Source organism: Gymnodraco acuticeps, unplaced genomic scaffold, assembly GCF_902827175.1.
Source record: "Gymnodraco acuticeps unplaced genomic scaffold, fGymAcu1.1, whole genome shotgun sequence".
NCBI lineage: Eukaryota > Metazoa > Chordata > Actinopteri > Perciformes > Bathydraconidae > Gymnodraco > Gymnodraco acuticeps.
In genome coordinates, this window is record NW_022990292.1 from 98,475 (window position 1) to 242,653 (window position 144,179).

The following is a 144,179-nucleotide window of genomic DNA, read 5'->3' on the forward strand; positions in this document are numbered from 1 at the left end:
ACATTAATAAGAAGTATTGTAGATCACATATCAACGCTTTCAAATAATGTGAAAAGTCGATATAACCTACTTTCTGAGCTTTCAAACCAAGTGGTTGCAGATTTGAACTACATTACCCACTTCATATGGCTTTAGTCAATCCTTGTATGTATAACGGAACATATCTCTTAATTAGATATTTAAACATCACAACAGACCACGTACTCCTTGCAGCAGGTCGAAGGCTATGAGTGCATCATCTATATCACATGACCTCTGAAATATGTTCTTTTTTCCAGTGGGAAACAAAAACGACGACCCCAACTCGAAGGTGGTGGAGACGACCGACGCGCAGAAGTTTGCAGAGCAGATGGGAATCAACCTGTTTGAGACGAGTGCAAAAGAGAACATCAACGTCGAAGAGGTGTGTGTGTGTGTGTGTGTGTGTGTGTGTGTGTGTGTGTGTGTGTGTGTGTGTGTGTGTGTGTGTGTGTGTGTGTGTGTGTGTGTGTGTGTGTGTGTGTGTGTTGTGTGTGTGTGTGTGTGTGTGTGTGTGTGTTGTGTGTGTGTGTGTGTGTGTGTGTGTGTGTGTGTGTGTGTGTGTGTGTGTGTGTGTGTGTGTGTGTGTGTGTGTGTGTGTGTGTGTGTGTGTGTGTGTGTGTGTGTGTGTGTGTGTGTGTGTGTGTGTGTGTGTGATGCAGAGCAGCTGAAGGCAGGAAGTCTGAAATACCTGCTGATCTATTGTGCAGAGACTCATTGTAAACACTAGTGATGTCATGACGACCCATACTTTAGTGCTGAGTCAATAACAGCGCATTCGAATCCACAAAGGACGCAGTCAACTCCTTCTACGCACCCTTATTTATCTCAGAAATTCTAATAACTAATTCTAAAGTTAGTGATATGCTAAGGGAGGGGACATCTATAAGGGGTTGACCAATCACAACAGAGCTGGCCAGCTAACCGATCAGAGCAGACTGGGCTCTGGTTTCAGACAGAGGGTGAAAAGAGGAGCTGCAGCACAGGCAGTATGAGAACAATAAAGAGCTTTTTGAACATTAAAGCATGAAGACATGTAGAGACACTACATACTGATATACACCTGAACATCAGCAGGAGAGGACTCTTTAAAGTAGAGACACTACATACTGATATACACCTGAACATCAGCAGGAGAGGACTCTTTAAAGTAGAGAGACTACATACTGATATACACCTGAACATCAGCAGGAGAGGACTCTTTAAAGTAGAGTCACTACATACTGATATACACCTGAACATCAGCAGGAGAGGACTCTTTAAAGTAGAGAGACTACATACTGATATACACCTGAACATCAGCAGGAGAGGACTCTTTAAAGTAGAGACACTACATACTGATATACACCTGAACATCAGCAGGAGAGGACTCTTTAAAGTAGAGACACTACATACTGATATACACCTGAACATCAGCAGGAGAGGACACTTTAAAGTAGAGACACTACACACTGATATACACCTGAACATCAGCAGGAGAGGACTCTTTAAAGTAGAGACACTACATACTGATATACACCTGAACATCAGCAGGAGAGGACTCTTTAAAGTAGAGACACTACATACTGATATACACCTGAACATCAGCAGGAGAGGACTCTTTAAAGTAGAGACACTACATACTGATATACACCTGAACATCAGCAGGAGAGGACTCTTTAAAGTAGAGACACTACATACTGATATACACCTGAACATCAGCAGGAGAGGACTCTTTAAAGTAGAGACACTACATACTGATATACACCTGAACAACAGCAGGAGAGGACTCTTTAAAGTAGAGACACTACATACTGATATACACCTGAACATCAGCAGGAGAGGACTCTTTAAAGTAGAGACACTACATACTGATATACACCTGAACATCAGCAGGAGAGGACTCTTTAAAGTAGAGACACTACACACTGATATACACCTGAACATCAGCAGGAGAGGACTCTTTAAAGTAGAGACACTACATACTGATATACACCTGAACATCAGCAGGAGAGGACTCTTTAAAGTAGAGACACTACATACTGATATACACCTGAACATCAGCAGGAGAGGACTCTTTAAAGTAGAGACACTACATACTGATATACACCTGAACATCAGCAGGAGAGGACTCTTTAAAGTAGAGACACTACATACTGATATACACCTGCACATCAGCAGGAGAGGACTCTTTAAAGTAGAGACACTACATACTGATATACACCTGAACATCAGCAGGAGAGGACTCTTTAAAGTAGAGACACTACATACTGATATACACCTGAACATCAGCAGGAGAGGACTCTTTAAAGTAGAGACACTACATACTGATATACACCTGAACATCAGCAGGAGAGGACTCTTTAAAGTAGAGACACTACATACTGATATACACCTGAACATCAGCAGGAGAGGACTCTTTAAAGTAGAGACACTACATACTGATATACACCTGAACATCAGCAGGAGAGGACTCTTTAAAGTAGAGACACTACATACTGATATACACCTGAACAACAGCAGGAGAGGACTCTTTAAAGTAGAGACACTACATACTGATATACACCTGAACATCAGCAGGAGAGGACTCTTTAAAGTAGAGACACTACATACTGATATACACCTGAACATCAGCAGGAGAGGACTCTTTAAAGTAGAGACACTACACACTGATATACACCTGAACATCAGCAGGAGAGGACTCTTTAAAGTAGAGACACTACATACTGATATACACCTGAACATCAGCAGGAGAGGACTCTTTAAAGTAGAGACACTACATACTGATATACACCTGAACATCAGCAGGAGAGGACTCTTTAAAGTAGAGACACTACATACTGATATACACCTGAACATCAGCAGGAGAGGACTCTTTAAAGTAGAGACACTACATACTGATATACACCTGCACATCAGCAGGAGAGGACTCTTTAAAGTAGAGACACTACATACTGATATACACCTGAACATCAGCAGGAGAGGACTCTTTAAAGTAGAGACACTACATACTGATATACACCTGAACATCAGCAGGAGAGGACTCTTTAAAGTAGAGACACTACATACTGATATACACCTGAACATCAGCAGGAGAGGACTCTTTAAAGTAGAGACACTACATACTGATATACACCTGAACATCAGCAGGAGAGGACTCTTTAAAGTAGAGACACTACATACTGATATACACCTGAACACAGCAGGAGAGGACTCTTTAAAGTAGAGACACTACATACTGATATACACCTGAACATCAGCAGGAGAGGACTCTTTAAAGTAGAGACACTACATACTGATATACACCTGAACATCAGCAGGAGAGGACTCTTTAAAGTAGAGACACTACATACTGATATACACCTGAACATCAGCAGGAGAGGACTCTTTAAAGTAGAGACACTACATACTGATATACACCTGAACATCAGCAGGAGAGGACTCTTTAAAGTAGAGACACTACACACTGATATACACCTGAACATCAGCAGGAGAGGACTCTTTAAGTAGAGACACTACACACTGATATACACCTGAACATCAGCAGGAGAGGACTCTTTAAAGTAGAGACACTACATACTGATATACACCTGAACATCAGCAGGAGAGGACTCTTTAAAGTAGAGACACTACATACTGATATACACCTGAACATCAGCAGGAGAGGACTCTTTAAAGTAGAGACACTACATACTGATATACACCTGAACATCAGCAGGAGAGGACTCTTTAAAGTAGAGACACTACATACTGATATACACCTGCACATCAGCAGGAGAGGACTCTTTAAAGTAGAGACACTACATACTGATATACACCTGAACATCAGCAGGAGAGGACTCTTTAAAGTAGAGACACTACATACTGATATACACCTGAACATCAGCAGGAGAGGACTCTTTAAAGTAGAGACACTACATACTGATATACACCTGAACATCAGCAGGAGAGGACTCTTTAAAGTAGAGACACTACATACTGATATACACCTGAACATCAGCAGGAGAGGACTCTTTAAAGTAGAGACACTACATACTGATATACACCTGGACATCAGCAGGAGAGGACTCTTTAAAGTAGAGACACTACATACTGATATACACCTGAACATCAGCAGGAGAGGACTCTTTAAAGTAGAAACACTACATACTGATATACACCTGAACATCAGCAGGAGAGGACTCTTTAAAGTAGAGACACTACATACTGATATACACCTGAACATCAGCAGGAGAGGACTCTTTAAAGTAGAGACACTACATACTGATATACACCTGAACATCAGCAGGAGAGGACTCTTTAAAGTAGAGACACTACACACTGATATACACCTGAACATCAGCAGGAGAGGACTCTTTAAAGTAGAGACACTACACACTGATATACACCTGAACATCAGCAGGAGAGGACTCTTTAAAGTAGAGACACTACACACTGATATACACCTGAACATCAGCAGGAGAGGACTCTTTAAAGTAGAGACACTACATACTGATATACACCTGAACATCAGCAGGAGAGGACTCTTTAAAGTAGAGACACTACATACTGATATACACCTGAACATCAGCAGGAGAGGACTCTTTAAAGTAGAGACACTACATACTGATATACACCTGCACATCAGCAGGAGAGGACTCTTTAAAGTAGAGGACACTACATACTGATATACACCTGAACATCAGCAGGAGAGGACTCTTTAAAGTAGAGACACTACATACTGATATACACCTGAACATCAGCAGGAGAGGACTCTTTAAAGTAGAGACACTACATACTGATATACACCTGAACATCAGCAGGAGAGGACTCTTTAAAGTAGAGAGACACTACATACTGATATACACCTGAACATCAGCAGGAGAGGACTCTTTAAAGTAGAGACACTACATACTGATATACACCTGAACATCAGCAGGAGAGGACTCTTTAAAGTAGAGACACTACATACTGATATACACCTGGACATCAGCAGGAGAGGACTCTTTAAAGTAGAGACACTACATACTGATATACACCTGAACATCAGCAGGAGAGGACTCTTTAAAGTAGAGACACTACATACTGATATACACCTGAACATCAGCAGGAGAGGACTCTTTAAAGTAGAGACACTACATACTGATATACACCTGAACATCAGCAGGAGAGGACTCTTTAAAGTAGAGACACTACATACTGATATACACCTGAACATCAGCAGGAGAGGACTCTTTAAAGTAGAGACACTACATACTGATATACACCTGGACATCAGCAGGAGAGGACTCTTTAAAGTAGAGACACTACATACTGATATACACCTGAACATCAGCAGGAGAGGACTCTTTAAAGTAGAAACACTACATACTGATATACACCTGAACATCAGCAGGAGAGGACTCTTTAAAGTAGAGACACTACATACTGATATACACCTGAACATCAGCAGGAGAGGACTCTTTAAAGTAGAGACACTACATACTGATATACACCTGAACATCAGCAGGAGAGGACTCTTTAAAGTAGAGACAATACATACTGATATACACCTGAACATCAGCAGGAGAGGACTCTTTAAAGTAGAGACACTACATACTGATATACACCTGAACATCAGCAGGAGAGGACTCTTTAAAGTAGAGACACTACATACTGATATACACCTGAACATCAGCAGGAGAGGACTCTTTAAAGTAGAGACACTACATACTGAGATACACCTGGACATCAGCAGGAGAGGACTCTTTAAAGTAGAGACACTACATACTGATATACACCTGAACATCAGCAGGAGAGGAGTTTAGTAGTTTTATTACAGTACAGATATTTGATATGAAACAGATTCATTCAGTCTGTGTGTGATGTTCTTCCTGCTCTTCTCACCTTGTGTGTTTCCTCCTCCATCAGATGTTCAACTGCATCACGGAGCTCGTGCTCAGAGCTAAGAAGGAAGTTCTCGCCAAACAGCAGCAGCAGCAACAGAACGACGTGGTCAAACTCACCCGGAACAGTAAACGAAAGAAAAAGTGCTGCTAGCAAACTCAGCAGCAAGCGCCACCAACGAGAAGAGGCCGTCTTCTCTCCACACGCATAAACACAAGAGACTCGGAGCATCTAAATTAAAAAAGAAAAAAAGATTTACTAAATATACGGTGAAAGATAAATAAATGGAATAAAGAAAAAAAAAAAGAAAAGAAGTCCCCTTTGGACAAATTAATCATGAGAGAGAAAAAATAAATGTACAGATTTTATTAGACGTCAAATCAAGTTTTATTTGGATTTCAGCAGACCTCCTTTTGTTTAAGGATCGCCATCACACACACACACACACACACACACACACACACACACACACACACACACACACACACACACACACACACTCAGCTCCTTCTCTGCACACGGGACATTCAGAGTGGAGAAGGAGGTCACCTTTCTCTGGATTTACTTGTAGTTTTATTTGTTATTTTTCAGGGGGGTTTATTTCTCTCCACATTTCACACACAGCTCACGCCGACACATCGTGGATCTTTTTGTTTCTGAGGGAAAACCTTTTTTTTTTTCGACTAATCCGACGGACAGAACTGGTCTTGTTTTGTTTTGTGTCCATATTTTGCCAAGCTTCCCCTCTAATTGTGATGAGCCTACCATTTTGTTTAGTTTTTTAAGGGCAGTTGAACCTCCTCCTGGACGACTGAAAGCACCGTTCACTGCAGTCTGACATCGCTTTTAAACCTTTTTTTTATTTTAAGGAAACAAACAATACTGCCAATATTGTAGAAAATAAAATATCAGGAGCTCAGTGGCGCCTCTCGTTTTTGGACTGTTGCCATGAGGCGGGGGTCTGAATTGCTCCCCCCACCTCACTCATCTCCCTTCTGTATTTCTGCATCATTTCTCACATATCGGCCCCTCTCTCTCCTGCATTCGCTCCATCAAAGTGCATCTCGCTGTGTTTTAACTCTGAAGGGGTCAGAGGTCACTGTCTCTCCTCTCAGCTTGCAGAATATTCCCAACGATTCTCTCCGTCACAAAGCCCCCCCCTCAGCTTCCTGTTCAACCGAAGTGTTACCGGACAGTGTTTTTATCACGACAACCAGGATGAGTGAGACTGTTTAAGGAAAATGTAACCACCTCCAAAAAACATCTGAATTTCAAATATTGAACCGGTTACCTTGAATTTTTGAATTAAAGGGTTATTTTCTTTCTAAAAATAATTCAAGGTAACACTGGGAAAGAAATGTATACACAAATGATTATGATTTGTGGGTGAAGTTTTCCTCTTTTAATATAAAACAAATTCTGGGGAAGTCCTACGGAAGGGGATTAGGGACACATATTATTATTTTTTTATGTTTTAGATCTGACCAAAAGGGAAACATTTTTTTGGAGTTCTGGGATAAAAGTTTGAATTCTGACAAAAATCAAAATTGTGAGAAAAAGTTTGAATTTTGAAAATAAAGTTTGAATTTTGAAAAAAGTCGGAGTTCTGAGAAAAACTCGGAATTCTGATCAGAAAGTTGCAATTTTGACTAAAACTTAAATTGTATGAAAAAGTTGAAATTCTGAAAAAAATCGAAATTTCTAGAAAAAAGTTGGAATTCTAAGGAAAAAAAGTTGGAATTTTGACAAAAACTTAAACAGTGGGAAAATCGAAATTGTGAAAAAAAAGTTAGAAATGCGAGAACAATTTTGAATGTCTGGGATTAAAGTAAGAATTTAAGGAAAAATGTATTATATATTTTTTCAGAAAACCTAAAAGTCCTCAGAATAAAAGAAAATTCCCTTTGTGTCAGATCTCCAGAAAGTGGCCCTGTTCCTCGTCTGTAAAGCACAGCTCCGGCCTCCTCTCTTTCCACATCACCATCTCTGACATATATTTCCTTTAAATTGGGAGAGTTAAAGAAACGCAGAGTGCGCCGGCTGAGCTCCTCGAGAGGTGGAGGATATCAAATCTCACTCGTTATGATTTCTACTCGATAAGTGTATGTATATATAAATATATTTGTGTGTTTATATTCCCTATAGAACATACACACAGGATGAAACACCGTCAGCTGTGGTTTGCTGCACACTGGAGAAAAAGAGATGTACTATTCATTTTTCCCAACATGAATTTAATCAGTAATAAAAACGTTTTAAAGGAATAAATATTTGACACATAATGGCTGATGTCGTGCGTCAGTGATTTGAGGCTCGCTCTTAACTTCATTTTAAACCTGTGTCTTTTCATTTTATTTGTGCTTTTCTGTGAATAAAAGTGTATGAGAGGAAGTGTGAAGCGTCTCGTTGCTGTCCGTCTTTAATCGTCTGTTCGTGTCTTTACTGTCATCCATTACTATCATCACTTGTTTACAGTTTTACACACATCACTTTTTACTTTTTCAGGGAAGAGCGGGGATTTTACAACATCAGGACTTCACGTTATCATTAAAAAAACAAAGCTAATGCTGAAATACTTATTTAAAACTTAAGTCTGACTGACTTTTATCAGGTAGTTTATTCAAAGTGTTGCACATTTCGACAAGAAAAAGTCAGACGTCGCCTAAGGTGAAGGTGACTCATGTTTTACACAAATTACAGATTCTGAGTATAAGAATTCAGAGGTGGAAGAAATATTCAGATAAATGCACACAAGACTAATCACACAAACAAGACACAGGTGAGGAGGGAGGAGAAAACACAGGGGCACAAGGTGAACACAATCGGGTAATCAGGCAGGAGGGAACACAGAGACAGGAAGCAACAGGCAAGACGGGGGGTGAACACTTTTCAAAATAAAACAGGAAACCAAAGACAGATCAAGACAAAACACAACACGGACAGATCGTGACATTACCCCCACTCAAGGGACGGATCCCAGACGTCCCTAAAAAAAAACAACGTCCAACAGGGTGGGTGGAGGGGGACCGGAGGAGGGACTCGGACAGACATCCCGGGGCAAAGCAGAAGCCGAGAAAGGGGACTCGGGCGGACGGCCCGGGGGAACAGCAACAGAGCAGCGAAGTCCGTGGCGGGGAAACTCAGGGGGCCGAAGGCCTCGTCGGGGTAAATTAGGGGGCCGGACTCCAGGGCGAAGGCAGCGGCTGGGGAACTCAGGGGGCCGGGCTCGAGGGCGAAGACCGCGGCTGGGGAACTCAGGGGGCCGGCTCGAGGGCTCCACATTTGTGGAATCAGCTTCCAGTTTGTGTTCGGGCGGCAGACACCCTATCCGTTTTTAAGAGTGCGATTAAGGCAAGGCAAGTTTATTTATATAGCACTTTTCAACACAAGGCTATTAAAAGTGCTTTACAAAAAATGAAAGACATTAAGAAAATGGCATTTAAAATCAGTCATTAAAAAGAAAAGCTAATAAAATAAAGAAAAGCTAATAAAAATAAAGATTAAAGATCCTTTTTGATAAAGCTTATAGTTAGGGCTGATTAGATTCAGCCCCTAGTTTTGCTGATATAGGCTTAGTTTGTCGGGGGACATCTTACTTCTTCCTTCTCTCTGTCTATACCTGTGTACTCTCATGTTCCGATTAAACCAGCTTCCCCAAATGTCTTTCTTTTTGGTGTCTATATACGCCGGGATCCGGAGTCATGGATGATCCTGCGGTCCTGTGTCCTGCATCGCGAGCCCTGGATCTTGAGTCGTGGCTGTGGGCCTGGATCATAGGTCCTGGATGGATATCCTCGTGGATTCATCTTCTTATTATACACACTTGCATTTCCAAACATTTGGACTACCTATGTTGCAAATGTATTATCTTTTCAATTTACACACGGCATCTATTGCACGTCTGTCCGTCCTGGGAGAGGGATCCCTGCTCTGTTGCTCTCCCTGAGGTTTCTCCCATGTTCCCTTTAAACTGTGGGTTTTCTCCGGAAGTGTTTCCTTGTACGATGTGAGGGTCTAAGGACAGAGGGTGTCGTATTGTCATACTGATGTTCTGTACAAACTGTGAAGACCACTGAGACAAATGTAACATTTGTGATATTGGGCTATATAAATAAACATTGATTGATTGATTGATTGAGGGCGAAGGCCGCGGCTGGGGAACTCGGGGGGCCGGGCTCGAGGGCGAAGGCCGCGGCTGGGGAACTCGGGGGGCCGGGCACAAGGACGGGCAAGAAGGTGGCGACGGGACAGCTCCAGAGGACGGGCAGGAAGGCAGTACCGGGACAGCTCCGGAGGACGGGCAGGGAGACGGCGTAGGCTGTGATGAGGCCCCTCCGGGGTCAGCTGGATCGCCGGAGCAGGAGCACAGGGATCTGGAGCACTGGGAGCTGGAAATGGCGGAACCCCCGGTGGTACAGGAACCGGTGTTGGCCGGACAGGAAACGGAGCAGACAGAACCCTGGACAGAACATGGGCTGGTGTCAGTGGGACCTCTGACTGAACAGGATTCGGAGCTGGCTGGACCTCCGACGGAACAGGTGTTGGCGGGATCCCCGGCGGGACAGGTGTCAGCGGGACCCCCAACAGGTCAGGGCACGGAGTTGGCAGGACTCCCAGCAGAACCCCCAACGAAACAGGACATCGGGTTGGCAGGACCCCCGGCTGAACAGTAGTCGGCGGGACCCCCAACAGGACAGGACACAGAGTTGGTAGGACCCCCAGCGGAACCCCCAACGGACCAGGACATAGGGTTGGCAGGACCACCGACGAAACAGGTGTCGGCTGGACCCCCAACGGAACAGGACATCGGGTTGGCAGGACCCCCGGCAGAACAGTAGTTGACGGGACCCCCAACAGGACAGGACACGGAGTTGGCAGGACCCCCGGCAGAACAGTAGATGGCGGGACCCCCAACGGGACAGGACATAGAGTTGGCAGGACCCCCGGCGAGACAGGTGTCGGCGGGACCCCCAACAGGACAGGACACGGAGTTGGCAGGACCCTGAGTGGAACAGGTGATGGCGGGACCTCCAACAGGACGGTACTGAAGCCGGAATCACGGCTGCTGGGACCGGTACTGGAACCATGGCTGCTGGGGCCGGTACTGGAGCCGGAACCACAGCTGCTGGGGCCGGTACTGGAACCATGGCTGCTGGGGCCGGTACTGGGGCCGGAACCATGGCTGCAGGGGCCGGTACTGGAGCCGGAACCACGGCTGCAGGGGCCGGTACTGGAGCCAGAACCATGGCTGCTGGGGCCTGTACTGGAGCCCAAAGAATGGCTTCTGGGGCTCGGGCTGCTAACCTGGACTTGCGACTCCTCCTCTTAGGAGCCTTTTGGAGGCTCTGTGGACCTCCAAAAGCCAGACGAGTACCCGAGAACGGATCCTGGACAGGAGCAGGAAATGGGGAAGAAGCAGGGGCTGACTCCAGACAGAACACACCGAGACGTATGGTGTCAGGTTGGGAATTGGGAGGCAGGGGGCTAGCAGGCCGGGAATCACAGGAAGTCCATAATCCAGCCAGGTAAGAACTTCACTAAACATGGCTTCTCTGTTGCCATCTGGTGCGCCTCTGCCAGAGCAGCCTCTTTCTGCTCAACACTGGACCCTCCCCTCCACCTACCATAGCAGAAAGCCAATGAATAGGTAAATCTATGTAACTCCACCTCAAATGGATCATCTGCTGGGTCCATCTTTGGTTAGATCCTTCTGTCAGGGTTGAGTGAAGCAGGCAGGACCCAAATGCAGATTTAAACAGAAAATACCTTTATTTCAAGGCTAATGTAACAAACATAACTCTTCCCTGTGAACACAGTCAAAGACTAACAAGGATCTAACAATGACAGACAGAAAAACCAGAACTTAAATGCACACAAGACTAATCACACAAACAAGACACACAGGTGAGGTGGGAGGAGAAATCACAGGGGCACAAGGTGAACAAAATCGGTAATCAGGCAGGAGGGAACACAGAGACAGGAAGCAACAGGCAAGACGGGGGGTGAACACTTTTCAAAATAAAACAGGAAACCAAAGACAGATCAAGACAATACACAACACAGACAGATCGTGACATTACCCCCACTCAAGGGACGGATCCCAGACGTCCCTAAAAAAAAACAAAGTCCAAAACATCCAACAGGGTGGGTGGAGGGGGACCGGAGGAGGGACTCGGACGGACATCCCGGGCAAAGCAGAAGCCGAGAAAGGGGGCCCAGGGGCAAGGTAGAGGCCAAGAAGGGGGACTCGTGCGGACGGCCCGGGGGAACAGCAACAGAGCAGGGAAGTCCGCGGCGGGGAAACTCAGGGGGCCGAAGACAGGGGTGAAGGCCTCGTCGGGGTAAATTAGGGGGCCGGACTCGAGGGTGAAGGCAGCGGCTGGGAAATTCAGGGGGCCGGGCTCGAGGGCGAAGGCATCGGCTGGGGAAAGTCAGGGGGCCGGGCTCGAAGGCGGGCAAGAAGGTGGCGACGGGACAGCTCCAGAGGACGGGCAGGAAGGCAGTACCGGGACAGCTCCGGAGGACGGGCAGGGAGACGGCGTAGGCCGCGATGGGGCCCCTCCGGGGTCAGCTGGATCGCCGGAGCAGGAGCACAGGGATCGGGAGCACTGGGAGCTGGAGATGGCGGACCCCCGGTGGTACAGGAACCGGTGTCGGCCGGACAGGAAACGGAGCAGACGGAACCCTGGACAGAACATGGGCTGGTGTCAGTGGGACCTCTGACTGAACAGGATTCGGAGCTGGCTGGCCTCGTCGGGGTAAAGATAAAACACAACACGGACAGATCGTGACAACTCTGGTACAGTAAAAGTCCTGCATTCAAAATGCTACTCAACAGTGGCGGCCAGCCCATAGGGGCGCCGCCCCCCCCTCTTCCCACATGTTTGATTGTCATTAGAAAATATATATATAGATATTTTTAAAAAAATAATATTTTTATTTTTATTTTTAATGAACAAGGTAAATATGATATAGTTGGTATTGTAAGCATTGGGTTGAGAGGTCATGTGTTGTGAGCATGCACAGTCTGTCCTGGAGTGGTGAAGGAGAGTTTGGTGTGACTCGACAATAATAAACGGAGGCGCTATCTGGGACGCTCCAAAAAGTACTAAGTTCCTGAGTTTTTGCTACACAGAAGTATCTTTGAAGCCTTAACACCTCGGACGTTACAGTATCAGTAAAATGTATAATCTACAATAAAATCTCGTTTAAAATTGTTTTACGATGTCTAAAGTTACTGCTAAGTCACATGTTTCCTGCCTGGCCGCAGCGTGTATCATTACCCTCTCTCGTCTGGGCGCTAAGAAAGGGGCCCTCAGCCAGAGCAGCAGCAGCCAACACATTGCTGACTGTTGCTATCTGTAAACTATGCCGCCGAAACATGATTTCAGCCAATCAGTGTCGTCAGATCTGATGGTTACAGGGCGGCAATTTCAGCGCCCGATGCAGTCTGTGAGTTGTTTGGACTCGTATTCTACAGTCAGTAGGCTACTTGATGAGGATGGCTGCGTCTGCAGGTGGAGACTCCGGTGCTAGTGGATCGCCGGAGCTGTAGATTAACATGTACATGCTTATTGTAGTTGTAAGGGCAATGCCTATAGCAACCATGGAGCATATGTGTGGGCTGGACCTGTATTTTACAGGAAAGGAGTGAGCAGAGGGTCGAGTTGTCGATTCTTGTTCAGTTTTCTGTGACTCCTCACCCTCTCAGACTTTGAGTTACGCGAGCTGCTAAAGAGACGCCCTACCTTGGAAACCAAACAACGGTGTATTAAAGTCAGAGTGGAGACAGTCGTGAGTAAATCTGATTTAGTCAGAAATCCGGAGAAATGCGGGAGAAATATGACCCCGGGAGGAAACCGGGAGAGGGCAATGAAATCGGGAGTCTCCCGTGAAAATTGGGAGGGTTGGCAAGTATGACACACACACACACACATAATGTTCGTATTCAGTCTCCTGATTTTAAATGGGAATTAAATCATTTGAGTGTTCCCAAAGCACCAGTGTTCTGCAGTTTGTGTGGGCCTACTGTACTGTTGCACAGTTTATACTGTAGAAACGATGTCCAGGACAAGGTATTTGGAAGTTTTGGAAGATTCATAGCTAACCACACTGAAGATTATGGATTATCTCATATTTTTAAACCTCAATTTGTCCTCCCCCCACCTCTCTAACATCACCAGAAGTCATAATTTAAGGGGTCATTTCTCAAAATGTTCCACTAAAAATATTTCCCCACCAGCCGCCACTGCTACTCAAGTACAAGTAGAAAAGTATTATCATCAAAATATAGTTAAAGTAGCAAAATAAAAGTATTTACTGAACACTGCGTGGAGGAAAGGCTGACTTCGAGTTAATAAACTAGTTAAAGTGGGATTCCAAAAGCATTTTAGCGTGCACTTGGAGAGAGAAGTGGCGTTAGATGTCAAGAAATACACAGACAGCGTCAGAGAGTGCTTCCCACAATGCACCTGTTCAGACCCGCCAAAGATCGTATATTGGAAAGATGGATTTTGGAAAAACAGCTGAGCTTGTTTCACCAACAAAACAAAAAATGTACCAGCTGGAACTGTGGCTGCATAATATAAGTGGTATGAATATATTATATCTACAGAAGTACACTTTACGATATGTTAGTTATTTACAGAACATATTAAATGTGTCCTAAAAACGTTGCACATCATTTAGTTGGAATGCTGTTAACAGTTCTTCTACGCACGAAATTCTTTATTATTATTCCGCCCGTTATTTTGCCGGTCTTCTTCTCCCGCATTGAACATCGCAGAAACTCCGTTCAAACATCAAAATGTTCAGCTCGGTCAGGAATCGATGGCTATTACTTTTTTCATTCATAACTTTAATAATTCTAGAGATACATCCCATCATTTATCACATTTTTAACTATTGAAGTCAATGGAGAAAATCTTCACACTTCAACAAATCTTCATGCGACTTCAACTGCTAACTGTTCATTCATACTTTCACTCAGAAACCTCATTCCAAATTTAAAATGTTACACATCTTTCTGACATTATTCGTGTAACACAACTTTTAAATCTGATTCTTACTTTAAGAGATATTAAACATTGTTCAGACCTTGGTAAAGAGGCTTTCTTCAGATTTTAACATTAACTAGAGTGTGTGATGTCACAGAGTGGAGGAAATATTGAAATTTGCCTTCATATTTTTTTTTTTAAAACTGCCATAATTCCCAAACCCTACATTCCTGAGACATACTTTTTCATGACAAACGTAGGAAAACATCTCGTAGCTTGAAAAATGACAAATAATTGAGCAAAAAATAATTTAACAAAATGCCTCTTGAGGGCATGAAGTGACAACAACTTTCAACATGCCTCCATTAAAGCCCATTGTAATTTCAGGCTGATATTTCCTCACAGCAGCCGCACACCTTTAGTTAAACTGCCAAAAAGGCCACATTATTAACCCAAAAAGCACACTTCAGATACTCAAAGTCCTTGAGATGCTTCACGCTTTGAAATGTCACCGATATCTGTAACGGTTCTTCAACAAAACGTTCACATGTAAGAGGTTTATCTCTCATTCAGAACTGAACAATGGAAACCTGTGATCTCTGGACGCCTCCTAAACTCAAATATAAACACCTGTGTCATGGAACACGATGATGTCATCACTCCAACTGACATGACAAGATAAAGGTTAATGGTCCTGCCCTCAACAGCTCTACGTCAATTATGGGGCGTCATCATATGCCGTTTCCATGGAAGATCAATAGGGCGATCAAGAGAAGAGAGAGAGGGCGATCAAGAGGAGAGAGAGAGGGCGATCAAGAGAAGAGAAAGAGGGTGATAGAAGAGTGAGAGGGTGATCAAGAGAAGAGAGAGGGCGATCAAGAGGAGAGAGGGCGATCAAGAGAATTGAGGTCGATCAAGAGAAGAGAGAGAGGGTGATAGAAGAGTGAGAGGGCGATCAAGAGAAGAGAGAGAGGGTGATAAAAGAGTGAGAGGGTGATCAAGAGAAGAGAGAGGGCGATCAAGAGAAGAGAGAGGGCAATCAAGAGAAGAGAGAGGGCGATCAAGAGAAGATAGAGAGGGCGAGCAAGAGAAGAGAGAGAAGAGAGAGAGGGCGATCAAGAGAAGAGAGAGGAGAGAGAGAGGAGAGAGAGGGCGATCAAGAGAAGAGAAAGAGGGTGATCAAGAGAAGAGAGAGAGGGCGATCAAGAGAAGAGAGGGCGATCAAAAGAAGAGACGGTGATAGAAGAGTGAGAAGGTGATCAAGAGAAGAGAGAGAGGGCGATCAAGAGAAGAGAGAGAGGGCGATCAAGAGAAGAAAGAGAGGGTGATAGAAGATTGAGAGGGTGATCAAGAGAAGAGAGAGAGGGGGCGATCAAGAGGAGAGAGAGAGCGATCAAGAGAAGAGAGAGAGGGCGAGCAAGAGAAGAGAGAGAAGAGAGAGAGGGCGATCAAGAGAAGAGAGAGAAGAGAGAGAGAGGAGAGAGAGAGGGCGATCAAGAGAAGAGAAAGAGGGTGATCAAGAGAAGAGAGAGAGGGCGATCAAGAGAAGAGAGGGCGATCAAGAGAAGAGACTGTGATAGAAGAGTGAGAAGGTGATCAAGAGAAGAGAGAGAGGGCGATCAAGAGAAGAGAGAGAGGGCGATCAAGAGAAGAAAGAGAGGGTGATAGAAGAGTGAGAGGGTGGTCAAGAGAAGAGAGAGAGGGCGAGCAAGAGAAGAGAGATAGAAGAGAGAGAGGGCGATCAAGAGAAGAGAGAGAGGGTGATTGAAGATTGAGAGGGTGATCAAGAGAAGAGAGAGGGGGCGATCAAGAGGAGAGAGAGAGGGCGATCAAGAGAAGAGAGAGAGAGAGGGCGATCAAGAGAAGAGAGAGAGGGTGATAGAAGAGTGAGAAGGTGATCAAGAGAAGAGAGAGAGGGTGATAGAAGAGTGAGAGGGTGATCAAGAGAAGAGAGAGAGGGCTGTCAAGAGAAAAGAGAGAGGGCGAGCAAGAGAAGAGAGAGAGGGCGATCAAGAGAAGAGAGAGAGTAATGTAACCTTCTAATGTAATGTATAACTCCTATTAAAATGTTCAAAAAGTGCTCAAACTTCACATGTGTCACTATGGGACAGTTTTGAGATTTCTTCAAATGCCGTTGCCATGGCAACACAATGCTCGCCATGAAACACGGTTTTCTCATAACTTCAGTGAAAATACTCCAAACAGCCCAAAACTTCACAGGTTTGGTAACGATGAACACATCTCAGCGTATTATGGAGTGTCATCAAATGCCGTTGCCATGGCGACAGATCGTTCGCCATCAAGTTAGTTCAAAAGTTTGCAGTTCAAATATTCTGCTGCTTTTCCAAGCCTTTTTACTTTATTTTCTTCTCTCATCACATATTCAAGCCCCCAGTGTTCATGTATAATTTCAATCTAAATTCTTCACTTTCTTCTTAAACATTACATTTCAGCATAGCAGTTTAGCATCAGCTATTTCAGCATAAAGCATTCCCACTAGCAATTTCTTCAGGAATTGCATTCTCTAGTTGTAATATGATGATGGTTTGTGTAACTGATTAGCATATTTTGCACTTGTATTGCAACCAAAGGTCAAGAAGCGAAACTGATAATTGATTCATGGACAAAGTGTTTCTTTTGTTATATTTAATAAAGTAAAAAAGAAAGTCAATATACAAATGAAATCAATCTAAAATGTAGGAACAGAGCTACTTCATCCTCAGAGGATAAATAAGTTCAGCTTACAGTCTCACAATACAAATGATAATTTTACCTGACACACCACACACAATTAATTTAACCATGTTCAATTAGGAGAATAATAAATATGCGTACCATAAATGAATAATCTATAGAACCTCCAGAACAAAAAGTCATGGCCTCTATGTAAACGGATCCCATCATACACAGAGTCAGTATGTAATGATTGTTAGAGATGGATCAGTTATTCCCTGATTGGCAGATTCCACCCACACTGACGGAGGTTCACCATATTTCAAACTTCTTGTCTATCTCAAGGAATGTCCTGTACACAATTTTGTTCTCGAACAGTCTAGAAAAATCGAAAAGCAGAGAGCACAGACATCAGTCAGAACAATACGTTGAATAGCAGTTTTATAATGATGAACGATTCCTCTGTCAGCCTATGAGTACAAATGATACAGTAATTATGGTTTTCTCACCGCACAGTGTGAATGGAGGGGTTGATGGAGACCAGTTGGAGTAAGAGGTCAGTCGAAGCATCAGTGATGTTGTTGTGGCTCAGACTGTAACACAAACACAAACAGAGGAACTTTTATTCATGTAATACATGGGCTGGGCAGTATAGGTACAGTCCAAACAAACATTATGTTCACTTGTATGTCTCCATTAGTTATGTCACTTTTCTGACACTGCCGTATGACTGCCTGAGTTCTGATTACAGCGTATCTTCAGACTGATTTTGTTCAACAGGTTTCAGTAAACAAAGCCCTGAATCGAATGATCAGACACAGAGAGATTCACACCCCAAACTAATGATTACACTAAAACCTATTTTCCACATGAACACCTTTGCCACTCACTCGAGGACTTGTACTTTGTGCAGCTGCGCGCTGAGTGTGAGCAGCAGCTGGTCAGTGAGCTGACAGTGACTGAGGTCCAGCTCTGTCAGCTCTTCAGAGGAGTCCAGAATCAGGGCCAAGGCTGCACAGGCCCTCTGATCCAGTGAGCTGTGGCTGAGGTCCAGCTCTCCCTCCAGGGCTTTGCAGAGGGACACTGCCCGTCCCACTGTGTCCCACTCACTGTTCACAGGAACCAGGGACACCAGCTGCAGGAGGACAGCTTTACTGGCTCTGAACAGGAGACACAGAGCAAAGAGCAAACTGATGTGATGCAGAAAGATGTATAAAAACAGCTTCTTCTCTGGTTTAAGTGTTAGTGGTCTTCGTACCTGAGTTGAACTTTGTGTAAGACAGGAAACAGCAGGTCTAATCCGCTGTCCTGAAACTCACATTCCTGCAGGATGAGCTGTGTGTCCCGTCTGCTGCGTCTCAGGATGGTGGAGACGGCCCTGCAGTCTTCAGCCGTTAGACGGAGAGTGTCACTCTGATCTTCCTCTGGCAGCTCCACACAGGAGGAGCAGGACAGATCCAGCCTGTGCTGCACAGTCCTGAGCAGAGACTCTGCGGCCCCCTGCTGGGCACCAGAGGCAGTGCAGCCGTGAACCAACCTCAGCAGCAGGTTCCTGTCAACACTAGGAGCACATTTATTAACAATTAAACTAACAACTTATCCATAAAGCTTCATTGACTGAGAAAATGTTTTTTTAATTATAATTATGTTTCTCATCAACTTGGGTCTTATTGAAGTCTTGTTCTTAATTTCTCTCAGTAATTAAGAACATAGAGCATATCACAGAATAACACCAGATCAAAATGGTTGGAAACAAATGTCCAGTTAAGAAGAGAACATGTTTTTATTGCTGTTGGTTTGGCTTTTCAGAAATGTGCCTCTTTAACATCGAAAGATAAGTGGCTGAAGGTGTTGTGCTGTTCCACCCTGCTGTTTCCATTCACTAACATTGGTGTTTGACAGATGGTAAAGTACAGCTGGGCCGAGATAAATACACGTTTAGAACTTTCATTTGTCAGACCTGAGTTGAGAAACTTTGTCCAGGTTCAAGAGGATGGACTCTATTTTCCATGGTGGTATGGAGGTCCACAGGAGGTTCAGTTTGACTCCATCACTGTGTGCGAGGGTGTAGAGCAGAGCGACACAGTCCATTGGTGACATCTCTCTGCAGGTCAGGTTGATCACATGACCCAAGGACCTCAGTAAACTGGGTATAATGAAACTGGCTCGAGCTTTGTAAATCTCCCTGATAGCAGTCAACACAAAGCTGGGAGAGGGCCTGAAAGAGTTTTAATGAACACACTTCAGTAAAATAAGTACCAACAAAATATATGTAAATGATAAAACAGGATAAACGACTCCATTGATGACCTTTTAAACACAATCCTGTCCAGGTAGGGAAGCAGACGTGTGATGTTCTCCTGTAAGAAAAGGTTCTTCCTCATGTTCACAGTGAGGGTCTGAGCTGATGGATGCTGCAGTAGAAGGTGGAGAAGCTCCCAGTTCAGAGAGAAGGAGGTCAGGTCTCCTCCAAACTTACTCAAGAAGGACCAGGTCAAGTCCTGGTCCTGGAGTTCATGGAGCAGGGAGAGTAGCTGCTGGACATTCTTCTCACTCAGTCTGCAGGATACAGTGTATGAAGATATGTGAACATTAATATCATCTGCATGAATTATTGTGAGTGTTTGAGGCTCCAGAGAGACTTTTACTTGATGTTGAGAGGGCCATCGTGGAGCAGCAGTGGTGTGAGACCCAGAGCAGGAACACAGACCTCAGTCAGGTCCAACTGTCTCACTGCCCAGTATCTCAGCAGGGAAGCCAAGCTACTGACAACCTTCAACAACACTCTGTGTGATGGTTGGGCGGTCTGAGGGCAGAGAGAAAGCTCTTCAACAGTCACCTGACAGCCCACTCCCCATCTCCTCACCCAGCCACCCAGCAGCAAGGCCATGTCGTTAGAAAGCCTGGAAACAAAGAAAGAGAATTGTACCATCATTTACCTTTATCCCCCGGCTGAACATTCAAACTGGACACGATGGCATGATAACATAAAAGATTAACTGTTTAAATGCGCACTTGAGACTGTGTAGTTGCGTTGTTCGTCTGAAGAGAGCAAAGGCTTCCTTATCAGACATCTTTCTGGGTTTGAGGATGAGATCCACATTAGCGCCACACAGCTGGAGAACTCTCCCCACAGACAGGCAGGTTTCCCTGAGTAACTCTCCTGATAGCAGCAGGGTGATCCCTGGCATTCTTAGGAGAGCGGCCGACTGCTCAGTCTCCTCTCTGGATCTGACAGAGATGAACGCACACACTCTCTGGAAGAACTCTGGACCACAGCTGAAACACAACAACATGGATGAACAGTGAGAAGGCAAAGCTCAAGTACAATAAATGCTGCTCTGCCAACCATCTTATCTGCAAGGTCTTTAATCAAGAATGACATTCAAAGAAAATAAAATAGGATGAATTAGTTTAAGTGCACGTCTGTCAGTCAACATGATAAAGCATTGCTCTGTCTGTTGTGCTAAATACTAAACTGAACAATCAGATTTATCTACAGAATATCCATTTATACATTTCAGTTAATCAACTGCTTCCAATGTACTGTTGATTTGTTACTGAATCTTTTTAACAAACCTTTCTGAGGAATACATTTAATATTATAAATATAGAGAATGACTGACCTGAGCTGTGAGATATGAGGCAGACACTGCAGCAAAGTCCTCACTTCACTCTCTCCATCTGAGCAGCCTCTCAGCTCCACTTGTTTCTTCTCTGGTTGGAGTCTCAGCACTTCCAGCAGGATGGAGCTCTTTCTCTCTGAGAGGTATATGATCCAGACTGCAGGAGCTGACTGGAGAACTGACTGTAATGATGGAAGGACACTCAGACCTGATTTAGTCTCATAGTCCTTCAGGTGGGAGTACAGATCCAGCAGGAAATCACACTGAAATTCTTCATCATCTTCATCATCTTCATCATCTATGCGAGTAAGAGGGAATGATGGATATGTGCACACTGATGATAACAGCTGCAGTGTCTTCTCTCCTGTCTGCTGCTCTCTCTCTGCTGCTGCACAGAACAGAGTCCCAAAGAACTTGACTCCACCTGAGAAGTACAAACCAGAAACTGGAACGAGAATTGAACAGTTTGTTATCAGATGATGTCAACAGCAGAGAAAGACTCTGATAGGGAGTGTTTCTGATAAATGTCTACAAATACCTGCCACTGAGCAGAAGACAGTAGAGGTAGAAGACTGAGGTTTTAAATAATGACTGAACTGGGAAATGTAATTCATCCACATCATGTTCAGAAGTGAAGGACTATTGTCTCTTTCTGAAACACTGCCCACAATCAGATGTCATTCATTTTTGTATTTCTTAAGAAATCCACATTATATCATAAAATATACATGATCTGTCCGACTGACCTGAGCTGTGAGATATGAGGCAGACACTGCAGCAAAGTCCTCACTTCACTCTCTTCCTCTGAGCAGTCTATCAGCTTCACTTGTTTCTTCTCTGGTTGGAGTCTCAGCACTTCCAGCAGGATGGAGCTCTTTCTCTTTGAGAGGTCTATGATCCAGACTGCAGGAGCTGACTGGAGAACTGACTGTAATGATGGAAGGACACTCAGACCTGATTTAGTCTCATAGTCCTTCAGGTGGGAGGCCAGATCCAGCAGGAAATCACACTGAAATTCTTCATCATCTTCATCATCTATGTGAGTAAGAGGGAATGATGGATATGTGCACACTGATGATAACAGCTGCAGTGTCTTCTCTCCTGTCTGCTGCTCTCTCTCTGCTGCTGCACAGAACAGAGTCCCAAAGAACTTGACTCCACGTGAGAAATCAAAACAGAAACTGGAACGAGAATTGAACAGTTTGTTATCAGATGATGTCAACAGCAGAGAAAGACTCTGATTGGGAGTGTTTCTGCTAAATGTCTACAAATACCTGCCATTGAGCAGAACACAGTAAACTCAATCAACCTCATATTGAAGTAACTTTGCCGTTAACAGGATCATATTTGGATTTTGGAAAGCTTTCAGTAAATGAACCTTTTCACAACATGTGTCATCACTTAGCTCTTCTGCTGACTCACAACACAGACACTAATCCTGTTCCTCAAATCACTTCTTATTTGCTTCCCAGTGATTCTGTTCACCTGAGGGGATTTTACTTTGTGAATGAGTTTTGTATGTAAAGTGATGTTCCCAATATAATAATGTAAAAAGTGGAACAACAACATCTAGAGTCACTATCACGTAGAAGAGAACATCACATCACTAAACTGTTCACTTTGCTCCTGAGAGAATACACATGTGAATTAGAGTTTAGTAACACCTCCTCTGTCTCTGATGACTGTTAGGCACCAAGCCTGTTTTTCAGGTCTCAGGCTCGAAAATGACATTCCCAGAACAAATGACCATATCTTCCCTTCTAAAAGGGTTAAATTAATAATCTTTTTTCTCAAAGTAATGATAAAACTGTGAGTTGGATGTAGAAGTGTCAGAATCAATATAGATGTTTTTTATTTTTAAAGAAAATTCAGATTAAACATAGTAAAAAAACTGTAAATTATAGTGTCCGTCCAAAAAATATTTTTTACTTATAGTGAAAATCACCCTTGGATGATGGGATAGTAGACTAAAAGCTTTAGGAATCCAAAGTACAACATATAATAAGTACCCTGTATCAAGATTGATGCAAAACAAGTGATATTTGACCTTTTTAGAGAGATTTAGCAACAAAAAAAACACTTCTGGGGTCATTTGGGTGGATTTTACCTATCTCTGGCCCCCCTTGGTCGATTTGGATGATTGACACCTCTTTTTAACCGCTAGAGCCAATAGAATCGAGGGGAAGTTCCACATACACACACACAGGTTACCAAATAAGGAGTGAGAGAGACGCGTAGAAAAACCGGAAGCTGCGCGAACCTCTGGTGGCTAGTTAGCTGAGTTTCTTCCCGTTACATGGATATGAAACATTCATAGTTTCACATCCGATCACTTCTTCATTTCATTCTCTCTACCCCTTTCCAAACATAACAAACTAATCTCTTCTCATCCTGCACTTGTCTGCCGTAACCTTCGTTCCATCTCCCCCACTACCTTTGCCTCGTCGGTGCTCTCAGCCCTCCCTTCCTCTGATTCGTTCCATCTCCTGCCTCCAAACTCTGCTGCAGAAACTCTCCTCTCTACTCTCTCATCCACTCTGGACTCGCTCTGTCCTCTCACATCTCGGCAGGCTCGTCAGTCCCCTCCTGCTCCCTGGCTAAATGATGCACTGCGTGCTAATAGAACCGTCCTTAGGGCAGCAGAGCGGAAATGGTGGAAATCCAAACACCGTGACGACCTCCTAACCTATCAGGCTCTCCTCTCCTCTTTCTCTGCTTCGATCTCTCAGGCAAAAAGCACTTTCTTTCACGATAAGATCCAATCTTCCTATTCCAATCCTAAAAAACTATTTTCCATCTTCTCCACCCTCTTGGACCCTCCAAAAGCTCCTCCCCCCTCCTCACTTCTGTCAAGCGACTTTGTTACCCACTTTGAAAAAAAGGTTGATGATATTCGCTCTTCTTTTTCTGACTCACCTTTACTCACCGCTGGGTCACCAGACCCTTCTTCCACCAACACACTAACCTCCTTTTCCCCTCTCTCTCTCCAAGTGAGGTTCTTACCCTCATTACCTCTGCCCGCCCTACCACCTGTCCTCTGGACCCTATCCCTTCAAACCTCCTTCAGACTATCGCTCCTGATATTCTACCGTTTCTCACCCATTTCATCAACACTTCTCTAACTTCTGGTCACTTTCCAAACAGTCTCAAGGAGGCAAGAGTAAACCCTCTCCTAAAGAAACCCACTCTCAACCCGTCTGATGTTATAAACTACAGGCCTGTCTCTCTCCTCCCGTTCCTGTCTAAATCACTTGAACGCGCTGTCTTTAAACAACTCTCCTGTTATCTCAATCAGAACAACCTTCTGGATCCGCACCAGTCTGGTTTCAAGGCAGGTCACTCCACAGAAACTGCTCTCATTGCTGTCACGGAGGAACTGCACACTGCCAAAACTGCATCCCTCTCCTCTGTCATCATCCTGTTGGACCTGTCTGCTGCATTCGACACGGTGAATCATCAGATCCTCCTTCGCACGCTCCAAAAACTTGGAGTTTCAGGCTCTGCACTTTCCCTCCTCACCTCATACCTGAAAGACCGTACCTACAGGGTGACTTGGAGAGGGTCTGAGTCCGACCCTTGTCAATTAACTACAGGGGGTCCCTCAGGGCTCTGTTCTTGGTCCCCTCCTCTTCTCCCTGTACACAAACTCGCTCGGATCAGTCATTAGCCCGCATGGTTTTTCTTACCACTGCTACGCTGACGACACCCAATTAATTCTGTCCTTTCCCCGCTCAGAGACCCAGGTCGTCGCACGCATCTCTGCTTGTCTAGCTGACATCTCTCAGTGGATGTCTGCTCATCACCTCAAGCTCAACCTTGACAAGACTGAGCTGCTTTTCCTTCCGGGAAAAGATTGTCCCACTCTTGACCTAACAATCAACATCGGCACCTCAGTTGTTTCCCCGACTCAGACTGCAAGGAATCTGGGTGTGACCCTAGATAACAACCTGTCCTTCACTGCAAACATCGCTGCCACAACCCGTTGCTGCAGATACACGCTTTACAACATCAGGAAGATACGTCCCCAGCTGACTCAGAAAGCGACTCAGGTTCTGGTCCAGGCTCTCGTCATCTCACGCCTAGACTACTGCAACTCCCTCCTGGCTGGTCTACCTGCATGTGCCATCCGACCTCTGCAGCTCATCCAGAATGCAGCGGCTCGTCTGGTCTTCAACCTTCCTAAATGTTCCCACACCACTCCGCTCCTCCGCTCCCTTCACTGGCTTCCGGTAACTGCTAGAATCCACTTCAAGACACTGGTACTTGCTTACCATGCTGCGAATGGATCTGGCCCTTCCTACATCCAGGACATGGATAAACCGTACACCCCAGCACGTGCACTACGCTCTGCATCAGCCAAACGGCTCGTTGCGCCCTCGCTGCGAGGGGGACCCAAGTTCCCATCGGCGAAAACACGTGGGTTTGCTGTCCTGGCTCCAAGATGGTGGAATGAGCTCCCCATTGACATCAGGACAGCAGATAGCTTGCACATTTTCCGGCGCAAACTGAAAACTCATCTCTTTCGACTCCACTTCGAGCGTTAGAACTATTAACGAAGCACTTTTATACTAATAAAGGACTGGCTTACCTAAAGCCAGTTGAGTAGCACTTGAAATGTTTGGCTCTATGAAACCTGATGTACTTATATGATTCTGTTTTCTTCAAGGTTGTGTCTTCCTGGTCGAATGTACTTATTGTAAGTCGCTTTGGATAAAAGCGTCAGCTAAATGCAATGTAATGTAATTAAATCTTAAGAAGCCCTCAGACACTGTTGCTTGCAGATGTTGTGGTTTCGGTCCCTTCGGCGGGTCCGTGGGGCTTAAGAGGTTTTAAGTTAGGATTGTTCTTGTGTCTGAAATCTTTGTTTGAAGCTCACTATAAAGTCTTTAGAAGTTTCATTAGAGTCAGTCAAGTTTAATCTAGTATCCATTAAAGAGGTAGATAAATGTGGTATTACTTGTTGTACCTTTATACTTTTAACTGCTCTTTGATTAAATTATAACAGAGATGATTTAAAAATCTGATAGCAGTTTTATCAGCAAGTTTATTTATGTTTGTATGTGTTTTTATTTCTGAATGAGGCATGAGCGTGACGGTGCTGCTGTCTCAGAGCTTAGGTTCTCTCATTATGATTCACACAGTGGCGGTTTTACGGGGTGGCAGCTGCCACCTCAGAAAAATGCCTTGCCACCCCAGCTGCCACCCCAGTTGGCAGCTTTGTTTTGAAAGAAAAGTTGTGGCTCATCGGACATTTATGAGAGAAAATCTCTAATGGCCGAGTGCAAGTGAATGCAGCACAAGACGGGAGCCTTGTAACCCCTCCCCCCCTGGCGCGGTTTTGACCCCACGGTTTGATGATTGATAGGTGTGTGGGCTGTCTTTCATTTTGACACACAGAACAATGGGGGCTATCCACCCTTATCCACAATGTAAAGTCATTCACAGCCTCTTCCCTCTTCTCTCTGTGAGGAGCAGCAGGTTCAGCTTTCAGAACAAAGTAACACAAAACTAAATTGGCATTCATTTTTTTAAATATGTGGTGTAGTAATAGATTTATTTATTTTCTTCTCAAGAGAGTACCAGAATGTGTATTTTATGTTAGTATTTCAAAAGATCTCCTGGGGAGAATCCCCCCAGACCCCCTGCAGGGGTTGGGTTTTCAGCATGTGAACTCTTTCACCTGTGGGGAAGTTGCAGGATTGGCTCCAGGTCGCCCTTTTTATTTACTACAAGACAAATGTGCCTTTTTATTTCATACAGTTCCATATTGATTGAGACAGGGAAATAATCTAAACCTCACGAGTGGCGTTTCACTGTCAAGGGGAGCGTGCGTAATTACATTGCAAATACTGACTTGAGCCCCACCACTGTATGGGTTAGCCCTACCATAGATTACCCAACACAAATACTCTGGAGCCACTGTTTGCGGTCTACAATGACAGAAGAGCCTGTCAAGTTTGGCTGTACTCAGCATTGAATCAAAATGCACCATAGCTTTAAATCTTAATAAGTCTGTGAGGCGTTTTGCTGAACAACATGGTAATCGCCACATTCAGCTGTTATAGGCAACTTGATGCTCTGCTCACGGATGACTCGATGAGCTTAAACAACAGTTAAGATGATGACCTTGTATGTGTGTATAATATTTTTCTTCTTTGTGGGGGTCTGCCCCCAAAAACTGTTTCAAGTCCTGAGAAAGTCAAATCTGACGGTGTGTAAAACTTCACTGCCCAGCCAAAAGAAAGTAACCACTTTGATTGAACTAGGCCAGTAGGTAAGGACTCTCCACTGGATCATAACTGCAGCGATGTTTTAGCTGAACACACGTTGTTTAACCCTAACTGAGGCAGTTAGTCGCTTCTTTAATGTCTGTTCTTTCTGAAGTAAAGCCCAGGTTGTAACTGTTTGCAGTAAAGTCGTGGGGCGCTGAACTGTTCCTTTGAATCTTTTGAGTTTTGATACATGATATAATTACTTGTCTTTCAAATTTGAAGGAGGGTGAGCAAGCATCTTGAGGAACATTCATCATTAACTCCTCCAAAAAATATAGTTTATTCAACAATGAATGAATATATGAATCATAACAGTGATTGACAGCTGATAGGAATAATATGATTGTTAATATTATCATATTCATTCAGACAAACATCCATGAGACAGTTAATTAATGGACTTATTGCAGCAGTCTGCATAGATTTGGTTCCCCTGCTGGTCTAAGAGTGAAACAAACTCATTCAGTTATTGTTCAGTTAAAATTCATTAAATGATGTCTGCCACCTTATATATTTATATTTAAGGCTTTACTGATGTGCCACAATAATGTCACCCATATATGTTATTGAGTTAAAATATTAATATTGTGGCTTTCCAAGTTAACATTGATTGATATGACTGAGATTAAATCAGCATATACTTCTGCCAGGGGATGCCACCCCTCAAATTCTCCTGCCACCCCATGAATATTTGTCTAGATCCGCCCCTGGATTCACATCATCTCATTATTCTCAGTCATTCTTTAAATAATGACTGAACTGGGAAATGTAATTCATCCACATCATGTTCAGAAGTGAAGGACTATTGTCTCTTTCTGAAACACTGCCCACAATCAGATGTTATTCATTTTTGTATTTCTTAAGAAATCCACATTATATCATAAAATATACATGATCTGTCCGACTGACCTGATCTGTGAGATATGAGGCAGACACTGCAGCAAAGTCCTCACTTCACTCTCTTCCTCTGAGCAGCCTCTCAGCTCCACTTGTTTCTTCTCTGGTTGGAGTCTCAGCACTTCCAGCAGGATGGAGCTCTTTCTCTTTGAGAGGTCTATGATCCAGACTTCAGGAGCTGACTGGAGAACTGACTGTAATGATGGAAGGACACTCAGACCTGATTTAGTCTCACAGTCCTTCAGGTGGGAGTACAGATCCAGCAGGAAATCACACTGAGGGTCTCTCTTAAAATAATAAGAAACAATGTCGGTTAAAGCTGTTGTTTGATATGTGCACACTGATAACAGCAGCTGCAGTAGCTTCTCTCCTGTCTGCTGCTCTCTCTCTGCTGCTGCACAGAACAGAGTCCCAAAGAACCGGAGTTCACCTGAAGGTTCTGATAACTGAGGCACAAAACTGAAAACATAAGGAAACAAGAGATTGTGATGTTAGGTTTCTATCGAATACAAACTTTTCTGCATCAGCTGTGGTTTAAATTATGTTAAATTGAATCTGCATGCACCAAGATTCAAAATAAATGAAGCAGCTTATTTTGAAAAAGATTACAATTTACCTGAGCTGTGAGATATGAGGCAGACACTGCAGCAAAGTCCTCACTTCACTCTCTTCCTCTGAGCAGCCTCTCAGCTCCACTTGTTTCTTCTCTGGTTGGAGTCTCAGCACTTCCAGCAGGATGGAGCTCTTTCTCTCTGAGAGGTCTATGATCCAGACTGCAGGAGCTGACTGGAAAAATGGCTTCAGTTTTTCAATGACAACTGAACTCTCTTGAGTTTTGACATGTTGATAAAAATCCAGAAGGATGTTATGCACATCAGTGTTAAAAGAAAACAGAGAGATGAGGTCGTTCACTTCATTGTGAACGCTTTCTCCTTGAATGTGATTGGCTGCTCTCAGACATAAATCCAGAAACAGCTGCTTTTCTTGTCTCTTCAGTGTCTCATAGCATCGCTCCTGGTCCTGTAATCCTGGACCTCTGTAGGTCCTCCTGAAGCTGCATGATGACAAACACATATGTCATTGCATGTACTTTAGAACTAAACTTTACATGTAAAACAAAGTTACAGCTGTTAATACTGTCCTAATGAGAGTACATTTCTGGATGTCAACATAAGAGATCAAAGTTCAGATTCAACTGAAACAAAGAGCCCTGCCTGTTTCTAAAAAAATACTGATGATTCAAACGATGTTTATTGTCTATTTATAGTTTTTATGAATGCTGACTAATAAGTGTTAAAAAGAAATGGTGAAAAAAACATCAGCATTTAAATTGCTGCATTGAATAATATATAAGACATATATTAAACCTGACCTCATTTCTGCTGTGATGAGGCCGAGTATAACCTTCATGCTGATCCACAAATGAATGAGGCATGCTTGAGCTCACAGCTGCAATGCCGATTTGAAAATATCAGGTCTCTCTCTGCTCCGTATCAGCTGATCGCTGCACATCAGCATCTCTTTCTCTCTCGGTACACTCACTGCTGCTCGTTAAACGCCCGTCATCTTTATCGTAATGAAACCTATTAAAATGTTTAGATCGCATGTTGTTTGACCACCATTTCCGCTATTTTACTAAAGGTTCATAAAACCATTTTTTCTGTTAACTTGGCATGTGAATTGTTTTTACCCTCAAAGAACCGAAATCCAGAACCGAAATCTGAACCGGAATCTCTAGAATCCAAACGATTCCCAACTCTAAGTATTACACAGTTTTAATAATTCCACTGTGAAGGTGAATCGTCACTTTATTATGCATTTAGTTTTGTCAAAAACGAAGTTGCAGTTTTATAAATGATAATGTTTAAATAAATTCCAGTGAAGTTTGGAAGCTAAAGATGTGTACGTGGTTCGTAGGGGGGGTGCATCCCACCACACAGAAACATAAGCTTCATACCTGAGTGAGCTGACGTATGGCAGAGCCTCTAGCAGAGTCTCACACAGACTGTGGCAGTCAGGCTTCTCCCTCTCCCAGTGGAGGCAGATTTTAACCTTCTTACTTATCTTCTGCAGGACTGTCACTGCTCTTTCAAACAGCTTTCTGCCCCCCTCCACTGGAAGGTGCAACTGATTTCCATCAAGGCCAAGCAAGGTGATGTAGTCCATCTCCCCTTCGCTGAGAAGGAAGATCTCCCACAGCTGCAGTGGCAGAGAATCACACCTGCAATATGAAGAATAATCATCGTTTCCTCATTACTTCTGTTTATATATTAAAGGTTACAACCATGAACAATTAAATTCGACCTAATTAGATGTGTTGTAACGTTAGCAGTAATAATAACTGCTCATCCATACCATTGGACATTTGGAAGGCATCCTAATAGTGGTCTCATTCCTTGTTGTGACATCGTGACGTCCTCAAGGTTCAGCCATATTTTCCTCTCCTTAGACTGAGTGATCACATAGGCCACAGCACAGCAGGGGTAAGGATCGAGACTCTCTTCACTGAGATCAAGATGGAAGTCCAGTTGTTCCAGAAGGTCGATGCATGCTTCAGGACACTGGGACTCATACAAGCACTGGCATAGGAACAGTATGCGCCCACTGTCCTCAGTATCAGGATCATCGTTTCCACACAGGCTAGGAAGGAATGTGGATATCACTTTCTTGAAGAACCAGTTTGATGTATTCTTGAGCTCCTCAGCAGGAATCAGATACTCCATCAAACTAGGGCTCTTCTCAGTCAACAATCTACACATGTAAGGGATCAGATGTTTCATGTGTTTCTTCTCCTCAGTGAGGCACTGCTGAAAAACATTACTGATTAAATCTGGATTCTTCAAGAGCCAGAGTGCTGCAAAAAACTCCTGCATTGTGTAATGGAGAAATGCATAGGTGGTTATTCTCTCAGTAGGGGCGACTTTGATAACAAGTTGTTTGAGCAAGGAGAGGACACAGCTGTCTCTAAAGGGACGTAGTGTCAAGTTCACCGTTTTTCCTTCAGTTGCACGAAAAGCAACCTCAGCCAAAGACAGTATCTCCTGACTCTTGCTTTCGATGAAGGCATCTAGATGAATGTATTTTGTGTTGCTGTTTCTTTCAAGGCAAAAACGGAAAATGTTGATGTAGATATCAGTTATGCAGCAAGGCTTTTGAAAGTCCTCTGATGTCTCAAATGTAAAGCATGCAGCCACCATCAGTGCGTACATCGGTACATGGCAAAGCGTAAACAACTCCAAGTTGCTCAACACCCTCTCCTTTCGTTCACGTAGCATCCTAGATATGAATGTTTTTATGGTCTGCTCACTAAAGCCTTTCACTTCCACTCTGAGAAAGTCTTCGGACAGAAGGTGGTCTTCATCAGCTGGTCTGCAAGTCACAACGACCTTGGAGTCCTTTAGCAAATCTTTCTTTACAAGTTTCTGCACTACTGGTAAAGACAGATCTGTGATTCCATCAAAAATGAGTGTAACATTGTCAGAGTTATTCTTTATGTCCTGTAAGACCTCGTCGTTGCCTTCATCTGGCTCACTGAACTCATTGAAAAGAAGGTCCTCCAGGCTCTTGATGTTGGATATTTTTCTCATGTCAAAGTAAAACATGTAGTTTAGCTCCTTGTCATCTTTTTCTGTCCAGAGTTTTAACATTTCATGAGTGAGTGCTGTCTTTCCAATCCCAGACTTACCAACCAAGAGTATGTTTTTATCTGTTTTAAGCAGGTCACTGGGAGAACTGTCTGCTTTGTCCTTAGGGATGTAGGTCCCTAGCTTTTTACAACGGCTCATCCTGCTTTTCTTGTTCTTACATTTCTTTATTTTAGAGGGAGAAACACTTCCTTGTGTGTCCAATACAAGTGACATGTACGACAGATCAGGCTTGCTGTTTTCTTCAAACAGATCTTTGTTTGCCGTCCAAAACTCTTTTGATATTTTTTGTGCTTTTGACTTCAACTTTGCCTGGTAACGGTGGCACGGTGTTGGGGCTAAAATAAAAACAACAGTGAGTAAGTAAATATTGTAAATTACATGATGTAGCCTCATACTAAACAGTGGATGAATATCTCCAGAGGACACAGCCCATCGAACATCAGCATGAAGACGTGACACACTTTCTGTAATAGTTATATTAAACATACCTTGTAGGTAGTTGTTTCCCACTTGTGTGTCTTCCTTGAAAGGGAAGCAGCTGATCCAGTGGTGCAGGTCAAACATCTGTTTCTCAGGGAGAAGAGATGTCCTCCCATGGGTCCTCTTCCTCGTTATGTCAATAATTTTGAGGAATTCATAGCTGGCTGCTTCCCCCTTTTTGGTTACAGAGTCTAGAAGATTTCTGTTTTTATCATAGTCATTCCCTTCTGCTTGTATTCTGCTGACCTCTTCATCGCGTAACACTCCTTGCTGTTTCAAGTTCTCTAGAATCACTGACAGATTCTTTAATGTTTTCACAAGGTGGGTTCTGGCCCCCCTGACGTACTCTAAAGCTGACTGTGTTGTAGAAGCCATGTTTCAGTACTTCGGTGTCTTCTGCTTCAACTTCAATGATCTAGAGAACAAAAGAATGGTTTAATGAAATGTAATATGAACTCTTATGCATCCAAAAAAAGTACAGATATATTTAGATCTAAAAGGAATACAAATAAATTCAGGGCAGATAAGAACAGCAGGGGGGAGGATTTGGCGTCATTAGGCACTTTCCCACCAAGTACTTAGTTCCCAGTACTTATATCATCAGAACTCTTTAGTTCAGATCGCGTTCACACCGGAATAAGTCCCTGAGGGAGGATTAGGCAAATTGAGCCGCTGACGTCACTTCTTCTTCTTCTGCTTTGGGTTTACTGGCAGGCCGCAAACAACTTCACGGCGTATACTGCCGCCCGAAGTCCCCGGCCGCCCGAAGTCCCCGGCCGCCCGAAGTCCCCGAAGTGCCGGCCGCCCGAAGTGCCCGGCCACCCGAAGTGCCCGGCCGCCCAAAGTGCCCGGCCGCCCAAAGTGCCCGGCCGCCCAAAGTGCCCGGCCGCCCAAAGTGCCCGGCCGCCCAAAGTGCCCGGAGTTGGGGACTGGCTTCAGTAGAAGCTGCTGGGACTCCCAGCAGCTTCTACTGAAGCCAATCATAAATGGGAACCTTTCTCTCCCAGGAAAGTCCCTGCTCTCTAGCAGGGACTAAAAAGGGGATGAAAAGGTTCTCATGAACTAAGTTCTAGTTCCGGATTTTTTTGGTGTGAACGCAACATTTCAAGAACTATCGGAACTATACTGGGAAAAGTACTCCGATCGTGAAAGCGCCCAATGATACAGTTTTTTCTCATTGGCTCACTTCTTTAAACAGTCTTGACCTTCTCTTAACTCTATGTGCAATGGTTACAACTTTTTCATCACACATCTTTTGCACGTATGAACATTAAGTTAACTCAGACAAAACATTGAATTCATGCCAACAAGTTGTTATTGTGTCAGTAAATGTGCGAATACAAACAAAATGGATAGCTGTTTTGTCCCAGTGTGAACACGAACAGTACTAGTCAAAACAGTAAGATGCTTTTTCATTACCAGTCAACACTTGAAATGTTCTAACATACAAGTCTCTGAACATATAAATCATCCATACATGTCACAAACAATACAACATTAAACGACACCACATTGTAAATAGAAACATGCAAGCTGTATATCAGAGACACTGAGGCCTTTAGGTCCACACTGATGAATACTTTGTTGTCATATATTTCATTAGCCTACGTTTTTTAGCTTTTACGGTTCTTTTTTGTATTAATATTGTAATTTGGTGTAAATGCTTGCTAACGAAAAAGCTATGTTTCTAAGTGTAGCCGGCGCTACTGTTTTCTGAGGATTAGCTGTCAGATCATTTCTTCACGTGGCTGGGCCGCCACTGGCACTTTAAGACACCCCCCCCCCCTTCTTTAGTCAGCTGGCCCTTCCATATAAGGAAAACGCGCAGCTGTATGTAGTTCAGCATCTCCCGCTACACTTAAATGCCCACTCACTCCTCACCCAAATCAGCTGTGACTATTACGAGTGTTCTTGTTCCAGTTATCGTTGTCTAGCTGATAGGCGTGTATTCCCCCTATACGAGGTATGTGAAGCTGCTGTTAGGATTTGTAACATTCAGTGTAGGCCTACCACTGAATTGTTAACATGTGGCCTGTAAATGCCAGGCTTCTTGACAGCCCCAGCAGAGACTGTGCAGAGAATCACCGTTGCAGAGGTGTCCAGTGAGGTGATCATTGAGTGAATGCGTTTGCATCAGAGGTAGGAGATTAATTGTATGTACACTGAAGGACATTCATATAAGTCTTTATACAATTTCTAATCTCCTTTCTCCATTTATTTTAGGATTAGTTTGCTACCGTTTTGCCTACCTTCTATGTTTTGCTTATTGACTAGTTTGTTGTATTGTGTACAAACTAGTGATTTAATCTTTAAAGCGACAGCACCCTCATTGTAACGACCCACTCTGTCCCACAAGGTCTAATACTGTCTCTGTGCTTATACTTCTTCAGTGACGATCCTGGCCATACTGTGGAGTGGAGCATGTGGTTTGCTGGGCACTTTTTGCATGCAGATATGGTTGATTTGTAGTGAGTGTTTGATTGAATACAGCTACACATGGTGATATTGTGGTTTTGGGGAAACCCTCAGCAGTTGGCCAGAAGAATCACTTTTTAACTATCATTATGTGTGTCGACTGAGAAAGCTGAATAAGTTTTAATCTGCATTTTGTACTACTGAACTTTTACTTGATTATTTATATAATAAACATTTGAACTTGAGGCCGCGTCCCTGCCCATCCTTTTATTCTTATCTGCGTGACTTGTCCTAAGGGCTCGTATTGGGGAACCCAGGTTAGCGTTAAGTATCCTAACCCCCTTTTATTATCGCAGCCCCCCCCCCCTCCCCGGTGGGGCAGGTCACATAAGCTAAATTGTGCAAGCATCAAGAGGGTTTTAACCGTTAAGGAAAACCAGCTGTCTGTTACAAGTACAAACTACTATGCTTACTTTAACGTTTATTATCAGTAAAGCTCAAATACAACGTACACATTTACAAATAAGAGTTCATAAGTAGTATAATTTCCTCTTTAAATAAATAGGTAACTGTTAGCTTGGCAGTTTGTAAATCCAGGAGTGACGTCATTAGAACCGTTAACTTTATGCTATATTGCTTAAAGCTAGTTAGCTAATTTATTACATCAAAACAACACATTCTGAAAATACTTACGTTACATATTATATTTTTGTTGTTCATTAGCCTACATTTATTAGCTTACGGTTCTTTTTTATGTTAACATTTAAATTGGGTGTAGACGCTTGCTAACGAAAAAGCTATGTTACTTAACTAAATTGTGAAATCGTCAAGAGGGTTTTAACCGTTAAGGAAAACCGTTAGCCGTTAGCCGATCAAGGGGTGAAACCCGCCGCTGCTGCGTCTGTAAAGCCGGTGTGTCCTTGGGCAAGACACTTCACCTGAACTTGCTCCTGTGGGTATTGTCCACAGTATCTGACCATTGCATGTATGATATATGTGTAATGTGTGTATATGTAAAGCGCTTTGAGTCATTGAAAAAGCGCTATAATAAATGTAAGGAATTATTATTATTATTAGCTGTCTGTTACAAGTACAAACTATTATGTTTACTTTAACGCAGGGGTACTCAAATACAAATCTTAAAGGTCCAAAATAAATGTTTCAATAAGACAAAGGTCCGTTTATTACGGTCATTCAAACTTTTAAACAATTGCAACAAGATTCTTAACACGAGGTTGCAAAAACAAAAATAATCTGTATGCAGCAGTTTTCATTGTTATTGTGTCTGTGCTTGACCCCTCAGAGTCGCAGAGCTGCACAGTTATGAATAAAGGCAGCTGCACCCTCTTTCATTCAGCGTTCCCATTATTGCTTTATAAATGTATTCCCCCTTGTGTGTCCACTGAGGTTCGTCAGGCCCAACACATCTTCAACAAACTCTCCCTTTGCCTCATCATGAAAACTCACAAACACCAGCAACTGAGCATTGTCAGTGGACTCACCCACAGCTAAGGAAATGCACTGACTTCAAACAGTTTTTTGGGGGCAGACCCCCTCAAAGAAAACAATATATTTACACACGTAAGGTCATCATCTTAATAGTTGTGTATGCTCATCTGTGAGCAGAGCATCACGTTGACATGTCTATTACAGCTGAATGCGGCGATTACCATCTTGTTCAGCAAAACGCCTCACAAACGTATTAAGATCAACAGCTTTAGTGCGTTTTGATTCAATGCTGAGTACAGCCACACTGACAGTCTCTTCTCTGTCAGTGTAGACCGCAAATACCTCATTCCTTCAGCGCTTGAGTCTGAATGCTTCTCGTTTTGCGCCGTCCAGTTCAAAATGAAATCGCCGCCAATCGTATGTCCACGCTCGCGCCAGGACCGGGGGAGGGGTTACATGACGTGCATCTTGTGCTGCATTCACTTGCACTCGGACATTAGAGACTTTCTCTCATAAATGTCCGATGAGCCACAACTTTTCTTTCAAAACAAAGCTGCCAACTGGGGTGACAGCTGGGGTGGCAAGGCCTATTTTTAGAGTGTCAGTTGCCACCCCGGTAGGTGAAACTAGGCTACTAGCTACAGTACAGATGGAACTAGATGAGCTGTTAACTCTCGCTCTGAATTTTTTTTTTAAATTCTCGCTCTGACTCAGACAGGTTGAACGAGACACACACATTTTTCCCACCCGCATTCCGCGAAGACCCGCCCTACTGTGCCTCTGATTCGCAGATTGTTTGGGGGGAAAAAACGCTGACTGGATGCTGAATGTGATTGGACCAAAGCGTTGACACACACAGGTGGAACACAGTGGAACAGTCAGACTTGCAGAGCGCTGTTTGCAGTGGACATAGCGGAGAATTTTGACTCGTTGCGAATGCGTTGTGGCGATGTCTCACATATAATACAGAGAGATAATACATATGAAAAGTATAATTTGCTCGGAGTCCGGAGACAGTGGTGGTTCGGTCCGGATCCGGACCGGAGTCCGTAGTTTGAGGATGCCTGCTTTAACGTGTATTACTCTTAAACGTCACAAGGTAGCCAACACATTTACAACTATGAGTTTATTAGTAATATAATTTCCTCCTTAAATAAATAGGAAACTGTTAGCTTGGCAGTTTGTAAATCCATCAAACAATCCACTAACTCTGTTAAATCCTCAATCACATACTCCGCTAGCTCTCTCCTAGCATTCCCAGTCTCTCTCTAGGGACCTCCCTCCTCCATACCCAACCAACCAACCAGACAACACTCTCCCACCCAAACCCACAGCTACAGGTCACAAGAACCGTCCATCAAAACAGTGGCACGTTCACTGACACTCTTGTAAGATTCAAACAAACTCTGAACAACAAACACATCAACATTATAACCAGTCCGTTACAATATATTATATGTTTCTGATCAACTTTGAGCATAGTTGGGAAAATAATAATAACTGTAAAGGCAACCGAACAACACATATTTGCCAGTGAGGGATATGGTGTGAAGCTTTTCCAGACGCGTGGTGTTGACAGCAAATCAGGTCTTCTCTTTGAGTGCATTTAAGATGTTTATTTGGATTGCAGGATGATGACAGCAAAACAAGAGCCGGGTGTTTAACTGATAACTAAACAACTAACTGTGATAAAGACATAAACCGAAATTAACTCCAAACAAACAGAAAACACGCACGGTTGAAAAACTTCCCTCTGGTGATTCCCAATCCCTAATGCTGTGCACTTGTGTCCTCCCCAAATAGTAGGCTGTACCCTGACATTGGCTGAGTCCCCGCCTATGCCCAGGTCAATTCAGTAGTATCACAGCACCTTCATATACAAATATTAAAATACATCAAATTGGCTGCAACAATAACTAAAACACACTTAAATCTTAAAACGTGTGGATTTGAAGAGCTACCAACTGAAGTAATACAAGTTGAAAACGATCATCCACAGGTTTTGTCTTTAAATTAATGATTCCTTGTGCGATGATATCGGGAACACAAGAGTAGGCCTGTATGCTCTGTTCTATGAACAGTGGCGGCCGCGGCGCCAGAGTATTTGTGTTGGGTAATCTATGGTAGGGCTAACCCAATGGTGGGGCTCAAGTCAGTATTTGCAATGTAATTACATTCACGCTATATCGCCCCCCTTGACAGTGAAACGCCACTCGTGAGGTTTAGATTATTTCTCTGTCTCAATCAATATGGAACTGTATGAAATAAAAAGGCACATTTGTCTTGTAGTAAATAAAAAGGGCGACTTGGAGCCAATCCTGCAACTTCCCCACAGGTGAAAGAGTTGACATGCTGAAAACCCAACCCCTGCAGGGGGTCTGGGGGGATTCTCCCGCAGGAGATCTTTTGAAATACTAACATAAAATACACATTCTGGTACTCTCTTGAGAAGAGAAATAAATACATCTATTACTACACAACATATTTTAAAAAAATGAATGCCATTTTAGTTGTTACTTTGTTCTGAAAGCTGAACCTGCTGCTCCTCACAGAGAGAAGAGGGAAGAGGCTGTGAATGACTTTACATTGTGGATAAGGGTGGATAGCCCCCATTGTTCTGTGTGTCAAAATGAAAGACAGCCCACACACCTATCAATCATCAAACCGTGGGGTCTTATTTCATTACGTCTTCTATCAACACGTAATGTTGTATCGATGTATATAGAGATGTACTACAGCAAAGTATTCTTTTTATTAACACGTAATGTTGTATCGATGTATATAGAGATGTACTACAGCAAAAGTATTCTCCGTCGGGACTTCCTGCAACAACACCACGCCGTTATCTTGATTCTGATTGGCCAGAAGACATTATCAAAGATGTTCTATTGCGAAGACGATCACTACTTGACAAAAGTTTTCAAACCCGTTTCTAGTCTTCAGTATTTCCAGACAAGTGGCTGAAATCAATCTGACTAACTGCTGTCGGTGCAATTTACTCCGCGAGTTGGCAGACTTTATTTAGCTTACTTTAACATCATTTTTCATGGTGGGGCTAAGCCATTTCTTGGTATGGCTGTAGCCAGTGGCGACTGGTCATTAGGGGCAGGTGTGGCACAGCTCCACCTAGTGTCAGCAGAAAGTATTAAAAGTAATGATTACAAAAAAATGCAAAAAATAAATTAAAAAATATATAAAATATATTTTAAGATCATGTTTAATCATCTGATTCGTCTCATTGCTGTTTTAGTCTGTGTTCTTCTAATTAGTGTCTACAGTGTGTGCCTATTGAGCTGTTTAGAGCCATGTGGGACAAAACCCGATCCTGCCCCTCCCTCTCCCTGTTTAAGTCAATGGTGACTGTAAAAACTACACTGCGCATGCTCAGAGTATTGTCCTATTTAATGTGTGTGGCAAAAAAATAATGACCATAGGGGGATAGTGCTGCCATCCCCACCATACGTCATCTCACATAATTCAGAGCTGATTGGCTGTAAGTATGTGTGCCGCGAAAAGTGTGGTGTGTGAAGAGGAGACGAGAGACGCGTCCTAAAACCAGGAAGTAAGCTGCGCATGGCTTCCCTCCACAAAAAAGCAATGAGATTTCTCCATAGGATTTTAGAAAATAGCTCCAAATAAGATCTGTGGGAAACGTAGCTGTTAGATAAATGCACGTTTTGTTGAGCCGGATAATATCCACATGTCTACCCTACTTTTATAATTTTCGAATCATAAATCTATTGATTAGATCAGATTTATGATAGACTTTTGAAACTACAAGAACATAAGGAGGACTTTTACAAAAAAGTAATAGAGATTTTTGTCCAGAAGGATAGGCAAATGGACTTCATCTTCAAGTCAAGGTAAGACTGCAATTTGATTGAAAATGGGATCTTACTAAGAGAGAACAATTCAATATTTAAATGATACAATTACATTTTTTGGGTATCTTTTGTTGAACTGTCTGTTTAAAATTAATTGAAGCATCAGACAAAAAAAGCTTTTGAAAATAATATTATATTTTGATTTAGGTCAAAATATAATATTTGTAAACCTGAAGAGTCAGTGCCAGTGCCTCACCAGCCATGAACCTCACTGCACGTCACTGCAGAAGCTTATAGACATCTAAGTTTTTTGTGCCCCACCACTTTTGTACATATAAAAACGCCACTGGCTGTAGCCTACCCCAGCCATACCCTGGCGCAGCCACTGTCTATGAATGATAGATAAACACTGTTTGTTCTGTTTTTCTTTATTAAACTTACCTGTGTGGCACAGTGAGAGCTTCAGTGATTTCTCTCTGAGGAAAGATGTCGAAGTTTTTCATGATTCCAACGGTATACAGCCTCGTGCTCAAATGTCTGAAATCTTTCCTGGTTTGCATTACTTTCACTTTTGATGTAACGCACATCCTGTATGCACATTAACTCTGAATGCTCGTAGCGTCCTCTAATATCCACAAGATGCCACTATTTGACCTGAAAACAATCAAGTTGTTGAGCTGATATTTTAAAAGTAGAAGTACTCAGATCTTGTACTTGAGTAAAAATAGAAGTACTCAAATCTTGTACTTGAGTAAAAGTAGAAGTACTCAGGTCTTGTACTTGAGTAAAAGTAGAAGTAGGCCTACTCAGATCTTGTACTTGAGTAAAAGTAGAAGTACTCAGGTCTTGTACTTGAGTAAAAGTAGAAGTACCAGAGTGTAGGAATACTCTGTTACAGTAAAAGTCCTGCATTCAAAATGTTCCTCAAGTAAAAGTAGAAAAGTATTCTCATCAAAATATATTTAAAGTAGCGACAGTAAAAGTAGTCATTGTGCAGATTGGAACCATGTAAACACTTGAGTAAAGTACAAGTACCTCTAAATTGTATATGTAGATAGTGTTCCCATATTTCAGCAGAAAGCAGCTTTTCTTCCACAGAAGACAAACATCTGTAATCAAGGCCGAGTCAGGCGAGAAGATTGTAAAGTATTTATTTGTACAAAAGAATCCCCAGAATGCTCAGAAAATTGCAAGAGAAATAGCTAGAAGAGTTGAAGCATTGAGAAACAGAAACAGTGCTGTTAGTCTGTGAATGGAAGCTCTCACACAACGAGCCCAACAGACGCACGAAGTAAACAACATTTCAGGATGTTTACACAAACAAACAGCCATTTAAAAATGCTTTCAATAAAAAAAAAGATCAGTAAAGTCTGCAGCGTCTGCAATAATAGAAACAGAAATAAATACGCACAGATGTTAAAAATGAGTTTTTCTAATAAATGAGACACATGAGAGTCTGGTGGCGGCAGAGAGGCTGCTGTTAAATCCAAGTTTTACATCAAGTAGCCGAAACAAAGGAAATAAAACATGGGAATGAATGGGAGGAGAATGCTTTAGAAGTAGTGGAATCACTTTCTAATAAGACACCCTTTATACAGTTTCTAAATTATAAATATGAATGGATGTTTCTTCAGGGTTTTGCTGCATGAACGGCTGCAGAGATATTTCTTTCTGTTTAGGATTGGTCTTCTATGGTTTTAGATCAATTGGCTTTTACAGAAATGTCTTTTTACCAAAATCCAGACCTGGTTACTCAAAATAATCCAGTCTTCTGTCTATATTTCTTTTAAAACCCCTTAATTATCTTAATTGATATTTTTTTTTCCAACTGCAAAAAACTGTCTCTCTCTCCTTTTCAAACTTATATTGCACATTGTTATTGTAATGGTTTTTATATAATTTATTGTCATTTTTTATGATATTTCTTGACTTTAATTCCTTTATTTGTCCTTTTTAATATGATCATTGTATGCAAACACCACGGTAAATTCCTTGTTTGCAATACATGTTATAAATCTGATAAACATTTACAGATGTTAACATGTGTTAGCTCATGAATCCCTCATTAAACAAATGATAATCATGTTTAGCTTCAGACTTACGTTTAAACGTTTATTACTTATTATTTAGCGCTTCCTTTATGCCCTTTCTGATGGAGTCAGATAAGAAAACTCTCCCTTTATTCCCTTTTTTTATTATTATTTAATTGGCAGACGTTAGTGGTAATGATGTTCTCATGTTCTCATGTAGTTAAGAAAGAAGAACAATTTAGAAACTGTTTTTAAAGGGTGACTTTTTAGCAAATGGTTCAAATAACTGTGAAGAAAATGTGCGTTTTTGTGTCTCACTCGGATTTAAAATTGAGATTTTTTTTGGTTTCTTCTCGGTATTTAAATGCAGAATTTGGATCCGCAGCTCGACTCACACCAAACAGACCAGAAGACGTAAGAGTGATAATAAAAAAACAGCCTAGAAATAACAACAAACGGGTATATTTCTCTCTAAAAAAAGATTTTCATTCAAAAGGTAAGCGATTTTTATTATAAATATAACAATTTCGTCCAAACCTATTCAACTTTTTATTATAAAAAAATCATTCTTTGGGTTCCCAACAACCAGCTGAGACGAGGAGAAGACATCTGCATAGGTTTGCACAGCTGCTTTCAACACACACACACACACACACACACACACACACACACACACACACACACACACACACACACACACACACACACACACACACACACACACACACACACACACACACACACACACACACACACACGTCGCCTAACACGGAAGCCCGGCAGCTTGAACTCAAAGTGCAGTGAAGAGTTGAGCGATGAGAATGGAGGTAGACCTTTTTCTGTCAGTCGAACCAAAACAGACGTGGAGCTGCAGAGGAAGTCCAGCTTTACATCAGGGACGTGCACAGAAGATTATTTTATTCTAAGGTGGTACCCAGGAAGCTGTACCTGTAAAATATAGTGATTTAACTGACCACAAATCCAGAATCAGAAGAAGGTTTTTTACAGAGGGGGGAAGTAGTGGAGTACAAATGCTTCGTTACTGTACTCAAGTGCATTCTTCTGGTATCAGTACTTTACTCCACTACTTACTTTTCTGACGACTTTTTACTTTCTACTTCTTACATGTTGAACCCAAATACCTGTACTTTCTACTTCTCACATGTTGAACCCAAATACCTGTACTTTCTACTTCTTACATGTTGAACCCAAATACCTGTACTTTCTACTTCTTACATGTTGAACTCAAATACCTGTACTTTCTACTTCTTACATGTTGAACCCAAATACCTGTACTTTCTACTTCTTACATGTTGAACCCAAATACCTGTACTTTCTACTTCTTACATGGTGAACTCAAATACCTGTACTTTCTACTTCTTACATGTTGAACCCAAATACCTGTACTTTCTACTTCTTACATGTTGAACCTCAAATACCTGTACTTTCTACTTCTACATGTTGAACTCAAATACCTGTACTTTCTACTTCTACATGTTGAACCCAAATACCTGTACTTTCTACTTCTTACATGTTGAACACAAATACCTGTACTTTCTACTTCTTACATGTTGAACTCAAATACCTGTACTTTTCTACTTCTTACATGTTGAACCCAAATACCTGTACTTTCTACTTCTTACATGTTGAACTTCAAATACCTGTACTTTCTACTTCTTACATGTTGAACTCAAATACCTGTACTTTCTACTTCTTACATGTTGAACTCAAATACCTGTACTTTCTACTTCTTTACATGTTGAACTCAAATACCTGTACTTTCTACTTCTTACATGTTGAACTCAAATACCTGTACTTTCTACTTCTTACATGTTGAACTCAAATACCTGTACTTTCTACTTCTTACATGTTGAACCCAAATACCTGTACTTTCTACTTCTTACATGTGAACTCAAATACCTGTACTTTCTACTTCTTACATGTTGAACCCAAATACCTGTACTTTCTACTTCTTACATGTTGAACTCAAATACCTGTACTTTCTACTTCTTACATGTTGAACCCAAATACCTGTACTTTCTACTTCTTACATGTTGAACTCAAATACCTGTACTTTCTACTTCTCACTGTTGAAACTCAAATACCTGTACTTTCTACTTCTTACATGTTGAACACAAATACCTGTACTTTCTACTTCTACATGTTGAACCCAAATACCTGTACTTTCTACTTCTTACATGTTGAACTCAAATACCTGTACTTTCTACTTCTCACATGTTGAACCTCAAATACCTGTACTTTCTACTTCTTACATGTTGAACCCAAATACCTGTACTTTCTACTTCTTACATGTTGAACTCAAATACCTGTACTTTCTACTTCTTACATGTTGAACCCAAATACCTGTACTTTTCTACTTCTTACATGTTGAACTCAAATACCTGTACTTTCTACTTCTCACATGTTGAACCCAAATACCTGTACTTTCTACTTCTTACATGTTGAACCCAAATACCTGTACTTTTCTACTTCTTACATGTTGAACACAAATACCTGTACTTTCTACTTCTTACATGTTGAACTCAAATACCTGTACTTTCTACTTCTCACATGTTGAACTCAAATACCTGTACTTCTACTTCTCACATGTTGAACTCAAATACCTGTACTTTCTACTTCTTACATGTTGAACTCAAATACCTGTACTTTCTACTTCTTACATGTTGAACTCAAATACCTGTACTTTCTACTTCTCACATGTTGAACTCAAATACCTGTACTTTCTACTTCTTACATGTTGAACTCAAATACCTGTACTTTCTACTTCTTACATGTTGAACTCAAATACCTTGTACTTTCTACTTCTCTCATTTCCAAACAGCTGGTTCCTTTAGTCCTGAATGTGTGTTTGATGCGTGATCATTATTATTTAGAGTCATTGCGTGCCTATTGATTTGAACACGATCCGTGTATCCATCATTTCCTGCTCTTCTCTAAAGAAGAGGGACCAATGGAAACGTTGTCATGTTGCCGTTGTTCAGCATGGAAACATTCATTAGCTAACAATGACATTATTGTTCTATTAATATAAAGGGAGGTCAGGTACTCTTTAAAGCAGCTGCTAGTTATGGGTACTTTCTACTGAAGTACATTTCAAAGCCTCTTTACTTTGACTTGAGTAAAGAAGTTTAGTCAGTACTTCTACTTTCACCAGAGTATTTTTAAACACGAGTATCTGTACTTCTACTTGAGTACAGGATGTGTGTACTTTTACCATCTCTGGTTTTTCTTGATAAAATGTATTTATTTGGTCTGATTTGAGCATTTATGGGCTACTCATTTATGCAGTTATCACCTGTATCTGATTGACTACGCCAAATTGGTGAAGTATGCCATGTTGCTTTTTCTGTAAATGCATTATGGGTAATTAAGATGATGACTCTGTATTTGTCAGACGACTGAGGAAGAGCCTGGTGCTCAAAATGTTAAAGAGAAGCTTTAAAATCCTAAAATGTTGAGCTTTCTTGACGTTGTAAAATTCAGTTTCTCTTAATACTCACAACATTGGCCAAAATAAAACAGTTCTTTATGTATTCGTTCAGAGGAGCCGCTCAGTTAGAGTGTAATTTAATTATTGATTCGTGCACGTCCCTTCTACTAATATGGGATATTCAGCATGTCGCCTTCGATCAGATCTTCCTCCTTCTCACGCTGATGTAAACATTTAGAACATTTGGTCAACTAGGAAGATGATTGACATCGTGAGGACAACAGAGTCTTTTACTTTGAAAAATAAATATTTTAAACGTCGAGAGATGATGCCACCTGAACACAGAACGATATCTCTAACATCACTCTGAGGGTTATTCACATGTTGGAGACGAGCATGAGGTTCAGAAACAAACAAAAACGATGCTTTTAAACTCATTTTTAAAGTTCCTGTTGCTCTACTTAAACTTAATTCTGCTTTTACTTCAGTGTCAAATATACAACTGAACCATTTTGATTGGTGTTATTACCTTTGGGGACAAACAGGAGGACTTGAGAGTCACATTTCCAGAGTTTTGTCCGCCTGCGATTAGACGCTGAGAAAGGAGATAACAGTGAGTTCACCAGAGGAAAAGCAGTGGAGATAAGGACCGTTACACAGTGAGAACAAATGGTGAAAGTGCTCCGTAGAGCTGAGGTAAACTGGGGAATCATTACCTGTACATTTCCCGTATTATATTATATATTATAAAAATATTTAATATATCTATTCAGAGTCCCCAACCTTTTTAAAGTGCAATTTCTAGATGCATTTCAGAGAGTCTTTGTCTCTCTTTGATTGGACGTTAAGGGCATCTAAAGACTGTTTTCGTTATCCATTGAATCTGCAGACATTTTTCTATTTAAATCCATTTATTATTAGATTCCTGAATTGCCCAACGAGGATATATATTGCAAATCTCATTTTAAAATAGTTTCTCCAACTCCAAGGTCTTTAAATATCTTGTTTTTTAGTGAAATATCTGAAGATAGTCCCTTTTTTATGATATAAAGCAGAGCAAAGCAGGTAATCTCTGTATTTGAGAGGCAGAAAACTGTCATTTTTTAACAGATGCCAATCGTCTCTCCTGACTGGCGTCTTGTTGCAGTAAAACGCTCCTGCACTGCTATATATATATATATATATTTAAGTCCCTCTAAGGTCCTGATACATCCTCATGTCGTGCACATCTCCTGAACACGTGAATAAACCTGAGAGACCCCCCCCCGACAGAAACCCTGGTACTTCCTGTTCCCTCTGCAGAGTTGGCAGTAGAGATGTTCGAGGCACTAAGAGGAAACCTTCTTGTTCTGGAGGTAAATCTTTATATCGTTCTAAAAGAGGGGCTGCAGCCAAACCTCTGGGGAAGTGCCGTCCTCACATCTATCTCAGTGCAGGAATGAGTCCTCATACCCGGGAATGAGGCAGAATTGTATCACTCCCTGGTTCCTCCTCTGAGAGTCAATGGTGTTCTGAATGTGATTTTGGTTGTTAGCCTGAAATAAGGACTTTGGTGGTTTGATTCCACGACGTAAAACACATCAGTAAATACCCCACTGGTAGATTTAAACACGTTGGTTGCTAAATGAGACGACTAAACGTCAACACGCCTAATATTAGCCGCCTTTAGCTTAGCGGTGGTGACATGAAGTCATGTGACCGTGCTGTAGTTCCTTTATAGCCCAACATTAGCCGCCTTTAGCTTAGCGGTGGTGACGTGAAGTCATGTGACCGTGCTGTAGTTTCTTTATAGCCCAACATTAGCCGCCTTTAGCTTAGCGGTGGTGACGTGAAGTCATGTGACCGTGCTGTAGTTCATTTATAGCCCAACATTAGCCACCTTTAGCTTAGCGGTGGTGACGTGAAGTCATGTGACCGTGCTGTAGTTCATTTATAGCCCAACGTTAGCCTCTTTTAGCTTAGCGGTGGTGACGTGAAGTCATGTGACCGTGCTGTAGTTCCTTTATAGCCCAACATTAGCCGCCTTTAGCTTAGCGGTGGTGACGTGAAGTCATGTGACCGTGCTGTAGTTTCTTTATAGCCCAACATTAGCCGCCTTTAGCTTAGCGGTGGTGACGTGAAGTCATGTGACCGTGCTGTAGTTAATTTATAGCCCAACATTAGCCACCTTTAGCTTAGAGGTGGTGACGTGAAGTCATGTGACCGTGCTGTAGTTAATTTATAGCCCAACATTAGCCACCTTTAGCTTAGCGGTGGTGACGTGAAGTCATGTGACCGTGCTGTGGTTCCTTTATAGCCTTAAGTTAGCTTTTTACTTTATAAATCATAAAGGGGTGTTAATATATGGAGATTATCCTGCTGAATTTAACGTGTTAGTATCATAAACGTTGAGATTATTATCTGAAACAATCCAAAATCACATGGAGAAATCCCATTGGACCAGGGAGATGCTGCCTTCAGGGTCTGACTTCAAACCTGCACCTCTCTATGTTAATGACACAGATAAAGTGCAAAATGACCCCCTTTTTTCCCCCCTATAAAACCTCAGTGTGCCGCTGCCTGTCTTTGGCTGTTTTTACCCCCTGTGATGTCACTTCCTGCCTCTCCTCGTCGTCTTTTATGTCCTCCCCCTCAGCTCTTTTTGAAAAAAGAGAAAAGTCTCCTGTCACGGTCGGAGAAGCGATGGGCGCGCCTTGATGACGAGGCGCCGGGGGGGGGGCCCCGACACCGAGGGGGGGGGGGCGCCACTCGTCCTGATACTTGTCCATCAGCTGCTGGTCGATCACTCGGTGCATATCGTCCTGGAGACGGGACAAAACAGTGAGTAAGATGGAAGAGGAAGGAGAAAATGGCCCACGGAGAGGAGGGAATGAAGGGGGGGGGGCATTGATCAAGATACCTGTTTTAGAGACACTAGAATCACATTTTACGCTTTTGTTTTTAATATTAGTTTTTGTGTTAATATCTGTTTTTGTTTTTTATATTTTACGTGCATGCTTCCCATTGATATTCTTGCATGTTTGTGAATTTGAGGAGATAAAAATCACGGCCTTGAAAGTTTTGGGAATAGAGAATAAGTGCCACGGGTCATCAAAAGTGCTTTAGTTTTAATAGCGCCTCCGGTAAATTGAAAAATACATTTGGTCTGTAAAGTACTGAACATGTTTCCAACAAATTCCAGATTAAAAAACTGTTGATGAGAGAATTCACAAAAAAAGCAAAAAAAATGCAGAGGTTTCAGACCTCAAATGATGCAAAGACATCCAGTTCTCTTTCACTTTCAAACACCAGAATACTTAAATACTATAAGCCCCTATTGGAGCATGTTTAGATATACATAATACTATATATTTATACATAACTTTGAATGGGAAAAATAGACATGAAGAAAAAAAGTGTAAAAAGTGCTTTAATTTAGATATTTTGTGCGAAAGAACACAAAAACGTTGTCCTTTTTACTTTCATTAAACTTTAAATAAGATTGTTTTTTGTTCCACCTGCCTCCAGAAAGATCCCGCATGAGTTATTGCGTTTAATTATTTATTTGAACAAGGACATTAATAAGGATTGTTGAAGATGTGCAGGAAGTCCTTATGAATCTGTGAAAAGCAGAAAATCATAAAAAATCTCTCTGTTTTGGGAACTTGAATTTCAGTGTACAGGATGGGTTCAGTGTAAATACAAATTATATAATAAGCTGAAGTTAAAAAGTGGATAGTGTAAAACCCGTAAAAACAAAGTGGTCTCTGCCGCCTGATACCATTTTCATATTTCTGGAGTAATTATACAGTTTTTGACGAACATAAATATAGTTTTCTGGCATCACTTTCACATTTTACGGGGAAAATCTGCATTTTGGTTTGAGGGCGTAGAGACCCTGTTACCTGGTTTAGAATAGTGTGGTTTAGTGTCCCTAATGCTTTCTAATAAGCCCCACATTTTAACATTTTGTCTTTAAAATGACACAAAAGCTTAGTCAAAAACATATAATCCAACACCAATCACCAATATTGATCCAGTGGTTAACATTCTGTGGAAAAATACTGATTTCACGTCTGGAAATGACAGCTATCTTGGAAAATGGTTAACATTTATTCAAGGTAATTGGAGATAAAGGGTCCTGGAATTAAATGTTTAAAATATGTGGGCACCCTGTGTAACTTGTCAATAAATGCAATTTAAAAAACATATATTAATTTGAGTTTTAGCCACCAGGGGGCTCTGACAAGCTGATAAATCAACATGAGTGATGGGAGACTAAACAGTCATTAGTATAGGAAAACACACTTATCATTCGTAAATGTTAAACTGTAGTATTAATCAAACTTAGCAGCTCAAAGGGGTGTTATATGTTAGTATATGAGATTGGTTACAGGTAAACGGATGGAGGATACAGGTGTATGAGAGAGAGAGATGGGGGGAGGGGGAGAGAGGCAGGTGGAGAGAGAGAGAGGGGGGAGGTTGATGTTTCTCTGTGATAGTCTAAAGGAATACTTCACCAACAAAAAGACCATTTGTTTATTAATAACTCATCCTGTGTTACCTCAAATTATTGACTTGCATTGACTTCAAGACTGTTCTACTTGTTTCGGTTCTACGTTACTGAGGAGACATGAGAAAGAAAGGTTTTTAAAGAATATGACCATTTTAGAGATCAGGGTTTTCTGATGATTTCTGAAAATAATGTAAATTTGAGAATTTAGGTAGTTTTTGAAGAGAATGTATTTTTTATTTTCTAATTATTTTTTAAAGGGGGGTGGGGTCATTTTCTGAGAATGAAGTAATATAGGTAAATTATCTTTTTTTATATATAGTTTTTGGAAAGTCTGGATTTCAATTGAAAACATTAAATAAGTATTTTTTTTTAAAGAATTTCACAATTTTGGAAAATTAAGTATTTTTGGGAAATAGTGTTTTTTTAAGTGTTGACTTTTTTTGGAAAAATAAAGTAAAATTGTCACATTATTTAAAACATATTATAAAACGTGTCTTTTTTATAATATATGTTTTGTACATATCTTCAAAAAAACAGGTAACACAGGGAGAGTAATTGATCTATAGATGGTGATTTAGCGCTATGAATATTCCTGTAATATCCCCACAGAGAGAAGCTGGATGAGCGTCAGGTCACTGTGGCGTGGAATGGCTCGGCATGGTTTATAGTAGGTTTAATGTGGGTTTAATGGGCGGGTGATACGGCGAGAGGGCTCACCTCTAAGGCAGGAGGGGGGGTAGGTACCACAGGGGGGGGGTGGGGGTGGTACGGAAGCTGAGAAAAGGCCACTAGATCAGAAACCACAAGAGCCAAACAGTAAAGAGCCCTGAGGAGGCAAACTGTGGGGGGGGCAGAGAGAGGAGAGAGCTGCTAGTTACAGAGGAGGGGGGGAACACACACACACACACACACACACACACACACACACACACACACACACACACACACACACACACACACTGTCCTACTGTACATATCAAGAACGAAAATTCAAATCCTAAACATAACTTTGGTTTTTACAATTATTTTTTGCAAACCTATTTTCTTTTTACTTGAATCCAATAACTAAGGTATCCTACTTGTAGAATGCCGAAATGATGAAAGGAAAAGGACACTCCTGACACAAACACACACACACACAGTCCTACATAGGGACACACATCAAGGACGAGCATCAGAGGAGGAGGAAATATTCAGATCCAACATTTTACTTAGTTTTTTACTATTTGTGTTTGCAAACCAATTTTTTTAAATTTAAAGTTAATCCAATAGGCTAACTATAGCATCATATCCTACTTTTAGAAAAGGAAACGACTAAAGGAAAAGGTCACTGATGGTGAATAGGGCAGCATGAGGGAAGCTAATGCTAACGTGATTAGCTTCAGTGAACAGGTGTGTGAGCTGCGACCCACCTGCCAGGCCTCCAGCTGCTGAGACAGGTTGAGTTTCTGCTGGATGGCGTCCAGCAGCTGACTATTCAGAGACATGATGTCGATCCTACACTTCGCCAGCTCCATCTCCACCGCCTTCTTCCTGCAGCACACATATAAATCTCCATATATTAACACCACTTTATGATTTTTGAAGTAAAAAGCTAAAGACGGCTAATGTTGGGCTATAAAGGAACTACAGCACGGTCACATGACTTCACGTCACCACCGCTAAGCTAAAGGTGGCTAATGTTGGGCTATAAAGGAACTACAGCACGGTCACATGACTTCACGTCACCACCGCTAAGCTAAAGGTGGCTAATGTTGGGCTATAAAGGAACTACAGCACGGTCACATGACTTCACGTCACCACCGCTAAGCTAAAGGTGGCTAATGTTGGGCTATAAAGGAACTACAGCACGGTCACATGACTTCACGTCACCACCGCTAAGCTAAAGGTGGCTAATGTTGGGCAATAAAGGAACTACAGCACGGTCACATGACTTCACGTCACCACCGCTAAGCTAAAGGCGACTAATGTTGGGCTATAAAGGAACTACAGCATGGTCACATGACTTCACGTCACCACCGCTAAGCTAAAGGTGGCTAATGTTGGGCTATAAAGGAACTACAGCACGGTCACATGACTCCACGTCACCACCGCTAAGCTAAAGGCGACTAATGTTGGGCTATAAAGGAACTACAGCACGGTCACATGACTCCACGTCACCACCGCTAAGCTAAAGGCGACTAATGTTGGGCTATAAAGGAACTACAGCACGGTCACATGACTCCACGTCACCACCGCTAAGCTAAAGGCGACTAATGTTGGGCTATAAAGGAACTACAGCACGGTCACATGACTCCACGTCACCACCGCTAAGCTAAAGGTGGCTAATGTTGGGCTATAAAGGAACTACAGCACGGTCACATGACTCCACGTCACCACCGCTAAGCTAAAGGCGGCTAATGTTGGGCTATAAAGGAACTACAGCACGGTCACATGACTTCACGTCACCACCGCTAAGCTAAAGGTGGCTAATGTTGGGCGTGATGACGGTTAGCGATCTCATTTAAACACTTGTTAGCAACCAGCGTTTTTAAATTAAACTTTTTAGCTACAATGTTAGAACAATTACCAAACTATGAATACTATAAACACAGTTGTGTTGAATGGAATTATCTGTTAAACATTATTTTGATTAAGTTTATTTATTTGAGTGTTAGCATGTAGCTCGTACTTGGCGATGGCGTCGTCCCGGTCTCTGATGGCCGTCTGCAGCTGTTCGCTCGGTTCTCGGACTTCAGACATTGTCCTGATCCGATCGTTGTCTTCTCGTAAAGAGAGCATCTCTACGGAGAGCAGCGCCACCTGCAGGACAGACGGGGGATACAGTGGAGGAAATAAGTATTTGATCCCTTGCTGAGTTCGTCAGTTCACCCACTTACAAATAAATTAACTGACTATAATTGTATTGGTAGGTTTATTTTAACAGTGAGAGTAAGGATATCAAAAAGAAAATCCAGAAATTGACATTATATACAAAGATAAAAATTGATTTAACTGTGGGAAATAAGTAGCAGAGTAAAGTACTGATACCAGAAAGATGTACTTAAGTACAGTAATGAAGTATTTGTACTCCACTACTTCCCACCTCTGATTATTTGACAGATATTTGCATGTTATTGCTCAGCAGATACCTGGTTGTGCAGCTGCAGCACCTCCTCCTGGTTGCTGTGTGTTTTGTGTTGCTCCTCCTCGTACAGATCTCTCACCTCCCTCAGCTCCTCACCTAGCCTCCTCACCTCCTCCACTGCTTCCTCGTCGCTGCGCCGCGACCCCTGCATCCAACACACACACACACACACACACACACACACACACACACACACACACACATTTATATAGCGCCTTTCAGTGCTTTACAGAGTATGACAAATAAATGACACCTGAACATCAGCAGGAGAGGACTCTTTAAAGTAGAGACACTACATACTGATATACACCTGAACATCAGCAGGAGAGGACTCTTTAAAGTAGAGACACTACATACTGATATACACCTGAACATCAGCAGGAGAGGACTCTTTAAAGTAGAGACACTACATACTGATATACACCTGAACATCAACAGGAGAGGACTCTTTAAAGTAGAGACACTACATACTGATATACACCTGAACATCAGCAGGAGAGGACTCTTTAAAGTAGAGAAACTATACTGATATACACCTGAACATCAGCAGGAGAGGACTCTTTAAAGTAGAGACACTACATACTGATATACACCTGAACATCAGCAGGAGAGGACTCTTTAAAGTAGAGACACTACATACTGATATACACCTGAACATCAGCAGGAGAGGACTCTTTAAAGTAGAGACACTACATATTGATATACACCTGAACATCAGCAGGAGAGGACTCTTTAAAGTAGAGACACTACATACTGATATACACCTGAACATCAGCAGGAGAGGACTCTTTAAAGTAGAGACACTACATACTGATATACACCTGAACATCAGCAGGAGAGGACTCTTTAAAGTAGAGACACTACATACTGATATACACCTGAACATCAGCAGGATAGGACTCTTTAAAGTAGAGACACTACATACTGATATACACCTGAACATCAGCAGGAGAGGACTCTTTAAAGTAGAGACACTACATACTGATATACACCTGAACATCAGCAGGAAGAGGACTCTTTAAAGTAGAGACACTACATACTGATATACACCTGAACATCAGCAGGAGAGGACTCTTTAAAGTAGAGACACTACATACTGATATACACCTGAACATCAGCAGGAGAGGACTCTTTAAAGTAGAGACACTACATACTGATATACACCTGAACATCAGCAGGAGAGGACTCTTTAAAGTAGAGACACTACATACTGATATACACCTGAACATCAGCAGGAGAGGACTCTTTAAAGTAGAGACACTACATACTGATATACACCTGAACATCAGCAGGAGAGGACTCTTTAAAGTAGAGACACTACATACTGATATACACCTATTTTTGACAGTTTCTGAGTATTTTCATGTTTCTCTGTTCCTTACCGTGGACTCGTTTCCGTCCAGCAGGTTCTGGGTGAGTCTCCGGAGCTCCAGCAGTCCGGTGTGGAGACTTCCCGTGGGAACGTCTTTGGCTGAGGACGTCTCCGAGGACTCGTCCATGGAGGAGTCGGTGGAGAGCGCCGAGTCGGTGAGGTCGTTCCCCCGCAGGTGAGAGCAGAGCGAGCGCACCTCAGAGTACGCCTCCCACAGCTGGAGGCGCAGCTGCACACAGGAAACCAGTTAGTTAGTTAAAGGTCTCTTATTATACGATTTTTAGGCATATATTATAGGTCTCAGATATATACAGAGCCTGTCTCTGATTGGCTGGAACACCAAACAGATCATTGCAGCATTACCCATAATCCCCTCTGTTTCAGCCCTGTTTCCAAAGTGCTGATTCTCTGTCTGTTACTTTAGATGAAAATAAGGAGCCCCTCCCCACGCCCCTCTGAGAGACATTTGGTTACAGAGAACTCAATGGTGCTCTAGGAGGAGATTCAGGTGATAAGGTGGGGGGGGGGGGTTACCTTGGTTGCTGATTGGCTAATGGTTACTCAAGACAAAACATCGTTATGACATCATAAAGTGGCCAAAATCTGATTAGCTCATTTTCAGACAGGTTTTTATAGAAATGGATAAAAAAGAGAGAGAATCTTTGTTCCTGGAACTTTCAGAGTCTCTTTCCACAGAGGGGACACATGTTGATGTAGAAGAGACATGAAGAAGAGGGGACACATGTTGATGTAGAAGAGACATGAAGAAGAGGGGACACATGTTGATGTAGAAGAGACATGAAGAAGAGGGGACACATGTTGATGTAGAAGAGACATGAAGAAGAGGGGACACATGTTGATGTAGAAGAGACATGGAGAAGAGGGGACACATGTTGACGTAGAAGAGACATGAAGAAGAGGGGACACATGTTGATGTAGAAGAGACATGGAGAAGAGGGGACACATGTTGATGAGAAGAGACATGAAGAAGAGGGGACACATGTTGATGTAGAAGAGACATGAAGAAGAGGGGACACATGTTGATGTAGAAGAGACATGAAGAAGAGGGGACACATGTTGATGTAGAAGAGACATGGAGAAGAGGGGACACGTGTTGATGTAGAAGAGACATGAAGAAGAGGGGACACATGTTGATGTAGAAGAGACATGAAGAAGAGGGGACACATGTTGATGTAGAAGAGACATGAAGAAGAGGGGACACATGTGATGTAGAAGAGACATGAAGAAGAGGGGACACATGTTGATGTAGAAGAGACAGGAAGAAGAGGGGACACATGTTGATGTAGAAGAGACATGAAGAAGAGGGGACACATGTTGATGTAGAAGAGACATGAAGAAGAGGGGACACATGTTGATGTAGAAGAGACATGAAGAAGAGGGGACACATGTTGATGTAGAAGAGACATGGAGAAGAGGAGACACATGTTGATGTAGAAGAGACATGAAGAAGAGGGGACACGTGTTGATGTAGAAAGAGACATGAAGAAGAGGGGACACGTGTTGATGTAGAAGAGACATGAAGAAGAGGGGACACATGTTGATGTAGAAGAGACATGAAGAAGAGGGGACACATGTTGATGTAGAAGAGAAATGTAGAAGAGGGGACACATGTTGATGTAGAAGAGACATGAAGAAGAGGGGACCACATGTTGATGTAGAAGAGACATGAGGAAGAGAGGACACATGTTGATGTAGAAGAGACATGAAGAAGAGGGGACACATGTTGATGTAGAAGAAACATGAAGAAGAGGGGACACATGTTGATGTAGAAGAGACATGAAGAAGAGGGGACACATGTTGATGTAGAAGAGACATGAAAAGAGGGGACACATGTTGATGTAGAAGAGACATGAAAGAAGAGGGGGACACATGTTGATGTAGAAGAGACATGAAGAAGAGGGGACACATGTTGATGTAGAAGAGACATGAAGAAGAGGGGACACATGTTGATGTAAGAAGAGACATGGAGAAGAGGGGACACATGTTGATGTAGAAGAGACATGAGGAAGAGGGGACACATGTTGATGTAGAAGAGACATGAAGAAGAGGGGACACATGTTGATGTAGAAGAGACATGAAGAAGAGGGGACACATGTTGATGTAGAAGAGACATGAAGAAGAGGGGACACATGTTGATGTGGAAGAGACATGAAGAAGAGGGGACACATGTTGATGTAGAAGAGACATGAAGAAGAGGGGACACATGTTGATGTAGAAGAGACATGAAGAAGAGGGGACACATGTTGATGTAGAAGAAACATGAAGAAGAAGGGGACACATGTTGATGTAGAAGAGACATGAAGAAGAGGGGACACATGTTGATGTAGAAGAGACATGAAGAAGAGGGGACACATGTTGATGTAGAAGAGAAATGTAGAAGAGGGGACACATGTTGATGTAGAAGAGACATGAAGAAGAGGGGACACATGTTGATGTAGAAGAGACATGAGGAAGAGAGGACACTGTTGATGTAGAAGAGACATGAAGAAGAGGGGACACGTGTTGATGTAGAAGAGACATGAAGGAGAGGGGACACATGTTGATGTAGAAGAGACATGAAGAAGAGGGGACACATGTTGATTGTAGAAGAGAAATGTAGAAGAGGGGACACATGTTGATGTAGAAGAGACATGAAGAAGAGGGGACACATGTTGATGTAGAAGAGACATGAGGAAGAGAGGACACATGTTGATGTAGAAGAGACATGAAGAAGAGGGGACACATGTTGATGTAGAAGAGACATGAAGAAGAGGGGACACATGTTGACGTAGAAGAGACATGAAGAAGAGGGGACACATGTTGATGTAGAAGAGACATGAAGAAGAGGGGACACATGTTGATGTAGAAGAGACATGAAGAAGAGGGGACACATGTTGATGTAGAAGAGACATGAAGAAGAGGGGACACATGTTGATGTAGAAGAGACATGGAGAAGAGGGGACACATGTTGATGTAGAAGAGACATGAGGAAGAGGGGACACATGTTGATGTAGAAGAGACATGAAGAAGAGGGGACACATGTTGATGTAGAAGAGACATGAAGAAGAGGGGACACATGTTGATGTAGAAGAGACATGAAGAAGAGGGGACACATGTTGATGTGGAAGAGACATGAAGAAGAGGGGACACATGTTGATGTAGAAGAGACATGAAGAAGAGGGGACACATGTTGATGTAGAAGAGACATGAAGAAGAGGGGACACATGTTGATGTAGAAGAAACATGAAGAAGAGGGGACACATGTTGATGTAGAAGAGACATGAAGAAGAGGGGACACATGTTGATGTAGAAGAGACATGAAGAAGAGGGGACACATGTTGATGTAGAAGAAACATGAAGAAGAGGGGACACATGTTGATGTAGAAGAGACATGAAGAAGAGGGGACACATGTTGATGTAGAAGAGACATGAAGAAGAGGGGACACATGTTGATGTAGAAGAGAAATGTAGAAGAGGGGACACATGTTGATGTAGAAGAGACATGAAGAAGAGGGGACACATGTTGATGTAGAAGAGACATGAGGAAGAGAGGACACATGTTGATGTAGAAGAGACATGAAGAAGAGGGGACACGTGTTGATGTAGAAGAGACATGAAGAAGAGGGGACACATGTTGATGTAGAAGAGACATGAAGAAGAGGGGACACATGTTGATGTAGAAGAGACATGAGGAAGAGAGGACACATGTTGATGTAGAAGAGACATGAAGAAGAGGGGACACATGTTGATGTAGAAGAGACATGAAGAAGAGGGGACACATGTTGACGTAGAAGAGACATGAAGAAGAGGGGACACATGTTGATGTAGAAGAGACATGAAGAAGAGGGGACACATGTTGATGTAGAAGAGACATGAAGAAGAGGGGACACATGTTGATGTAGAAGAGACATGAAGAAGAGGGGACACATGTTGATGTAGAAGAGACATGGAGAAGAGGGGACACATGTTGATGTAGAAGAGACATGAGGAAGAGGGGACACATGTTGATGTAGAAGAGACATGAAGAAGAGGGGACACATGTTGATGTAGAAGAGACATGAAGAAGAGGGGACACATGTTGATGTAGAAGAGACATGAAGAAGAGGGGACACATGTTGATGTGGAAGAGACATGAAGAAGAGGGGACACATGTTGATGTAGAAGAGACATGAAGAAGAGGGGGACACATGTTGATGTAGAAGAGACATGAAGAAGAGGGGACACATGTTGATGTAGAAGAAACATGAAGAAGAGGGGACACATGTTGATGTAGAAGAGACATGAAGAAGAGGGGACACATGTTGATGTAGAAGAGACATGAAGAAGAGGGGACACATGTTGATGTAGAAGAGACATGAAGAAGAGGGGACACATGTTGATGTAGAAGAGACATGAAGAAGAGGGGACACATGTTGATGTAGAAGAGACATGAAGAAGAGGGGACACATGTTGATGTAGAAGAGACATGAAGAAGAGAGGACACATGTTGATGTAGAAGAGACATGAAGAAGTGAATTTTGCCTAATAGGTGACCTTTAACTTTGATCAGTTTTTACCAAATGTCTATCCAGCCTGTGTTCACCTTATTATGATGATTTGTTTACAGTATGTATTGGTGTTTTGTAGCGTTCACCTGCTCCCTCTCCTGCTCCTGCTCCTCCTGCTCCATGCTCTGCTCGATCTCACACAGCAGGCTGGAGGAGGGGGGCAGCAGGCTCTGCTCCTCCGTCAGCTGCTGCAGCCGGACGCTCAGCTGCCGGTGAGACAGCTGGGCCTCCTGCAGCTCTGCGTGGCTCTGACGCAGCTAAACACAATGAAAACAGCCAATAAGAACACAGGATCATACGAAACGAGGCACCTGTTGCACACAAACATATTTTCATAAAATATAATTAAAGCCAATATTGCAATAAAATGTCCTGACTGAGATCCTCAAAACAAGTTGTGTTACGGCCCGTCCACACTGCAGCTTCAAAAAAAGCTTGGAGCTCGGCTTGTCTGAAGCTCGACCAACAACCAATCACATGAAGCTCCCGCCCCTGACACACAAGCAGCGGTTTGATTGGCTAGAGCTTGTACTGGCATGTGATTTGATTGGCTGACGCTTCCACCGAAAGCTTCAGAAGCTTCAAAAGTTGAACATTGCTCAACTTCTGCAGCCTGAAACGCCAGGAAAGCTCCGCTCTGCTTCCCACAATGCAGTTCGGCGAAAAGTGACGTCACCCCATTCAAAGTGAATGGGCAGACGCCTCAGTCTACGCCTCTCAGACACCCCACACACACACACACACACACACACACACACACACACACACACACACACACACACACACACACACACACACACACACACACACACACACACACACACACACACACACACACACACACACACACACTCAGTCCAAACCAATGTGGAACACCTCAGCTTTTGTCCCTTAAGTATATTTTCATCTGTCTTTTTTTTGGTACATTTCTTTCGCCTGTTTACTTTTGTTCTACTTCTCATTGAATTATTTTATTTTATTATAATTCGTTATGTATTTTTCCTTTTGTATTGAGATTTGTATATCTTTTTTTGTAGCTCAGTCTGTAGGGACTAGACTTGGGAAACCTACAGAGTGTGGCTGGAGAGGTGCCAGTCCTTCTTCTTATAATTGAATGTATTTGTGTCTATTGTTATTATTGTCTGTTCCGGTGCATGTCAAATGTAATTTCCCCTGAAAATAAAACATGTCTTGGTCTCAATAGTGTACCTGCAGGTCCTTGACCCCCCAACTACCCCCCACCTATAGATCCTGTTAGTGTGTGTGTAATGAATGTGTGGCTTGTGTGTGTTATTTGCAGATTAAAAATGTAATTACGCCTGAAACTAAAGCATGTTTTGGTCTCAACAGATAGACTACCTCCCACCATGGCTATAGATCCTGTTGTTAGTGTGTGTGTAATTCATGTCTAGCCCGTCTTTAAAAATGTGATTCCCTCTGAAAGAGGATCCCACTGTCCTGAGGAGTGTGTGTTAGCACAAAGCTTCACATCAGCTGACTCACAACATGCAACGGCCTTCAACTCAAGGCTAGCACCACAACACACTCATAGCTCTTGTTAGTGTGTGTGATTTAATGCAAATATCACCAGAGTAAAAACCTAACTTCCCCTGAAACTAAAGCACGCTTTGGTCTCATGGTGTACCTGCAGGTCCTTGTGGTGGCTGTGCCTCTCCAGCAGCATGGTCCTCTCCCTCAGCTCGTCCACGGAGCTCTGCAGCAGCTCGTTCTCCTCCAGCATGGCGTGCAGCCGCCGCTCCAGCTCCATCTTCCTCTCCGCCAGCATCTTAATCTGCACACACACATACACACACACACACACACACACACACACACACACACACACACACACACACACACACCAGCGCAGTGAGACCTATGAAGGGCGGTTCAATCCCTGGAGGACGGTGGGCGGAGGATCTGATTTAGGGCTGAATGTGAGAATGAGGAACGCTGGGCTCTTTCACAAGAATCACTCCCACTGTCCTGAGGAGTGTGTGTTAGCACAAAGCTGACTCACAACATGCAACGACCTTCAACTCAAGGCGAGCAACACAACACACTCAGAGAGGTTGTTTAAAAATAAAACAGTATCGGATGAAAAATGCATTTAAAAACTAGAAATGTGGAGTGATGTTAAAGCCTTAGTGTTGAACCTTTAATCAGTTCATTCAATCCATTTTCTTTTTTGTAGCATTTTGTGAAAAAGCATTTAAAAAAACGTTAAAACTGAGATTTTAAGTCAGTTTAATTAGTTTATTAATTTAATATGTTGTATATGTTTGTTTGTTTGTAGGCTTTATTTAACCAGGTGAAGCCCCTTGAGATCAAAAGATCTTTTTCAAGGGTGACCTGCAGGACGTTAGTTACACATGTAACATAACACAACAGAACAACAATAAGGATGACAAACAACATAATGTACAGGGTCCAGTTTACAAACTCTATTTACAGAGCCAGGTACCATGAGTATCAAACAGCATGTCACCCAGCTGAGTTTTCAAAGTGATGCAGGGGAACCAAAGTGCTCAGCTTTGAAACATGTTTGCAGACTGTTCCATGTTAGTGGAGCTGCTCAACTAAAAGCTTCCCTAAGACAGTCCTAGCACTTGGCACATTTAATAAAACATCATGAGATCTCAGGCAATACTTTCAATTCGTCGAGAGATCAATATGGATGTCATCCCCTGCATTTGTATTTACTTGTATTTATTGTCAACACTTTACTTTTGTTTCTTTGTTGTCATTTGAGGTCTTTTATTTATTTTATTTTATCTCTGCATCTAAAGTTTTCTTTTACATTACATTACCACTTGTTAGACGCTTTTAACCAATGCGACTTATTCAATACCGTGTCTACTATTGGGTTTTAGCAGATTTGTTATATTTGTTATTGAATATCTAATTGGATACATCTCAGTGTTAATAGTTGCATATCTTTTTGTCTATTTTTATTTATTATTTTGATCTCTGCATCTTTGTACGAAAGGTTCAATATAATAACGTTTTTTCCAAGTTGTGTTCAACAGGATGGTTTCAAATAAGCAGTTTGTGTTTTAGCAGCTGATTTATTAAAAAGATCTCCTGCAGCTGCCGGAGCCGCCTCAGATCTCCTTTCCTCCCCTGCTCTGACCCACATCCTGTAACCTACTTGCACCACGTGGAGCTCTGGTCCATTAATGAGAGCTCCTTCTCCTGGATGTCTGCTCGTCACAGAGCTGCAGTGTTTCTCTAGAGCGGAGCCTCTCCTCAGCGCGGCGCCGTCTGGGAGTTTCTGCACCGCGCTGAGGAGAGGCTCTGGAAATCTGCTCTGATGTTGTTGTTGTTGTTGTTGTGCTCTCTGACTGTGTTTGTTACTATCAGGCTGATATCATACGTGACACAGCAGTGATCACAACACAGCTACTACTGTAGATACAAGCATTATTTTTAAAACTGTCAAATCTTATGATTTAAATAATGTGTCATTTATTCTTATAATTTGATTATTAAATTATTATTATGATATTTTATTTTTATATTTATACAATTTTGTGATTATTAACAAAGGCTTAATAACGTGTAAACAATATTAAATGAGTGGAACGAGAACCTGATTAAATAAATACAAAGTTACATTTCATCTGAATTTAATTGTTATTAAAACATTACATTTAAAATGCTTAGGTTTTCAAGTTGTATCAAGTCAAAGGAGTTTGTATTTCATTCAGCATGTGATTCAATAATCTATTCTTTAAAATGATAGATTTGGACTATCTTCAACTCATTTAACAGAAGGGTACATTATATATATATATAATATATATATATATATATATGTTCTTTTACGAGACGTCACATGCTGCATGCAGACAGACAGGAAGTCACTCACTTCTAGCCCTTGCTGCTCCAACAGGGAGGAAGGAGGAAGGAGAGGAGGAAGGAGAGGAGGGGGAGATAAAGATATAAGGTGGGTTCAACTCACACAGAGAGAGAGAACACACAACTAAAGAATATTTTTGAGTTTCTTACATTTTCGTTTTGTGATATACACAGAGGTGTGAAGTAACTAAGTACTGTACTTAAGTACAATTTTGAGGTACTTGTACTTTACTTGAGTATTTCTATTTTTTGCTACTTTGTACTTTTACTATGTACAATTCGGTCCAATCTGCAGAATCACTACTTTCACTTTTGGTATTTTGATGATAATACTTTTCTACTTTTACTTGAGGAACATGTTGAATGCTTTTACTGTAACAGAGTATTCCTACACTCTGGTACTTTTACTCAAGTACAATATCTGAGTACTTCTACTTTTACTCAAGTACAAGATCTGAGTACTTCTACTTTTACTCAAGTACAAGATCTGAGTACTTCCACTTTTACTCAAGAACAAGATCTGAGTACTTCCACTTTTACTCAAGAACAAGATCTGAGTACTTCTACTTTTACTCAAGTACAAGATCTGAGTACTTCCACTTTTACTCAAGTACAAGATCTGAGTACTTCTACTTTTACTCAAGTACAAGATCTGAGTACTTCCACTTTTACTCAAGAACAAGATCTGAGTACTTCCACTTTTACTCAAGAACAAGATCTGAGTACTTCTACTTTTACTCAAGTACAAGATCTGAGTACTTCCACTTTTACTCAAGTACAAGATCTGAGTACTTCCACTTTTACTCAAGAACAAGATCTGAGTACTTCTACTTCTACTTTTACTCAAGTACAAGATCTGAGTACTTCCACTTTTACTCAAGAACAACATCTGAGTACTTCTACTTTTACTCAAGTACAAGATCTGAGTACTTCTACTTTTACTCAAGTACAAGATCTGAGTACTTCTACTTTTACTCAAGTACAAGATCTGAGTTCTTCTACTTATACTCAAGTACAAGACCTGAGTACTTCTACTTTTACTCAAGTACAAGATCTGAGTACTTCTACTTTTACTCAAGTACAAGATCTGAGTACTTCTACTTTTACTCAAGTACAAGATCTGAGTTCTACTTTTACTCAAGTACAAGATCTGAGTACTTCTACTTTTACTCTAGTACAAGACCTGAGTACTTCTACTTTTACTCAAGTACAAGATCTGAGTTCTTCTACTTATACTCAAGTACGAGACCTGAGTACTTCTACTTTTACTCAAGTACAAGATCTGAGTACTTCTACTTTTACTCAAGTACAAGATCTGAGTTCTACTTTTACTCAAGTACAAGATCTGAGTACTTCTACTTTTACTCAAGTACAAGACCTGAGTACTTCTACTTTTACTCAAGTACAAGATCTGAGTTCTTCTACTTATACTCAAGTACAAGACCTGAGTACTTCTACTTTTACTCAAGTACAAGATCTGAGTACTTCTACTTTTACTCAAGTACAAGATCTGAGTACTTCTACTTTTACTCAAGTACAAGATCTGAGTTCTACTTTTACTCAAGTACAAGATCTGAGTACTTCTACTTTTACTCTAGTACAAGACCTGAGTACTTCTACTTTTACTCAAGTACAAGATCTGAGTACTTCTACTTTTACTCAAGTACAAGATCTGAGTACTCAGCATTAGACACAGAGATACCTGTAAGAACAGCTGTGTGTGTGTGTGTGTGTGTGTGTGTGTGTGTGTGTGTGTGTGTGTGTGTGTGTGTGTGTGTGTGTGTGTGTGTGTGTGTGTGTGTGTGTGTGTGTGTGTGTGTGTGTAGCTGCTCACCTCCGCCTGTAGACTCTCCAGTCGGGTCGTGTGCTCGCTGCTGGACAGGCTCTGCTCCCTGAAGTCATCCCGTAAAGAGTTCACCTGAGTGGACAGCTGCCTCTCCACCTCTGCAGCCTGCAACACACACACACACACACACACACACACACACACACACACACACACACACACACACACACACACACACACACACACACACACACACACACACACAACACACACACACACACACACACACACACACACACAACACACACACACACACAGAGAGAGAGATATTGCATTAATGTTTGCCTTGATTGTCTCTGCTCTTAAAACTATTTTCAGGAAACAAGATTAGACGATACGGCACAGTGTAAAACATCTCAAGTGCTGTAGAGGTCTCGAGGTGCTGCGTATGAAAAAGCAGTTTGGGGGAATCCATCACAAGAAGAAAATAATACATATATCATTACATTACATGTCACGAACCAGTGCATTTACCCACTGAGCCACATCCTCCCATATATATATATATATATATATATATATATATATATATAATATATATATACACACACACACACACACACACACACACACACACACACACACACACACACACACACACACACACGAGGCAGTAGTGTGTGTTGCCCCCTAGAGGCTGCATATCACATTGATAATTAAAGTCTCTTCCAAGCATGACATTACTTTGTATTTAAAGCTTATTATAGGATGTATTCTTTAATGTTGCGAACAACGTGAAAGAGGTGTGTGTTCTTCAGTTAGATAATAAAACCAGGTTCGTAAAGCGTGGTGACGTCAGAGGTTACGCACGGATGTAAACAAAGCGAGAAAAGTTACAAACTGGAAACAAAACATGACGGCATGACAACCTGCAATCTACTAGAGAAAGATGGAGTTATTATATCAGGATTTGGTCTTTTGTTCATCATGTCACTTTGTATTGTCCGAGTTTCATTTTGTCCAGAGATGATAATGACATATTGATCCGGGAATATGCGGACAGCAGGAACAGCTGATCAGACACGTGAGTAAATACTTGATCCTGCACATTACATCAAGTCATTCAGAAAACACGCCTTAAACACGTGTATCATGAGTGTGATTTAGTTTATACAGAAGCATTGTAAATGTAAAATGCATGCATGCTCAGTGAGGCACAGCGTATACAGAAATGCATACACAGAAAGATCTGTGCAAATACATAGACAGCAGCAGGTGTCTACGTGGTCATTTACGTGAGAATATTTGTATTTATTTGTGCTTTAAACCCTCTTTTTAAGGCAGGCATTGCAGTTCTGCTGCTTTTCAACATAAAGCTGAGCTGTTTAATCATATTCTGCTGGTTCCGTACAGCTTTTGTAATGTATTATATTGATGTGGTCTATAACATACAACAGTACCAAAATGATGGTACACCGTACATGGCATGGATGAAGTTTAAAGAATATTGCGAGAAAACACCAAAATCCTTAAAATGCAGCTTGAAATGCAGCCTCTAGGGGCAACACACACTGCTGCCGTGTGTGTGTGTGTGTGTGTGTGTGTGTGTGTGTGTGTGTGTGTGTGTGTGTGTGTGTGTGTGTGTGTGTGTGTGTGTGTGTGTGTGTGTGTGTGTGTGTGTGTGTGTGTGTGTGTGTGTGTGTGAAGCAGCTGCAGTGTAGAGTAACACATCTGACCCCCTGGCACAGTATTGTGACAGATGTACATCCTGTGGTCTGGTGTGCAGATTCTCTCCTAATCTGAACATCAATCAGATCCAGGATCAGATTTATCATCATGACGGACCAACAGAGCAGCAGAGAGACACATCTTTACAGCAAGGAAACTCGATTTAATAAACCGCAGGGGAGAGGTACGCAACGTGACAGGATGCTATAGGACATTCAGAGTTTAGACCAAACACATCAGTGACCTTTTGAATTCACTCAAATCCAACAAAAATCTATTTTCTCCAAAGAAGCAACTGTAGATATGGCTACTGATAACGGTGATGGAGAGGTGTGTTACAACGTTACAAAACATTTCAATTTGGAGAAACGTGCTGCAGCTTCAGAAACAATGCAGATATAAAAACAGAAATGTTCCAAAACACATGAAGAAAAATGTTCAGCAACCTGACAACGCATGCAGCGTTTAGAGCAGAGGTTCTCAATTGTGTTTCAGGACCCCTTACAAGATAGAGAATACACCAAGGACCCCTTACAAGATAGAGAATACACCAAGGACCCCTTACAAGATAGAGAATACACCAAGGACCCCTTACAAGATAGAGAATACACCCAAGACCCCTTACAAGATAGAGAATACACCAAGGGACCCTCCCTTACCAGATCAGAAGGGAATACACCAAGGACCCCTTAACAAGATAGAGAATACACCAAGGACCCCTTACAAGATAGAGATATACCAGGACCCCCTTACAAGATAGAGAATACACCAAGGACCCCTACAAGATGAAAAGAAATACTACCAAGGACCCCTTACAAGATAGAGGAATACACCAAGGGACCCCTTACAAGGATAGAGAAATACACCAAGGACCTCCTTACCAAAGATAGAGAATACACCAAGGACCCCCTACAAGATAGAGAATACACCAAGGACCCCCTACAAGATAGAGAATACACCAAGGACCCCTACAAGATAGAGAATACACCAAGGACCCCTTACAAGATAGAGAATATACCAAGGACCCCTTACAAGATAGAGAATATACCAAGGACCCCCTCATTCTGATGTGTGATTTTGGGCTATATAAATAAAAATGGACTTGATTTGACCTGTATGTCCCTTGGAATAATCTGACGTAGCCTATTTTTTACACTTCTATAGTCTTAGTTATGTGAAAGAACAACACAAGAGAAATGTATTAGAAAGATATTAGATATTTATTAAAAATATTTTCACCATCTCAACACAGAATACCCATAAAACAATCAATCAATTAGCTGCAAGTAACACTGTACCTAAAGCAAATATCACAGGGAAATCAAGACACACACACACACACACACACACACACACACACACACACACACACACACACACACACACACACACACACACACACACACACTTTTCAGCTCCAGCTCCGGCTCGGAGCTGGAGCCTGAAAAGCGCCGGTTTTTCCTGTTCACACCGCAGCGGCGCCGGCTCTTAGCTCCGGAATCGGGTTCACTTCCAGCTCCAAAAAATTGTCGGTCTGGAGGCAAGAGCTTCGGAGCTAAGAGGTGGCGTCGCTTACGTCTCTCTTACGTCGAGGCGTGCAGGAAACTAAACCCTCCTCCCCTGAACATGGGTCGACTGTCATGCCTGCCTACAAGCAGTAGTGCTTATAAACACACTTTATAAAGTCAGGCAACACTAACCTGGCTTCGTGTGATTCTGTTTATTTGTACCTTACTTTGACCATCCGTTCACTGTTATTGATCATTGTGGAGAGAGGCAGACGTTTTGTATTATAGCAGCTATCAGATGGAATCAATACATGGGCTGCACAGGTTGTCGTGTCCGACTATCACAAGTAGAATCATAATAAAAATACGCCGGTAAAATGTGCCTGTAGAAAACGGTTTATGCCACAATAGGATAGCAATAGCTAGTGAAGATAATTAAATTAATATATTATAGCAGGAAGTTTAATACAGTGTAATTTTTGGTATATTCATTTTAATGTCCCTTGATATATAAGAAGTGTGTTTTTATATATTCATGTGTGTACTTAATTACTTTGTATTTAATAGTAGCAGTTTATATGGACAAGAAGCTGAAAGAGAGAAGTGAAAACTTCCCTGTCAGGAGAAGGAGACAGAGGAAATACCCTTATATAGACATATGCTATAGGCAGCAGAGTAGGGTGTGTGTGTGTGTTGCAGTAGCCATCTGGCTGTATCATAACTGCTCAATTATACTGATGCTTGTGTTTTTATTGATTTCTTTCTGTTTGATTCTTTCATGTTGTGAGTATTAAATTGCCACAACTTTGTGAGTAGTTGGCTTAAATGTGTTTACATTACTTATGTGAAATAAAGGAGCAGGTTGGCATGACAGGAGACTGGGGATGTGGGGAGAGGACACATTCTTATCTAAACGCAGAATGCCAAGTAGCTAGAACATACATGTCTAAAATATATGTGTGTGTTTAATTACTGTGTATCAATAATAATAGGGAGTTGGAAATATGAGTAAAACCATTATTTAAAGTAAAAGGTGAGCAGGGGAATGCCCTTATTTGAAGATAGCTCAGATCTCTGAAATGAGTGTGCGTTCTCTGTATATGTTCTGAAGGGTCGTGCAGGACACCCAATGTGTCTGTGTTACCTTAAATGGTAAAAGAAGGGAAATGAGTGAAACCTGCTGAAATACCAGATGTGTTGCTTCAGACTGAGACTGTTTTCGGGTCCTCTGCTGGCACGCGCTGATTCGCTGTGACACAGCATCTTTTGCATCTCCCAATGAGATGACCTGAAAAGATGACCAGCTGACCCAACCCCTCCTGTTTGTTTTCTGGCATGAAAGCCTGTTGAGTCCTGGTGTCCGCTCTCTTTCCTCCAGCTGCCAAGACGAGTAAGTAAGAGTCCCAGCGGAGGACAGGGCCGGAGTAATCCGGATTACTTCGTGATGATATTGTATTTGTATCTTTTACCATTAAATCAGCATATTTGTTATAACCTTACCGATGGTTGCTGTGAATTCTTCCTCTGTTAATCTGACCCATTCACAAAAGGACGCGCGGAGGCAGAGGGGGGCCTTAGAGCCCCCACCAAAGGATGACTCTGTCACAACAGTAGTCAGTTTAGCTTCGGTTGCTATGCTAACATCACCCATTTTATACCAGAGAAACTTTCATAACAGCGTTGCAGGGTCGGCGTCATGGGGGGTCATTCGCGGGCCATGCCCCCCCAAATGAGTCACTGTGCCCCCCCAACGCAGGGTGGGCAAGCCTTGTCACTTTGCCGATTTTTTCTTTTTTTTATCATATAGGCTAAGTGAAAACGTTTCCACTAAAGGTTTTTTGTGTGAAATACATCAGAAATAAATAATACAATTATAAAACACAGCCTGAGGTGTGCTCACTGCTGCTCTCTGATTGGTGTGTTGCTTGACCAATGACCCCCGACCTTTTTTTTGTTATCATTACGTGGCTGAGTGTTTAGATGAAAGCCCAGTGGCGATCTGTTAATCTGTTACACTGATTATACAGTAAAGCCATCAAAAATAATATGATATACAGTACAGTACAAGTACATGGGTCTCTGTGTTTCATTCAAGCTCTGTGTGTGTGTGGCACGAGCGCATTTTGTGAGTGCGCGAGCGGTAACGTGGAATGTTGTGGTTAGCATCTGGTTAGCTAGCTATGCTAACGGATATAAAGAGCTGTTTCTACACCAAGGTGGAGGACAGTCCTCTCCTGTCAGACTGAGAGGATCTTATAACCTCAGCTCAGTGAGGTAAGGACTCTCTCAGTGTTTAGATAGTTCACTTTAGTGTAAGTTATCTCAGTGGGTCTCAAACGGTTTGGTCACCATTTATGTAAGTATTTTCGAGGAATACCTTTATATGATCATTATAGTTATTAAAGAGAGAATAAATGAAAAACGGGTATGAAATACTATAGGACAGTAACACAAGAATACAGTTTAAAAGGGGAGTGATTAGTGAAATATCCATAAAGAAAAAGTAAATCTGTGTACAGTTCTGTTTCATATGGATGCTGAGAGATGTAGGCTATCCATAGATCTCTTCACTTTGCTCTCAAAGTGCACCAGATTGATGCATTTAACTTCAATATTTTAAAAATAATCTTCCCGGGGGAGCATGCCCCCAGACCCTCCTAGAGGAGGTTAGGTCCACCCCCACCTAAAACATGTTCACATGGATAGGATACTAAATACATTTGCACACTTTTTATATGATGGCCTATGTCCATATCAAATAAAATCAAGTTTTATTTATATAGCACATTTTTCAACGATTTTTGGTCGAGCCAAAGTGCTGTATATACAGTATAATACAAAAATAACCTACAGTAAAGACACTTTACAGCAAATACAACAGCACAGTTTGTGCAGAATATCAGTATGAGAAAACGACACCCTCTGTCCTTATATGTTTCTGTTTTGGTGGTCGTGCCACAACCGTGGATGTATGCACAAGTCATAGGTGCGCTATACAATAGCACTACACCCCTGCAATGTGTGTGAAAGACAATAGACTTTACAGCATGTTTTTTTAAATTGAAGTTGGTGTTTGTGTGTTGGTTGTTGACGGCAGTGTGTGCCCCCCCTTGGTAAATGATTGCCCCCCCATTCAAGTTGTTCTAGAGCCGACCCTGCAGCGTTGTGATACCAAACAGCGTCAATTCAGACTGACACACATTCACTTAGGCGAAGGGGAACTGGGGATATGTATCAGCTGCTTGTGTGAGTCGGACAGTGAATACTTTAGAGTGGCCGCAGCAGTGTGAGCTAACCGAGAGCTAACGGAGGAGAATAAACTCCCGTGGAAGAGCAGCCAGCACTGCAGCGGTCGGTAAATGCCACAGAAACACATTAATAAACAATGAACCACGGCACTCTGGAGCAAAGTATAAGGTTGGAGAAGTCGTTATTCAATTTATTCTGGCTTCGTGTGATTAAAAGCAACACGATCATCGACCCGACGCAGTTGTTGTTGTTGTTGTTGTTGTGAGCGGCGTAATGCCATTGGGGAGCAAATCAGCGATGTAAACGGTGACGTCATGACGCAGCAGCGGCAGCACCAGTCGGGCTCTGGGCGGTGTGAACAGAGCGGGAGCAGAAAAGGGAAACCGGAGCTGAACCAGAAAAGCTCTAGCTCAGAGCTAGAAAGGGAAAAGCGCTGGTGTGAAAGCCGCATGTGTTAAATGATTTATAAAAGTCTAATCACAAAATAAATGCAGGCTATAAACAATTGAACACATGCCTGCATTGCAACATATATCAAGTAAATTGCAAAACAACTGCAACTGCATTGCTACAATCCCAAACCACTACTTGTAATGGCAGCCAGCTCTGGACACTATTGGAGTGATGCACGGCAGTCCATGAAGCTGATTGCTTCTCTCTGCAAGTGAAGACACGCAAGGTGTGGCCCTTAGTGTGGGTGGGACCTTGGACATGCTGCGTGATGTTAAAGCACTCCAATAGTGACAGAAACTCAGCGGCAAAGGTGCAGGTGCTGGAGTCCACGTGGATGTTAAAATCACCTAGCAGTAGTGTGGATGGGGACATGGAGCAGATTGAGGTGAGAAGCTCAACTCAGACATGAATGAGGTGGAAGGTTTGGGGGGGCGGTAAATGAGGACGACCTGCTGCTTTGAGGGGGCAGCCACTGAGAAGGCAATGCACTCAAGTGAGATTGTATTCGTCACAAGCAGCTGTTTGACAGGGATATCTGCTCTGTGGATGACTGCCAGCCCACCACCACGACCAATGGAGCGGGGCTGTTGGAGATAAGCATAACCTGGGGGGTGGGGTGGCTAGGTTGAGTGTGAGGAAGTCCTGTTGGTTTTGCCAAGTCTCAGTGAGGCAGAGAAAATCCAATTTCCTATCAATGATGATTTCTTTAATAAGTGATGCTTTGTTGTTAAGGGAGCGGGTATTTAACAACATGAATGTGTGGGAGTTGTTATATGTTGCAATGGCTGGTAAAACAGTGATGCCATCAACACAGGCCAAGGGCTTCAGGTTAACACTAGCACACTGTGTGGTTTGTTGTGATGACGTAAGTGGGCGGTGACGGGGCGCCGGGACCACACAGTTGGGATAGTGTCAGCTAAGCCGGTGTAAACAAACCCACGTTTGGAACCTCTATGAACATACCTGGGTCTGCCAACTCGTAACAGCCCGAGGTATTTAATGACTGACAGACATAGAGGGGGTGTAGTGAAGTGGTTGATCCTAAAAAGTTGCTAGGCGGAGTAACGAAGCATCACGATGGTATGATGCTAACGTTAGCACAGCGTTGTCGCGGATCGGCCGGGAGAATGCGCTATCAGCCAAGAGTACAGATGAACCAGGACAGCAGGGAGCCTGTCCAGGAAGCGACTCAAGGACGGACAGCACTTAGGAAAGATGGTGGAAGTTGAAGAAGTTTGCCGCAGAGGAGCACCGGTGGTGGCCAGAGCAGGCTAGCCTGAGCAGGTAGAACTAGGCTAGCTTCTGATCGCCGTCAGACTGGCTGGGTGGAGAGGACCGTTGTTGTGTCTTTTGTGGCAGAACAACATCAAACAGCTGCTAAGCAGGTGATACAGTGAAGCAGGATTGGGACTCAAAACGGGAAAATGAGACGGAGAATCGGGCTTGTCGTCAGATTCTTTCACACATACATACGGGTATTGGGCCGAGGGCGACACCGTACTTCCGGTATCCGCCGTTTTACGCGAGGTGCAAGCAGCCGTACACCGTCTAGGTGTTGCTAAGCTTCCTGTACTGAATATCATAGTCTATTGCCTTAATCAATATCTAGTCAACTCTAAAATACCACATATATGCAATGGCATGATAATATTATTGTGACAAGTGGGGTATTCACCTGGTGTTTCCAGAAATTAGACGTAGATGCAGCCAAAATCGACGAAGGCCACTGTCGTTTTTCCATACATCTGCAGGCAGTCTGTAAGGGCAATCCGACAACCCACACAGCTCTAGTTTACGCTGGTAACGACCTAGAGCACACCCCTCAAGTCCAGAGATGTAATCCGAAGACATGCAGCGATTTCTTCGGTCGTTAATTCAGAAAAAAAACCTAGTGCGCTCTGCCTGGCTACGTTAGCTAGTTGTTTATATTTGCACTTCCAGGATATTTGCACCTCCAGGAAAATGGCGTATTTATATATATATATATATATATATATATGGCGCATGTTGCATTGTGGGTAGCTCGTGACATCACTGTGTGTGAAAGAATGGAGCCACTAACGTTAGCGATAGCGTTAGCCCTGAAGCAGGAGCAGGTGTAGCAGGGTGGACAGGTCGGAAGCGGAGCATCCGTAAAAAGTTGCGATCGTGTGTTACAAAAGTGTCGAGAACAGCGTGTGCAAGCCACTGAACGTATGGAAACTGAGGTAGAAACGTTGGTCCAAAACTCGGCAGATACATTTTCGGACAGAGAAGCGGCGAACAGACAACGCCAGCGTCCTCTCTCTCCAAAAGTGTTGCGTCACAAACAAAACAAAAAAATCTAATGAATCTGAAAACTTTTCACGGACCCCCTGGCAGAGTGCCACGGACCCCCGGGGGGTCGCGGACCCCACTTTGAGAATCACTGATTTAGAGAACATTCAGCAACTTGAGGAGACATGCGCAGCGTTTACTAAAAGCTGCAGAAACCAAACGCTGCAAATACAAAACGCTGAAGAAGCTCAAATACAACGGAGACCAGGGGATACTAAAGAGTGACGCACACAGCTGGGAGACCAGGGGCCACTAAAGATGACGCACACAGCTGGGAGACCAGGGGACACTAAAGAGTGACGCACACAGCTGGGAGACCGGGAGACCAGGGACACTACAGAGTGATGCACACAGCTGGGAGACCAGGGGACACTAAAGAGTGACGCACACAGCTGGGAGACCAGGGGACACTAAAGAGTGACGCACACAGCTGGGAGACCGGGGCTGCTTCTCAGGTCGACTATTTTCATTTCCTCGCTCCTCGGTCCTCGGTCTCACCGGAAGTTGATTTGCCTGCGCCATCTTGAGTACCGTCCCATGGCTCTTATTTCTGCCGGAGGACCGAGGATCGAGGAGCGAGGAGCGATCATGGAGGAGCGATAACCGAGGAACCACCAGACCATCCTCCGATGAAATCCTCAGATACTCACCCCGCCCCCTTACTGTGTATCGCTCACTGATTGGACGAGGCAGTGCATGCACTGATCTGATGCTTCTTGACATGAGAGCAGAGTGAAGAAAATACATGAACCTCACGGGAGTCACTCCTCAGTCTATACCGTGTTTTGTTTCAATTCATGTTTCATTTAGTTACAAATATGAGATATATCTGAACAACAAAGTGGTCAAAAATAATTGTATTCCTTTTTTGGAAACATTTTCATGATCGCTTTTTTCGTTTTACATTTTCATTTATTGTCATTTCCATTCAGTCAGTCATTAAGTGCTATTAAAAATGTTAATTTACTACATATCCAAACAAACAAAGTGTGCAATCCAATGAATGTTAATCTAACTGGGTTTTGATAGATAACATATCTCTTTTTCTTCTCTCAATTATTTTATTTCTATTGTGCACTCTAATCAATATTAATCAAACTATTGTTCGTTTAAATACATTTTAAGAATGGCGTTTATCTTTTTTGAGAATTAGTTCTTATTTTATTTTATTTATTGGGGTCTACAACAGATGATACAAATGTTTGTGTCAGTAAATGTGTACTAACAGAGGCGGGGGGGGGGGGGTGTGTGGAAATAACGGGGACAGAGCTGCTGTCAGACGATCAGCTGTGCAGCGTCATCACAAACGGACGTCGCTTCACGTGACGCTCCGGAGGAAAGGACGTCTCATTGCTCTTAAAACTCATTTCCCTGCATCTCGTGGTTTCCTTGCGTCTCTCCATGCTTCCCTGGTGGGAGGGACTAAACGCAGGGAAACGACGCAAGTGAGGGAAACAAGGAATTCATTTAATCGACCTGAGAAGCAGCCCAGGGGACGCTAAAGAGTGACGCACACAGCTGGGAGACCAGGGGACACTAAAGAGTGATGCACACAGCTGGGAGACCAGGGGACACTAAAGAGTGATGCACACAGCTGGGAGACCAGGGGACACTAAAGAGTGACGCACACAACTGGGAGACCAGGGGACACTAAAGAGTGACGCACACAGCAGGGAGACCAGGGACACTAAAGAGTGATGCACACAGCAGGGAGACCAGGGACACTAAAGAGTGATGCACACAGCAGGGAGACCAGGGACACTAAAGAGTGACGCACACAGCTGGGAGACCAGGGGACACTAAAGAGTGGCGCACACAACTGGGAGACCAGCGGACACTAAAGAGTGACGCACACAGCTGGGAGACCAGGGGACACTAAAGAGTGACGCACACAGCTGGGAGACCAGGGGACACTAAAGAGTGATGCACACAGCTGGGAGACCAGGGGACACTAAAGAGTGACGCACACAGCTGGGAGACCAGGGGACACTAAAGAGTGACGCACACAGCTGGGAGACCAGGGGACACTAAAGAGTGACGCACACAGCTGGGAGACCAGGGGACACTAAAGAGTGATGCACACAGCTGGGAGACCAGGGGACACTAAAGAGTGACGCACACAGCTGGGATGGAGCGCTTGGTGACGTTCAGGATCATAAAGTTGGACAACTATCTCTGTTGTTGGAAACTTACCTAAAATGTTTTACGGTCTTATTTGAACAATGTGATCACATGACTCCTTCTGATGTTACTGCAGATCTGCTGTAAGCTAGCTAGCTAACGTAGCTAACGATTGGTGACGTTCTGGATTTGAAAGCTGAACAATTGTCTCTGGAAACTTGTAGTGTTTTTGCAATAGTCGGCCACCATCACTAATCCAGTACAGTGAAGCATAATTTAAACGTTTACATTTTCTGTAAAATTAAAAAGGCAGCCTAACTGTACACATGTTGTTAGAATTAGCAGGCAGCATTTTATGAGGAGAACTTTTAAGTAAGTTTAAGTTTACCATAAAACACGTTTCCTTTGTTCGTAGGTTTGCCTAAAAACGATACTCTGATTTAAAGCCATAATATGCCACGCCTGGACCATAGGGCCTGGACTGGAGTAGAAATCCTGAACCACTTTAGCATCTGTATTTGTTTTTTTTAATCAGCAATGAAAGAGGAGAAGTAAGCTCATGAAAAGCTTCCCATAACACAGTTTAATTGTATTATAGTGTAACATGACTTCATACCGTGTGTAACCTTCTGTTTCCTCACTGCGTCACTATCCTCTCCTAAATGCCTGCAGGTGCTTCCCCAGTGTTTTTAAAGCTGCCCAAAAAAAAAGAACGACCTGTATCCCAAGAGCACGTTCCTATGGTAACAGCAACACAGAGACTCTTATCAATGTGCATGTCATACGTAGTCATAGCAACCAGGGAGACGTTGTGATTGGTCGGAGCTGCAGCAGGGGGTGTCGGAGCTTCTGGTGTTTTCCTTTTAGTCGCTGAGCGATGCTCGTCTAGACTTCAAAGGAGAGCAGGAGACTAACAGCATTACATAACAAGCACTGAGAGGGACAGCCAATCAGAGGGCGGGAACAGGAAGAGCCAATCAGAATGCAGGGAACAGGAAGAGCCAGTCAGAGGGCAGGGACAGCAAGAGCCAATAAGAGGACAGGGAATCGAAGAGCCAATAAGAGAGCAGGAACAACAATAGCCAACCAGAGAGCAGGAACACTAATAGCCAATAAGAGGGCAGGGACCGTAAGAGCTAATCAGAGCAATGGAAGAGCCAATCAGAGAGCAGGGACAACAATAGCCAATCAGAGAGCAGGGACAACAAGGGCCAGTGAAAGGACAGGGACCGCAAGAGCAAATCAAATAGCAGGGAATGGAAGAGCCAATCAGAGAGCAGGGAAAATAATAACCAATCAGAGAGCAACAGACACCTGAAGGATCATGGGAGGTTATGTGCTCCAATACACATACTGCCATACTGTAGTATTTAGTATGTACCAATAATACAGTATATGTAAAATATAAAAGTGTAGTATGTACCGACATAAAACAAATATATTTAAAGATTTACTTTGTACCAAAAATACACGATATGTAACAATGTATATACAAATATAAAAGTTTGGTTTGTACCGATAATACACTACATTTAGAAGTTATTATAATTAAAACAATAATATTAATAATATTTGTTTGTGTTTCTTTTATTAAAAACGTTTCTATTTATCTGATATTCTTGTTTGTTGTTGTTTTTGGTGCAAATGGAAACGAGCACTAACAAAATGATGCGCTAAACGTGTCCAATTTGGCTCAATTAAAGAAAAAGGTGATACAAAAACGTTCGCCTAAACCTCTTGTTGTTAAAAGTTACAAATGACAGAATGACTCCAGGTCTTTATCCGTATTCCAGCGTTTCATTAGAGGTGATTTGAGCCATAAATCAGAGCTGCAGGTAACGAGATCACAGGAAGGTCACCCTCTGATCTCGTTACCTCTCTTTGAACACCAGTTTATCTCCAGGTGTGTTTCATATTACAGAGTTATTTTCAGATAGATAAATACATACAACAATTGGCCTCATGCACCTGTTTTACAGTTTAATCTTTACAATAACATATTTATATGAACATAAAACGTTTCAGGCTCCAGTACATCCAGAACTCAGCTGCCAGGGTTCTCACACGCACCGAGCCCTGGCAGCACATCACCCCCACTCTCTCCAACCTCCACTGGCTCCCGGTCAAGTCCCGCATCACCTACAAACTCCTCCTCGTCACCTACAAGTCCCTCTGTGCCCTCTCCCCTCAGTCCCTCACAGATCTCCTCCACCCTTACATCCCGTCCCGCACCCTTTGATCCTCAGACTCCGGCCTGCTCTCCATTCCCCATTCACGCCTCCGCACCTTCGGGGGCCGTGCCTTCAGTGTCGCTGCCCCCCCCCCCCCCCCCCCACCCTCTGGAACTCCCTCCCTGCTGATGTTATTTAATGTCCACAATTGTTGTTAACCTCTGGCAGGTGACTTGACACACACACAAACAACACACACACAAACAACACACACACAAACAACACACTAGGGATGCCAGTGATTATTCGATTATTCGAATATTATTTTTAAAAATCGATTTTATTTATATATTTTTTTATTATTATTTATGTTTTTTTTTTTTTTTTCTGGCTTAGTTTCAACCAAAATATAGACTAATGCTTATAATAGTAATAGTATTAATAATTGTAAATGGCCATTGGTCACACCACCAGTTTGTTTTACTGTAAACTTGGAGGAAGCCTGCGTGCAGAGCAGACGGCTGCTGCAGCACGCTACAGCCTGTATTAATAATAGCATTGCAATAAATACATTGCTATAATAATATTTATTGCAATGCTGCTATTATTAATACAAGCTGTAGCCTGTATTTAATAATGGCAGTATTGCAATAAATACATTGTGCGCGCATAGCGCATCTCCAAATAAAGGCAATGGCAGGCACTTTAGAAAATAACTAAAAATAAACCAACATCATGTTGACGTTGGTTGATTTGTCATTTATTTTGTTTGTACTGTTAAACATGTTCCAGTAAAGAAAACAACGGAATTCCTTTTGTCTCAGTTTTTTTTTCCCTTTCTCCGTGGGGGGGGGGGGGGGGGGGGGGGGGGTCGAATAATCGATTATTATTCGCCAGGGCTGCCGAATAATCGATTTTGATCATGGTCAGTTTCTGGCAACCCTACAACACACACACCCACGCACACACAGACACACACACACACACACACACACACACACACACACACACACACACACACACACACACACACACACACACACACACACACACACACCACACACACACACACACACACACACACACTTATGCATATGGTGAGGACGGATTACAGCTAATCCCGTCAGATCTGTATCTCCCTGAGTGACCTCACTTCCTGTGCAGAGACCTGACTCAAGGTCACCCTCTGCAGCCAATTAAAGACTCTGAAGATTATTAAATTGATAGGGGGGGGGGGGCATTGTTCCTTTAAATATACCGGTAATCCATGGCTTTACTTGAAGTGATATACATGAAGAACAAAGTTCATGTATTAATAAATACATTGAAATGCTAATTTAAGATATTGATTAATTAATAAATCGTTTTTTAAGCTGGATAAATGTTTATAGTTGGTAGATTTTAAATCATTCATGCATCTAAGACTGTCATTTAAATATAAATAAGGATTTAACTCAACTTAATGGAGGGCTTCAACATGCAGACAAAAATAATTTGATATTATAGATCAGGGGTGCCCAACCTTTTTTGAACCGAGAGCTACTTTTAAAGTTGCCAGTCTGCTGAGATCTACCAGTCCAAATAGAGAGGCGTAGCCATTACTGACAGCCTCCCAGGTAAATACACACTTCTACTTGTATAAAACTGACCTTTGTACGATGAATACTTCATAAAATACTGCAGATCCTTTATCTTACCTCTTTCTAATCTACACACATACAAGTATTTAACTGAAGTTACACAACAGTGTTGTTGATACAGAGTTGGAGTTTATTCACACGTCACTACAGTGGGTCATGTTTTCAAGAAACATTGAACAGTGCTGCCACATATGACACAGGGAAACAAGAAAAGACTCTGAACCCTTTCTTTGCCATTATATAAAAATAGTGTTGCTACAAAAGTATAAATTAGGCTTACTAATAAGAAAACTCAGATCTGAAGCTACACAGTAATCTGCTGCCAAAGTGCAATAAAAAAGACAAAATTAATAGAATCAAACTATTTTTTTGTTGAATATAAAAATAAATGCCTTTAAAATAGGATGCAAGCAACACTAGTTTCTTAACCTGAATTGATAATAGACTATAATCAATTTAAACAGAACAGATCTTAATGTTTGCATTCTTATACCATTTTGTACAATAATTATAATGAATAAGTTCAAACAAACTAAAACTTACAGCTGATTAATAACGGTATCTAACTTGAGTTTTTATGATATCAAAAACCTGTTGAAATGCTACTGTTATTTTTACTGTCCCCCAAAAGCGCGTCAGCAGCCTCCAGGAATGCTTCTTTCACAACTTCGCCGTCTTTGAAAGACTTCATGTGTTTCTCAAGAACGTGCCTGACTCGATAAGGTGCTATGGTAGCAGCCTTGCTCTTGTTGTTGGGCCTGGTGAAAATGGACTGCTGTGCATTTAGCTGTCCTTTCAGGCCCCTCCCCTTTTGGGAGCGTAGGGCAGAATTAGGAGGGAATTCCGTCTCGTAGCGTTTGTGCACTGTTTTGAAATGCCGCTCCTAAATTACCCTTCTTCGATAAAGCCACGCTCGCATTGCAGATGAGACAGATGGACTTTGAATTGGAATAGATACAAAAATAATCATCCTCCCACTCGGAGTGAAAATGATATATTTTTGGCTTTTTTGCTTCTGCCATAATTGCAGTCTTGTGTGTGTGCGGACTGTCACTCCTGTTGACACGGTCGGACAACAACGTCAGCGAAATTATAGTGCCCACTGCCCACCAGCCACGCCCCGACACATGGGGTCATGCCGGCCAATCACAAAGCTTTGATGCGTTCAAGTGCATTATTCTGGCACAGGAACATTATGTTACAGGACATTAACGATAAAACAGAATGTTGTTGTTCTATTTTTAGACACATCTCGCGATCGACTGGGAATCTCCTCGCGATCGACCGGTCGATCGCGATCGACTGGTTGGGCACCCCTGTTATAGATAATATATTTAAGAAAGGAAAGAAAGAAGACATGTGAAAAAACTGTATAAAATGATACTAAAATGAAAATAAAAGAGAGAAGCATGAACTGACATGATTAAATAAGAGAGAAATAAGAAAGAAATGAGAGAGAAATAAGAATAAAATGAGCCATACATAATGATTAAATAGGAATGAAGAAACAGAGAAAGACGAATAAAGTAGGAGATAAAGACATGTAGACTAAAGATAAAAATAAATGAGAATAAGTGACCTCAGGTATTTTCTCTCTCACATCTGGATCAATAAAGTGAATTAAATCTCATAATTTCTCAAAGACCGTAGATAATACGCTCCCTCCTGAAACAAAATACTGCAGGTTCAGGAGAAACATCTTCTTCGATTCCCACACCCAGGTTTAATTACATTACAAGCAGTTTAATTATTCTAAGTGCCGGACTTAATCTGATCAAGAAGAGACGGAGAGCTGGGGTTAAATCCTCCTCCTGCCTGAACACAGGACATGTACACAAGGACGGGTGTTAAGGGCACATTTGAGGTACTTGTACTTTAATTATTTTAGTGCTACCTTATAATTCTACTGCACTAACATTCAAAGAGAAATGTTTACTCCAATACACAAATCCTACAGCTTTAGATTTTACATTCTTCACTTAAATGAGCCCTATTCTCCTCATTTCCAGGCGTATATCAGTATGTAGTGTCTCTACTTTAAAGAGTCCTCTCCTGCTGATGTTCAGGCGTATATCAGTATGTAGTGTCTCTACTTTAAAGAGTCCTCTCCTGCTGATGTTCAGGCGTATATCAGTATGTAGTGTCTCTACTTTAAAGAGTCCTCTCCTGCTGATGTTCAGGTGTATATCAGTATGTAGTGTCTCTACTTTAAAGAGTCCTCTCCTGCTGATGTTCAGGTGTATATCAGTATGTAGTGTCTCTACTTTAAAGAGTCCTCTCCTGCTGATGTTCAGGCGTATATCAGTATGTAGTGTCTCTACTTTAAAGAGTCCTCTCCTGCTGATGTTCAGGTGTATATCAGTATGTAGTGTCTCTACTTTAAAGAGTCCTCTCCTGCTGATGTTCAGGCCTTTATCAGTATGTAGTGTCTCTACTTTAAAGAGTCCTCTCCTGCTGATGTTCAGGTGTTTATCAGTATGTAGTGTCTCTACTTTAAAGAGTCCTCTCCTGCTGATGTTCAGGTGTATATCAGTATGTAGTGTCTCTACTTTAAAGAGTCCTCTCCTGCTGATGTTCAGGTGTTTATCAGTATGTAGTGTCTCTACTTTAAAGAGTCCTCTCCTGCTGATGTTCAGGTGTATATCAGTATGTAGTGTCTCTACTTTAAAGAGTCCTCTCCTGCTGATGTTCAGGTGTATATCAGTATGTACATGTAGTGTCTCTACTTTAAAGAGTCCTCTCCTGCTGATGTTCAGGTGTATATCAGTATGTAGTGTCTCTACTTTAAAGAGTCCTCTCCTGCTGATGTTCAGGTGTTTATCAGTATGTAGTGTCTCTACTTTAAAGAGTCCTCTCCTGCTGATGTCCAGGTGTATATCAGTATGTAGTGTCTCTACTTTAAAGAGTCCTCTCCTGCTGATGTTCAGGTGTATATCAGTATGTAGTGTCTCTACTTTAAAGAGTACTCTCCTGCTGATGTTCAGGTGTATATCAGTATGTACATGTAGTGTCTCTACTTTAAAGAGTCCTCTCTTGCTGATGTTCAGGTGTATATCAGTATGTAGTGTCTCTACTTTAAAGAGTCCTCTCCTGCTGATGTTCAGGTGTTTATCAGTATGTAGTGTCTCTACTTTAAAGAGTCCTCTCCTGCTGATGTTCAGGTGTATATCAGTATGTAGTGTCTCTACTTTAAAGAGTCCTCTCCAGCTGATGTTCAGGTGTATATCAGTACGTAGTGTCTCTACTTTAAAGAGTCCTCTCCTGCTGATGTTCAGGTGTATATCAGTATGTAGTGTCTCTACTTTAAAGAGTCCTCTCCTGCTGATGTTCAGGTGTATATCAGTATGTAGTGTCTCTACTTTAAAGAGTTCTCTCCTGCTGATGTTCAGGTGTATATCAGTATGTAGTGTCTCTACTTTAAAGAGTCCTCTCCTGCTGATGTTCAGGTGTATATCAGTATGTAGTGTCTCTACTTTAAAGAGTCCTCTCTTGCTGATGTTCAGGTGTATATCAGTATGTAGTGTCTCTACTTTAAAGAGTCCTCTCCTGCTGATGTTCAGGTGTATTTCAGCATGTAGTGTCTCTACTTTAAAGAGTCCTCTCCTGCTGATGTTCAGATGTATATCAGTATGTAGTGTCTCTACTTTAAAGAGTCCTCTTCTGCTGATGTTCAGGTGTATATCAGTATGTAGTGTCTCTACTTTAAAGAGTCCTCTCCTGCTGATGTTCAGGTGTATATCAGTGTGTAGTGTCTCTACTTTAAAGAGTCCTCTCCTGCTGATGTTCAGGTGTATATCAGTGTGTAGTGTCTCTACTTTAAAGAGTCCTCTCCTGCTGATGTTCAGGTGTATATCAGTATGTAGTGTCTCTACTTTAAAGAGTCCTCTCCTGCTGATGTTCAGGTGTATATCAGTATGTAGTGTCTCTACTTTAAAGAGTCCTCTCCTGCTGATGTTCAGGTGTATATCAGTATGTAGTGTCTCTACTTTAAAGAGTTCTCTCCTGCTGATGTTCAGGTGTTTATCAGTATGTAGTGTCTCTACTTTAAAGAGTCCTCTCCTGTTGATGTTCAGGTGTATATCAGTATGTCGTGTCTCTACTTTAAAGAGTCCTCTCCTGCTGATGTTCAGGTGTATATCAGTATGTAGTGTCTCTACTTTAAAGAGTCCTCTCCTGCTGATGTTCAGGTGTATATCAGTATGTAGTGTCTCTACTTTAAAGAGTCCTCTCCTGCTGATGTTCAGGTGTATATCAGTATGTACATGTAGTGTCTCTACTTTAAAGAGTCCTCTCTTGCTGATGTTCAGGTGTATATCAGTATGTAGTGTCTCTACTTTAAAGAGTCCTCTCCTGCTGATGTTCAGGTGTATATCAGTATGTAGTGTATCTACTTAAAGAGTCCTCTCCTGCTGATGTTCAGGTGTTTATCAGTATGTAGTGTCTCTACTTTAAAGAGTCCTCTCCTGCTGATGTTCAGGTGTATATCAGTATGTCGTGTCTCTACTTTAAAGAGTCCTCTCCTGCTGATGTTCAGGTGTATATCAGTATGTAGTGTCTCTACTTTAAAGAGTCCTCTCCTGCTGATGTTCAGGTGTATATCAGTATGTAGTGTCTTTACTTTAAAGAGTCCTCTCCTGCTGATGTTCAGGTGTATATCAGTATGTAGTGTCTCTACTTTAAAGAGTCCTCTCCTGCTGATGTTCAGGTGTATATCAGTATGTAGTGTCTCTACTTTAAAGAGTCCTCTCCTGCTGATGTTCAGGTGTATATCAGTATGTAGTGTCTCTACTTTAAAGAGTCCTCTCCTGCTGATGTTCAGGTGTATATCAGTATGTAGTGTCTCTACTTTAAAGAGTCCTCTCCTGCTGATGTTCAGGTGTATATCAGTATGTAGTGTCTCTACTTTAAAGAGTACTCTCCTGCTGATGTTCAGGTGTATATCAGTATGTACATGTAGTGTCTCTACTTTAAAGAGTCCTCTCTTGCTGATGTTCAGGTGTATATCAGTATGTAGTGTCTCTACTTTAAAGAGTCCTCTCCTGCTGATGTTCAGGTGTATATCAGTATGTAGTGTCTCTACTTTAAAGAGTCCTCTCCAGCTGATGTTCAGGTGTATATCAGTACGTAGTGTCTCTACTTTAAAGAGTCCTCTCCAGCTGATGTTCAGGTGTATATCAGTATGTAGTGTCTCTACTTTAAAGAGTCCTCTCCTGCTGATGTTCAGGTGTATATCAGTATGTAGTGTCTCTACTTTAAAGAGTCCTCTCTTGCTGATGTTCAGGTGTATATCAGTATGTAGTGTCTCTACTTTAAAGAGTCCTCTCCTGCTGATGTTCAGGTGTATTTCAGCATGTAGTGTCTCTACTTTAAAGAGTCCTCTCCTGCTGATGTTCAGATGTATATCAGTATGTAGTGTCTCTACTTTAAAGAGTCCTCTTCTGCTGATGTTCAGGTGTATATCAGTATGTAGTGTCTCTACTTTAAAGAGTCCTTTCCTGCTGATGTTCAGGTGTATATCAGTGTGTAGTGTCTCTACTTTAAAGAGTCCTCTCCTGCTGATGTTCAGGTGTATATCAGTATGTAGTGTCTCTACTTTAAAGAGTCCTCTCCTGCTGATGTTCAGGTGTATATCAGTATGTAGTGTCTCTACTTTAAAGAGTCCTCTCCTGCTGATGTTCAGGTGTATATCAGTATGTAGTGTCTCTACTTTAAAGAGTTCTCTCCTGCTGATGTTCAGGTGTTTATCAGTATGTAGTGTCTCTACTTTAAAGAGTCCTCTCCTGCTGATGTTCAGGTGTATATCAGTATGTCGTGTCTCTACTTTCAAGAGTCCTCTCCTGCTGATGTTCAGGTGTATATCAGTATGTAGTGTCTCTTTAAAGAGTCCTCTCCTGCTGATGTTCAGGTGTATATCAGTATGTAGTGTCTCTACTTTAAAGAGTCCTCTCCTGCTGATGTTCAGGTGTATATCAGTATGTCGTGTCTCTACTTTCAAGAGTCCTCTCCTGCTGATGTTCAGGTGTATATCAGTATGTAGTGTCTCTTTAAAGAGTCCTCTCCTGCTGATGTTCAGGTGTATATCAGTATGTAGTGTCTCTACTTTAAAGAGTTCTCTCCTGCTGATGTTCAGGTGTATATCAGTATGTAGTGTCTCTTTAAAGAGTCCTCTCCTGCTGATGTTCAGGTGTATATCAGTATGTAGTGTCTCTACTTTAAAGAGTCCTCTCATGCCGATGTTCAGGTGTATATCAGTATGTAGTGTCTCTACTTTAAAGAGTCCTCTCCTGCTGATGTTCAGGTGTTTATCAGTATGTAGTGTCTCTACTTTAAAGAGTACTCTCCTGCTGATGTTCAGGTGTATATCAGTATGTCGTGTCTCTACTTTAAAGAGTCCTCTCCTGCTGATGTTCAGGTGTATATCAGTATGTAGTGTCTCTACTTTAAAGAGTCCTCTCCTGCTGATGTTCAGGTGTATATCAGTATGTACATGTAGTGTCTCTACTTTAAAGAGTCCTCTCCTGCTGATGTTCAGGTGTATATCAGTATGTAGTGTCTCTACTTTAAAGAGTCCTCTCCAGCTGATGTTCAGGTGTATATCAGTATGTAGTGTCTCTACTTTAAAGAGTCCTCTCCTGCTGATGTTCAGGTGTATATCAGTATGTAGTGTCTCTACTTTAAAGAGTCCTCTCCAGCTGATGTTCAGGTGTATATCAGTATGTCGTGTCTCTACTTTAAAGAGTCCTCTCCTGCTGATGTTCAGGTGTATATCAGTATGTAGTGTCTCTACTTTAAAGAGTCCTCTCCAGCTGATGTTCAGGTGTATATCAGTATGTAGTGTCTCTACTTTAAAGAGTCCTCTCCTGCTGATGTTCAGGTGTATATCAGTATGTAGTGTCTCTACTTTAAAGAGTCCTCTCCAGCTGATGTTCAGGTGTATATCAGTATGTAGTGTCTCTACTTTAAAGAGTCCTCTCCTGCTGATGTTCATGTGTATATCAGTATGTAGTGTATCTACTTTAAAGAGTCCTCTCCTGCTGATGTTCAGGTGTATATCAGTATGTAGTGTCTCTACTTTAAAGAGTCCTCTCCTGCTGATGTTCAGGTGTATATCAGTATTTAGTGTCTCTACTTTAAAGAGTCCTCTCCTGCTGATGTTCAGGTGTATATCAGTATGTAGTGTCTCTACTTTAAAGAGTCCTCTCCAGCTGATGTTCAGGTGTATATCAGTAGGTAGTGTCTCTACTTTAAAGAGTCCTCTCCAGCTGATGTTCAGGTGTATATCAGTATGTAGTGTCTCTACTTTAAAGAGTCCTCTCCAGCTGATGTTCAGGTGTATATCAGTATGTAGTGTCTCTACTTTAAAGAGTCCTCTCCTGCTGATGTTCAGGTGTATATCAGTAGGTAGTGTCTCTACTTTAAAGAGTCCTCTCCAGCTGATGTTCAGGTGTATATCAGTATGTAGTGTCTCTACTTTAAAGAGTCCTCTCCAGCTGATGTTCAGGTGTATATCAGTAGGTAGTGTCTCTACTTTAAAGAGTCCTCTCCAGCTGATGTTCAGGTGTATATCAGTATGTAGTGTCTCTACTTTAAAGAGTCCTCTCCAGCTGATGTTCAGGTGTATATCAGTATGTAGTGTCTCTACTTTAAAGAGTCCTCTCCAGCTGATGTTCAGGTGTATATCAGTATGTAGTGTCTCTACTTTAAAGAGTCCTCTCCAGCTGATGTTCAGGTGTATATCAGTATGTAGTGTCTCTACTTTAAAGAGTCCTCTCCAGCTGATGTTCAGGTGTATATCAGTATGCAGTGTCTCTACTTTAAAGAGTCCTCTCCAGCTGATGTTCAGGTGTATATCAGTATGTAGTGTCTCTACTTTAAAGAGTCATCTCCTGCTGATGTTCAGGTGTATATCAGTATGTAGTGTCTCTACTTTAAAGAGTCCTCTCCAGCTGATGTTCAGGTGTATATCAGTAGGTAGTGTCTCTACTTTAAAGAGTCCTCTCCAGCTGATGTTCAGGTGTATATCAGTATGTAGTGTCTCTACTTTAAAGAGTCCTCTCCTGCTGATGTTCAGGTGTATATCAGTATGTAGTGTCTCTACTTTAAAGAGTCCTCTCCTGCTGATGTTCAGGTGTATATCAGTATGCAGTGTCTCTACTTTAAAGAGTCGTCTCCAGCTGATGTCCAGGTGTATATCAGTATGTAGTGTCTCTACTTTAAAGAGTCCTCTCCAGCTGATGTTCAGGTGTATATCAGTATGTAGTGTCTCTACTTTAAAGAGTCCTCTCCAGCTGATGTTCAGGTGTATATCAGTATGTAGTGTCTCTACTTTAAAGAGTCCTCTCCAGCTGATGTTCAGGTGTATATCAGTATGTAGTGTCTCTACTTTAAAGAGTCCTCTCCTGCTGATATTCAGGTGTATATCAGTATTTAGTGTCTCTACTTTAAAGAGTCCTCTCCTGCTGATGTTCAGGTGTGTATCAGTATGTAGTGTCTCTACTTTAAAGAGTCCTTTCCTGCTGATGTTCAGGTGTATATCAGTATGTAGTGTCTCTACTTTAAAGAGTCCTCTCCTGCTGATGTTCAGGTGTATATCAGTATGTAGTGTCTCTACTTTAAAGAGTCCTCTCCAGCTGATGTTCAGGTGTATATCAGTATGTAGTGTCTCTACTTTAAAGAGTCATCTCCTGCTGATGTTCAGGTGTATATCAGTATGTAGTGTCTCTACTTTAAAGAGTCCTCTCCTGCTGATGTTCAGGTGTATATCAGTATGTAGTGTCTCTACTTTAAAGAGTCCTCTCCAGCTGATGTTCAGGTGTATATCAGTATGTAGTGTCTCTACTTTAAAGAGTCCTCTCCAGCTGATGTTCAGGTGTATATCAGTATGTAGTGTCTCTACTTTAAAGAGTCCTCTCCAGCTGATGTTCAGGTGTATATCAGTATGCAGTGTCTCTACTTTAAAGAGTCCTCTCCAGCTGATGTTCAGGTGTATATCAGTATGTAGTGTCTCTACTTTAAAGAGTCCTCTCCTGCTGATGTTCAGGTGTATATCAGTATGTAGTGTCTCTACTTTAAAGAGTCCTCTCCAGCTGATGTTCAGGTGTATATCAGTAGGTAGTGTCTCTACTTTAAAGAGTCCTCTCCAGCTGATGTTCAGGTGTATATCAGTATGTAGTGTCTCTACTTTAAAGAGTCCTCTCCTGCTGATGTTCAGGTGTATATCAGTATGTAGTGTCTCTACTTTAAAGAGTCCTCTCCTGCTGATGTTCAGGTGTATATCAGTATGCAGTGTCTCTACTTTAAAGAGTCGTCTCCAGCTGATGTCCAGGTGTATATCAGTATGTAGTGCCTCTACTTTAAAGAGTCCTCTCCAGCTGATGTTCAGGTGTATATCAGTATGTAGTGTCTCTACTTTAAAGAGTCCTCTCCAGCTGATGTTCAGGTGTATATCAGTATGTAGTGTCTCTACTTTAAAGAGTCCTCTCCAGCTGATGTTCAGGTGTATATCAGTATGTAGTGTCTCTACTTTAAAGAGTCCTCTCCTGCTGATATTCAGGTGTATATCAGTATTTAGTGTCTCTACTTTAAAGAGTCCTCTCCTGCTGATGTTCAGGTGTGTATCAGTATGTAGTGTCTCTACTTTAAAGAGTCCTTTCCTGCTGATGTTCAGGTGTATATCAGTATGTAGTGTCTCTACTTTAAAGAGTCCTCTCCTGCTGATGTTCAGGTGTATATCAGTATGTAGTGTCTCTACTTTAAAGAGTCCTCTCCAGCTGATGTTCAGGTGTATATCAGTATGTAGTGTCTCTACTTTAAAGAGTCATCTCCTGCTGATGTTCAGGTGTATATCAGTATGTAGTGTCTCTACTTTAAAGAGTCCTCTCCTGCTGATGTTCAGGTGTATATCAGTATGTAGTGTCTCTACTTTAAAGAGTCCTCTCCAGCTGATGTTCAGGTGTATATCAGTATGTAGTGTCTCTACTTTAAAGAGTCCTCTCCTGCTGATGTTCAGGTGTATATCAGTATGTAGTGTCTCTACTTTAAAGAGTCCTCTCCTGCTGATGTTCAGGTGTATATCAGTATGTAGTGTCTCTACTTTAAAGAGGAAATTCCCAGTATCTTTTTGAGGAAGGAACCAGAGAGATGCTGCCTTCAGGGTTGCACTACAAAAACACGTCATCCCTGCAGCATTACTCTGGGCTTTGAGTCACCGTGTCACATGGTCTTAATGCTGCTTTAAGCAACTTTGCACCGTGTGTGTGTGTGTGTGTGTGTGTGTCATCCTCCTTCAGCCTGCCTCTCTTAACTGAACTCATCATTATAAAAGTAGACTTTCAGGGTTTTTATGTTGAATAATGCAGATTGCAGAATGATCAGACGGCACACTTATGCAACAGCACTCTGCATATTGGCAGGTAATTTGAGTGCAGGTATTGTGACAGGCAGAGCAGAAAATGTCCGGATATTCAATCCTAAATACATAACGCAGCGCTCAGAGCTGGCAGAGCGACTGGAGGCTGTACTGAGGAACTGAGATTGGGCTAAAGAGGCTAAAAGTGCTAGCGTCTGTAGCTACAGTTGATTCCTCCCTGGACTGAAGCTCATCAAAGTCAAACTTTTATTTTGAAGGCCCGATTTTCTAACGCTGTGCATGCAGTGTGCGTTTGACTGGAAGTACCGGAGACCATAAACGCTTTTGAAAACTTCTGTCACGTAGTGATCATCTTCTCAATAAAACATCTTTGCTGATGTTTTTTCGAGTCTTCTGGCCAATCAGAATCAAGATTGTGCCGGAAGTCCCCACGGAGAATAACTTAGCGGTACAACTATTCTTTATACATCCATGGGTACAACTTCAGATAACAATGAACACATAATGAAATATGACCCCCGGTTTGATGATTGACAGGTCACAGAACAATGGGGGCTATCTACCCTACCCACAATGCACACAGACAAGCTCAGCTGTCAGAACAAAGTGAAATGAATGGCAGTAAATATTATTAATATGTCGGGTAGTAATAGATTTATTTATTTTCGTCTCTGAGTCTACCAGAATGGGTAGTTTATATGTTAGTATTTCTAAAGATCTCCTGGGGGAGAATCCCCCCAGACCCCCAGCTGGGGTTGGGTTTTCAGCACGTGTGCCTTTTCATGTTATATAGTTCAGCTTTAATTCCATCATCTCATTAAACCTTATTTAAAAGCATACTTTAGTTCTGTGAAGGGATATAAGGGATTTATGCACTGCACTTTACTTTAATTAATATATGCTAAAAAGCGTATAAATTACAGCACGATATTTTGTTGAATAGATTTGAGTGGTTCAAAAATGTTGGGTTGCGATTTACTGACAAAGGAAAAAGTGGGTCCCGAGGCGTGACCAGTTGAGAACCACTGCTCTAATACACACCAAGATATAGATGTTGGCTTATTTCAATCAATGTGTAGAATAAAGTTTAAGTATTACATTTAAAAGCACCCTATGCAGAAAGTGCTTAAAAAAAATCAACCCCACTTTTGTTAATTATAAATTGTAAATGCAATAAGAACACGTAAATAGTTAACGTATCTTAAAGGACTACATTTTGTTTGCATGATTTCAATTAATTTAAAAGATATATATAAACAAGGGAACAGGAAGTGCTAAAACGTTGACTCACGTCACACACACACACACACACACACACACACACACACACACACACACACACACACACACACACACACACACACACACACACACACACACACACACACACACACACACACACACTCTCTCACCCTGCTGAGTTGCTCCAGCAGCCGGTGGTTCTGATTGGACAGCTCTCTGATGGCCGTGCTCTTGTCCCTCTCGGCCTCCCTCAGCTGCAGCTGGTTCTGATCCAGTTCTCCCTGTAGCTGCTGCACGTCGGCCTCCAGCTCGGCCACGCCGCCCTCCCACTCGCCCTCCCGACGCTCCAGACGCCGGCGCAGCTCGTGCTTCTCCTGCTCCAAGTGCTGCATGAAGACAACGGGAGAAAAGGTGTATGATTAAACCTTTTATTGATTTACATCAGCGGTGTCCAAACTTTTTTCACAGAGGGCCACATAGAGACAAATATACGAAGGGCTGGGCCGCTCACTAGAAGTATACTGCTTCATAAGTTCAGTTATAAGTTAGCCAAATCAATCCAAAGTAGGTAAAGGATGTTTGTGAGTGTTACCAGCTCATCCCTTAAAACAGAAGCCTCAGATTGATGATGATAAGGAGGAATAGGAAGGGTGTATTTCAAGCTTGTAAATAAGTTACAGGGCTTTTTTCTTATCAACTAAGATATGTCAGAAAATGTTTCCAACTTGAATTGACTGAATGTATTTGAAAAGTGATTTTATTAACACATGAATACTACTGTGCGATATATGTTTACATTTCTATTTAAAAAGTACAATATAAGACTCGCACAAGTTTCATTCGTGGGCCGTACTCCATTATACTTTTTGAATTTGCTGAGGGCCGATTCAAAATGGGCCGCGGTTTGGACTCCCCTGATTTACAGTTTTTACCTAAATCTACAGAAACACGCTCCAATAAAATCTTTAAAGATGTCATATCATGCTTTTTGGGTTTTCCCTTTCCTGTAGTTAGTTAGGACCTGAGAGGACTCTTTAAAGTAGAGACACTACATACTGATATACACCTGAACATCAGCAGGAGAGGACTCTTTTAAAGTAGAGACACTACATACTGATATACACCTGAACATCAGCAGGAGAGGACTCTTTAAAGTAGAGACACTACATACTGATATACACCTGAACATCAGCAGGAGAGGACTCTTTAAAGTAGAGACACTACATACTGATATACACCTGAACATCAGCAGGAGAGGACTCTTTAAAGTAGAGACACTACATACTGATATACACCTGATCATCAGCAGGAGAGGACTCTTTAAAGTAGAGACACTACATACTGATATACACCTGAACATCAGCAGGAGAGGACTCTTTTAAAGTAGAGACACTACATACTGATATACACCTGAACATCAGCAGGAGAGGACTCTTTAAAGTAGAGACACTACATACTGATATACACCTGAACATCAGCAGGAGAGGACTCTTTAAAGTAGAGACACTACATACTGATATACACCTGAACATCAGCAGGAGAGGACTCTTTAAAGTAGAGACACTACATACTGATATACACCTGATCATCAGCAGGAGAGGACTCTTTAAAGTAGAGACACTACATACTGATATACACCTGAACATCAGCAGGAGAGGACTCTTTAAAGTAGAGACACTACATACTGATATACACCTGAACATCAGCAGGAGAGGACTCTTTAAAGTAGAGACACTACATACTGATATACACCTGAACATCAGCAGGAGAGGACTCTTTAAAGTAGAGACACTACATACTGATATACACACTGAACATCAGCAGGAGAGGACTCTTTAAAGTAGAGACACTACATACTGATATACACCTGAACATCAGCAGGAGAGGACTCTTTAAAGTAGAGACACTACATACTGATATATACCTGAACATCAGCAAGAGAGGACTCTTTAAAGTAGAGACACTACATGCTGATATACACCTGAACATCAGCAGGAGAGGACTCTTTAAAGTAGAGACACTACATACTGATATACACCTGAACATCAGCAGGAGAGGACTCTTTAAAGTAGAGACACTACATACTGATATACACCTGAACATCAGCAGGAGAGGACTCTTTAAAGTAGAGACACTACATACTGATATACACCTGAACATCAGCAGGAGAGGACTCTTTAAAGTAGAGACACTACATACTGATATACACCTGAACATCAGCAGGAGAGGACTCTTTAAAGTAGAGACACTACATACTGATATACACCTGAACATCAGCAGGAGATGACTCTTTAAAGTAGAGACACTACATACTGATATACACCTGAACATCAGCAGGAGAGGACTCTTTAAAGTAGAGACACGACATACTGATATACACCTGAACATCAGCAGGAGAGGACTCTTTAAAGTAGAGACACTACATACTGATATACACCTGAACATCAGCAGGAGAGGACTCTTTAAAGTAGAGACACTACATACTGATATACACCTGAACATCAGCAGGAGAGGACTCTTTAAAGTAGAGACACTACATACTGATATACACCTGAACATACGACCTCCTAACCTATCAAGCTCTCCTCTCCTCTTTCTCTGCTTCGATCTCTCAGGCAAAAAGCACTTTCTTTCAAGATAAGATCCAATCTTCCTATTCCAATCCTAAAAAACTATTTTCCATCTTCTCCACCCTCTTGGACCCTCCAAAAGCTCCTCCCCCCTCCTCACTTCTGTCAAGCGACTTTGTTACCCACTTTGAAAAAAAGGTTAATGATATTCGCTCTTCTTTTTCTGACTCACCTTTACTCACCGCTGGGTCATCAGACCTTCCTTCCACCAACACACTAACCTCCTTTTCCCCTCTCTCTCCAAGTGAGGTTCTTACCCTCATTACCTCTGCCCGCCCTACCACCTGTCCTCTGGACCCTATCCCTTCAAACCTCCTTCAGACTATCGCTCCTGATATTCTACCGTTTCTCACCCATTTCATCAACACTTCTCTAACTTCTGGTCACTTTCCAAACAGTCTCAAGGAGGCAAGAGTAAACCCTCTCCTAAAGAAACCCACTCTCAACCCGTCAGATGTTATAAACTACAGGCCTGTCTCTCTCCTCCCGTTCCTGTCTAAATCACTTGAACGCGCTGTCTTTAAACAACTCTCCTGTTATCTCAATCAGAACAACCTTCTGGATCCGCACCAGTCTGGTTTCAAGGCAGGTCACTCCACAGAAACTGCTCTCCTTGCTGTCACGGAGGAACTGCACACTGCCAAAACTGCATCCCTCTCCTCTGTCATCATCCTGTTGGACCTGTCTGCTGCATTCGACACGGTGAATCATCAGATCCTCCTTCGCACTCTCCAAAAACTTGGAGTTTCAGGCTCTGCACTTTCCCTCCTCACCTCATACCTGAAAGACCGTACCTACAGGGTGACTTGGAGAGGGTCTGAGTCCGACCCTTGTCAATTAACTACGGGGGTCCCTCAGGGCTCCGTTCTTGGTCCCCTCCTCTTCTCCCTGTACACAAACTCGCTCGGATCAGTCATTAGCCCGCCATGGTTTTTCTTACCCACTGCTACGCTGATGACACCCAATTAATTCTGTCCTTTCCCCGCTCAGAGACCCAGGTCGTCGCACGCATCTCTGCTTGTCTAGCTGACATCTCTCAGTGGATGTCTGCTCACCACCTCAAGCTCAACCTTGACAAGACTGAGCTGCTCTTCCTCCCGGGAAAAGATTGTCCAACTCTTGACCTGACAATCAACATCGGCACCTCAGTTGTTTCCCCGACTCAGACTGCAAGGAATCTGGGTGTGACCCTAGATAACAACCTGTCCTTCACTGCAAACATAGCTGCTACAACCCGCTGCTGCAGATACACGCTTTACAACATCAGGAGGATACGTCCCCAGCTGACTCAGAAAGCGACTCAGGTTCTGGTCCAGGCTCTCGTCATCTCACGCCTAGACTACTGCAACTCCCTCCTGGCTGGTCTACCTGCATGTGCCATCCGACCTCTGCAGCTCATCCAGAATGCAGCGGCTCGTCTGGTTTTCAACCTTCCTAAATTCTCCCACACCACTCCTCCGCTCCCTTCACTGGCTTCCGGTAACTGCTAGAATCCACTTCAAGACACTGGTACTTGCTTACCATGCTGCGAATGGATCTGGCCCTTCCTACATCCAGGACATGGTTAATCCGTACACCCCAGCGCGTGCACTACGCTCTGCATCAGCCAAACGACTCGTTGCGCCCGCACTGCGAGGGGGACCCAAGTTCCCATCGGCGAAAACACGTGGGTTTGCTGTCCTGGCTCCAAGATGGTGGAATGAGCTCCCCATTGACATCAGGACGGCAGATAGCTTGCACATCTTCCGGCGCAAACTGAAAACTCATCTCTTTCGACTCCACTTCGAGCGATAGAACTATTAACGAAGCACTTTTATACTAATAAAGGACTGGCTTACCTAAAGCCAGTTGAGTAGCACTTGAAATGTTTGGCTCTATGAAACCTGATGTACTTATATGATTCTGTTTTCTTCAAGGTTGTGTCTTCCTGGTCGAATGTACTTATTGTAAGTCGCTTTGGATAAAAGCGTCAGCTAAATGCAATGTAATGTAATGTAATGTAACATCAGCAGGAGAGGACTCTTTAAAGTAGAGGCACTACACACTGATATACACTTGAACATCAGCAGGAGAGGACTCTTTAAAGTAGAGGCACTACACACTGATATACACCTGAACATCAGCAGGAGAGGACTCTTTAAAGTAGAGACACTACATACTGATATACACCTGAACATCAGCAGGAGAGGACTCTTTAAAGTAGAGACACTACATACTGATATACACCTGAACATCAGCAGGAGAGGACTCTTTAAAGTAGAGACACTACATACTGATATACACCTGAACATCAGCAGGAGAGGACTCTTTAAAGTAGAGACACTACATACTGATATACACCTGAACATCAGCAGGAGAGGACTCTTTAAAGTAGAGACACTACATACTGATATATACCTGAACATCAGCAGGAGAGGACTCTTTAAAGTAGAGACACTACATACTGATATACACCTGAACATCAGCAGGAGAGGACTCTTTAAAGTAGAGACACTACATACTGATATACACCTGAAACATCAGCAGGAGAGGACTCTTTAAAGTAGAGACACTACATACTGATATACACCTGGACATCAGCAGGAGAGGACTCTTTAAAGTAGAGTCACTACATACTGATATACACCTGAACATCAGCAGGAGAGGACTCTTTAAAAGTAGAGACACTACATACTGATATACACCTGAACATCAGCAGGAGAGGACTCTTTAAGTAGAGACACTACGTACTGATATACACCTGAACATCAGCAGGAGAGGACTCTTTAAAGTAGAGACACTATATACTGATATACACCTGAACATCAGCAGGAGAGGACTCTTTAAAGTAGAGACACTACATACTGATATACACCTGAACATCAGCAGGAGAGGACTCTTTAAAGTAGAGACACTACATACTGATATACACCTGAACATCAGCAGGAGAGGACTCTTTAAAGTAGAGACACTACATACTGATATACACCTGGACATCAGCAGGAGAGGACTCTTTAAAGTAGAGACACTACATACTGATATACACCTGAACATCAGGAGGAGAGGACTCTTTAAAGTAGAGACACTACATACTGATATGCACCTGAACATCAGCAGGAGATGACTCTTTAAAGTAGAGACACTACATACTGATATACACCTGAACATCAGCAGGAGATGACTCTTTAAAGTAGAGACACTACATACTGATATACACCTGAACATCAGCAGGAGAGGACTCTTTAAAGTAGAGACACTACATACTGATATACACCTGCACATCAGCAGGAGAGGACTCTTTAAAGTAGAGACACTACATACTGATATACACCTGGACATCAGCAGGAGAGGACTCTTTAAAGTAGAGACACTACATACTGATATACACCTGGACATCAGCAGGAGAGGACTCTTTAAAGTAGAGACACTACATACTGATATACACCTGAACATCAGGAGGAGAGGACTCTTTAAAGTAGAGACACTACATACTGATATACACCTGAACATCAGCAGGAGATGACTCTTTAAAGTAGAGACACTACATACTGATATACACCTGAACATCAGCAGGAGAGGACTCTTTAAAGTAGAGACACTACATACTGATATACACCTGAACATCAGCAGGAGATGACTCTTTAAAGTAGAGACACTACATACTGATATACACCTGAACATCAGCAGGAGAGGACTCTTTAAAGTAGAGACACTACAACACATTAGTTTATTATAACCATCATTAAAAAAAAGTTAATTGATAATTCATTAAACTGTAGTTATTAGTAATTTGACTGTAAACAAACAATGAAATGTTATAATTTGTCATTTTAATAATTTAGTGCCCATAATAACATGGAATATCAGATATTTGGTCTGTTAATGTTTAATTGTGTGGTTACCTCCTATCCACATGATCTTAAAGACTATCGGTAATAAACACTAGAAAGCGAAGACTTTACCACAAATGGATTATTGATTTTTCGTCCTGTAAATAATTTATAGATGATTTGAAAAATAAATGGGTGATTATTAACAAACACTAAATAAAGTGTCTACAACATTATAATATAATGTAATCAGAATAAACATTTGATTGTCTCTCAGCTTGTGCAAAATACAAATAATAAAGAGAAAACACATTAAACTTATTATAAAATATCCATTTACTATTGATTATTGATACTTGTTTTTATGTATGCATGTGTCTGAATGCATGAACACACTCACACACCACAGTGAGAGCATCAACAGCACCAATAAGAGGAGTTTGATATTAGATTTGATATTAAGAGGCAGGTGGTCATTCCTGCAGCAGGAGGAGGATCTGGATCACAGAGCTGAGCAGATGTATCCTGCACACTCAGGATTAGTCTTTGTGTTTTTCTCACGCCACGTGTTGCTGTGTGTGAAGGATTTCTAAAAACAACAACAACAAAAGCTCATCTGTACTGCAGTCATTGCACTGCACACACACAGGGGCGGCATGTAACTAAGTACTGTACTAGGTGCACGTTTGAGATACTTCTACTCTGGTACAATGCAAAGATATACTGTTTCCTTTGGAACACTTGTCCATGCTTGTATCTGCAGTAGACTGGACTACTGTAATGACGTCTTTACAGGTCTCACTGAAGCATCTATTAGAAAGCTGCATCGGCTAACTCCGATTAGAAAACGCTGCTGCTCGAGTCCTCTCTGACTTGTAAGAGAATATTTTAATCTGATCTGTTTATAGAGCTTCTTATTGTTTCTTAGAATCTGTGATACTGCAAACATCTGCTTGTAGTCACTCAAGGACTCCTCTGTAAGTTGAGGTCACAGGTCAAACGCTTCTCCTATATCCGTGGGGGAGGGTTGAGGCTTGTCTGGATCTCTTTGAGACAAGTAGTTCATTGTCTCCCATCGGCTATTGATTAGGTAAACGCGGGCTTTCTGTGGGCCGGCCTCTCCTCGTGTAGCAGCGATGTTTTGTGGCTTTGGTTCAGAGATTATCTTGGTGGAGCACAGGACAGTGTGAAACTGAGATGATCTCCCGGCCGTATGTAATTAATGTACTGTGATCAATAAACTCTCAGTGCTTTGGCTAATCGACGTTCCAGACTCCTTCATTCTACCTCAACATTGCAACAACAGAAGTTTACCTTCACATGACTCACTCCAGTTCTGAAGTCTTTACACTGGCTTCCTGTCCGTCAGAGACTTCAAAATACTGCTGCTGGTTTATAAAGCATTGAATGGTTTAGGGCCACTATACGTTTCCGATCACCTGCTAAATACAGGTGTTAGTCTGTGGATGACTGTGATGCACTGAAATACTGTACAAGTCCATCTAAACTGAAAGGGTTATTTAGGAGCCAAATCATGAATGTTCTGAACAGGACCGGTACAATCCCATTTGTTATTTCTTGTCATTGTAAAAGTAATTTCTTTCTGATTGTTTTGTAAAAAGACAAACACGTCGCTGATGACGATGACCTAATATCTTATTGATAAGGAAAATGCTAGAGAGGAGAACAGATCGGTTTAAGCTTCTTCTTGTTGAACATGACGAGACTATTTGAGAATTATTATTATATATTTGTTGTTGTATTATTTTTTGTTGTACTTTGTTATTATTATGAGTGAGAAAAAAAGAATATATATATATTGTTATTATGTTTTGTTTCTGACATGTTCAATACATTGACTAAAATACTCTCCGCTCTTCCGGTCAGCTTCCTGTCCCCAGAGTCAGAACTAAACCTGGAGACGTTCAGTTACTCTGCTCCAAACATCTGGAACTAACTCCCAGAAATCTGCCGGTCCGCTGCGACTCTGACTACTTTCAAATCCAGCCTGAAGACTTTTCTTTTTGCCGCTGCTTTTAATTGAACTATTCACATCTCACACTGCTCTAGTATGTAGTAGTATTCGTTTATTTGTCCCCAAGGGGAAAATGGGTTGCAGCACATCACAGAGGCATTTAAAAAAGTTAAGACAATACGTCACTGACAACAACATAGACACAGATAAAAACAAACAGACATAAGAAAACCAGATATCGGCAGACATGACGAGGCGCCTATAGGCCCTCATTTGCGAAATAGGGGGGACAGGGCCAGACCAGCTGGGTAAACAGTGCGTCCTAGCCATCATTTATTCAGGAGTTTGATGGCTTGTGGGACGAAAGACAGCCTCGATCTGTTCTTTTTTTAAATAAGGGGCACGATATCTCCGCCCGGATGGCAACAGTTCAAAGTAAGAGGCAAGAGGGTGCCTCAGGTCACTCACAATATTGTGTGCCAGTTTTAAAACTCTGTCCTTATATAAGCATTCTATATTAGCAAATGAGATTCCTGTCAATTTACTGGACAATGTTACGGCCCTCCTGACTGACTTTTTCTGTGCCTCCGTTGCGTTGCCGAACCAGCATCTGATGCCGAAGGAGAGCACACTTTCGATAAAAGCATGATAAAACATCTTCACCTGCTCTGTAACTTTAATGTATTTAATGCCTCAGTTATTCTCTATTGACTGTTTTTAAATGCCTTTTTATAATGTGTTTATTTCTTAATGCTCTTAATGTCTTTCATTTTTGTAAAGCACTTTGAATTGCCTCGTGTTGAAAAGTGCTGTAGAGATAACATCCTAACAGTGTTGTGTTTCTTGTCATTTATTTTAGATTTCTCGGCACAGGGTACCGAGTACTATTTATTACACTGTACTGCACTAGCTCAATACTTTCACTGCAATGAAGTAAACTAGACAATTTATAAAAGAAGAGTTCAGTTGATTTACCTACTTTTTTATATATTTTAGGATGTTTTTAAAATGTGTTTTAAAAACATTTAATGCGTATTTATTACATATTTTAATCGTTTTTTACATAATCTTCTAATATTGTTTTTTAAACATTTTTTAGAGTGTTTTTTTAAATGTATCTATTAAATATTTCATTATTTTAAAGATATTTTTTCTTATAGATTTTGTAAGGTGTTTCTTTATAGTTTTTCTTGCATTGGGTACTTTTACATTTAACACTTAAAGTACATTTAGCTGATTATACTTTCTTACTTTTACTTAAGTTAACATTTTCAACGCAGGACTCTTACTTGTTACAGATTATCTTTACAGTGTGCTATAATTACTACTAAGTAAAGGATCTGAATACTTCCTCCACCTCTGGCTGCAGCTACTTTGAGCTAGGCAGTGGGTCACTGTAATGACAGAGACACTTTAGCAGCTAGTTCCCATCTTATAGCACATTTAATGCAATTAGAAAAGGAGCATCATGCTAGGTGTGGAGAAGCTTTTGTTGTGACCCTCTGGAGTTTGTTTACAGCTCAAACTTGACTCAAGGATTATGTCATTTTGAGGACATTCAAACATTCGTAACTTAGTTTACCTCCAATTTCTCGTTGAGATCTTTGTGCATTTTCTCATATTGCTTGGTCAAGTCTTGGTTTCTCTCCAGCAGTGCTTTGCCGAGTTTAGCAGCTAAAACCAAGTCTTTCTCCTTCTGACGGAACAGCGACAGCAGGTCTGCGTTTTGCCCCGGCGAAGGCGTCTCCTGGTCGGGTAACTCCTCCTGGTCGTCCCGGTCTCCTGTCAGCATGGCCAGTTCCTCCTCGAGGGCCATACCGAGGCCTCCGGAGCCCGCGTGCCCCAGAGAGCGAGCCTGGAAGCCGGGCTCGTGCGGTCCCGCCGCGCGGGGTTCCATGCAGTCGCTGTCCAGCTCCAGTGGTGCTGAAACCACGGTCTGCAGGGAGAAAGTGGACATTGGGAGGAGCGGAAAATCGGGATCTCACTCCGGATGAACCCCCCCTGCTCTGCCAGGGTTAGGCTGCCCGGACCGGCTGCTAATCGACATTTCATCCATCATTCGTGCAGTGGAGCTGGATCCAGATTATAAACTCGTCTCCTGTAGTTAAGCCGCGACTCAGAGGCTGTGATTGAATCCCAGCAAACAGCGCCTCCTCTGCGGGGAGCTGCTTGTTGTTACCCGGACTAAAATGTGTTTCTTTATCCCGGAATGAACCTCCTCGGTCGCTCAGGGTCAATCCCTCCTCGGGGTCCCGGGTCCCACATACTGATGATCGGCCTGTTACCACATTTGCTAAACAGATGAGCGCGACCCCGATGCTTCGTCGCTCTCACAACAGCTCTCTAGTCTGGATGCGCGGTCCCGCCACGGCAGTGACGTCGGCTGCAACCTGTTAGAAGCGGGCAGCTCATTGGCTGAAAATGATAGCGCCATATTTTGGTGCTTCTCACACACATCTGTGACATCCGGTAAAGAGCACGTGAAGAGGTGATGTAGGAAGTGATGCAGCACCTCTCGTGAGGAACAGTGAAGCAGGGACAACCTGTTATAAAACCACATGCATTAACATTTACATTAAATAAGACATGTTCAAAGTGGTTTAAGTACATTTACTGAAGTACTGTACTACAATTTTGACGGATTTTTTTTTGCTACCTCATACTTCTTCTCCACTACAGTTCAGAGGTAAATGGTGTACTTCTACTCCACTACATGTATTTAATACCTTTAGTTACTTTACAGATGTGGATGAATGATGTGAAATATAATCAAGTGTTAAATCAGACTTTAGTTCCACCTGGAGTAAATCCACCAGCTACCCTGCAGTATACAAAGTCATTCAAACTAGCTGCACCTTCACCAGCTTTGAGAACACTTTCATGATCAATCATTATAAAACATATCATATATATTATTCTGAAATGGACCAATCTGCACAACAACTACTTTTACTGTCGCTACTTTCACTATATTTTGATGAGAATACTTTTCTACTTTTACTTGAGGAACATTTTGAATGGAGGACTTTTACTGAAACAGAGTATTCCTACACTCTGGTACTTCTACTTTTACTCAAGTACAAAATCTGAGTACTTCTCCTTTTACTCAAGTACAAGATCTGAGTACCTCTAATTTTACTCAAGTACAAGATCTGAGTACTTCTACTTTTACTGAATAACAAGATCCGAGTACTTCTACTTTTACTCAAGTACAATATCTGAGTACTTCTACTTTTACTCAAGTACAAGATCTGAGTACTTCTACTTTTACTGAATAACAAGATCTGAGTACTTCTACTTTTACTCAAGTACAAGATCTGAGTACTTCTACTTTTACTTAAGTACAGGATCTGAGTACTTCTACTTTTACTCAAGTACAACATCTGAGTACTTCTCCTTTTACTCAAGTACAAGATCTGAGTACTTCTACTTTTACTGAATAACAAGATCTGAGTACTTCTACTTTTACTCAAGTACAAGATCTGAGTACTTCTACTTTTACTCAAGTACAAGATCTGAGTACTTCTACTTTTACTCAAGTACAAGATCTGAGTACTTCTACTTTTACTCAAGTACAAAATCTGAGTACTTCTACTTTTACTCAAGTACAAGATCTGAGTACTTCTACTTTTACTGAATAACAAGATCTGAGTACTTCTACTTTTACTCAAGTACAAGATCTGAGTACTTCTACTTTTACTCAAGTACAAAATCTGAGTACTTCTACTTTTACTCAAGTACAAGATCTGAGTACTTCTACTTTACTCAAGTACAATATCTGAGTACTTCTACTTTTACTCAAGTACAGGATCTAAGTACTTCTACTTTTACTCAAGTACAGGATCTGAGTACTTCTACTTTTACTCAAGTACAAGATCTGAGTACTTCTACTTTTACTGAATAACAAGATCTGAGTACTTCTACTTTTACTCAAGTACAAAATCTGAGTACTTCTACTTTTACTCAAGTACAAGATCTGAGTACTTCTACTTTTACTCAAGTACAAAATCTGAGTACTTCTACTTTTACTCAAGTACAAGATCTGAGTACTTCTACTTTTACTGAATAACAAGATCTGAGTACTTCTACTTTTACTCAACTACAAGATCTGAGTACTTCTACTTTTTCTCAAGTACAAGATCTGAGTACTTCTACTTTTACTCAAGTACAGGATCTGAGTACTTCTACTTTTACTCAAGTACAAGATCTGAGTACTTCTACTTTTACTCAAGTACAGGATCTGAGTACTTCTACTTTTACTCAAGTACAGGATCTGAGTACTTCTACTTTTACTCAAGTACAAGATCTGAGTACTTCTACTTTTACTCAAGTACAGGATCTGAGTACTTCTACTTTTACTAAAGTACAGGATCTGAGTACTTCTCTCTCCTTTGTTTACCACCCGGATGGAGAGCCATTCATTATCTGCTCAGGTAAACGTTACTCCTCTTTATATATTTATAATAAATGGTTGAGAACATTTAAGGTAATTAATTAGACAGGTAATATGCTAGCTAGATAACCGTTAGTAGCAGTTATTTAACGGTTATCTCAAACGTTAGCGAGCTAATTTAATGCTAACCGTTAAGCTAGCTAGCATGAGTTGTACAGCACACATGTACAAGTTGTTTATTTCCAGAGGTGGAGGCTGGGAGGATCCAGTATCTAATATTTAAATTACTATGATCAAATTGCCCATCAGGTAGCTGGATTTCACTCAAGAAATGTTAGGAATTACAGGATCAAGACAAATCCATGAGTTGTATAAAACAAATACTGCATATTAGTTGCTAATGGATGTGTACTACTACCCAAACTACCTTTTAACTACTTTAAGAGAATAATTTAGCGTTGGTGCATAAATTAAAGGCGACAATTACATTGAACAATGTAAAGTATTTTCTTATATTCGTTTATTTTCAATATGGAGGTAGTACGATCAAGTATCTAGCCCTAAGAAGCTACTTGGGAGCTACACACTCATGCACCTGGGAAGCAACACCATTGTGGACTTCCAGCGTGTTCAGGTGTGATTCTCTGTCTGGGTGTTATCATTGTAGGCTTGCTGGCTGTTGATGCATGCTTCAGTGTATGCATGCCCTATTTCTTATTCACCAACAGAGCAATGAAGTAGGTGGTGGTAGTTACCACATGGAAAAGGAGGGACTCAAAATGCTGTCATAACACAAAGTCTCATTTTATTGAGCTATTCTCTAGGTTGTGTTGAGCAGCCATGCATCACAATGAGAATGCTGACCGTGAGCAAGCCACAACAGCTGCAGGACAACATGTGTTCGAACTTCGAAGTGGCCTATCCAAAATCAAAGAGGGGAGAATACCACAAAGCCTGTAAAGAAGGACCCTACATGCAGTAAGTTGTCAAATATTGTTGTTTTTATTACAAACATAACTTACATTTTAAATGATTATAGCCACACTGAATTATATATGTACAATGAAAAGTGTTACATGAAATAACAAAAGTTAATTAAAATAATAAATGATTATATGAATGCTATATTTTTCAGTGTACGTGGGTGAGCTGATGAGGCTTGTGTTTGAGGAAGTGTTCGAGGACACTCTTTGTGGAGGAGATGAATACAATCCCCATCCCAAAGGACCTGTCCACTCAATTTGACAGGCCCTCAAAGGAGGAACTGGTTGCCCGCCATGTCTCCCGTTTTGCTCCTGTAACATATCATTCATATATAGCAAACCATGATTTGGTTTTTCATCAAACACAGTAGTACTTTATTACAGGTAAGAATAACTTACTCTTCTTCCGTTCTACGCCTCAAAGGTCCTTCATCGAATCTGTACATGTTATGGAGGTTCTGCAAGGTGTATGGGTTGAGACAGTTTGGCTCTAGTCCTGGGTGGTGTACCATGTGTACTCATATGTTGTACTTGAGTAAGAGTACAAGTACTCAGATCTTGTAGTTGAGTAGAAGTACTCAGATCTGGAACTTGAGTAAAAGTACAAGTACTCAGATCTTGTAGTTGAGTAAAAGTAGAAGTACTCAGATCTGGTACTTGAGTAAAAGTAGAAGTACTCAGATCTTGTAGTTAAGTAGAAGTACTCAGATCCGGAACTTGAGTAAAAGTAGAAGTATTCATATGTTTTAGGCCTACTCCAGTCAAAGTAGAAGTACCAGAGTGTAGAAAAGTATTAGCATCAAAATATAGCTTACTTAAAGTACCAAAAGTAAAAGTACTCATTATCCAGATTCGCCCATCCCAGATCACCATGAAAAAAATCTGTGTTGTTTTGTATTGGAAAATCTAAAACATCCAAAAGCTTATGTCGCCAAATCAAAAAGTATTTTATTGCTAAACTAGATGAGTAGGACACACATCTTCATTCTAGAATCGTGGTACTTTTTCTATTTTATATGAATATTGTCATTAATTTCTGTAGTTTTCTTTTGTTAAAGTCTTATTTCCTTTCTATAGTTTCCATATCATGTGACCCAGTGACTCCAAATGACAACTCACGGCAGGTAGGACAACCTCTTTCCAATAAGTGAAGTGTTTTTTAAATATTCTTTAAGAATACTTTTCTATTTTACTTTTTCAATAGAAAACTGCAGAATTTTCCAACGTTTATACACATAATCAGCTCGACTGAAATAATGACCTACACAAAGTAATGAAAATAAATTAGACTTTTAAATAAAGAAACGGTTGAATTTTCAAAACAATATTCATATAAAATAGGTTTAGAAATTGTAGTAAAAGGTGGGATATTGTAAGCACTCAAGTCAAATACAAATGCAGTTGTCTTTAGACATTTTAATGCTGACTTTAAGTAAAATAATAATGCAGTACAATTAACTTTTACATTGTGATATTACTAAACCTTATCTGTATTCTGTTTTGTTTTGTGGACTGTATTTCTTTTTGGGAACATGTTATGCATATATTTATGTGACAGAATCAAATTTAGATTATTCATTTTATCCAGAATTGCTAATAGTAATTGCTGTGTTTTGGTCCATGGCAGCTGTACACATGACAGGATAAATGTCACACACTCAGCGGTTAGTAATGCTTCGTGTTCACAGGCCATCCGGCTGACATTCATCGGCTAAAGGCTAATTAGAAAAAGCTTTGTGACTCATGTCGTTTATTCAAGTTGTTTATTTCAGTGTCTAGACCTTAGAAGTAACATATTTAAATTACTATGATCAAATTGCTGGATTTCACTCAAATGTTAGGGATTTCAGGATCAAGACAAATCCATATGAGTTGTGTGGGGGAAACTTCTGAAGCAATGGAGAGTCAGGAGAGACACGAGGAGAGCTGGAGCTTTGATGGCAAACACTCACGGCCCGTCCACACAGCGGCGTGCGTTGAGAGCTTCACCATTCACTTTGAATGGGGTGACGTCACTTTTCGCCGAACTGCATTGCGGGAAGCGACGCGGAGCTTTGAAGCGTCAGCCAATCAAATCATATGCCAGTACAAGCTCTAGCCAATCAAACCGCTGCTTGTGTGTCAGGGGCGGGAGCTTCATGAGATTGGTTGTTGGTCGAGTTTCAAACACGCCCGCCGGCAAGCTTCGACGCACGCCGCTGTGTGGACGGGCCGTGACGGTTTATTTGGAGCTTCGGCCGGAGAATTCACAAGACATGTCACGGTAGAGATGCCACCATCAATTCTGAAGACCCTCCTGTAGCTCCAGGTTTGAACTCGTTCAGAGTGTAATAATCAACATTCTTCAATAGATAGACTAAACAGCTGAGGACACTGAATCACATTTGTTGTCACTTATGGCTCGAGGTCATCTACACCCCGAGAAGGATGTGTTCCAGGTGTCCCACAGCAATAACTATCTCTGACCGAGAGGTGCCCGCTCACAAACTGGTAACAACAACAACTTGCTAGGGCAGCCCCTCCTTAAGGGAGATAACGTTGGTCAGCTGCGTCAGAGGGCGAAAGGTAAACATGTAGGGCGAAACTATTCCCTGACAAGTTGTATAAAACAAATACTGTATCTTAGTGGCTAAAAAGCTGCTAATGGATGTGTACTTCTACCCAAACTACCTTTTAACTACTTTAAGAGAATTATTGAGCATTGGTGCATAAATTAAAGGCGACAATAAGTATTTTCTTTAGTTAGTTTATTTTCAATATGGAAGTAGTGCGATCAAGTGTCTAGCCCTAAGAAGCTAACATATTAAACCACTCAACTACACAATTCAATAAAGGGTTATACGATCAAATATATTATGGGTCAACATGTGAATGTGTATGTATCGGAAGTGTCCAAAACTGAGAACTGCTTTCTAACTACTTTAGATTCAAATATCCAGAGGTTCAAAGGCTTTATTGTGAAATGCACATTAGTTACAGATTTTCTTTTTTTTGCATCGAAGCCACGACTCCTTCAACAATGTAACATAGAATAAACTTCACATAACAATAAAAAAGACATACGAACTGTGTTAAAATAGTGAAATTGACCTCATGGTGCGAGAACGTTTCAGGGATAAGTGAATAATACATAAAGAGTACATAATAATAGAACAAGAAAACACAGAATATACACATTATACAGCAGAATACATTCTCCAAGAGGCTAATTGAAATGTACATTAGTTACAGAGTTTTTTTTTGCAACGAAGCCCCGACTCCTTCAACAATACATTTAACATCAAAATACAAAAGACATACAAACTGTAATACATTAGTGAAATTGACCTCATGGTGCAAGAACGTTTCAGGAACAAGTAAATATGTACATAATAATAGAACAAGAAAACACAGAATATACATATTATACAGCAGAATAAACTCTCCATGAGGCTAATTTGGGTCTCCACACAAAAGAAAGGATAGATTAGAGTTGGGATTATGTTTAGGTAAGTGTGAGTTAAGGTTAAAGGTTAGGGGTTTAATATAAGGCTCCTTACATATTCAGTAATGTGTATGTTCCCGTGTGTGTGTGTGTGTGTGTGTGTGTGTGTGTGTGTGTGTGTGTGTGTGTGTGTGTGTGTGTGTGTGTGTGTGTGTGTGTTGAAGGAGGACAGATGAGGTCAGGATATTGGGGGAGGGTCTTCTCCTCTGATGATTACAAACAAAGCCTCCTGAGCTGATGAAGCACAAAGGAAGTGGGTCACAGCTGCTGCTCTGTCCAAGGCTTCAGGGGGGGTCTATAGAAATGTAATTATTAGGATAAACCCCATCTCCTTTTCAAGGGGGTCCCGACAAAAGCAACGTGTTACTGACATACATGAACAAAATAACAGAAAGCAAAGCATGACAAACAAGGACAAAGCACGTACAGTTAGAATGTGATAGACAGCAGTGTCTCAGATCAGTTTCATCAAGAGCAAGAGCAGAGCAGCTGAAAGTGAGATGATGCTTAAACATACCCAATGATGACAGGGATCTAATAGCAGCAGGTATTCCAGAGGCCTACTACGAAGCCGGATTTTCGCTTAACGAGCTAACTTCAGGGCAAACTTGCCAACCGTGAGACCTCAGAAATCGGGAGCTTTTCAAAACCACCGCGGGGGGGGGTGCTAGTGGATCGCCGGAGCTGTATTAGATTAACATTAACATGCTCATTGTAGTTGTAAGTGCGCTGCCTGTAGCACCATTCTTGATGGAGCATATGGACAGGAGTGAGCAGAGGGTCGAGTTGTCGATTCTTGTTCTGTTTTCTGTGACAATCTTCCTCACCCTCTCAGACTTTGAGTTGTGCGCGCTACTAAAAAGACGTGCTACCATGGAAACCAAACAATGGTGTAGCTGTATATTAAAGTCCGAGTGGAAACAGTCGTGAGTAAATCTGATTTAGTCAGAAATCGGGAGAAATATAACCCCGGGAGGAAACCAGGAGAGGGCAATGAAGTCGGGAGTCTCCCGCGAAAATCGAGAGGGTTGGCAAGTATGCTTCAGGGTAAACTCTGGGTTTCCGGTCCTACGACGCTGGTTCTCTTCTTACCGGGGTAGATCTCCATGGTAACCTATGCTGAATGGCTAACCTGCTCCGGAGATGTTTAAAGTTTAACTTCTTCATATTTGTCTAATATTATAGTTGGCTTTTCATTCAGGAAGTATGACGCTACGCTTGTCCATGTTTGTGATTGGTCAAATGTTGCTAACCACGCCCCTTTCATGTGAACAAGCTCTCAGCCGGACAGAGAAACCCTGGCTTGAGTTACCGAGTTGATAACCAGCGTCGTAGGACCGCTTAGCGAGAGCGCGTTTGTTTCGGGTTAGTTAAAGGTGGGGTACTTTTGGAGAAACCAGCTCCAGTGCTAGAATGTGAAAATACACAGCCGGAAACAATCTGCCACTTCCTTCAGACTTCCTCACAGAGCCCCTCCTCCAACACACACGAACGCGCACATGACCAATGAGGGCACGAGATAAGTTTGTGCCCAGATGGAAGGCTGACAGGCAGGTAGGCCATCCAGTTACTTTAGCCGGCTCAGATGATTGGTCGAGCTTTTTACAGCGCCACGGCTTCAACAGATGATATTTTTTAATGTGTTTATTGTCAAAGCATTTCATATATTCATTTCTATCGGGATGTTAAGAGCATTCCATGGAATATAACAAGTGTTTCTGAAATAAATTACATACCCCACCTTCAAGCCAGATAACTCAAACATAGGGCGACTGCGGCTGCGAGGGAGTGCGGTCGTCTTTCAACCAGAAGGTTGTGGGTTCGACCCCAGCCCATGCAGACAACATGTCGATGTATCCTCGGGCAAGATACTTAACCCTGAGTTGCTCCCGATGGCCAGCGGTGTGTGAATGTTAGGTCCTAGAGTAAGGTACACTGCTCTGTATGAATGGGTGAACGACATGTAGTATGTAAAGCGCTTTGAGGGGTCTTGAGACTGGATAAAGCACCATACAAGTACAGTCCATTTACCATATCCAGGGTCTGTTGAACCGGCTTCGTAGTACAGGCCTCAGTCTGGTGGGGCTTTAAACACTAACGCTCGTCTGACAGTACACCCACTGGCTAATGGGTGATTTCCTAAAAACACATCAATGCAAACCCCCCCCCTCTCACATTGATAAACCGTTAAGCTGAGTGAATTGAGCAGCCTGCATTATCCTTATTAGTGTAAAGCTTTTGGGTGAGATCATTGAAAATACAAGGAAGCAACATCAACAACAACCTCTGTTTTTGAACCCATTACGTACATTTTATATACATGTATAATAGTACCATGTGCACAAATTCACTTTTACCTCTTATGTTTATATCAATATTTTTGTTGTATTTTTGTTGACATTGATAAACCGTTAAGCTGAGTGAATTGAGCAGCCTGTATTATCCTTATTAGTGTAAGGCTGATGGGGGTGAAATGATTGAAGATACAAGACAGCAACAACCTCTGTTTATCGTGTTTTTATACATATATTGGAGTACAATGTGCACACATATACTTTAACCTTTTACGTATATATAAATATCTTTGTTATATATATATAATGTCCTTATTCAGTTTTATTTTGTTCTATTTTATTTTGTATTAGACATGTCTTTATTCTATTCTATTTTACTTTATTATATATATTTTGTTGTTACTTTACCTTCTTAATATTTGTATTTATTCTCAAATAGAGCAACTGTCACAAAACTCAACTTGCTTTTAGTCCTCACAATTATCCATGTTTATGCTTTTTTTTCTACATTTTGAATCTCATTTGACTTTTTTCCATATTATTATTTTCTTATGTTATTATTAATTATCTAAAAAACGTTGGGAAATAATTCAATCAGAATCAGAAATCCTCTATTAGTCCCACAGCGGGGAAATGTACAGTGATACAGCAAAAGTGGCTTTCAGGTACAAAAAAAGCATGCAATAATACCATAGGTAACATATGAACAATAACAGTTCGTCCACACGGCAGCGTCGCGTGCTTCAACGGAGACGCTTCCCATTCACTGTGAATGGGAAGCGTCTCCGTTGAAGCACAGTCAGGCTTTGCCGAACTGCATTGTGGTTCCGTCGCTTCGCCTCCGTTGCTCGCTTCGAAAGTTGAGAAAAGTTCAACTTTTGAAGCTTCGACGGAAGCGCCAGCCAATCAAATCATATGCCAGTACAAGCTCTAGCCAATCAAACCGCGTGCTTGTGTGTCTGGGGCGGGAGATTCATGTGATTGGTTGTTGGTCGTACGCCAGACACGCCCACCGGCAAGCTTCAACGCGCCGCTGCCGTGTGGATGTACGGTAAGAAGAAAAGCACACATTACGAATACTAGAATACAAATAAAGACAAATAAGTAAAACGATAAAATGCAACACTACTTACATTTTGTTGTTGTACTTATTTGTCTTTAATGTTGCATTAAAGGAAAGACAAACAGACTCAAAGACAGTTTCCTCCCCAGAGCAATCGGCCCGTCCACACGGCGGCATGCGTTGCCGCTTGGCGGTGGGCATGTCTTGAGCTTGGGGAGTTTGCGCGAGCAACGCGACCAACAACCAATCACAGGAATCTCTCCTGTCAATTGCATAAAAGGTTTTACATGTCACACTTTATATGATGAACATTTATGACATTAATGCCTATGGTGCTATTTTACGCAACATTCCATGCTGGCTAAATACTGTCTATGCTTGCTAGCTGTCCATTCAAACGAAGTAAACTGGATATAAAATCCCCAAACAGGCGAAAACCTACCAGTTTCACCCACTGTCTCTGCCACCTCCCTCCATGCCTCGCTCCTCCGGTTTGTATCCCGGTAGATGAACAGAGACTGATCATACAGCACCGGGTGATTCCCTACCGCTACGATTATTTTCTCCTCCATTTTTTGGCATATGAGGAAATGACCTGCGTAGTCTCCCAGCATACACACGCGGTTTGATTGGCTAGCGCTTGTACTGGCAGATTTGCATAAACGGGATTTGATTGGCTGACACCTCCGTCGAGGCGTCAAAAGTAGAACATTGCTCAACTTTTGCAGCGAGCACCGCGAGAAAAGCTACGCTTTGCTCCCACAATGCAGTTCGGCGAATCGTTGCTTTGCTTTGCTCGCTTCAAAAGTTGAGAAAAGTTCAACTTTTGAAGCTTCGACGGAAGCGTCAGCCAATCAAATCATATGCCAGTACAAGCTCTAGCCAATCAAACCGCGTGCTTGTGTGTCCGGGGCGGGAGATTCATGTGATTGGTTGTTGGTCGAGTTTCAGACAAGCCCGCCGGCAAGCTTCAACGCACGCTGCCGTGTGGACGCTGCGTAACACTGAACTCTTGCACTAATACCGCTTAGTCTTCCTCCTATACATGTGCAATATATATCATTTATTATACACACAAACATATTTACTACTCTATACTAACGATTATTTCCTGCACTTTATTTGTGTTATGTATGAATGCTGCGTGTCTTTGTTGCATGTTGTCTTTTCTGAATGTTCCTTAAAAGGAGTAGCTCTTAGTGATGTTACGTTCACCAACGATCCGATTCTCTTGAACGGCTCTTTGGTACGAACGAAGGGAACCGAGTCGTTCTCGGTGAGAGCCGGTCTTCAGTGCTACAGGTAGACGACGTGTTTTTCGGGTGAAAAAATGAGCCGAAAACGCAGCATTTGAATGCACTTCAACAAAACCCTGGGCAGTGATAAAGCGGAGTGCAACACCAAAGCCAAAATATCATTTAAAGCAGAGTCAACAAATAATCTCCACCGCCACTTAAAACAAATGCTCTTTTGAACGGCTCCCGGAAAGGAACGGAGCCATAAGATCCGGCTCCCTTCAAAGAGCCGTAATTCCCATCACTAGTTGCTCTACTCTTCTCGTTGCACTTGTATAATGACAATAAATGCTTCTAATCTAATCTCATCCAAAGACACATTTGTAAAACAACGAAATGTAACGTTTTTTTCCGGCTGATAAAACACATGTTTTGTCCCCTTTAGGATTTGCATGTAGCTCGTTGTCAGAGTGGAAATGAACACACATGTCCTTGCCTTTTTGGATTTAGATCAACATTACAATCTCTCCCTCATGGCTCTTTAAAGTATGGCTCCCTCTGTGGCAAAGAAGAGGTATTACACTCACTGTCCCCAAAGAGATGGGGCAACAATCAGCCGCCGAATTGCTGACAGTGTTTTACCAAAACTGTTTCTTCATCATCTTTAGGATGCTTACTTTTGGTGCACAATTTGTTTTAATAAGAGGAGATTATGTGTGGGAAAGATTCTTAAATGTATATATATTTAAATATCTGTAGTGAACATGTGTAACCCCAGTTGTAGCGGCCAAAATCCTATAGAAATAAAATAATACTGCCGCTGAGGCACTAGTTAGCGAATCTTAAAGGATCCAAGCCCAGACAATAATCATTAACTAAGAATACATTCACTATAAACAAAAACAGCTATTAAATAAATTATTAACTATTAAATAATATAAAGCAAAATATAGCTCCAACACCAGTGTTTATAACTAAACAAAAAATCATTGTACTCATGATTGATCGTAAACAACACCAAAAGCGTTGTCTGTATATTTGTGAGGAACTATACCCCCTTTTAAAAATAAATGTATTGACCTTGTTTGTCCATAAACTTTTATTTTGAACACACAGTATAAAGAACAAGGGAAAGCAACATGCCTTATTGTATGCCTTAAATTACAAAGCTGACATTTTTTTATAATTAAAGAAATAAAAAAATAAAATGCTCCGAATCATTTTTAAACTCATGAATACAATAATTAAAATATAATAAAACAAAAGTAATAAAATATAAATAAAAATCATTTAAAATGCGATAATAAGTACAATTTATAATGAAAATACTGACGTAATTTGAGTTGAATTACATCTTGAAACACCAAACTTAATTGTCTTCATAAGTACCTGGGATGTGTTAGATGTTTATCTTACAAGCTGCGAATATACAAAAGTGGACGGTATACCGTACTACTTTTCCCCTTACATAATAAAACATACTTTACCCATAGACTGTATGTGATTAACCAAATGAGAAAGCAACCTTAAATCCTCTCCATTATTCCTGTCAGTCTGCAGTCTGTAGAGCAGCGTTTTATTATAGATATGTAACTGTTGTTATGTAACAGAAGCCTTCAGACCTCGCAGTGTTTCTCTCTGAAAAGCCCAACCTCACACCAGCATCACGTAACTCAAGGTGTGTACATTATTTAACGTTTAGCCAGTGGAGGGCAGTGTTTTTACACCGGAGCTTCTGGGTAAATCAGGAGGGCTGAGGCTGCTGTGGAATTACCATGTGAGGTTATTTAGATCCATCAAAGTGTCTGCACATATTTGGAGAAGTACTCAGATCTTGTTCTTGAGTAAAAGTAGAAGTACTCAGATCTTGTACTTGAGTAAAAGTAGAAGTACTCAGATCTTGTACTTGAGTAAAAGTAGAAGTACTCAGATCTTGTACTTGAGTAAAAGTAGAAGTACTCAGATCTTGTACTTGAGTAAAAGTAGAAGTACTCAGATCTTGTACTTGAGTTAAAGTAGAAGTACTCAGATCTTGTTCTTGAGTAAAAGTAGAAGTACTCAGATCTTGTACTTGAGTAAAGTAGAAGTACTCAGGTCTTGTACTTGAGTAAAAGTAGAAGTACTCAGATCTTGTACTTGAGTAAAGTAGAAGTACTCAGATCCTGTACTTGAGTAAAAGTAGAAGTACTCAGGTCTTGTACTTGAGTAAAAGTAGATTTCCCCAATCTTGTACTTGAGTAAAAGTAGAAGTACTCAGATCTTGTACTTGAGCAAAAGTAGAAGTACTCAGGTCTTGTACTTGAGTAAAAGTAGAAGTACTCAGATCTTGTACTTGAATAAAAGTAGAAGTACTCAGATCTTGTACTTGAGTAAAAGTAGAAGTACTCAGATCTTGTACTCTAGTAAAAGTAGAAGTATTCAGATCTTGTACTTGAGTAAAAGTAGAAGTACTCAGATCTTGTACTTGAGTAAATGTAGAAGTACTCAGATCTTGTACTTGAGTAAAAGTAGAAGTACTCAGATCTTGTACTTGAGTAAAAGTAGAAGTACTCAGATCCTGTACTTGAGTAAAAGTAGAAGTACTCAGATCTTGTACTTGAGTAAAAGTAGAAGTACTCAGATCTTGTACTTGAGTAAAAGTAGAAGTACTCAGGTCTTGTACTTGAGTAAAAGTAGAAGTACTCAGGTCTTGTACTTGAGTAAAGTAGAAGTACTCAGATCTTGTACTTGAGTTAAAGTAGAAGTACTCAGATCTTGTACTTGAGTAAAAGTAGAAGTACTCAGATCCTGTACTTGAGTAAAAGTAGAAGTACTCAGATCCTGTACTTGAGTTAAAGTAGAAGTACTCAGATCTTGTACTTGAGTAAAAGTAGAAGTACTCAGATCTTGTACTTGAGTAAAAGTAGAAGTACTCAGGTCTTGTACTTGAGTAAAAGTAGAAGTACTCAGGTCTTGTACTTGAGTAAAAGTAGAAGTACTCAGATCTTGTACTTGAGTAAAAGTAGAAGTACTCAGGTCTTGTACTTGAGTAAAAGTAGAAGTACTCAGATCTTGTACTTGAGTAAAAGTACAAGTACTCAGATCTTGTACTTGAGTAAAAGTACAAGTACTCAGATCTTGTACTTGAGTAAAGTAGAAGTACCAGAGTGTAGGAATACTCTGTTACAGTAAAAGTCCTGCATTCAAAATGTTCCTCAAGTGAAAGTAGAAAAGTATTCTCATCTAAATATAGTGAAAGACAGTAAAAGTAGTCGTTGTGCAGATTGGTCCATTTCAGAATAATATATATGATATGTTTTATAATGATTGATCATGAAAGTGTTCTCAAAGCTGGTAAAGGTGCAGCTAGTTTGAATGACTTTGTATACTGCAGGGTAGCTGGTGGATTTACTCCAGGTGGAACTAAAGTCTGATTCAACACTTGATTATATTTCACATCCTTCATCCACATCTGTGAAGTAACTGAAGGTATTAAATACATGTAGTGGAGTAGAAGTACCTCAAAATTGTCCTCAAGTAGCCTACAGTACTTGAGGAAATGTACTTAGTTACTTCCCACCTCTGCTTGCATTTCATTACAGCGAGATCCGACTTCAGAGATCAGCTGGGATTTGCCACAGTAGCTTGTTGCTAGGTAACATCAGTATGATGCAACCCAATGCTCCAAATCACTGCCAACATGAGACCGACTTCATTAAATCATAACAACTCAGATATTACATTAAATATGACCCGTTTTCAGAGGTGTAACTGTATTTCTTTCACTTGTGACTAAGTATCCTTTATGTAGTATAAGTAAATGCACGCAGACTGATTTAAAATGATAGTTTTTTCCATCTTAGGGACAGTAGCTGGTCTAGTTTTACCGTTGCATTTATTATTGATGCTCAAATGCTGATATGATCACGCTGCATTATGTAACGGCATTCTCTAAAAGCAGACCCTTCTCTCTCAGGGTTATTTGAGGAAAACTAAGTCGATAATGCATTATAAACGTACTTATATAACACGTTATCATCTGTTCTGTATAATTATAAGCACTCATAAATGTTTATATGATTTAAAACAATCATCCTAACACAATACAAAGCATTTTATTGTGAATTTATTTATTAGGGAAATTGGGCTTTGTGACATTTCCTACATTTTACAATAAAATAAAATATAATACAAAAATAATAATAATATATACAAAAGGATATAAGTGATAATGAGCAATTACAAAAATAAAGATATTTATTTAAACATAAGAAGTAAGAGTAAATGTCCAAGAAAATATATCATATACAGATTAAAGATTCATATTAAATACAAAAAAATCATAAAATAAACTAAAAATGTCCAATAAAAAATACAATAGAAATATTTATACAAACCTAAGAAGTTAAAGTCAACATGTGCACATAGTGAAATACTGTATGTACCATGTATATTATAATATTTACAGTGGTGTATTAGTATGAATTATTCTGGGAAGCATCAAAATACTTCCTAGTTGCTGCTAACATCACTCGCCAATGTTTCTTTTTGTCGTTCCCATAGCTGTACAAATTTGTTTTATAAAAGAATATGAGTGTTTGTATAATTATACAGTGCTTTAAGCAGATTTACAAGTGTGTGTTTATAATGCATTATAGATCTAGACCTCATAGAAAGTGTTACCTTCACTTCTCTCTGAGATTTTCCCTGGACAGATTTTATCTTCTCTCGCTCTGAATGCTCGGTTTCTGTGGCGACGACCTCATCCTTGGCCTGTGGGTGTGTGTGTGTGTGTTTAAACGAGTGTTTGTGTAAAAATGTTCCCTCAACCTATCCTAAGGGAGTGCATGTACGTAGACACGTTAGTTTAGCTGCTATAGGCTTAGACTGTCGAGGGACACCTTACTTCTTCCTTCTCTCTGTCTGTACCTGTGTACTCTCATGTTCCGATTAACCCAGCTTCCCCCAAATGTATTTTTGGTGTCTATCTACGCCGGGATCCTGAGTCGAGGCTGATCCTGTTGCTGTGGTCCTTTGTCCTGGATCCTCTATCCTGAGTCCTGGATCCTCTATCCTGTGTCCTGGATCCTCTATCCTGTGTCCTGGATCCTCTATCCTGTGTCCTGGATCCTCTATCCTGAGTCCTGGATCCTCTATCCTGAGTCCTGGATCCTCTATCCTGAGTCCTGGATCCTCTATCCTGAGTCCTGATCTGAGTCGTGGACTTCGAGTCGTGGCTGAACCTGTCTCTGCGGTCCTGCCTGGGTCTCATCACACTACTTCCCTGATGGCTTCCACAGGATTGTAGCTGACATCCTCGTGGATTCATCTTCTTATTACAGACACATGCATTTCCTAACATTCGGTCTATATGCTGTAAAATGTATTATCTCTTTGATTTACACACGGCATCTATTGCACGTCTGTCCGTCCTGGGAGAGGGATCCCTCCTCTGTTGCTCTCCCTGAGGTTTCTCCCATGTTCCCTTTAAACTGTGGGTTTTCTCTAGAAGTGTTTCCTTGTACGATGTGAGGGTCAAAGGACGGAGGGTGTCGTATTCATACTTGCCAACCTTGAGACCTCAGAAATCGGGAGCATTTCAAAACCACCGCGGGGGGGGGGGGGGTGCTAGTGGATCGCCGGAGCTGTTAGATTAACATTAACATGCTTGTTGTAGTTCTGAGTGCAATGCCATCCTCTTGATGGAGCATATGTGTGGGCTGGACCAGGAAAGGAGTGAGTAGGGGGTCGAGTTGTCGATTCTTGTTCTGTTTTTCTGTGACTATCTAGTTGCGCACGCTACTAAAGAGACGCTGTGGGGTTTGGATACTACTTAGGACCCCAAAACAGACACTGACACAAATAAAGTTTCAATGTGTTTAATAAAGAAAGCTAGTCCAAGGCAGGTACTGAAGATTGGGAGAAATGCGGGAGAAATATGAGGAAACCGGGAGAGGGCTATGAAATCGGGACGGTTGTCAAGTATGGTCGTATTGTCATACTGATACTCTACAAACTGTGAAGTCCACTGAGACAAAGGTAACATTGTGATATTGGGCTAAAGAAACATTGATTGATTGATGATTTGTCCGGACACAGATCTGTCTGCCTCCATCAAACCTGACTGAAGCAACTGAGCAAAAAGGTAGAAGATGGAGGTGAGATAGTGGAGGCTTCATCTGTTTCCTGGACCGTTTATGGGTAAATACGTTTATATATTCAGTCTATTGGGTATACTTTACTTACACATTACTCTTTATTGTTATACAACCAAGCAAAGGTTTTTACATGACTTTACAGGTTTAAAGGGGAGAAACTGCAGGTTGTGATATTGTGTTTTTCAATGTCCGTAACATGTCTTCTCCGCTGACTATTAGAAAGAAAACATCCCGTTATTAATTTGACTAACTTTGTCTATTTGTGTCAGTAAATATCTCCTGAATTCACCAAGGGTTATCGCTAGATAATGCCTCATCTGCATATTCAAACACAGCATTTCAGAAAGCATGAAATACCAAAAGGAATTGTCTTCATGCGAGTAATTACCTGGGAACATTGTGTCTTTTATTATTTAAAGAAGTGTATCCTATTCAGCTGTAGTCTCTTGAATGGGCTTTTATAATGCAAACCGTTTAAAGGCTGTTTATGTCCTCTCTCAGCCGAAATCGCCACTTCATTAGCTCTTACGGTACGTCCACACTGCAGCTTTAAACAAATCTTCAACCGCTTCCAACGCTTCTCTGCCCATTGACTTTGAATGGGGATGACGTCACTTTGCCTCGCTTGTCGCCGAACTGCATTGTGGGGGAGCGAAGCGAAGATTTCCAGGATTTTCAGGATTCAAAATTGAGCAATGTTCTACTTTTGAAGGTGAGCTGGAAGCGTCAGCCAATCAAATCCCGATTATGCAAATCTGACAGTAGAAGCGCTAGCCAATCAAACCGCATGTAAGCAGGGAGAGCCAGACCGCAGTTCATTTCCTCATATTCCAAACGAGAAATTACGGTAGCAAATCACCCGGTTCTTTACGACCAGAACTATTAACGGGATACAAACCGGAGGAACCAGGCATGGAGGGAGGTGGCAGAGACAGTGGGTGAAACTGGTAGGTTTTCGCCTGTTTGGGGAGTTTATATATATATATATATTGCTCGCATAAAATCCCCGGGGTTTTTTGCTTTGTATGTCGGGGGCGGGAGATTCATGTGATTGGTTGTTGGTCTCGTTGCTCGCAAAAAATCCCCAAGCTTTCAGACACGCCCAGCTCCAAGATTTTCAAGATTTTTGAAAAGCTGCAGTGTGGACGTACCGTTACGGAGCCTACACACAGCGGCGTGCATTACCGCTTGGCGGTGGGCGTGTCTGAAGCTTGGGGATTTTTTTACGAACAACGCGACCAACAACCAATCACATGAATGTCCCGCCCCGGACATACAAAGCAAAGCATTCATGCTACATCGATGCTGGCTAAATATACTGTCTATGCTTGCTAGCTGTCCATTCAAACGAAGTACACTGGATATAAACTCCCCAAACAGGTGAAAACCTACCAGTTTCACCCACTGTCTCTGCCACCTCCCCCCATGCCTGGCTCCTCCGGTTTGTATCCCTGTATGTAAAGAGGGACTGGTCATATAGTACCGGGTGATTCCCTAACGCCACGATAATTTCCTCCTCCATTTTTTGACATGTGAAATAACTGCGGTCTGGCTCTCCCAACATACGCGCGGTTTGATTGGCTAGCGCTTGTAATGTCAGATTTGCATACGCGGGATTTGATTGGCTGACGCCTCCATCGAGGCGGCAAAAGTAGAACATTGCTCTACTTTTGCAGCGAGCACCGCGAGAGAAGCTACACTTTGCTCCCACAATGCAGTTCGGCGAATCGTGACGTCACCCCATTCAAAGTGAATGGGCAGAAGCGTTGAAGCGGCAACGCACGCCGCCGTGTGTAGGCTTCGTTACACACACCAAACTCTACACCCTCATTCCTCTCTCTATCCTGAAGCTTTTTACAGAAGCTGACACCAAACACACACTCATTTAGAAACACTTTAAAACTCAACAAATGCATACAATTGATCTATGGAATGATACAAAGAGTTCTGTAAAGACCTTTGACTTCAATATGTCAACAAAATAAAACAGTATTTTTAAAACATGAAGTACATCAATGTTCACATTTTGGTTCTTGAAATGTATTAATATGTTAACAAGCACTTGACACGATAAGGCCTCATTTGCATATTTAAATTGAATATGTCGGAAAACTTGCAATACAATAACTTATTCTCTTAGTGTCCTTGTTCAACTCAGGAAGCTTCATGTTGATATCTATTAGTTCTTTATTTTACCCCATTCACCTGAAGTGTCAGCGTCTGCCTCTGATTACTGTAACACTCCTTGTACATTTGGTCTGTTCTTCTGCGCTGATGTACTGATGCTTGCCAGCCATCTGTGTGTGTGTGTGTGTGTGTGTGTGTGTGTGTGTGTGTGTGTGTGTGTGTGTGTGTGTGTGTGTGTGTGTGTGTGTGTGTGTGTGTGTGTGTGTGTGTGTGTGTGTGAGTGTGAGAGATCTGTCACTATATGTGTGCAGTATCACGGTGACGTGTCACTTGGCTCACAGTAGCATTAAAACCAGAAACCTGAGGTGAGCCTGGACTCTGGAGGCCTTGTTGTGACATGGAGTAAATCCACCAGCTACCCTGCAGTATACAAAGTCCTTCAGACTAGCTGCACCTTTACCAGCTTTGAGAACACTTTCATGATCAATCATTATAAAACATATCATATATATTATTCTGAAATGGACCAATCTGCACAACGACTACTTTCACTGTCTTTCACTATATTTAGATGAGAATACTTTTCTACTTTCACTTGAGGAACATTTTGAATGCAGTACTTTTACTGTGACAGAGTATTCCTACACTCTGGTACTTCTACTTTTACTCAAGTACAAGATCTGAGTACTTCTACTTTTACTCAAGAACAAGATCTGAGTACTTCTACTTTTACTCAGGTACAAGATCTGAGTACTTCTACTTTTACTCAAGTACAAGATCTGAGTACTTCTATTTTTACTCAAGTACAATATCTGAGTACTTCTACTTTTACTCAAGTACAAGATCTGAGTACTTCTACTTTTACTCAAGTACAAGATCTGAGTACTTCTACTTTTACTAGAGTACAAGATCTGAGTACTTCTACTTTTACTCAAGTACAATATCTGAGTACTTCTACTTTTACTCAAGTACAAGATCTGAGTACTTCTACTTTTACTCAAGTACAAGATCTGAGTACTTCTACTTTTACTCAAGTACAAGATCTGAGTACTTCTACTTTTACTCAACTACAAGATCTGAGTACTTCTACTTTTACTCAAGTACAAGATCTGAGTACTTCTACTTTTACTCAAGTACAAGATCTGAGTACTTCTACTTTTACTCAAGTACAAGATCTGAGTACTTCTACTTTTACTCAAGTACAAGATCTGAGTACTTCTACTTTTACTCAACTACAAGATCTGAGTACTTCTACTTTTACTCAAGTACAAGATCTGAGTACTTCTACTTTTACTCAAGTACAGGATCTGAGTACTTCTACTTTTACTCAAGTACAAGATCTGAGTACTTCTACTTTTACTCAGGTACAAGATCTGAGTACTTCTACTTTTACTCAAGTACAAGATCTGAGTACTTCTACTTTTACTCAAGTACAAGATCTGAGTACTTCTACTTTTACTCAAGTACAAGACCTGAGTACTTCTACTTTGACTCAAGTACAAGATCTGAGTACTTCTACTTTTACTCAAGATCTGAGTACTTCTACTTTTACTCAATTACAAGATCTGAGTACTTCTACTTTTACTCAAGTACAAGATCTGAGTACTTCTACTTTTACTCAAGTACAAGACCTGAGTACTTCTACTTTGACTCAAGTACAAGATCTGAGTACTTCTACTTTTACTCAAGATCTGAGTACTTCTACTTTTACTCAATTACAAGATCTGAGTACTTCTACTTTTACTCAATTACAAGATCTGAGTACTTCTACTTTTACTACAAGATCTGAGTACTTCTACTTTTACTACAAGGTCTGAGTACTTCTACTTTTACTACAAGGTCTGAGTACTTCTACTTTTACTACAAGATCTGAGTACTTCTACTTTTACTACAAGGTCTGAGTACTTCTACTTTTACTACAAGGTCTGAGTACTTCTACTTTTACTACAAGGTCTGAGTACTTCTACTTTTACTACAAGGTCTGAGTACTTCTTGCACCTCTGTTTACATGCATTTATATGAAAGCATCTCATTACATACATACAGCCTTCATGCATTTGCATTTCAATTGAAATGTTCTTGTTTACTTGCAGATGATTCTTGCAGTAATACTTCCTCCTCCTCTTCTTCATCACAGCCTCTCTTCTGCTCATCATGTGGAGGTGTGTTACGGCTTATTGTGGTGAGTCTAATGAGCCGCACAATTAGAGTAGACTTCATGTTCAGTAGTTTGTGAGCTGAGTGTCAAACAGAATAAATCAGTGTGATTAGTGACGGCTGCTGCAGTACGAGGAGAGGAGGAAGGAGAAAGAGAGAGAGAGAGGGAGAGAGGGAGGAGAGAGGAGAGAGAGAGAGAGAGAGAGAGAGAGAGAGGAGAGAGGAGAGGAGAGAGGAGAGGGAGAGAGAGGGAGAGAGAGAGAGGGAGAGAGAGAGAGGGAGAGAGGGAGAGAGAGAGAGGGAGAGAGAGAGGGAGAGAGAGAGAGGTGGGATCTTCCTCTCGCTCTACAGTATGTGATCTGCTGCATTTCTCTACAATACCATTCCTCTGTCTCTCCTCCACTCGCTCTGTAATCTCTGCCACAACACATCTCTCTCTCCCTTTCTCTCTCTCTCTCCCACCCCCCACTCTCCCCCTCAGTGAGGATGACATCCCCAAATTTGATGAACCAGCGAAGCTCTCATTCTGGCTGGTGGCTTCCCAGGGAGACCCCACATGATCGGGCTTACTGGACGAGGAGGTGCCGTATCTGAGTAGCTTCGGAGAAAAGCTGTCAGCTGTAGCAGTCTCTGAGTAAGTCTGTGATATTCTACTTATTATTCAGATAGAGAAAGAAAGGAGGGAGGGGGGATGTGTGTGTTTTCCTGCGTTGTTGTTGTTGTTTCCTCCATGTCAGCATGTTGGAGCAGACTGAAAGTGCAGCGGAGGGTTCACAGAGTGATGAGATAGCGTTGGTAGTTTGTATGCAGCGGCTGTGTCTTGTCTCTGTTCTCGGTCACGACACTGAAATGCTGTGTTTGCCCAGCTCTCTTCCTGCAGCCTGCTCTCATACAGATGCCTATCACTCCTCGGGGTGGAGTGCAAACTCTGTGCTGTTTTTTAAATAGTCATAATAAGAGAAATGCAGAGGAATCAGATTATTGTACACCAAGACTGGGGAAGTTTTGAAGTTGATCTGGATGTCTATGATAAGCAGGTGTCGTAGATGCAAAATAGTGCACACCCACTCAGAATTCTGAAAAAAGTCAACATTCTGAAAGAGAGTCAATCTTTCTGAGAAAAAAGTTAAAATGTTGAGAAAAAATTTCAAAAATCTGAGAAAAGTCGACATTTAAAAAAAGTCAGCATTCTGACAAAATGTCAAAATGCTGAGAAAAAAAGTAAAATAATGCGAAAAAAAGTAAAAATTATCTGAAAAAAGTCAGAATGCTGTTTAGTCCATCTCTTTTCCCGTACTCTCATCCAGATGCCTATCACGTTTTGGGGTGGAGTTAAACCTCTGTGCTGATTTTAAATAGACTTAATAAGAATAATAAAAGTGAAAATTCTGAGACAAAAACTCCAAAAAAAAATTCAAACTGTGCTGTTTTTTAAAAAGTGCACAACCATTAAGAATTCAATAAAGTCAAAATGCTGAGAATTATTTTTCAAAAATCAGAGAAAAAAGTTCTGAGAAAACATAAAAATTTGATTGATATTGATATACTTTATTAATCCCGTTGGGAAATTGTTTCTCTGCATTTGACCCATCTTATTGTTAGGAGCAGTGTGCTGCCATTTTGAACGGCGCCCGGGGAGCAGTGTAGGGAACGGTGCGTTGCTCAGGGACACCTCGGTAGCACTTGGTCTTGCCGGGACTTGAACTGGTGACCTTCCAGTATTCCAAATATTCTGACAAAAGTCAAAATACTGAGAACATTTTTCAAAGATCTGAGAGAAATATTCTGAAATAAGTCTAAATTCTGAAATAAGTCTAAATTCTGAGAAAAGTCCAAATTCTGAGGAAACATTTCAAATGTCATGGGTGGACTTCAACATATTGATTGATTGTCATAATGAGACTTTTTTTCTGAGAAATCAGACGATTGTACACCAAGAATCAGGATGTCTATTATAAGCAGGGGGGTTCCCAGATGCTCGCTGTAAGCCTTCAGGTGGGAAGGGGATTAAGTTGTCTGGGATGTGAGATTCTCGGTTGTAAAAAGTGTGACAAGATGAAGACTGTGGTTGGAGGAAAGTATCTCTATGGTAACAGCAGGTTTTTCAAAGGGTGGAGGAGAGGTGGTCTTTCTGCTTCTTTCTGCTGCCTCTTCAGCTTGATCGGGTATTACAGAACTTACTTCTCAAGCAGAACAAAACAGAATTTTAATGAAGAGATAGTTGGAGAGACACAGCAAATGATTAATAGATGGATGTTTTGACGGATGGAGGATGGGAGTATATAGCAGGACTGTCTTCAGTGGTCTAAACAAACTAATTGATTCATTGATTTAATCGACAGATCTGTTAAGCTGAAATTCTCTGCACAACATTTAGCAAATTAACCACTTTAAATCTTGTGTTTACTAGAAATATGCTCATGAGTTTATAGAAATAAACATGTTAAAATGTATAACGAATCACCTATGTGCTAAAGAAATCTTAGGCGACTAAATACATTTTACGTTATTGTATTTTTACTAAGTGAGTGGGTCAGAATTCAGTTTAGAGATGTCCCGCCCCTTAGCCTATCACGTACATTGTGTTGGAGCGCTAGCCAATGAGCGCAAGTGATACATAGCCATACATAGCGATACATAACGATTAGGGCTGTCAGTCGATTAAAATAGTTAATCGCGATTAATCGCAAATTAATCGCACATTTTTGATCTGTTCTAAATGTACCTTAGAGGAATATTTTTCAAGTTTTTAATACTCTTATCAACATATGAGTGGACAAATATGCTTTATGCTAATGTTTATTATCATTTGAACAATGACAAATATTCTCATGAATACTAAACACAACGACCTCTGAACATTACAAATATTCGCCTCAATTCAACCTGGAACCTCTCATTCAATAATACAATACAAATGGTGTGTGTGTGTGTGTGTGCGCGTGTGTGTGTGTGTGTGTGTGTGTGTGTGTGTGTGTGTGTGTGTGTGTGTGTGTGTGTGTGTGTGTGTGTGTGTGTGTGTGTGTGTGTGTGTGTGTGTGTGATGGATCGTTGGAGCTATGTGCAACTCAAGGCATATGTTCGAACGGGAGCTGCCTGGACGCTGCAATCATGTTGCGCTATCCGTGCTGAGTGTGCTGACTTTTCGTACAATGTCCCACTGTCTGGCTTCCTGCATGAAGTCAAGTGCTCGGCGCAGTTGTGGCGAAATGTCGCTCCTCTGTTTTCATTTAAACAGCTCCATATCCGTTAGCGCAGCTAGCTAGCCCCAGATGCTAACAACAACAATGCACGTAAGGTCTCTCTCTCGCTCGCTCGGGCCACACATACACACACCCTCCCGGTCCTCCCAACAGCCAGTCGGTGCCTGCCGGTGAGTGTGGAAGTGTGGTCTGCCACAAGCGGGCGGCAGGAGCGGGGCTGTCAGCATCAGCTTGTAGATGGTATTTTAAACTCGATGCGCTCTGAAACTACGGGGCGGCCGAGGAAAAAAAATACACATGCGTTAATCGCGTTAAAATAATTAGTGGCATTAATTTGTTGCGTTAACGCGTTAATAACGCGTTAACTTGACAGCCCTAATAACGATACATAGCCATACATAGCCATACATAGCCATACATAGCCATACATAGCCATACATAGCGATACATAGCGATACATAGCCATACATAGCCATACATAGCCATACATAGCGATACATAGCGATACATAGCGATAGCGATACATAGCGATAGCGATATATAGCGATAGCGATACATAGCGATACATAGCCATACATAGCCATACATAGCCATACATAGCGATACATAGCGATACATAACGATACATAGCGATACATAGTGATACATAGCGATACATAGTGATACATAGCCATACATAGCGATACATAGCGATACATAGTCATACATAGCGATACATAGCGATACATAGCAATACATAACGATACATAGCCATACATAGCCATACATTGCGATACATAGCGATAGCGATACATAGCGATACATAGCGATACATAGTGATACATAGCCATACATAGCGATACATAGCGATACATAGCGATACATAGTGATACATAGCGATACATAGCGATAGCGATACATAGCGATACATAGCGATACATAGTGATACATAGCGATACATAGCGATAGCGATACATAGCGATAGCGATACATAGCGATACATAGCCCATACATAGCCATACATAGCCATACATAGCGATGACACTATTTTCAGGAAGTAAACTAAGGAGTCCAATGGAGGAGTTTCAGGCAGGGGGGAACACAGGGGTTTGAGCCTTTGCAGACCATTTACATGCCGGGAAACAGCCCAAAAAGCACAATAGAGCCTCTTTTAAAAGTATATGTAGTGACGAAAAAGGTACACTATTTCCCTTTAAATTGTAGAGTAGATGTATGAAGTGGCATGGAAGGATAATACTGATAACAAGTGGGTAAATATGGCTCTAAAGCTGAATGCTGTGGCACCTGTACCTCAAGTTGACAGAATTTCACACTCTACAAAAGTATGCTGAGCACTTGGAAAAGCACTCCATCATTATATCACAAATGCAAAAGACAAAGAGGACCAGTGGGCTTTTAAAGGAGGCTTCTGGGAAAAGGACACTTGAGGATATGGAGCTCTCATCACAACTCAAACCTTCATCGACACGTCTGTAATGCAGAGAATATCCTCTCTCTTTCTTTTTGACAGCGCACAGGTGTGTCTCGTTTCCTCTGTTGCACCCAACAGCAATTTAATCTGCCTCCACAAACAGGTAAACAGATTAAAATAAACAACAACAGATGTGACTCCTGGAAAACTTTTAGAGTACAACCTATACTTATACAACCTGCTTTTCAAATTATATTATCCAGTTGGTGCACATGTTACTTTGGATGAATAAACAGATATTAAAGTGCACTCTTTTGCTATGAGAAAACTGCTATAATGGAGAATACTTGTTGATTGAAATAATGAAAGGATATCATTTTTTCACAAAAGGAACCAAAATAAAAAAGGGAATGACAGCTACATTTGAACTGCAGTGTTTTGCAGTTTTACTGTATTTCAAAACCTTATGGCAGTATCATCACAGTCTATTGCGACTTGTTTTTCGTGCAGATATCGTACATATGAGAAGATTAGGGCAATGTGTGATTTTTTTTCTTGAGATCTGACCAATCTGAATTTTGAAAAGTTACCTTTTTTCAGATTTTATTTCAGAATTTGTAATTTTTTAAAAGGTCCCATGTCATGGCCATTTATAATGATCATAATTCCATTGTTGAGGTCTACTAGAATAGATTTACATTGTTCCATTTTTTGGTTTCTCAAACAGCATCTCTGTAAAGTATGTGTATTCACTCTCTGTCCTACACGGCTTGTTGGAGCTCCTGCCCCCCCCCCTCCCTGTGAGCCCACTGTGCTCTGATTGGTCAGCTCGCCCACTCTGTTCTGATGAGTCTACCATAGGGCTGAACGATGAATCGATTTTAAATCGAAATCGCGATTTTAAATGATGCGATTATTAAATCGCAAAGCCTGCGATTTTTTTTTAACATTTTTTTTCTTTTTTTACATTTTTTTTTTTTTACATTTGTTTGTTCTTCTTGTGTGTCAGTCATCCACACCAATCATAAGTGCTGTGCTCCACATGTACTAGTCATTGTTAACCAATCAGAAGTGGCCCATGATCGAAGGTGATAGACAGATTGATCCAATCACCTGCCAAGTATTTTTGAAAGTGCCTGCCTTTTCCAAATGGCTTCCAATGGAGCTTTCCTAGATGGTTTCTGAGTCAGGTTAGTAATGCTCCATCACATGTTTCTATTACAGGGTGGATCTTAAACTGAAGCTTGACTTTAAAGCAACCCAACGGAAGTTTCATGTAAGTTTAGTTCTTTCACTAAAGTAGCTCGGGCTGCGGGGGTGCTAGAGACGGGAGCACGTTGATACGACCTTCCTAGCCGGAGATATGGCCGCATTTTACAATAAACTTCCGTTGGGTCGCTTAAAAACAAATATCTCAAATCGCAATCGCAATGTTTGTTCAGAAAAATCGCAATTACATTTTTTCCCAAAATCGTGCAGCCCTAGACCTCCACCGTTACAGCGGAACATCAGTGATTATGTGTTACAATGGTGTTTGTTAGCAACCAGAAAATGACACCAGTAATGACAAACAGATGAGAATGCTGCTGGGGTCTGGGTGCCATGTTGGCGGGACGTTGCGGGGCTCGCTGCTCCTCCGCCCTTTGAGGCTCGAGGAGCTGACAGTGTGAGCTGGATTACTGGTGTTGCTTCCTGGTTGCTCCGCGGAGTTCAGGCTGAGCAAGTGTGTGTGTGTGCGGATTGGTCAATTTGGATTTAGCGACGTCAACCTGCCCTGGAAGAAAAAATGGAAAAATCCAAATGTCCAACGAGGCGTTCTGGGGCAGCAGACAGTTCTGGGGGCAGCAAGCAGGTCTTCTCTGTGTTAGAGTTGTACTCGCTACAGGGTGTACTTTGAGGGTTTGTGACTCTGCAGACCGTTTACATGCAGAAAAAGCTACATAACACAAGGGGACGGGTGATAACCAGAAAAGCACGACATGGGACCTTTGAAAGACTTTTTCTGAATTCTAACTTTTTTAAAGAAATATTCTTTTTTTTCAGAATTTGGACTTTTTTCAGAATTTGGACTTTTTGACTTTTCTTCAGAATTCTGACATTTTACTTAATTTTGACTTTTTTTCCTAATTCTGACTTTTTTTCCTAATTCTGACTTTTTTCCTAATTCTGACTTTTTTCCTAATTTTGACTTTTTTCCTAATTTGGACTTTTTTCCTAATTCTGACTTTTTTCCTAATTCTGACTTTTTTCATAATTCTGACTCTTTTACATCATTTTGATTTGTTTTCAGAATTTTTACTTTTTACTCAGAATTTTGACTGAGACTAAGTCAAGGATGAAATATGATGTGATGATATGTGTATATGTGGAGAGGATGGGCTGAAAGTAAGGCTCCTTAATTTAACCAAAACGTCCAGAACTCTGCCGCCAGGCTTCTCACCCACACCAAGCCATGGCACCATATCACCCCCACCCTCATCCTCCTACATTGGCTGCCGGTCAAGTCCCGGATTCAATACAAAACTTTCATCCTCACGTACAAATCCCTCCATACCCTCGCCCCCCAGTACTTATCGAACCTCCTCCATCCCTACACCCCTTCTCGGAGTCTGCGGTCCTCAGACACGGGCCTGCTCTCCATCCCCCGCTCTCGCCTCCGAACTGTTGGTGACAGGGCGTTCAGTGTTGCGGCCCCCACCCTCTGGAATGCACTTCCTGCCGAGATCCGTAATGCTGCCTCCCTGGACATCTTCAAATCATCACTAAAAACACACCTGTTCACCCTGGCCTTCGGGCCCGAGCCCTTTTCTGGTCCCCCGGCTTCCTTTATTTATTTCTTTGGTTTGCCCGTTGATTGTCTTTTTGTTTTGTTTGTCCACCATGTGACCTTGGGTCCCTTGAAAGGCGCTATATAAATATCATTTATTATTATTATTATTATTATTATTATTATTATTATAATCATGATGATTTTGATGAATATGGGCTGAGACAACACATCGCAATATCCATTAATTAAATGCAAAATATTTAGTTTTGAACCTTCTGATTAAATTACAAGAGCACATCTCCACTTTCATGTTGAGCTGCATGTACATTCCCACTAAAATATTTTCATAAATATAACACCTTAAGTGCTTTTTCATTTTACCGGTTTTCTCTCTCTTGTATATTTCTGCAGCCACAACATTAGGGATTTCTAAGCGGAGCATGCATTCGAAATTTGAAAACCACAGTTAAAAAATGTTCATTTAAATCGTGAGAAGCCCAAATCATGTTGGCGATTAATATTTGATTAGATGTTGAAAGAAGGGTTGGGGTTTGTGAGCTTGTTTTTTAGAGAGCTGTTCCACTTTGGGGTCGGATCAGTCTCAAAAGAAAATAAATGCACACAGAAGGATACACAAATGTAATTCCGGATTTATATAGAAATGTCTCCATCCACACACTTTTTTTTGTGAATCTCTCTGCATTTGAGTGTGAATCTCTCTGCATTTGAGTGTGAGAGATTCACACTCGTGCCACAACATTAGGGATTTCTAAACGAAGCATGCATTCGAAATATGATAAACACAGTTCAAAAGCGTTCAATTCAATCGTGAGAAGCCCAAATCATGTTGGCGATTAATATTTGATTAGCTGTCCATTAAGCCCCTGTCACACTGTCCCGAAATTGACACCCGATGGACACACGATAAAGGAAATGTTTAAATTCGGCTGTGATCGTAGCAACATCGGGCCATTCGTGAGGGCATCTAAGCCATCGTATGACCGCCGGTGGAGTTTCTCAGGCTCCGGCAGCAACTTCGTGAGTGGCAACTTCGTAAGGCACTCGTGAGGGCATCTTGTCAAGTCGTGTCATCTTCGTGTTATCATCGGTGCATTCGCCCTCACTCTGATCGGGGCGAATGCCCGATGGCACAGATGATAACAAGATGCCCTCACGATGGCCTTACGAGGAGCAAAATGGACACACGAATTCAACACGAAAATTAACCTTCTCAAGGTCCTTCGGCAATTTTTTGGCATGCCAAAGATTTTGCCACCGCTCACGAAGTTGCTGCCTGAACCTGAGAAACTCCACCGGCGGTCATACGAAGGCTTAAGATGCCCTCACGAATGGCCCGATGTTGCTACGATCACAGCCGAATTTGAACATTTCCTTTATCGTGTGTCCATCTGGTTGTTTTATTGCACAACAAAATCATGTAAACATATTATGTAAATAACCCAATTTGTGTTCTGTGAAACTGAAAAGGATATAATATATTATTTTGAAGGCAAGTTGACAGGAAGTTGTTGTTGCTATGGAAACAACATGACGGAGAAAACTTAATATCTTCTACATATAAAGACGGAGAAAGTAAAGAACAAAGTCGGAAATATCAGTACAGTATCATAGTACTTTAACATAATTGTTTGTGTTACTTTCATTGCAGTTGTATGTCTTAAATGTAATGTAAATGTTGCCTTTGTGTGTGGTTCGGGGCCATCTTCGTGCAAAATTCACAATTCAATATTCGTGTGTCCATCGGGTGTACATTTCGGGACAGTGTGACAAGGGGCTTTAGACTAAAACCACCAGACTCAGAGACAGTTTCATCCCACAGGCCATGAGACTGTTAAACACCTGCACTTTTAAAAGAACATCCATAACATTCATCTGTTTGCAACTCATATCAATATTCCAATTACTTGTACATAGACACTATTTCTATTCTATTGTATTTGTGTTTACTTGCGTTATTTTATCTGTTTTATTGTGTTGCACTGTTGGAGGAGCCTGGGACCTCAGATTGTCATCGTCATAGAGAGCTGCAAAAGATTCAAGGCTTTTATGGCCATTTGTACAGTTTCAAATGTTTTACTTACAAATAAATGTTATTTGTTGTTATTGTCAAAATACTTAAAATAATGTTTTGGGTTGTTCATTTATAGTTAATATCTGTAATTCTACCGGATTTTGCAAGTTATTTAAAAAAACATGATAATTACTATAATATTGTTTTTGCAGTGTAGCTGAAAGGGGGTTGGGGGTGGTGAGCTTGTTTTTGGAGAATAAGCTGTTCCAGTAGTGTTGCAACAGGTGTGTGATTCACCGCCACCCACAGCTCTATAGCATCACCTCTGGCCTCTGGTCACCTTCAGACTGAATGTAGAACAACACCATGACTGGGATGCAACTCCTTCCTCTTCCTCCTCCTCTTCAACCACTCTGACTCACACAGCATCACATTATTCAGCCCACGATAAAGAGCAAATGTTCCTCTCAATGTTTCTGTTCTCAGGAACAAACAGCAATTGTTCGAAATATTCCTGATTGTAATTATATTGCTTGCCTAAAAAAAGGAACACCCATTTTGAATGATATTAGCTGTTATCAGTGGTTATCACTACCATGCCAATATGGGAAACAACTGCACCTACTATGTTGTAGAAGTGAAAGTGAAACTTAAAAACAATGAGTTTGTACTGACTGAAAACGTCCCTCTTTAAACATAGACTTAACAACTTGTTTAGGGTCAGCCAAAAAAACCCCGCAAATTTAGGCAACAAACTTAAATGTCTTTGCATTTAGGCAACAAACTAGAATCATAGGTTAAGGAATCCAAACTAGAATTTGTTTAGGTTTAGGGAACTAAACTAATATCTTAATATTTAGGGAACAAAACTAGAATCTTTGCGTTGAGACAACACAACTAGAATCTTGACATTTAGGGAACTAATATTGAATCTTAACGTTTAGGGAACTAATATTGAATCTTAATGTTTAGGGAACTAATATTGAATCTTAACATGTAGGGAACTAATATTGAATCTTAACGTTTAGGGAACTATCTTAACGTTTAGGGAACTAATATTGAATCTTAACGTTTAGGGAACTATCTTAACGTTTAGGGAACTAATATTGAATCTTAACGTTTAGGGAACTAATATTGAATCGTAACGTTTAGGGAACTAATATTGAATCTTAACGTTTAGGGAACTAATATTGAATCTTAACGTTTAGGGAACTAATATTGAATCTTCACATTTAGGGAACTAATAGGGATGTAACGATATACCGAATATTGCGGTATCGCGGTAAATAAACGTCCCAATACCGTCGTGAGACTGACAAAATCTACCGCTATAAAACATACAGACATGTATTGATCTGTACGGCAAAGTACGGTTTGGAAACTATATCATTTCCTTTTGGAGGGCATGCATAACACGGCATAACACCAGAGCCTCGCTGCGGGGAAACGTTGGCGCTGTTCCGAGTTTGTTCTAATCTGTCAAAATGACAGATTAGAACAAACTTCCAGCACTGGTAGTACTATAGGTACAAAAACACTGGTTTTCTTGTTCCAGTCTGTTACTGTCACTTTGTTTTTGACACTTTAAAATACTGCTCTCCTACTAAAATGCTGTACAAATCAGATTTATTATTTAATAAAGAAACATTTTCCGAGTAAAAAACATTTTTATTGAAAAAAGAAAATTTTATTTAATTTGTTTTTCCTTTATTATTCAATATCGCGATAAATACCGTACCGTGGACTTGTTATCGCGATATTATCGTACCGTGAGTTTTTGGTATCGTTACATCCCTAGGAACTAATATTGAATCTTCACATTTAGGGAACTAAACTAGAATATTTAAATTGAGGGAACTCAATTTGAATCTTTGTGTCTAGGTTACAAAACTAGGATAGGTATGTTTAGGGAACACAACTAGAATATTTACTCTAAGGGAACTAAACTAGAATGTTTCCATTTAGGGAACTAATGTAGAATCTTTATGATTGGGCAACTAAAGTATAATTTATTCAGGATAATGCAACAATACTAGAAATGCCTTTATGTTTAGCGAAAAACGTATTTCATGAAAAAGTAAGGTAGTGGTTTGAGTCTCATGCATCAGCCCCAAACGCCACTCTTTATGTAGTTTATCGCTTTTAGACTACATCACCTGATAACTCTTATTTAATTGCTGGTAACACTTATGTATGTGTTAACGTATCTTATGACGGAAACAAGGTTATGAACAGAGTACGAGTATCAGTCAAACAGTTTTCCCTGTCATTTCACTGGAGCCTTTAAGAGAATAGCTATTGCTGATTGCTTTCAGAGAGCTCATTATTGCAGGAGGGGTCCAGCTGCTCAGTCTGTGGATCGGCTCATTATGGGCAGTCGGATAGCACTCATCCTGAGAGGAAGACAGCCAGATCTGAGTCCCATCTGCTGCCATGCTAGGATGGCACCCTGAGACTCACTCTGACTCTGGCTGGCTGTTGAGGAAGTTCAGCTCATTGTTAAAACCTGTTAAACCCGAGCCTGTTTTTCAGGTCTCAGGCTCGAAAATGACATTCCCAAATGACCATATCTTCCCTTCTAAAAGGGTTAAATTAATAATCTTTTTTCTCAAAGCAAGGTTACACCTGTGAGTTCGATGTAGAAGTGTCAGAATCAATACAGATGTTTTTATTTTAAAGTACATTCAGATTGAACACAGTAAAAAAATGTGAATTATTGTGTCCGTCCAAAAAAATCGTTTTACTTATAGTGAAAACCAGTGGTGTAGTGGGCGTTGGACGCGGGGGTACGCCGTACCCCCACTTATTTGGAGCATGATCTTTTTTTTAATAGTCTAATTTACAGTGCTTCTCAAAGTGTGGTCCGCGGACCACTGGTGGTCCGTGAGCGCCCCCTAGTGGTCCGTGAGTATATTGGTAAAATTTCACATTTGAAATAAATAAATACATTTAAGTTTTCCGCACTCTCGCGGGAATATCTCCGCAATGGAGCGAGCTTAAGTTTCACTTTCAATTGCATGATATAGCCCAGATAAACACCTTCATCACACATGTGGCCACTTGTTTGTACCATTTTCAGGCGATTTGTAAAAAACGATGTGTTTTTGGATATTTGTGGAGTTAGGTGGTCCGCGAGTGTTTTTTTATTGGTTAAGTGGTCCTTGGTATGAAAGAGTTTGAGAAACACTGGTCTAATAAATATAAAATCATTGCCAGTCTTATCAGTTGCAAGTGTGTATTTGTTGTAATAATGACAAAAACATAATATATTTCACACTAATTATAATACAAAATAAAAACGATTTCCTTAAAGAATTATGATTCGTCATCACGCTCGTGACCCCGCGGCGAGCTGAGGGTGTGCAGCTCGCCGCCTGCCAATTTTGCGGCAGCTCTTTCCCTCAGAACGCTAACGAAAAAGCTCTATAATGGCAGGCAAACATTTTTTACTTGACTTCTTTTCTAAAAAGAATATAATTCACAAGAAGAAAGAGGCTAGCAGCACCGAAGCTACAAGTGAAGCTGCTAGTAATACATCATCAGAAGAGCCGCCTAAAGACGTGGATAATGCTAGCTAACGTGCACGTTAGCTGCGCTAGCAACGTTCCCCTAGCTAGCTCAAGCTCACCTTTCCCAGAGGTAAGGACGGAGGAGATGTGGCGGAGGAAACAAGAGGCATACCCGTGGATAGACTGCAAAGCTGGGAAACTGGGCTGCAAAGTTTGTTCATCCATTTTGGATGTATCAGTCTTCAAAACGCAAAGTGTGTGTGTGTGTGTGTGTGTGTGTGTGTGTGTGTGTGTGTGTGTGTGTGTGTGTGTGTGTGTGTGTGTGAAAAGCAGCGCTGTCTGCTTATTTGCAATGTAGGCTTAATCAGAATTATGTCAAGTCCAGATTCAATGTTGTTTGCATAAGTAGGCGATATTTTTCTTATCGTTTATTTAATAAGTTAATTCCAGGAGAACTTTGGGAATTTTGTTTTACCCCTGTAGTTTCTGTGGACCTGTCTGCCCGTTTTGTGAGTGCACTGCTGTGGCATTGTTTGGGATTACCTAATTAAAAATAGCGTCCCCCCAGTAAAACAATCCCCACTACACCACTGGTGAAAACCACCCTTGAATGATGGGATGGTAGACTAAAAGCTTTAGGAATCCAAACTACAACATATAATAAGTACCCTGTATCAAGATTGATGCAAAACAAGTTAAATTTGACATTTTTAGAGAGATTTAGCAACAAAAACCCACTTTTGGGGTCATTTGGGTGGATTTGACCTATCTCTGGACCCCCTTGTTCGATTTTGCTGATTGACATCTCGTTATAACCGTCAGAGCCAATGGAATCGAAGGGATCTCCCACATACTCCTTATTTGGTAATGTGTGTGTGAGACTGCCGCATAGCCAAGACCGGAAGCTGCGATAACTCTGGTGGCTACCATTATCAGCTAACTTTTACCCTCCGATTTTTACATAAAAATGGAATTATGGATTATAAATTAAAAAAATGATTACCCAGAAACATTATCAACCTATGGATTAACCGATTCAGCCGCGTTTTTTCTGGTTTTAATGCCATTGAACAAGTCTTTTGATCAGATTGACAGCTACGGTGAGAGGATCTCCCGTAAAAGCTACGTAAAGGTACGTGTTGTGATGTCTGTGTTTGCTTCCCCTGTCGCGAGATCGGATCACTCAGTAATGATACTATATACCTAAATAATCTGTGGAACCTCAGCTTTAATCGGATATCTTGTATGTGCAGCTACGATAAGTAATAAGGGTATCTTTTATCTTGAGTTATGTGCCAAAGTGCGTTAGCATTTTTCGCTCAGGGGTCATTTAGATGCTTCTTATGAGACTTGTGTTTTGTTTTGGTAAAAATGGTTTGTATCGTCAGTTAGCTGAGATTATTCCCGTTAATCTGGTATAACACATTAATAGGTTCTTAAATATTAAGATCCCCTGAGACACAGTGTCGTGGAAAAAAAAAAGGACCTGCCGAGGGGGTCCTTGGGGCAGGTTTTAAGAAGTTTTCAACGCTAAATCATGGAGTAATGTCAACGGATATGTGTGGACTCAGGTCAATGGGACTCCAGTCAGCTCGACTCGCTGATTTGATGACTTGCAACGACTCCAAAAATGTTGTAAAATCTTCTGACCAACTGAAGAGAGCAACATCTTTCAGAAAACAACTGTAAAATGGTCACTAAAACAAAGCTCCATATCCCTACAGGGACTATAAAAAAATGCACACAGTAACAATTGTCATAGTGTGATGACTTGTCTGTCCATTTAATGCTTTTAGTTCATATGTAAAATATTGAACATGCTAAATATTGGCAAAGACAACATAACAATTGTCTGTGTAACATTGGCGGGAAATGGCATTGATATCTATCAGTCAATCTCTACTTTGCCTTGATTGGATGATTCATTAATTCATCAGCTGTTTGATTACACTGTAGTCTTGCTGTCAGTATTTCAGTATTTTTAAAGTGATGGAGATTAAATATCTTTTGAGACTAGATATTGTCTTAAGTGTCTTCTCCTGGTTTAATGTCTTTTTCTGAATTAACCAGACTGCTCTTGTTGTTATTTTATATTTTCCTCTAGCCACTTAGTCATTGTATCCACAATACTGATGACTGTTTATACATTTTATTGTGTGAATTTTGTAAAAGCACCAGTAGTCAATCCTCTAATATCGTCGGAATAATTACATTTATTTCAGACATATCGTGATATTGAATTTGATCCTAGTATTACCTTTATTTCTCTTCATAGAGACCAGATATCGCCGGTACGACTAGAGTTATTTGGGGCGAATTGACTTGACTTGACTTACCTAAGAAAAAATTACTTGGACCAAATGACTTGAGTCACATGTCTGGTTAGTAGTATCTCAGTACATATGTAAGAGATTCATAAGTGGGTTCGAAGCTCTAAAAGCCACCATGAGAAATGAACCCTCGACAAAATATGGTCTCATGGTCTCACCTGCAAGGTTTAAATGTTTCAGAGCCACACCTTGAATTGGTTTTACTGTAGATCCAGAACAATTTGACATGTTATCTAAACCAGACACCTGTTAATGTTCTTCCAGGCTGAAGATCAGCAGGTTGCAGGATAAATGTTACCTCAGCTAACACGCTGCTCATGCAATCGTCACCCGTTAGACGCCACCTGCTCCAACATGATGTCCCGCTGATATAACATGAATACCAGGCAGTCTTCTGATGCAGCACATTCTGTGAGGCCTGCTGTGTGACTGAACAACTCACCCCTCAAATGACCCTCCAAACAAAATGATTACATCAGTGACATTTCTGGGCAAATATTAGCAAGCACCAGCGTCATCTCTGGAGACTCGTGATGTCCGTTTATTTATCAGTCTGCTTGGCTTTGTTTTTGAAGCAGATGCTACTGATGTGATCTTCTGGGCAGCAATTGGATGGTCAAAGAGAGTTAACACAATAAATTGGTGCAGGAATGAGTCCCTAAATTGTGAATTGAGTCAGTATTTTACCACTTCCTGTCCCCTCGTCTGGAAGTCAATGGTTTTCTGAATATGTTTTTGGTTGTTAGCTTGAAATAAGGTCTGTGGTTAACACAAGTTGAAGAGATTTAAACGTTTTGTTCTACGACATAAAATACGTCAGTAAATACCCTACTGTTGAATTTAAAAACAGAGGTTGCTAACTAGTGTCTAAATGAGACGACTGAACGTCATCACGCCCAACATTAGCCACCTTTAGCTTAGCGGTGGTGACGTGAAGTCATGTGAACGTGCTGTAGTTCCTTCATAGCCCAACATTAGCCACCTTTAGCTTAGCGGTGGTGACGTGAAGTCATGTGACCGTGCTGTAGTTCCTTTACAGCCCAACATTAGCCACCTTTAGCTTAGCGGCGGTGACGTGAAGTCATGTGACCGTGCTGTAGTTCCTTTATAGCTCAACATTAGCCGCCTTTAGCTTAGCGGTGGTGACGTGAAGTCATGTGACCGCGCTGTAGTTCCTTTATAGCCCAACATTAGCCACCTTTAGCTTAGCGGTGGTGACGTGAAGTCATGTGACCGTGCTGTAGTTCCTTCATAGCCCAACATTAGCCCACTTTAGCTTAGCGGTGGTGACGTGAAGTCATGTGACCGTGCTGTAGTTCCTTTATAGCCCAACATTAGCCACCTTTAGCTTAGCGGTGGTGACGTGAAGTCATGTGACCGCGCTGTAGTTCCTTTATAGCCCAACATTAGCCACCTTTAGCTTAGCGGTGGTGACGTGAAGTCATGTGACCGTGCTGTAGTTCCTTTATAGCCCAACATTAGCCGCCTTTAGCTTAGCGGTGGTGACGTGAAGTCATGTGACCGTGCTGTAGTTCTTTATAGCCCAACATTAGCCACCTTTAGCTTAGCGGTGGTGACGTGAAGTCATGTGACCGTGCTGTAGTTCCTTTATAGCCCAACATTAGCCACCTTTAGCTTAGCGGTGGTGACGTGAAGTCATGTGACCGCGCTGTAGTTCCTTTATAGCCCAACATTAGCCACCTTTAGCTTAGCGGTGGTGACGTGAAGTCATGTGACCGTGCTGTAGTTCCTTTATAGCCCAACATTAGCCACCTTTAGCTTAGCGGTGGTGACGTGAAGTCATGTGACCGTGCTGTAGTTCCTTTATAGCCCAACATTAGCCACCTTTAGCTTAGCGGTGGTGACGTGAAGTCATGTGACCGTGCTGTAGTTCCTTTATAACCTAATGTTGTCTTTTTACTTCAAAAATCATTATCCTGGAGATTATCCTGTTGAACAAAACATATAATTAACTTATATTTGCCACAGTAATATTTGCAAGTCAACTGTAGCCCTCGTGTTTGCAAAGATACGTAATCTCTGCACCACTCTTTACAGCACAGTGAAAAACAGATAATATATGATAATACTCAATAATGCAGCAGTAAATCCACACTGGAGTGCTTATGAGTGGAGCGTGTTACTGTAGGGAGGAGTGGGAGGTGAGCTCTGCTTTTAATAGACTTTTTCCCTCTGCCGCTCATTCTGCTGGCTGCCTCACCGTCACAAGAGCTGCCAAATATATCCAGCGGTGGTAAAAGAAGAGCTGTTGTGTGAACACAGGCGAGCTATTTATAGCCTCGCCGTTAAGCGAGAATATGAGTGCGGATTTGGTCAGCAGCACAGTATGTTTCTCCTGTGAACAACATATTCTGTCTGCTAGTCATCTGTGAATAAGTGTTATATGTCTTCCCTGGCTGATTGCTAATTACTGTGGTGTTAGTCAGTGTTGTGATTTGCTTTTGAAATATCATTAATAAGGACCCATTTACTTGATTAGCTATCAGTAATTAATGCATGTTTCAAATGTCTAGATCTACTGGATACTGTCTATCATGGAGTTTATTAGAAATACTCTCTTTATGCTTTTCTTGGATGTTTTCCATTTCCCCATCTTCAGATCTAATCATTGGCATAACATATACTTATTTATTTGTATATCTATAAGGCAATCCTTCCTATCTACGGACTATATCATACAAAATAAGTAAGATAAGTTAATGGCTCTGTCTGATTTTAATCACCATTCATATGTTAGGGCAGTATAAAAGTGGTCCTCCATTTTTGTACTTTTATGTCCGACTTGTGATTCAAATTGTTAAAACTTTAACACAATGCATTGAGAATTTCTGACACAAAGCAAGAAAAGGCCAAACTGCATTTGTTCTCAACTAACAGAGACCTCCCTGTTCTTATGATCAGAACATGTATACAAATAAGTAAGACCCTCAGAGGAACATTATCGTAGGCAGATAGATGTCAAAAAGCTATGTTAGCTTGCTGTTGCTGCACTTTTTTCTGCTTATTGTTGTTATGAAGAATAAGCTAAGCTAATATATGCTAACATCAGCTGCCACTTGTTGCCATTGCCATAGAAATGTGAGTGGGCTTCATTCTCATCGTACATTCAACGGGGGTTACAACTAATTATGGACTTCAATATAGGAGAATATGGATTAAGTGATAAGTAATGATTATGACACAAACGCATGTCAGTATTAATTTTGGATGGCCTGCTATAGCAGATGTTGATGTTGTTATTGTAATGACGTTATTTACAGTGCACCCCCATGTCTGAAAGTGTCTTCTTTTTCATTTTGCTAAATAAATCAGTTTGAAATCCTTCACGGAAAAGTCCTTTGATATGAGAAGTGTGTAGTGAATGGGATATCTACCTACTATCCCATATTGAGTTAAATTAAGACTAAGTCTGTCCTAAACTGGGTAAAAGGACGTTTAAGTATTCTGCTTTTAATTTGTTTCAAAATAACCTGAATCTCCAGGAGCAGGTGTCTTGAAAAGCATTTCAAATGAGTTTAAATGAGTTATATAAAAGCACATCTGGCTGTAGATGTTTCCAACGTTTCAAATATCTTTTGCTTTCTTATCACCCTGTAATTTGTCTTCATTTTAAAGAGGCCCTATTAAGCAGGATTCAGGTTTCAGGAGAGGTTCATAAAGTCAGTTTTCCATCATGTTTCTCTCTCCTCTCTCCCACAGATCAGCCACTGCTTCCATCAACTCTCTGCAAACACCGTCTCCTCCGGATAAGTCTCATCGAAAAACACAAAACAGAACATTTCCAGACACATGTCACAGGTATTACTCTTCACATGGTAAGAGTTTGTTTTCACAAATCAGCCATCTGTTCGTCAGCTTGCAGTGTGTGTGTGTGTGTGTGTGTGTGTGTGTGTGTGTGTGTTTTGATGTATCTTGAAAGTCTGTATTATTCTCTGACTGTATGTGGTATTGGGGCAATCCTTGTTTCAGTTGTACAATCTACACTACAAACGACTAAAGTACAACAACTGCTAGGAAATATATATATTAATAAAAGGTAACATTATTTTCATGCAGGGGACAAGAATCGAACGATTAAACGCTTGAAAAAACGTCTTATTATTGATAATCAATTCTTACAAAACCTTTTGTGCAGAAATACTCCTGGTTTTTACCTCTATTGTGTAACAGAATGAAGGTTTTTAGCCATGGGACGTCTGGATCTGAAGTTATCAGACACAAGCTGAGCTAACGTTAGCGACAGCCAAACTGCATAATTTATTTTTTAATTTCAATGTAAAGCTGCTTTCGTCACCGTTTGTTTTGAGGATGTGAAGTCCTCTGTGGATAATTCATCATCTAGGACAGGGGGTCAAACTCAAACACACAGTGGGCCAAAATTAAAAAAACGGAACTAGTGGAGGGCCGGACTGGTTCAATGTTTATTGCAGAACTTATTGAAATGAACTTATTGCACATATTCAACCTGGAACTAACAAAGCTTAAATGATTGCCTATAAAAACAACATTAAATAATCAGCTGCATTCATTTCTTCTGGCTCTATCTGCAGCTTTTCCAGAGTCATTTCTTATGATTACATTTTCCCACAGGCCAACAACAGCTTCAACAAAACTATTCCCCTCAAAGAACAACCCAAACATGCCCTGTTGTCGTGAGAGAGAAAGTGCAGAAGGAAACATCCATTGAACTCAGTGTGCTGCTCTGTGATGCTAGCTCAGATACTTGGCATCTCATCTTGGGTGCAAGGTCATCAATGTTTGGGCTCAGGCTCTGAGCTGAGGAGACCCTCAGGATGGAGCGAAGGTGTGCGTGCAATATACCGGAGGGCCAGATCTAATAGGAATTAGAAATGATCCTGCGGGCCGAAATTAAATCCACCACGGGCCTGATTTGGCCCCCAGGCCTTGAGTTTGACACATGTGATCTAGAATAACCTCCTTCATGTCCAGATCTGAACTTACCAGTAAAACAACCGGACTAAATAATAGTGGCTACTCTGGGATGCCCG

The 144,179-nt window shown here is 41.4% G+C and overlaps 4 protein-coding genes across 12 annotated transcripts in view; 2 read left to right on the forward strand and 2 right to left on the reverse strand.

The window, feature by feature from the left end:
• The window catches only part of rab35b (RAB35, member RAS oncogene family b), a 26,100-nt gene extending 17,840 nt beyond the window's left edge, over positions 1-8,260 (forward strand). Inside the window, exons 5-6 of the mRNA XM_034221851.1 lie at positions 279-403; positions 5,887-8,260. Coding sequence (XP_034077742.1) covers positions 279-403; positions 5,887-6,015 — 254 coding nt within the window. The 3' untranslated portion in view covers positions 6,016-8,260. The remainder of the gene's footprint in view (positions 1-278; positions 404-5,886) is intronic.
• Positions 8,261-11,970: 3,710 nt separating this feature from the next.
• On the reverse strand, positions 11,971-40,709 carry LOC117549781. 6 transcript variants are annotated; one of them, XM_034221853.1, is made up of 15 exons: positions 40,583-40,709; positions 32,462-32,868; positions 30,682-32,308; positions 30,284-30,547; positions 28,943-29,380; positions 28,339-28,785; positions 21,904-22,338; positions 20,547-20,810; positions 20,180-20,434; positions 19,842-20,090; positions 19,492-19,749; positions 18,790-19,092; positions 18,422-18,691; positions 18,041-18,124; positions 11,971-12,547 (listed from the first exon to the last, which is right to left on the reverse strand). In XM_034221853.1, exons 2-15 carry the CDS (start codon positions 32,826-32,828, stop codon positions 12,430-12,432), a joined length of 5,379 nt encoding a protein of 1,792 aa, XP_034077744.1. In that variant the 5' UTR covers positions 32,829-32,868; positions 40,583-40,709; the 3' UTR covers positions 11,971-12,429. The 6 variants fall into 6 exon arrangements, with proteins under 6 accessions (XP_034077744.1, XP_034077745.1, XP_034077747.1 ...); XM_034221854.1 differs by lacking the exon at positions 40,583-40,709 and adding an exon at positions 36,660-36,702; XM_034221855.1 differs by lacking the exon at positions 11,971-12,547 and adding an exon at positions 17,475-17,910.
• Positions 40,710-47,819: 7,110 nt separating this feature from the next.
• bicdl1 (BICD family like cargo adaptor 1) lies at positions 47,820-102,352 on the reverse strand. 4 transcript variants are annotated; one of them, XM_034221862.1, is made up of 12 exons: positions 101,604-102,352; positions 91,778-91,993; positions 64,859-64,975; positions 63,035-63,046; positions 60,809-60,955; positions 59,250-59,420; positions 54,627-54,845; positions 53,249-53,389; positions 52,789-52,919; positions 51,530-51,650; positions 50,835-50,905; positions 48,290-48,423 (listed from the first exon to the last, which is right to left on the reverse strand). In XM_034221862.1, exons 1-11 carry the CDS (start codon positions 101,976-101,978, stop codon positions 50,837-50,839), a joined length of 1,719 nt encoding a protein of 572 aa, XP_034077753.1. In that variant the 5' UTR covers positions 101,979-102,352; the 3' UTR covers positions 48,290-48,423; positions 50,835-50,836. The 4 variants fall into 4 exon arrangements, 3 of the variants coding, with proteins under 3 accessions (XP_034077751.1, XP_034077752.1, XP_034077753.1); XR_004569531.1 differs by having other exon boundaries at positions 48,385-48,423; positions 50,835-50,956; XM_034221860.1 differs by lacking the exon at positions 50,835-50,905 and having other exon boundaries at positions 47,820-48,423.
• Positions 102,353-124,264: 21,912 nt separating this feature from the next.
• The window catches only part of LOC117549778 (citron Rho-interacting kinase-like), a gene marked incomplete at its 3' end in the record, with an annotated part of 96,322 nt that continues 76,407 nt past the window's right edge, over positions 124,265-144,179 (forward strand). The window contains 2 exon segments of the mRNA XM_034221850.1: positions 124,265-124,528; positions 142,870-142,968. Of these exon segments, the coding sequence (XP_034077741.1) occupies positions 142,960-142,968 (9 nt within the window).

Bases quoted from the DNA above. Each gene is read 5' to 3' on its own strand.
- bicdl1 (XM_034221860.1), bottom strand. From the start codon at position 101,978: ATGTCCACTTTCTCCCTGCAGACCGTGGTTTCAGCACCACTGGAGCTG. The intron at 91,994-101,603 runs GTAAACTAAGTT...GTCTTCATGCAG, and splicing joins ATCTCAACGAGAAATTGGAG to CACTTGGAGCAGGAGAAGCA. The intron at 53,390-54,626 runs GTAAGGAACAGA...TGTTGGATGCAG, and splicing joins TGGACGGAAACGAGTCCACG to GGGTCGCGGCGCAGCGACGA.
- LOC117549781 (XM_034221853.1), bottom strand. From the start codon at position 32,828: ATGGCTTCTACAACACAGTCAGCTTTAGAGTACGTCAGGGGGGCCAGA. The intron at 30,548-30,681 runs GTATGGATGAGC...TTCATATTGCAG, and splicing joins TGCCTTCCAAATGTCCAATG to GTGTGATTCTCTGCCACTGC. The intron at 20,091-20,179 runs GTAAAAGTCTCT...TGTATCCTGCAG, and splicing joins GATGGCCCTCTCAACATCAA to ACTGAGTGAGAAGAATGTCC.